Source organism: Chiloscyllium plagiosum, unplaced genomic scaffold (assembly GCF_037043375.1).
Source record: "Chiloscyllium plagiosum isolate Xiang-an unplaced genomic scaffold, Cpla_swu_hap1 HiC_scaffold_27, whole genome shotgun sequence".
NCBI classification, from domain to species: domain Eukaryota; kingdom Metazoa; phylum Chordata; class Chondrichthyes; order Orectolobiformes; family Hemiscylliidae; genus Chiloscyllium; species Chiloscyllium plagiosum.
Genome location: NW_028270165.1, coordinates 66,441,549 through 66,585,727, shown reverse-complemented (window position 1 = coordinate 66,585,727; position 144,179 = coordinate 66,441,549). Strand labels below are relative to the sequence as shown.

Genomic DNA, 144,179 nt, shown 5'->3' with positions numbered 1-144,179 from the left:
GGGAGCAAACCTGTGCACCTGGAAGGTTGAAAGTGCAAACCCCACACGGAAAGTCGACCGAGGCAAGAAATGAGCTGGTTTTCCTCGCGCTGTGAGGCAACAGTTCTAACCACTCAGCCACCTTGCAAGCCCATTTTGGAGTGAAGAGCATGATCTGCATTTCCTTTCACCTTTGAATACACCAGAGGATCTGTGTCACTTTCAGCTCCACGTGTCCAAAAATGAAAGGAAACAGCTGTCCGAACTCCAAATCGACCTGCATTTGTCATTACCCTCCTTGTACATTGTCTCAGCCATTTCTTTGCATTATGGTGTCAGATTGATATGGTCTCAGATTTGGATTCACTTAGGTGAAATGTTACTGAGGTTCAAATACCATGTTTTATTTTGACGAGGTCGTAGATGTATTGGAGCATGGGGTCCGAGGAGAGACACCGACGGAGATGAAATGACACTCGGTCAGTCTTCCGGAGGCCCTAGGAACTTCACGACAAAACACACCATGGCGGACAGCGGAATCGAACCCAATTGTTTAAGTCAAGACCTGAGATCTGACCATGAATCAATTCTCAGGAGGATCCAACACCTGGTACTGAGGGAAGGGAATGTGTGATGCCCATTTCCGCAACTCGAGTCACAACAACGTACAGCAGATGCACCTTGACTGATCTCTGAACTCACTGAACCAGCCATTCTGTGCAAGGTCAAATAGGAGTGGCTGAAAATGTTGACAAAGCTAGGGAATTCTGTATCACATCAAATAAGAATAATAATAAAAGATGTATGAACAAACCACTGCGATGGTCTGTTCAATTGTTTTGGTGTGGATAGCTTACAAGGAAATGGTATCCGGAGGAAAGTTGACTGTGCAGACAAAAAAGTATGTCTCGAATTCACGTGCACAGTCGTAAAGCAGGAGTAGGGCCAGGGTATTGGACTCGACATTACTGCTCCATCGTTCAATAAATGAGACCAATGGATTTTTAATTGCGAGGTGTGTCATCGTTACTTATATCAACTGTGACTTCCTCAGCATTAGAGGATTTGACAGGGTGGAATTTTCAAAGTGCGTGCAGGAGATCATTTTGTGTTCGGTATGCTCATGATCCTACTAGTGATGGGGCGGTGCGAGACCTAACATGAGTTTATTAAGCTGGTCAAGTGGTTGAAGTGTTTGTGGGCGAACATTTTAGACGAGTGACCATAAATCTAAGAGTTTCAAAGTCTTTGTGGATAAGATTATGTATTGTGCAGAAATTTAAATATCTAAATTGATGTAAGAGCATCATTACCCCAAATCCGGGAAGTGCTGCTATTTGGAGCTATGTCAACTATTGAAAAGTGGTAATCTTTGAATAATATATCAGGAGAGGTTCTTTATAAAAGAAATGAATAGGTATCAGAGGAGCTCTGACATATCTTTGGAAGACAGAATTGAAGAAACCACACCCACTCATCACGCGAACCATTTTATATGTTTATTACCAGGAATGTGACAAGAGTGTGGCCGAGCAGAGACAAAAGAAACAAACTGTGCGTGGAGCCAGTTGACCTGGGTGAGGTGTTAACTAAGTATTTCTCATCTGTATTCATAAATGGCGAAGACTTTGCTGTGAATTCCTGATGAGATGTTGAAATTCTAGAAAATATGAAGATTAATAAGGGAAAGGTAATTCATGCTCCCTTAGGCACAAGTTGCATAAATCCCAGGGCCAGATGTGTGGTATCCCAAGCTGCTACGCGAATCACCATAGAAAATGTTTGGCACAATATATTGAACATTTCGCTGCCCCAAGGTGAAGTGCCAGATGATGGTGGGTAATGAACATTGTTCCTTGATAAAGTCAATACCGATATGCGAGTAATGGCAAAGAAATAAGTCTGATGTCTGGGGCAGGGAAATTACTGGAAAAAAAAAGTTCTGAGCGATCGGATTAATGAACTCTTACAAAGTCAGGAATTGACCAATGATGGAAGGCATCAATTTTTTTTTAGCGCGAGATGGCTGTTTCAATTAGTTGAGTGTTTTGGAGCGGTGATTAAATGCAGTTATGACAATGTTGCATTTGATATTGTTCATGTAGACTTCAGCAAGGCCTTTAACCGGGTCGGACGTGGAAGGCTAGTCCAAATGCGAGAGTACATGAGCCCCAAGGGAAGCTGGAAAACCGGATTCGAAATCGCCTTGCAAATCGGAATGATGGAGGGCGCTAATTTTATGATTAGAAGCTGGTGACAAACCATGCACCTCAAGCATCACATATTAATCATTTCTGTTTGTCATGTACAATGAGTGGTTGGATATGAAGGTACAAGTAGCCAGCTTTGAGATTACGAGAAAATTGGAGATGGTATTGACAGTGAGAACAGCGATCTCAGGCTATAGTCTGACAGTGATCTCTGGCACCTTGAGCAGGAAAATGCACATGGAATTTCATTCTGACCAGTGAAGGATATGCATTTTGGGTGATTTTATAAGGAAAGAATATGAAGTATAAACGGTATGTTCATGGAGAGTACTGAGTAATAAACGGAGGTAAGTGTACAGTACATAGATACCTGAACGTGTCAGCACAGGTCGGTGAAGACGGCACACTGAATATTTGTCTTAACGAGACAGGGCTAGAACATAGAAGCAAGGAAATCTTCTTATTACGTTATAAGATATGGGGTTCGACCAAAAAAGAAATATCCTGCACAGTTCTAGTCACCATAATATCAGAAGGAGGTGACTGCACTGGAAAAGGTGCAGGGGAGATCTACTGAGGTTTCGCCTGGAATGAATATCTCAGTTCTGAGTTGAGTCTGGATTGGCAAGTTTCGCTTTCCTTGAGCAGACGAGGCTGAGAGGAGAATTGATTGAGTGATGCAAAAGGATGAAATGGTAGATTGAGTGAAACTTTTGCCCATGGTCGATGGGTTTGAGAGCAGCCAGCATAGATTTAAAATGAGGAACAAGTGTTTTCAAGGAGTTCTGAGACAATTTCATTTTGACTGAGAGAATAGTAGACACGTGGTACTGGCTGCCTGAGATGGTGAGGGAGGCAGGTACTCTCGTAACATTGAAGAAGTATCTGGATAAGTACTTAAAATGTCAGGGAACAGTAGACAACGGACAAAGTGCCGGCAGGTGAGATTGTTCAATATACACATTGAGGTCTGAAGGTCTGTTTTTCTATGGTATGTGTGACGCTGTAACCTTTATTTCAATACCACTGGGGAAGATGATGGCCTAGTGTTATCATTGGTCTGTTCGCTAGCGACACCCTCACCCCGTGAATTAATAAAGAAAAACTATCTTAAATAAATGTTGGCATCACTCTGCATCACTGAAGAGAAATCCAGCCAATGGTGTCAACACTTTCCCGCATTGACTGAGGATACCTTTTTCAAAAACATCCTTGGTCTGGTGTGTGGTTGTCTCCCGGTTAATCTCACTATTATTCGTCTGTGTCTCTGTTTGTCTCCCTCTCTAATAATAGAACAGCCTGATGGTCCTCTGGGACTTGACCTTTTAACTTTAATTAGCACAGACCTCATTTTCAAGCTTACGTGCCCGGAGCTCTGCACATCTCTTATGAAAAGCATTGAATGGCAGCCTTGTCTGTTCAAGTATTCCCTTGGCTCACTGATCTCTCAATGATGAAATCTCTCTCGTCACCCCGATTGAAACAGCGCACACCGCACTGAAATAACATGAACACTTTTCCGAGATATCCTGAGCCAGCTGAAACGTCAAATCTACCAACTGCAGTTACCTTATAATGAAATTCTCTCTTATTCTTCCAAGCAGCAGTGAATGTGGACGCAATTAATCTTATGGTCTTTCAGCGGAATAAAGAAACCTGCTCTCCCAGAAATCAGTTTGGTGAATTTCATTGCAAACACTTTACTGCAAGGCATTGCTTCTGGGGCAACATTAAAAAAAAAACTGCACAAAACAGGCCAGCTGTGGTCTCTGCAACATCTGCACAAGGACGGTTGAAAGCAACCTTGCTTCTGTGTTCAAATTCTTGTTCAATGAAGGCCTGCATGCCTTTCCATCTCGGACCTGCCTCCTTCTTTACAGTTCCTGGTGCACTGGGTCATCCATAAAATGTTGTTACTCGTCTCCTGCTGAATTTTAATACTCTTCTCTCTTATTTTCTATCTCCTATCGTTAACCTCACCCTTTTCCCAATTATATCGCATCTTTCATGTGTTGCTCACTCACTCACGTGTCTGGATGGCATTGAAGTAAAGCTGGCAACATCACATTTTATCCCCTCAACTATAATAATTGACTGTATATGCCCCACCGTCAAGTTCTCGGACAAATCATTTATTACCGCATTCCAGTGAAAACGCTCAGTTTTTCCTGTCCGTGAACTCGCTCTCTGTCCTGGCCAGCAGATTTGGGATGAAAAATGTGAACCGACTATGTTAAAGTTGAGAAAAGAGAAACAGGGCCACAGCTTGTGCCAGTAAAAGACCTGGTACTGTCCATGAAAATAATCGGATAATGGGAAAATTCTAAAGTATCAAATGGAATCAGATAAAGATTTCAGGAATGGATGGTCGGCAATCCATATTTACGTGCAATAGCGTGTACTTCAAGTTTGAACACCGACCTCTGAATTGGGAGTTTATCGACAGTGTTGTAAAATTCATAAACAGCACGTGGACCGGTTCTCCCACGTTTAATATGATAGTTACACCTGAAAAATTGTAGAGCTCTTAATTATGAATTGCCTACCATCCATTCCTGAAATATTTATCTGAATCCATTTGATGCTTTAGAATTTTCCCATTATCCGATTATTTGCATGGACAGTACCAGGTCTTTTACTGCCACAGGCTGTGGCCCTGTTTCCCTCTTCTCAACTTTAACATAGTCGGTTCACATTTTTCATCCCAAATCTGCTGACTTTGTTTTCAGAATGCACAATGGGTTTGTATCTGGGACTTTGATGTCGTGGCCATTTCGGATACATGGATCGAACAGGGATGGGAATGGTTGTTGCAGGTTCTAGGATTTCGATGTTTCAGGAAGAACAGAGGAAAATGTAAAAGACGGGGAGGTGTGGCACTGTTAGTCAAGGACAGTATTACAGTAGCAGAAAGGACGTTTGAGGACTCGTATACCGAGGTAGTATGGGCTAAGGTTAGAAACAGAAAAGGAGAGGTCACCCTGCTGGGAGTTTTCTATTGGCGTCCAAATGGTTCCAGAGATGGAGTGGAAAGGATAGCAAAGATAATTCTGGATAGAAGCGAGAGTAACAGGGTAGTTGTTATGGGGGCTAACTTTCTAAATATTGACTGGAAATACTATAGTTCGAGTATTTTAGATGGGTTAGATTTTGTTCAATGTGTGCAGGACGGTTTCCTGACGCAGTATGTTAGACAGGCCAACAAGGTACGAGGCCACATTGAATTTGGTGGTGTGTATTGAACCTGGCCAGGTGTTAGATTTGGAGGTAGGTTAGCACTTTGGTGGTAGTGACCACAATTCCGTTATGTTTACTTTAGCGGTGGAAAAGGATAGATATATGCTGCAGAGCACGAGTTATCGCTCGGGGACTGGCAATTATGTATGTATCTGTCAAGCAGCGAATGAGCCGTGGTTTACCAAAGAAGTTGACTCTCTCAGCAAGTGGAAGGAGAAAGCTTACGTAAGGAGGCGACGTGAAGACTCAGACATGGTGCATAAGAGTTACGAGTTAGCCAGGAAAGACTTTGAGTGAGAACTAAGAAGAGCCAGAAGGGGACATGATAGGTATTTGGCAGATAGGATCAAGGAAAACCATGTGGTTTTCTGCAGGTAAATCAGGAATAAAAAATGACCAGAGAAAGATTGGGGCAAATCAAGAATAGTAGTGGGAAGTTGTGCATGGAGTCTGAGGAGATAGGAGAAGCTCTAAATGAATATTTTTCGTCAGTATTTACATTGGAAAAGACAATGTTATCGTGGCGAATACTAAGGCTACTAGACATGATGGGATTGAGGTTCACAAAAAGGAGGTGTTTGTAATTCTGGAAAGTTTGCAAATTGATAAGTCCCCTGGGCCAGTTGAGATTCAATGTAGGATTCTCTGGGAAGCCAGCGAGGAGATTTCAGAGCCATTGGCTTTGATCTTTATGTCGTCATTGTCTACATGAAATGTGCCAGAAAACTGGAGGATAGCAAATATTGTCCCCTTGTTCAAGAAGGGAACAGCCCTGGTGAGTATAGACCAGTGAGTCTTGTACGATTGAGGATAAAGTGTTCCAAACTGCTACAGAAGAGAGGATTTATAGTCACCAAGAGAGGAATCAGTTGATTGGGGGTAGTTAACATGGCTTTGTGAAGTGCAGGTCGTGCCTCACAAGCCTTACTGAGTTCTTTAAAGTGGGGACCAAACAGGTGGATGAGGATAAAGCGTTTGAAGTGGTATATATGGATTTCAGTGAGGCGTTTGGTCAGGTTCCCCACGGTAGGCTATTGCACAAAGTGCTGAGGTATAGGATTGAGAGTAATTTAGCGGTTTGGATCAGAGGTCGGCTATCTGAAAGAAGATAGAGGGTGGTTATTGACGGCAAATGTTTATCCTGGAGTTCAGTTACTTGGGGTGTACGGCAATAAACCGTTTTGGGGACACTGCTGTTTGTCATTTATATAAATGACCTAAATGTGTGCAGAGAAGAATGGCTGAGTAAATTGGCAGATTACACTAATGTCGGTGGAGTTGTGGATAGTGCTGAAAAATGTTATAGGTTGCAAATCGACAGAGATATGCTGCAGAGCTGGCGTGTGAGTTGGCAAATGGAGTTTAATGCGGAAAAATGTGAAGTGATTCACTTTGGCAGGAGTAACCAGAGTAAAGAGTTCTGGGCTAATGGTTCGATACTTGGTGATATAAATGAGCAGAGCGCTCTCGGTGTCCATGAGCATAAATTCTGAAAGTTGCCACCTAGATTGATAGTGTTTTAAAGAAAGTGTATGGGGTGTTAGCTTTTATTTGCAGAGGGATTGAATTTCTGAGCCATGAGGTCATGCCGCAGCTCTACAAAGATCTGGTCTGGCTGCATTTGGAGTATTGTATACAGTTATGGTCACTGCATTATAGGAAGGATGTGGAAGCTATAGAAAGGGATCAGAGGAGATTTACTTGGAAGTTTCCTGGTTTGGAGGGAAGCTCTTATGAGTAAAGTCTGAGGGACTTGAGGCAGTTTTCGTTATAGAGAAGAAGGTTGAGAGGTGACTTAATTGACACATACGACAATCAAAGGGGTGGACAGGGTGGACAGTGAGAGCCGTTTTCATCGCATAGTGATGGCACGCACAAAGGAACACAGCTTTAAATTGAGGGATGATAGACATAGGAGGAATTTGTTTTCCCTCGGAGAGTAGTAGTAGTACGGCATGGGAACACAGTCGTCTCGCCAACTTTAAGGTTATTTAAATGGTCATTGGAGAGACATATTGATGGAAATAGAATCAACTTCAGATTGGTTCCACAGATTGGCGCAACATCGAGGGCCGAAGGGACTGGAATATGCTGTAATTTTCTATGTTCTATGTTCGAGCAATGTGGCTGACCGAAACATGCATCAAATCTATTTCCACCTCCTATAAGGGTGGTAAGTGCAGGTTCCCAGTCTCTATGATTGATAAACGTTTTGTATGTAATATAAATCTAAAGTCACAGTTCCCCATGGCGTCAAGTCACAGACACTTTACAGATGAGGAACATAAGGAAAACTTGATATTTGGCAAATTTGAATGATGGTGCGCTGTTAATACATCGCACTGCACTGGTCCCACAAGAACCAGCAATTTTCGGAGCAAAGTCAACACAATTTGATATTTGAGCATATTTCACAGACGAAGAGGAAAAAAAAATCAAACATTCCCTCTCACGAGTAAGTTACTAAATAAATTCAAATAAATGATTATGATTGTTTAAATATTGGAAGGAATGATGAGGGAGATGGTAAACCAGTGGAGTGGCGGAGATGTGGAAGTCACTACGTGCAACAATGACAAAATAAGATTCCTGGGGACTTAATGAGTATTTCTTTTAAACAAAAAGCTTAGTTCAATGGTTAACATTTTTGGATGATGGAAAGCTGAAATCAAAAACAAACAAGGCAAACATTTGAGGAAGATATTAGGCCTGGGAGCATCTGTGGACAGAGGAGAGTTAACATCATGAGTAGAACGTGACTTGTGGATGATGACAGATTTTATACTGTGGACGGACGGGGAGCAGGAGTGAGTGGAACAGATGGGGAGCGTGCCCATTGTAAAAGCTAATGGGCCTACGAGCTGTGATACAGGAGACAATTAACATTCCGAATGGGTGCGAATGATTGGGGTGAAAATTGGGCTGCCCCTGTTGAGCCCAGTGCCGACAGGACACAAACACGTGAAGGAGGAAGGGTGAATAATCATCGAAATGAAGGTTAGAGCTTCTTTTCTGAAGTTGTTCGTCTCCATTTTGAGTCTTGAACGGTATAAAGTGCAGAAGTGGAAATTGAGCTGTTTCTCCAGCTGTTCGAAGAGATGTTGAATTGCACAGCGTCTTCAAAGTACCTGAGACCATTAATCTCCTGTGGTTGTGTGATTTGATTAGATTAGATTAGATTAGATTAGATTAGATTAGATTAGATTACTTACAGTGTGGAAACAGGCCCTTCGGCCCAACAAGTCCACACCGACCCGCCGAAGCGTAACCCACCCATACCCCTACATTTACCCCTTACCTAACACTACGGGCAATTTAGCATGGCCAATTCACCTGACCTGCACATCTTTGGACTGTGGGAGGAAACCGGAGCACCCGGAGGAAACCCACGCAGACACGGGGAAAACGTGCAAACTCCACACAGTCAGTCGCCTGAGGCGGGAATTGAACCCGGGTCTCTGGCGCTGCGAGGCAGCAGTGCTAACCACTGTACAACCGTGCCGCCCACTGTACCACCGTGCCGCCCACTGTACCACCGTGCCGTGTGATAGCATGATATGAATTCCGGAGTGGGGACTCGCATCCAAGTCATAATCTTACACATCATTGATTCGTCAAGATGAGCTGGTGTTTGGAGCCCGGTTTCATTATACCCATTAATGGTCACATCATTTCTCATTGGTGCAGAAGACAAGACTTCATTTCACAGTGTGTGCACATCAAAATCTAACTGTTGATGGAAATAAGCACGTGGCTGTGTACAAACCGTTTCTGAGGAGCGAGCTGTTACAGAAATCGAGGAGTAATTTGATAAGTTAAATGCTGTTCAGTTTCGGTGGAGCAGCGTTCAGCTAATGTTCACATTTCACTTGGAACCACCAGCTGGGACGATGCTTGTAACCACCCTGAAATTGCTCCTTCTGCAGCTATTGAACTGTGAGTTATGGTTTATTGAATGCATTCTCTTTATCATTGATAGGCCATTTATTACTTACATATAAATCAGATAATGTAACGATCAGTCCATGCGAAAGAAAATATTGACATGACGTGGAATGAACATTCTATTCTCTTCATTTTGCTATGACTGTTTATGCACGACTTTAGAAGGCTTCAGAGCTCCCTCCCCCAAACACCATCCCATCACCATTCCCTGCAATCCTTGCATTTGTTTTGCGTGGCTACTGTACAGCTCACAGAGTTGAAAACCTACTCAATTTGTGTCTTTTAGTTACCGTGTCTCTCGCTGTTTTGGCAGCGTGTGTCGTGTGTAAACTTTCTGAACAATATCCACATTTGGCAAAGTTTGTGAAAGCGTAAAATGTAAATTGGTTTTCTTTTGAATTTCTAAAATTTTTATTTTGGCTGGTATTTCTGCTGTTAGATTCCGCCAAACTTTCTCCATAGTGTTGCATATCTACCATGCTGTTCACGTTCTCAAAGAAACAGAGGAACTGTGTGTCACTTTGATGTTGAGACATTTATGCACTTTTGGAAACGATACAGGCACTATTTTCCGGATCAAAGTTTTCCACTCATTGCTCTGATAAGGAACACAGTTAGGTGTTTATCAAAAACAAAAACACTGTCCCAAAACGTTGTCTCCACATTCTGTCCACAGACGCTGCCAGAACTGCTTGGGTTCTTCTGTCAATTTCTGCTTTTGTTTCTGATTTCTAGTAACTGCAGTTCATCCTGTTTTGAAAAAGTGTTTTTCTTACTTTTTGAGTTTGGTCAAAAGTTTGTCACTGCTCAGGGCAATATCGATAACATGCTCTGCCTGTATTGGAACACTTGATGCTGAAAGCACAGTCGGATCAGTGGCTCTTCTGAAAGGTTTATGCGTTTTTCAAATATACACTTTATTCATAAAACATCTTTATGTGCATGCATTATCTGTGAAGGAGATCACTTCTATATGGTAATGCATGCAGAAACGCATTGGTATTACATCAGACACAGTCCTGGGGAACAGACCGTAGAGCACGGAGGCCTGAGTCTCAGAACCCCTTGGTAAATAGTGCTGCAACTTTCTACAGACATACTCAGAAAAGACACATTTCACAATGAGCTCAGTGACAGTCTCTCCATCCCAACCCCAGAGCCGCTTCAATGGCAGCATGGGTTGGTTCAGGCAGTCCAGGCAGACGAGAAGGATCTCATAGGTACTGCCCTCCTCACAAGCAGCTAAGCAATGTCCTGGTGCTTGTTGGAAAGCGCTGGTGATGAGGCATTCCACCAAATTAGTTGGACAGTCTGCTCAGGGAGCAACACGGGCAGGATCCACCCTCTCCATTTCCCGCAGAGTCCAGAGATCACTAAAGGTGTGTGTGCAACTAGCCTCAGCACTGCACTGTTCATTTAGCGTCCATTTACTGAGAGAAAGTGTGTTTAGCAATTGCCTTTCTGAGTCAGGGGCAGGAGTGTTGCAAATTGAGGCAGGGCTGACCATAATATAAATTTTCTGACAGTGTCAGCTCTTCGTAAATGTCAATCCGTTTTAAACATATTTCCGGTTTTCTAGTGGGAGTTGTTCCAAACAGTTCTAAAGATGATTTGAACCGAAAACTCGAGGCAGTTTACTCGTTTTGATTTGATTTGTTTGCCCGCATTACTGTCACTTAAAGCAAGCAAACAAGAAATCAAATTCAAAGAAAATCTAAAACGGCTGGAAGATTTTCTGTTACCGTCCAGTGCGGCGGATTCTGGGCCACCAGTGAGCTCGCTGTCTGTGAAACAACAGTCACCACTGTGTGGAATGAGCTAACACAGATTCGGGTGTTACTCTCAGATTGCAATGATCGCAGGCGTCACCTTGTGATATAATTCATAGACCTGTTAATTTAAGCCACTTGCCATGCATTCACGGGTCGTATCAGGGTAGAACTGATGTGTTTCTATCGATATTGGTTAATACCATAATTTTCTTCAAATAAGCCCTTGGGAAAACCGTACCATTGTAATATCCAGAAAGAATCTTTTGCTCAATCTATTCTCAATGATGAACGGGTTAGGTGACAATTAATATTCGGACATTATTCATCTGACTGTTTCTATTTGTTCAAAGAAAATGGTGGTTGTTGACTTGGTCAGCGTTCATTTGGGCTGAAAGTCCAAACTAACGGTTGTGGTCTGAATTCATGGGCCAATGCATTCCATTGAGGTCAGGCACATCACAGAATATGAGGAAGACCATCGCAAAATCCGAATCAAGCATCCAGTCAAAGTTCAGCGATGTCATTGTAACCTGGTTGGGGACATGCATGTGGTGTTTCCATGTTCTGTTTGCAGTAATTGCTGGTGGGACCTGCAGTTTTCTTAAATTGCCTGAATGAGCTAAGGTGAAGTGATGCAGTTAACTCCGACGGTGCCACTTCTATGGTTAAATGTTGGTCGTGGACAGATTAAACTCGTGACCCAATCGGCTGGATGGAAATCATTCCTGAGGAAGTGCCTCGTGCCCGAAACGTCGATTCTCCTGCTCCTCGGACGCTGCCTGACCTGCTGCGCTTTTCCAGCGACACATTTTCAGCTCTGATCTCCAGCATCTGCAGTCCTCACTTTCTCCTGGATGGAAATCAAGCCGAATTTCTTTGTCCCAGGTGCCGGTACTCCTTCTGAAAGTTTGTTCAATTCAATACAGCAAGTTAGGTATTGTTTCTTTGATAAATCTAGAATATACGTTGTTGATAATGGGGCACAGTTTAGGAATCAGAATGTGAATTGTCCAGAAATTCCAGCAGCAGTTATCCAGTTATAGAGAAAGAATTAATATTCTGTTCAGATTCTGGTTGATGCCAAGGTGTACTTCTCTTTGACAGTTTTCATGTGTATATCTACAGAAATATCTTGCTTTGTGTTAAACACAGTTTCTGAATCTCCTTTTAAGCCCGACTCCGACTTAGACTGTGTCGTGGATTGAATGAAAATATGAATACTTTTTTCCATTTGCGAGCATAAGAGGTCCAGTTAGTAAGTTTGCAGATGACCCCAAAATTGGGGGGTGTAGTGGACAGCGAAGAGGGTTACCTCAGATTACAACAGGATCTGGACCAGATGGGCCAAGGGGCTCAGAGTGGCAGATGGAGTTTAATTCAGATAAAGTAAATGCTTCAGATGGGCGTCTGCCTGGTGTGACTGGAGGCCGAGAGAAATGGGACGGGGTGGGCGGAATACACAAATGCCTTCTGGCCGGGAAGAGGGGAGATATTTAACGTGACTCCAAAATGGTTTTCTCCACCCCCTCCATCATTGGAGCCAGGCTCTGGCAGGTGGTGAAGGGGGAGAGAGGTGAAGGGCGGGTTTACAGCTATTGTCCATGTTGTCCTCAATGATTCTGGTATTAAGGACAACGCTGTCATAAAGTTAGGTGGAAATTAGCCAGTGTTACCTCGAATGTGGCTCCCCTTCCCCTCCCCGAAGATGGTCCGAATGGCCTCATCTTGATTGTATTTTCTGACACCCCCATTCCCAAACCCCTGGTTCCCCGTTGAGGTCTCTGTTATCTGTCTTGTCGGTCATCAGTTATTGATTGGGCAGGGCGCTCCTGCGTTCCAAATTTCGAAAGATTTCTAATTCCGTAACTTCAGGAGAGATAGGAATGGGCGTACAGCCCATTGCATTCACTCTGCCATTGGATTTATCCCGCACCCGTCCCAGAAGATTGGGTGATGGGTGTGATGAGGGATTGATCCATCTCCCTGGAGGACTGAGTGATGGAAGTGATGGGAGATTGATCCATCCATCTGGAGGACTGGATGATGGATGTAATCGGGGATTGATCCATCTGCCTGGAGGACTGGGTAATGGATGTGATGTGGGATTGATCCATCCCCCTGGAGGACTGGGTGATGGATGTGATGGGGATTGATCCATCTGCCTGGAGGACTGAGTGAGGCGTTTGCATATTCTAACCCGTTTCTGACTGGGTTTCCTCCGGGTGCTCCGGTTTCCTCCCACAATCCAAGGATGCTTGTGTTCGGTGAATTGGCCGTGCTTAATTGCCCATAATGTTAGGTGCATTAGTCGGGGGTAAATATAGGGAATGGGTCTGGGTGGATTACTCTTCAGAGGATTGGTGTGGTCTTGTTGGGCCAAAGTACATATTTCCATACTTTCGGGAATCTAATCTGGAAGGTATCCTGCATGCTTTGTCTTCATTAGCCGGGGACGGGGTTGGGGGTGGGGGTGCATGAAGTGCAAGAATTGCGAAGACATTTTGCAGCACCATGAATCCCTCGTTACGTCACGTTCGGGGTTATCCTGTGCAGTTTTGGGGCCCACTGTTATGGACTAGGCTAGACCACTCACAACATTCTAAAGCAGGCAGCCCCAGATCATAGCTTTGCAATTTGGTAAGTGTACAGTGAAAATTACCCGGAGTAAGTGAGCGACGTTGACTACCAGGTTAAAAACAGACAAAACGTTTATTCACAAGATGACACAATGAAACACAAAGAACAGGATAAAGAACATCTACAGAACTCAGCCTATGCAACTAGACTTAATTATGCTGTTCCGCATATACACAATAGCCCCAATAGCAAAGTCCCTTAAAAACCAGTAAAATGGAACACATACTTACAGGTTGAAGTTAGAAGAGAGAGAGAGTTTCCACACAGCTCACTGTTGCATTTCCAACCAGTTCTGGACTGAACTAAACTACTCAGCTCAGCTAGAGAGCTGACCACTCTCCTTTCATTATACAGGTCACTTCTAAAACATGACCACCTTGGCCCGAAGTCTCATCTGTTTACATATAAACAAAAGGCCTCTCAAAATCCTTTGCATCTCTGTACCAATCCAGACTGCTTGGAGCCCAACCCTGTTTATTACCCTCTGAAAAAAATCAAGGACAGAGTCTGAACCAGAGGAACAGCTTATGGAAAAAAAAGGGACAAACTTTGTGACCTCACACACTACAAGAAAGACGTGGAAGTTTTGGAGGGAGAGCACAGACAATGTTCGCCCAGACATTGCCCTGGTCTTGTGGGCATGGGCTACGGCCAAAAAGTTAAGAAGACGAGAAGCGTTTTCACTGGAAATACAGCAGCTGAGGGGAGAACTGACGCAAGGCTGCAAAACTGTGAGAATTGTCCATAGGGTTGGGTAATTTAGCCCAGCCAATCCAACATAAACTGCACATCCCTGGGCACTATGTGTAATTTAGCATGGCCAATCCACCCTAACCTGCACATTTCTGGGCACTATGGGTAATTTAGCACGGCCAATCCACCCTACCCTGCACATCCCTGGGCACTATGGGTAATTTAGCATGGCCTATCCAACCTAACCTGCACATCTTTGGGCACTATGGGTAATTTAGCATGGCCAATCCTCCCTAACCTGCACATCACTGGACACTATGGGTAATTTTTGCATGAGCTGAAAATGTGTTGCTGGAAAAGCGCAGCAGGTCAGGCAGCATCCAGGGAACAGGAGAATCGACGTTTCGGGCATAAGCCCAATCCACCCTAACCTGCACATCCCCGGGCACTTTGGGTAATTTAGCAAGGCCAATCCACTCTAACCTGCAAATCCCTGGACACTATGGCTAATTTAGCACGGCCGATCCACCCTAATCTGCACATCCCTGGGCACTATGTGTAATTTAACATCGCCAATCCACCCTAACCGGCACGTCTCTGGGCACTATGGGTAATTTAGCAGGGCCAATCCACGCTAAACTGCACATCCCTGGGCACTATGGGTAGTTTAGTATGGCCAATCCACACTAACCTGCACATCCCTGGGCACTATGGGTAATTTAGCACGGCCAATCCGCCCTGACCGAGACATCCCTGGGCACTATGGGTAATTTAGCACGGCCAATGCACCCTGACCTAGATATTCATGGGCACTTTGGGTAATTTAGCATGGCCAATCCACCCTGACCTAGACATCCCTGGGCACTATGGGTAATTTAGCACGGCCAATGCACCCTGACCTAGACATCACTGGGCACTATGGGTAATTTAGCACGGCCAATCCATCCTGACCTAGATATTCATGGGCACTTTGGGTAATTTAGCATTGCCAATCCACCCTAACCTACACATCCCTGGGCACTATGGGTAATTTAGCACGGCCAATCCACCCTGACCTAGACATCCCTGGGCACTATGGGTAATTTAGTACGGCCAATCCACCCTGACCTAGACATCCTAGGGTCAAACCCACGCAGTCACTGGGGGTGAATGTGCAAACCCCACACAGACAGTTGCCCTGAGGCTGGAATTGAAACCGGGCCCCTGGCACTGGGAGGCAGCAGGTGCTAACCGCTGAGTTACCGTGACGCCCAGGGGGATGTGCGGGGGAAGTTCTTCATGGAGAGAGTGACAAGGGCCTGGAATACGCTGGCAGAAAAGATAATGGAAACAGGCACACTGTTGACATTTAAGAGGCATCTGGATGGTTAGACGCACAGGGAGTGCATCGAGGGCCGTTGACCGGGTAAGGGCAGAAGGTTTAGTTTAGCTAGGGCATGATGTGCAGCACAGACCTGGAGGGCCGAAGGGCCTTGGTCCTTTGCTGTGCCCCCGCTCTGCCCTTTTGTTCCACCTCAATGTCGATTCCCTGTTGTGGAATTCGGAGATGCGGAACCACGTTGAGAATTGGGGACGAGAGGAGCAGCGGCTTTTAGGAGGCTAAGGGAAGTAACTGATCACTGTCAGTCCGAGGATGACGGTGGTCCACGGAATTCCTGATCTTGCCTCAGTAAAACAGTCACTTCAAAACAATTCTTGCCCTTCATGGCCAATTGACACGAATTCCAGTAAAATAAACGCGAAGGAGTTGAGAGCTTCTTCATTTCTATGCCATTAGGTGCTCAAATGGTGGCCTAGTGTCCTGCCGGAGGGAGAAGTCTGACCTTCTTTGAAGAAAGGAAACAACTATTCAACTTGAGAGGTTTCACTGATGCTGCCTGGGCTTGGCTGGAAGGAAAAGCTGTAACTGCTGCAGTGGCATGGCGAGACCAGCAGGGGGAGGCATTGCAACATGTTCAACACAAGAGGGACAATACGCACAGAGAGAAATAGATTACATTGATTTAGAGATGCCGGTGTTGGACTGGGGTGGACAAAATTAAAAATCACACAACAGGTGATTACCATTGAACTACACACACACACACACACACACACAGATATTCCTACACACACACACACACACTCACATACACACGGACACAGGTACACACAGACGGGCACACAGACACCCACACACACCCTCATAGACACACACACTCCCACACTCACACATGCACCCCCTCACAGACTTAAGACACTCTGCACTCACTACACACACACACACACGCACACACTTTCTCCCACTCACAACCCCCACCCCAGATAGACAGACACACACACAGACAGACAAAGACCCACATGCACACATACATTTTGTGGGGTGAATTTGTACTTGCAGAGTTACATTGCACTTTGCTCAAAAACTGCATACCTTCATGTAGAACTCTGAGCTCAAAAACTGAATGAATTTATGTAAAACTCTGTTATCGCACTTTTTAGATTGGAATCAATCTAAACATCAGGTAATAGACAGAGAACACAGGGGTCGAACACCTTCAACATATTGTCTAGCTATCACCATTGTTAACAGCTAACCCGAGAATGCAACTTAAAAAAAAGGGTTTTGTGATTTACACATTAAAGAAGTGAAACTATCACTGTATTCTAACAAATGAAAGGCTTAACAGACAATCAATTTTTCAATGAAAATTTCAGTTACATCACACTGTAAATTTTTGCTATAAATTCTGTGTTACGATCGAGCCCTCCACTATCACCTGATGAAGGAGCGTCGCTCCGAAAGCTAGTGTGCTTCCAATTAAACCTGTTGGACTATAACCTGGTGTTGTGTGATTTTTAACTTAGATTAGATTGGATTCCCTTGTTGGGCCGAAGTGTCTGTTTCCACACTGACCCTCGAAAGATTAACCCACCCAGACACTCTGACTAATGCACCTAACACTATGGGCAATGTAGCACGGCCAATTCACCTGACCTGCACATCTTTGGACTGTGGGAGGAAACCGGAGCATCCGGAGAAAACCCACACAGACACAGGGAGAACGTGCAAACTCCACACAGCGAGTTGGCCGAGGCTGGCATCGAACCTGGGACCCTGGTGCTGTGAGGCAGCAGTGCGAGCCACTGAGCAACCATGCCACCCTAAAGCGAGAGAGAGAGTGAGCCGATATGTATCATGTTTTAATTCATTCTTTCAAACCTCCCTTCAGGACAAAGCACGTCTCATTGCAGACAGAGCTGGTCACACAGACACACACAGAGACAGAGACATACAGGATTCACACACACATATGGACATAGACAGACAGACAGGCAGACACACACACGCACATAAACACACGCAGAAATATACAGAGCTTCACACACACACACACACACACATAGAGACAGACAGAAACATGCAGAGATTGATACACACACAGACAGAAACATACAGAGGTTCACACACACAGACACACAGAGACTGACAGACAGAAACATGCAGAGATTGATACACACACAGACAGAAACATGCAGAGGTTGACACACACACACACAGAGAAACACTCAGTTGTTAACACAAATATATACACAAACAAACAAGCAGAAACATACAAAGATTGACACACACACAAACATACAGAGGTTGGCACACAGACGCACAGACAGACAGAAACATACAGAGGTTCACACGCACACACAGAAATATACAGAGGTTGACACACACAGACACACACATACAATCAGAAACATACACAGATCGATACAGACACACAGACAGCGACAGAAACATACAGAGATCGACACACGCAGGCAGACGCACGCACACATAAACAGAGAAACATACAGAGATTGACATTCACACAGACACACACACAAAGACAGAGACAGAAACATATAGAGATTGACACACACACAGAGACAGCGACAGAAAATATAGAGATTGACACACACACAGAGACAGAGACAGAACCATATAGAGATTGACACACAGGCACTCAGACATGCACAGAGACAGAAACAGAGTTTGACCTAACGGACCCACGCAGAGATGGAGACATACAGAGATTGACATAGACAGACAGACAGGCACAGATATACAGGCACAGAATGAGAGAGATAGTCAAACATGTGTATAGGCGAACACATACAGACACAGATACACAGACACAACGTATGGAGACTCTCTCTCTCTCTTTCATGCACATGAACACACACACACACCTTAAGTCCCTCTATAAATTGTCAGGTTAAGGGTTTATCTGTGTAATAAACTCATGTTTATTTGCAGAATAAACTCATGTTAATTTGCAGAATCTTTTGATTAGTGGCGTTGCCGGCTGGGCCCAGAATTTATGCCCCTCCCCGTCCCTAGTTGCCCTCCCCCTTGAGAAGGTGGTGGAGGGTGATCTGCTCCCTTGTCCCACTGCAGTCCATTTGCTGTGGGGTAGACCCACACTCTCCCTCAGGGAGGGAATCCCAGGATTCGGACCCAGGAAGGAATGGCCGATATATTTCCAAATCAGGATTGTGGGGAGCTCAGAGCTGGGGGAACTTGCAGGGGGTGGTGTTCCCGTGAATCTGCTGCCCCTCCCCACCTTGTCCTTGAAGCTGCAAGTAGCCGTGGGGTTTTGGATGATGCTATCTGAAGGTCCTCAGGGAGTTTCTGCAGTGCGTCTTGGAGAGGATACACACTGCTGCTACTGAGGGTCAGGGGGTGGAGGGAGGGAGGGAGGAGGTGTCTATGAGTGTGGGGGCCAATCGAGCAGGGGGCTGCTTTGTCCCTGGTCGGGTGCCGAGTTTCTCGAGTGTTGTCGGAGCTGCCCCACCCCATCCAGGGGCAAGTGGGAAGTATTCCCTCACCCTCCTGACTTGTGTCTTGTTGATGGTGGGACATGGCTTTGGGGAGGGGAATCAGGAGGGGAGTTACTCGCTGCAGGAATCCCTGCCTCTGACCTGTTGTTGTAGCCTCTGGGTTACAGGTCAGTGTCCAGGTCAGTCTCTGGTCAATGGAAACCTTCAGGATGTTGATGGTTGTGGGGTGGGGAGGGGGATTCAGTGATGGTAACGCAATTGAACGTCAAGGGGTGGGGGTGGGGCGATGGAAAGATTCTCTCTCAATGGGAACCCCCAGGATGTTGATCGTGATGGGGGGAGCGTGAACGGTGGGGGTGATTCAGTGATGGTAACACCATTGAACGTCAGCAAGGAATGGCTATATTGTTTCTAATTGGAGATGGGTTATTGCTTAGCATTTTTGGGTTGTGAATGTTCCTTTCCCCTTGTCAGCACAAGCCTGGATACTGTCCAGGTTTTGCTGCTTTTGGACAGGGACTGTTTCAGTGTCTGAGGGAGCGGCGAGTGGAGCTGAACGTTGTGTAACCATCAGCGATAATCCCCCACTCCTCACCTTCTGATGGAGGGAGGGGCTTTGCTGAAGCCGCTGGAAATGGATGGGGCCTAGGACACCACCCTGAGGATAACCTGCAGAGATATCCCAGAGCTGGGATGTCCCGAAGCTGAGATGTCCTGGCGCTGGGATGTCTGATCTCCAACCATCTTCCTCTGTGCCCGGTGTGACTCGAACCAGCTGAGTGTTTGCCCCCAGCAATATTCATTGATTCCAGTTTTGCCAGGGCTCTGTGATGCCACACTTGGTCTAATGATTCCAAGGGCTGTCCCTCCCCCCTTCCCTCCCCTCTGGATTTCAGCTCCTTCTGTTGAACTGAGGCTGGAACGTGGGTCAGGAGCTGACAGAGCCCAAACCGGGTGTCACTGAGCAGGTCATTGCTGGGCGGGTGCGGCGTAATCGCTCTGTTACTGACACCTTCCGTCACTTTACTGATGATCAAGAGGAGACTAGTGGGGAGGGAAATCGTTGGCGTGGATTTGTCCTGCTTTTTGTGTCCAAGAAATGCCTGTGCAATTTCCCACATGGTCTGGTGGATGCCGGTGTTGTAACTGCACTGGAGCAGCTTGGCGAGGGGAGCGGCGAGTTCTGGAGCACAAGTCTTCAGTCCCATTGAGGGGATATTGTCAGGGCCCCTAGATTATGCAGTACACAGTGTCTCCACACATTTATTGATATCACGTGGAGTGAATCGCATTTGCTTAAAACTGGTATCTATGATGCTGGGTACCATTGGAAGAGGTCGAGATGGATCATTCACTCGACGTTTTGGGCTGAAGATGCTGTGAAAGCTTCGGCCTTACCTTTTGCACTGATTTGCTGGGCTCCACCATCACTGAGGATGGGTGCGGACCCTACTCCTCCACTCAGTTATTTAATTTGTCCACCAGCATTCACGACTGGATGTGGCAGGACTGCAGAGCTTAGATCTTATGTATTACTTGAAATCTGCCTTGCCTATGACAAACAGAGAGGTGAACAGCTACATAAACACATGTGGGTTTCTTGTTAACTTTTAATTACTGCACTGCAGTGGATCCATTCAGAATTTTGTTTAAAAAACCCCAAAACTTGAACGGGATAAGGAATGTCAGAAAGTGACTTTGACAGTTTGAAAGCTGTGATGTCTATCATTCCAAATGGAGCAGGATGAAATCATACTAAAACACTTCAAACGGCTTCTGATATAAATAGTGTTGTTCGTGGTGCAGGGTGAGATGGGAATCAAATGACCAATCTGGCATTTTTGATGAAAACTAAGAGCATGCCAAAACAACTTTTTGTCATTCACATAAATGATTTGGATGCGAGCACGAGAGGTACAGTTAGTAAGTTGACAGATGACATCAAAATTGGAGGTGTAGTGGACAGCGAAGAGGGTTACCTCAGACTACAACAGGATCTGGACCAGATGGGCCAATGGGCAGAGAAGTGGCAGATGGAGTTTAATTCAGATAAATGCGAGGTGCTGCACTTTGGGAAAGTAAATCTTAGCAGGAGGTCATGTTGCGGCTGTACAGGACATTGGTTAGGCCACTGTTGGAATATTGTCTGCAATTCTGGTCTCCTTCCTGTCGGAAAGATGTTGTGAAACTTGAAAGGGTTCAGAATAGATTTACAAGGATGTTACCAGGGTTGGAGGGTCTGAGCTACAGGGAGAGGCTGAACAGGCTGGGGCTGTTTTCTCTGTAGCGTCAGAGGCTGAGGAGTGACCTTATAAATGTTTATAAAATCATGAGGGGGCATGGAGAGGGTAAATAGACAAAATCTTTTCCTTGGGGTGGGGGAGTCCAGAACGAGAGAGCATGGGTTTAGGGTGAGAGGGGAAAGATATAAAAGAGACCTAAGGGGCAACTTTGTTCACACAGAGGGTGGTACGTGTATGGAATGAGCTGCCAGAGGAAGTGGTGGAAGCTGGTACAATTGCAACATTTAAGAGGCATTTGGATGAGTATATGAATAGGAAGTGTTTGGAGGGATATGGGTCGGGTACTAGATTGGGTTGGGATATCTGGTCGGCATGGACGGGTTGGCCCGAAGGGTCTGTTTCCATGCTGTACATCTCTATGACTCTAAAAAAAAAACTGTGGCAAAAGAGAGTGAGTTCGATATTGGCTCTGGAACAATTTGCAGTCATCATACTTACACTTTTGGAACAGGCATGATGGGTGCAATGGCCTGTAAATTCTGTCCTGTAATCTCTCCGGTGTTTCACCATTCTGCAGAAGCTGTTTTGTACTAATCATAACGTCATGACTGAACTACTGACGTTTCACAACAAAGGTGTGAAGATGCTCCATTGAAGTTTCTTACTTTCACCGTACAGTGTCACAGTGGTTGAAATAACAAGAGGCAACATGATGGGAAACAGACACAATAGACATGCACTAGTGCAGGTAAGGATTGTTGTGGAAAAGTCACTATGTGGTTACGGTGAACATATTCTTACAATTGAAATGAAACCTCGATAGTAAAACAGGAATTGTGCTCAGAAGAAATTATCCTATGGAATGAGATTGCTTTTTGAATATCGCGTCTTTTTTATCTTACCCCGGCAGTTGTGATAGAAACACATCAGATATTGTTATTGCTTGAGACATTAGCTTCTGAAATGGATAAAACGTGGGGCTTAGCTTTCAGTGCAGTGATGAGAGTCATTTATTGATTTTGAAAAGGTCTTGGAGTTATGTTTGAACAGTGAGTTAAATTAAGAACGTTTCCAAAAAGTCATGAAATGTTTTTCCCCCCAGAAATAGCTAGACAACACTGGTGTGGTCATGACTGAGGTTTAAGCTGAATTGAGTTTTATTACACAGGAAGTGTGAGAGGACTCCAGACATTACCCAGACAGAAATGAAAGTCATTTTAGAGAGGGAGCTTAGTTCAGCGAGATGTGGTCCTTTGCAACAGGGTGCTCAATGGCAGTGGTGGTGGTGGTAGTGTGTGTGTGTGTGTGTGTATGTGTAAGTGTGTGTGTGTGTGTTGGGGGAGGGGGGCGGTGGTAGAAAATACCCCTTTCCTTTTGGAAGAAAGACAGAAAGTGAACTCTTTCATCCATCAGACGAGGAGGCATGCTGGCGAATCCCTTCTGGTTCAAACACATCCTTCCTACAGTGTAGCGACCAGGACTCGACACCACACTATCGGAAGTTAAGAATATTCAGTGAGGTTTGGCTGTCCGTAATCATGCCCGTTTTGGGAAACGTGAATTGAATCCTTTCCTCTGAAACTTTTAATGAGGACATTCCAAACATTTCTTGCGTGTTAGAATGAAGTTTGGAGTTTTCCTTCTTTGGTCTGAACTGTCGGTCTTTTGTTCAAAGTACATTGACAGTCCCTTAAGTTCAGGAACTGATCACCATGGCAACCAAATGGTGTTGCCAAACCAGGGTTGACTGTGGGATTTGACTTGCCCAGTTTTGTTCCCATCATCTGGGTCATCCCTCTAATTCCTTCCCTCCCTCTGACCTTCACCCCACTCCACATCTCTGAGTCTCACTCTCTGTATAAATTCCTATTTCTAATCTCCTCTTTATGCTTTGTCTTTCTGTCACGCTTTGCCTGTCCGTTTCCACCTTTACTGTCCTTGACTCATTCTGTCTGGATTGTTTCCTCAATTTTTTTCCTACAACCACCTCTCCCTGTGTTTTACTCTCCATATTGCTTGCTCCTCACCTGACACATTCTCCTTTGGTCCCATTTTCTCCCTCAATCCACCTACTTTCTCCCCCCTCCTGTCTCTATCTCTCCTTTTTAACTAATCTCTTACGATATATGTCCCTCCATCTCTTTCTTTGTCATTATCTCTCTCTTGCGACAATGCTGCTCCTCAAACATGGTGATGTTGTTTTTGTTAATTTCCCAAAATGTTTGTAGAAGGCAAAGGTGCCGACATGGGTGGCAGAGACTGACTGGGTCAACAGTCAGGGCAATCTTTTAAGGTTGTTTTTAACAAGATAGTTGTGCAATGAAAGGGGAGTGGCCAGTTCTTTCAGTTTAGAAACGTTTCTAAACTGCTTCAGTTTTGGCAGTTAGAAACCACTGGGGATCAGCGAATCAAATTCCAGTGAAAGAGGTTCCATGCTTCAGCAGATGATTCTTGACTGAATCTCTCTCTCTCTGACATCTCTCCCGTAAGAGCCTGGGATTGAAGTTGCCTTTTCATTTTGTCAAGGGGTGCGTTTATGGGGATGTTGCAGGAAATTGGGACAGCAACATTAAATTGTGATAGAGATGCTTGGGTTTTCAGGTAGGTCAAGTTATTCCATCATCATTTACCTTTTGTTTGTGTTTAATTCGGTAATTGTGCAAATAAATTCTGCTTTGTGTGAATGGCGTGGTTGGGCCAGCTGCATCACTCTTGGAACATCCAATTGGCGACTGTTTCAAACAACTAGCAAAATTATGGTCTGGACTACCTTCTAGAAACGTTTTGAGGGGGTCAGACCTAGTCTGTAACACTTATTATTCCTTTCCCTCTCTCCCTCTCCATTCCTCTCACATTATATCTCTCCCATGTGCCCTCTCCCCATTTCTCGCTATCATTCCTTATTTTCTTCATTCTAACTCTCGTTCCTCCTTTCTGCCTTTCTCCCACTCCCTTTCAATCTCTCGGACCTAGTCGGTCTCTGACACACCCGTTCTGACCAATTAGCATGCCATCTCGATTTCAGTCGCTCAATCTCTCTCTCTGTCTGCTTTCATTTCTCTGTTTCTGCCCAATCCCCGTCCCTCTCTATTTGCTGAAATTGAGGAATTGGGAACTTGAGCATAGCGGTGACTCCACTTAATTTCTCCCAATGTACTTCTCGTCTGTCCCCACATCCTCACCATAAGACACTGTTGGAACTGACTGATCAATGAATGAGTTGAAGAATTGTATTGAAAGGATGTTTCAGCACATTCTGGAACTGCTCTCTGAACTTAGTCTGGGTAACAGCATATATCCCAGTGTTTGTGCAGCAGCTCAAGAGCTGCAGCATGAAGCCTAAGTCAAGCACATATCTATCTATCCAGACAGACTGATATCCCAAGCGCCACATCCGTCTCCATATGGAATAAACCATTAACAGTGACCACAACAGGATGAAATTGGTCGACATAGCAAACAGGAAAATGATCGACTTTTTTCGACTCTCCATCTCTGCGTCTCTCGATCTCTTCCCACTGCTTCGAGCCCACAGTCTGTGGCGAGCTCTGCTGGCCATTGCAATATGCCTTACAGTGAAAACATTGAGCAGCAAAATTAACGCAAACGGGATGCAGGGGTTGAGGATGTTGTGGGCGAGCTCAAATGCTGCCCAAACTGGAGAATTGGTAACATTGTCCCTGATGAAACAGAACCAGGGGTAGTTCTGCATCCAATACCAGCCACTGAACATAAAGTACCAGAAAAGGTTCTTTGAAGAGCTCAGCACAGACACTGTCCCCAGAACCACAGCCGCCGTTTTCTCATTGCAATATTTACTTTTCAGCTTCTGGCAACAAATGGCCACAAATCGATCAAAGGTGAAGCTGACGGTGAACCAGACAGAACAGTCAGTGGCTGCATAAAGCAGGACGGCGTGGATATTACACACGCGGATTCTGTGAAGGAAAGTAAACTGGCCACGATAAACAATCGGAATATGTCTCAATATCAGGTCGAGGATAACCACCAGTTGATCCGCCACTACCATAGCTGACAGGTAACGTGTAATACATTTGGAGAGACCACATTTGTTGCAGGATAGAGTCATAATCGTCAGAAAGTTAACTGTGTGGAATGGAAAACAAACAAACAAAAATGAAATTACCCATCTGTCCAGGGTACATTTAACAGTTTTAGCGAGGTGTTATCCATTTTTTAATGCAGTTCTAATGCTTCCAGTGATACGCTTAAATTACAGCATGATGAATAATAAGTAAACAGAACAGCTGTAAGTCGGGAGAGATCAAACCACAACAGCTGTAAGTAAGTAGTCAATAAATCAGGAATGCCAATGGGACGTGAGGTGGGGCCTTGGAACAATGGGCTAATGGTTGAAAGTTAGGACAACGGGAGAATTGGAGAGATGCATATAGCGTCAACAAAAATGCAATAGCTGTGGTGAAGACGGGAAGGAAGAAAAGATTTTCACGGAACAAGTCACCAGCGGCACATAAGAACTTCAAGGGAATTCGGGGGCAGACGTGAGTGCAGTGACCATCATTGAACAGACGGTGCGTGGGCAGCTGATATGTCTGAAGGTGAATAAATTGTCTTGACCCGATAGAATTCACTGAGAGTTCGGAAGGAGAGAGGTGAGAAGATTGTAGCGGCATATTTCAGGAATCACTGGAGTCAGAGAGGGTCACAGAGGACTGGGAAAGGGCTAGCATAACACCCCTGTTTAAGAAAGGAGTGAGGCAGAAGAGAGGAAACTATAGACTGGTTACTGTGTCCTCAGGCATTGGTACGATTTTAGAGTCCATTATGAAATACAAAACTGTGGAGTACTTGGAAACACACTCTTAAATACGGCTGAGTCAGCACGTCTTCATCAAGGGGAGGTCATATATGACAGGTCCGTCAGGAGACTTTGAGTAACTAATGACCACGTTAGACAGCGGAGAGCCAGTGGATGCAATCAATTTGAATTTGGATATGGCGCTTGATAAGAAACCCGTCGGGAAGTTGCTGAAGATGATCAGGGCCCATGGTATTCCACGTGCAATCTGATGGATTACCTGTGTTTCCTCAGACTGCATGCTAAATGTATTCTGCAAAAGACGGAGAGGTGAATATCACTCAAATAGCATCACGTAGACATGGCCACCATGCTTCAGTAGTTAGCACTGTGTGTAGTATCACCACCTGAGGCACCAGGTAAAGGAGCTGGACAGGACTTCAGGAAGTAGAGTGGAGGACACACCCTTGCCTGTATCAGTGGTGCTGAGGTGGACGTGGTCAAGAGCTCCGTGTTGCTCGGAATAAATACCACCAACAGTCTATCCTGCACCAACTACATCGACGGTACGGTTAAGAAATCAGGCCAGTGCTTGTACTTACTCTGAAGGCTAATGATTTTCATCTTGTTCAAATAACTCGGACCTTTTCTTTGTTATAAATGTACGATAGGAAGCAGCACAGCGAGGGATGGTAACTGCCCGGCCCAAGACAGCAGGAATTACAGAGAACTGTGTACACAGCCCAGTCCATCATGAAAACCAGCCTTCCACTCACTGACTCCATCTACCCTTCCCGCTACCTCGGGAAAGCATCCCAAATCATCAAAGACCCCTCCCATCTCGGTGCAACTCTCTTCCACCCTCTTCCACAGGGCAGATAATGGAAGAATTTGAAAACAGGTAGTAACAGATTCAAAATGTAGTTCTTTGCTTCTGTCATCAGACGTTTGGATGGACCTCGCACGGCCGGCACGGTGGCTGAGTGGTTGTCATTGCTGCCACATCACGCCATGATTCCAGCATTGGGCGACTGTCCGTCTTGAGTTTGCACATTCTCCACGTGTCTGTGTGGGGTTCCCTCACGTGCTTTGCCTTGCTTCCACTGTCCAAAAAATGCAGGTTAGGGTGGATTGGCTATCCTAAATTGCCCCCACGGAGCAGAGGAATGTGTAGATACATTAGTTGGGATAAATACAGGCGAGGAGGAATGGGTCTGGGTGAGTTACTCTCCAGAGGGTCGGTGTGGGCTGAATGGCTCTATCTCGATTCCATACTTATTAGTGTTGACCTTTCTCTGTAGCTGTAACACTATACTCTGCATTTTAATGTATGCATGTCATGTATAATTTGGATGGGACACAAAACAACGCTTCTCATTGTATCGAGGTGCACGTGACAATAATCACATCAAATCAAATGGGAGTTAGAGGATTGCATCGATTTCAGTGTGAGAGGGGAAAGGTGAACACTGGAAACATTGATTAAGATTTGTGGCTCATAGAGATTGTAGATGGTTGCGATGAATTAAGTCTCGTGAGGTAACTAGTACCATATGGAAATTGAAAATAAACTTGACCATTCACGTGAGCATTTACATCGGAAGTGAAGGTTATTTATCTCCCTCTGTGTGCTCTGTCATTCAAGGTCATGGCTTAGGCTGAATGTCCACATTTCCTGACGACCTCTTAAACTTAGTAACTTTTCGCCGCAGTTGATTATGAAGAATCCATCCACCTCTCCCTTAAAAATTTCTACGTACTCAGCTACCACCAACCTTTTAAATTAAAGACTATCATCGAGTCAGAGAGTCGTACTGCACAGGAAGAGATGCTTCAGTTCCAACTCGTCTGCACTGACCAGGCATCCCAATCTGATCGAGTTCCATTTCCCTGCACTTGGCTCCCATCCCTGTAAACCTTTCCTATTGATGTACCCATCCAGATGCCTTTTCAATGTTGTAATTCTACCAGCCTCCTCTGATAGCTCATTCCATCCGCACAACACCCTCTGCATGAAACAAACATACACCCTCCAGGTCCATTTTAAATCTTTCGCCTTTGACCTGTGCCCTCTGGTTTTTGACCCCTCTCCCCACTCTCCGATTTAGACCTTGAATATTTACCCTACCTATGCCCATCATGATTTTACAGACCACTGAAACGTGAGCCCTGAGCCTCCAAAACTCCAGAGAAAATAGTCCCAGCCTATTCAGACCCTCCCAATAGCTCAAACCTTCAAAGCTTAGTCCTCCAACGTTTACATTTTTGATAATTATTAACCCCAGTTACATTATAATTGGTCTGTCTTCAAAATACGTGAACTGGCACTTAATTCTGAAGATCAAGTCTTATTTTGGAAGGGAGTGGCCATTTACTACTATTTAATGCAGGTATTTTACATCGGCCATTTAATTAACTGAGTAAAAAGAATTGGGAAACTGATATGACAGTTTCTTTAATTGTGAAATATAACTGCCCAGAGGGCAGTGGAGGCCCAGTCTCTGGATTCATTTAAGAAAGAGTTGGATAGAGCTCTCAAAGATAGTGGAATCGAGGGTAATGGAGATAAGGCAGGAACAGGATACTGATTAGGAATGATCAGCCATGATCATATTGAATGGCGGTGCAGGCTCGAAGGGCTGAATGGCCTACTCCTGACCTATTGTCTATTGTCTAACTCTTGGAACTGCTTGTTAAAATAGTTAATCGTGTTGATGTCGTTCAGGCCCAAAGACAGATTATTGTTCTGAAGCTTGCTGTAAATTTTAATTCAAGGTTATATCAATAAAATCAGCTCAATAACTGAATAAGTAACGACTAATCTGCAAGTCTGTTAACCGTCAGGTTTACTGAAGGTTGTTGTAAGGACTTCTAGCTTGGGAACTAGTTGCGGTGGTTGTGGGGATGTTCGCTGAGTTGGGAAGTTGATTTGCAGGCGTTTTGCCCCTGTCTGGCTGACACCTTCAGTGTTTTGGAGCCTCCTATGAAGCGCTGTTGTACTCTGTCTTGTGGATGAGGACATGCCACGACCTAACTCACTACCCACGCTACCTCACATAAAGGAAATCGTCTCAGATCTGACAGCCAGACCACTCTGAAACGCTCAGATTGATGACAGCCCATAAACCAACAGCCAGGCTGAGACACCAACCCTCCAGTACAAAAGACCCTAAACCTGTCATGTGTAAGTCTGACATATTTTACAGGATTCGATGCAAAGACTGCACGGGACACTATATAGGGCAAACAGACAGACAAAAACTAATCCACATCCACGAACACCAACCAGCCACTGAACATCACGACTCGTAACCATATACACAGATAACAAGGGGCACAAATTCGACTGGGACAACACAACGATCATAGAACAAGGTAACCACGGGACAGCCAAAGAATTCCAGGAAGTATGGCACTTCTCCACGGACTCTGTCAACAAGCACTTTGACCAGGACCCAATATACCGACCGCTACAACGAACAACGGGAACCGACGACCGGAAGCAGCAGAAACGGAACCAAATAAGTTCCAGAAGATACAGTCCAGCGCTTCACAGGAGGCTCCAAAGCACTGACAGGGGATTAAACAACTTCCCACCTCGGCAAGCAGATCCAGAAACACAACGTGAGGTTTAGTTTTGCAAAGCCATCTCTCGGTAGATAGTTGGTTTTTTTGTTGTATTTTCGGTGCACTGATAGATAGACTATACTTAAAAGCACGGAGTGGTAACAGGGTACCTTCCTTCCATCATGATCTGTCTAGAATGCTCTCTGTTGTATATCTTTGATGTTCCGTGTAATCATGGAAAGACATTTGAGCAAAGAGATTGGAGAAAACTACTTTATTTGTATCTCTGAGAAGTGCTCCAGGTTCTAAAACTCCTTCTTAAATCACTTCGAAAACAATCAGATTCATGCAAACGGAGATCATCAAAATCATCACCCAACCTTAGAAAAACAATCTTGGTCATTCCAACCTCCCTCAGCATTGGATCTCCAACCGCCTCTCCTCAAAATTACTTGTACAGATTTACTATTAATACCCAATTCACTCCCTTAGAGTTCCTAAACTTTAAAATGTTCATCCCATCAGATTCAGCAAGTCTGTTGTTTAAATCCCCTCCTAGAAGTCCCAGTGGATACCAATGAAGTGGATCACTAACTTACCAAGCAGACCCATCTCCGTCCTGCTGCTCCATGTGATCTAACCATGCTGTTCCCCAAAGCATTGACTTATTCTGGTGGTTTCTTAACAAGGCTGGCGGGTCAGCCCTGGCTGTTTAAATACTCTGTTACCCGCCCCATGCTTGGACATAGAACCCGGTGGATGATTGTACAATCCAACCTTTTGAATCCTCCACCACCTTGATTTTTTTGGCTGCCGTGGCGTTCTCCGACTTAAAACCATGAAGCGAACATAGTTTCCTGCAGATCAACACTTGCAAAGCATTCTGCCTCACTCTTCCAAATGAGACATTGCAAGTCAGGTGCCAATCCCATCCCTCTGATTTTCCGTGTTCCCCTTGATGCAACTTTCAAATCCAGACGCCTGGAACATGAGGAGGGAATCCTGCAGTCAATTGTCTTGCTGCAGCTCATCTCATGGAAAAGCGCAAAGTGTGTCAGGAATTGACTAACTTTTATACCCTGCATGCCTTTCACTTCTGCACTACCAATTTGCACTGATAACACCTCTTACCTCCAACTCACACGTGACACTCATAAACAACACACACAAATGTGCACACACACTCAGACACACACAGATACACACTCACACACCGACACACTCTCTCACACAAAGACTCACACACACACAAACGCGCGCACACACACACAAACAGATACACACGAAGACACACACACACGCTCTCGTACACATACACACTCATGCACACAGAATCACACACACACAAACGCACACACACAGACAGATACAGACACACGCTCTCTCACCCACAGGAGAACACAGGCACATGCACTCACACGCATCCACACAGACTCATACACACGCACACAAACACACACATACACAGACTGATACACACAGATACACACTCTCACACGCAGAAGCACACATACACTCGCACTCATACACATACACACTCATGCACACACACACACACACTCACTCATGCACACACACACGTACTAAACGTATTCCAGAACATGTCGTGGCTCAGCAAATGTTCGAGTACTTTTTCCCAGTGCCCAAGATCCCATTAACTTGGAGAAATGCTGAAAGTCTCATACAGATTTGGCTTCTCCTGCACGTCGACTGAATCTAAGAAAATGTCGTATATTCAGCAGAAGCACAGTTTGCTACTCAAACAGTAATGTCAGAAGTTCTCCCCCGTATGAAAACTCCTATCTTATCATCGATGCAAATCTGGAATTAAGCTGATACAGCAATCGCACCTTTGCCCCACAAGGCCTTGAAACTGATAGTCTGCCTTTCCATAGAGCACTGACCATTCATGACAAATCCAATACACAAATCTACTGGCAAACTATGAAATGAAGACCCATTATTTCAATCAAACTGAGACTTAATATATCAATGCCCTTTGGTCCATTGTGTTGCATTATGGTAAGAGAAATCAGTGCAGGACTTACACAGTGAATGGTGGGGCACTGGGGTTTGTTATAGATCATAGGGACCGGGGGTGGGGGCGGCGGGGGGGGGGGGGGGGGGGCGGTGTGCAGGTACACAGGTAGTCAAGAAGATGAAGAAGGTATCTGGTCCGCTTGCTTTCTTCCGTGATAGCGTTGAGTTTGGAAGTTGGGGTCTCACGTCACGGTTGTACAGGACATTAATGCGGCTACATAAGGAATACTGAGTTCAGTTTTGTTCGCCCTGCTGCGGCAAGGATGTCATTTAACTGGAAAGTGTCCAGAAAGCTAATACGAGGATGTGACTTGAACTGGATGGTTTGAAATATGTGGAGAGTCTTGGGATTTTGTTCTGGGCAGCGACATGCGCCCTAACAGAGATTTACAAAATCATGAGAGGCATAGATACGGTGAATAAGCCAAGGTCTTGTCACACAGGTACTGGAGTCCACCAATGCATGACATCGGTTTAAGGTGAGAGGGGAATGATTTCAAAGGAACCGAGGTGCACCTTTTCCACACGGAAGGTTCGTTAGTGCATGGTACGAGCTGCCAGAGGAGGTGGTCCAGGCAGATGCAGGGGAAAGTGGGGAACTGCAGATGCTGGAGATCAGAGTCGAGAGTGTGGCGTTGTGGAAAGATCCTGATGAAGGGCTTTTGCCCGAAACGTCAATTCCCCTGTTCCTCAGATGCTGCCTGACCGGCTGTGCTTTTCCAGCATCACACGCTTCGACTACAGGCAGATACATTTACAACAGAGGAGACGTTTGGACAGCTGCGGGAATAGGAATGGTTGACAGGGATGTGTGTCAATCGCAGGCAAATGGGACTAGTTTAGTTCAGTTTTAGAAACCGGGTCTACCTGGATGGGGGAGACTGTAGAGTCTGTTTCCACGCTGCCTTACCGTATGACTGTGCTGAAAAAAAGTTACATATTCAATTTTCTGCTTCATTGAACTACAGATGGGCTATCTGAAAGCAGCATGTTTATTCTGGGATCGTCTATGTCAGATTGTATGTGAGGAATTCAGGACAGAACACTTGTTTTTTTTTAACGTGAACTGAGGGTTACTCCAATGCAGTATCAAATGATTAAAGGGGACTCACATCAAACTAAAGTTTGAAAAGTTGAACAAAGGGGGGCATTGAAATGAAAGATTGAACATGTCGACATGTCTGATCCACTGATAGTTACACATGGCTGAAATACGCTCATGCTGCAGGTTCTTTGTTTTAGTTAAACCTCTGTCCTTGCTGGATCGCTGACAAACCGTTTTCGTGCACTTAAGACACAGAGAATAAACGTTGAAAAAAATTATAAGTTAAGATCGGCTTTCAAAACAAACTAGTCTCGAGAAAATTGCCTAAATCAGTTGACACTGAAACTACATATCTGTCTCTATGGACACCTTTGGATTAATTATCCCAGGTGGCACCTTATTCGTAAGCAGAAACAGTCAAGCTTCTTGAGTATTGTTAGAGCTGCTGACTTGTACACAAGTGTGGAATATTCTATCACAGGTCTGACTTGTGAACTCTTGGTTTGGAAGAGGCGTTGGGAGCCTGGAGGGGAGTTACACGCTGCAGGACTCCCAGCATCTGATCTGCTGTTGTAGTCACGGTGTTTATATGGGGCTGGGTCTAGTTCAGTTTCTGGTCTATGGTAACCCCACCAAGATGTTGATGAGGGCTGTGGGGGAATTCGGTGATGGGAATACTATTGAATATCAAGACAGCAATGGTTAGATATTGATAATAGTGGGTGAGGGTTGGATTTGGTGATAATGATAGAACTGAACGTAAGGGGGCGACAGTTAGAAACTTTCTTCTTGGAGGTGGTCATCAACTGGTACTTTTCTGGTTACAAATGTTACTTGCCCCTTGTCACCCCAAGCCTGAATATTGTCCTGGTCTTATTGCATCTGAACGCAGACTATTTTATTATCCCAGGACGGTGAGGGATGGGACAGATTTTGGGTCAGGGATTAATAGAGAGAGTGCGGTATCCCAGAGGTAGTGACCCGACTGGACAGCATCAGTTATTGGCTGTTGCCGAGATGTGATTGTTGACAATTGAGCAGAGGTGGTGACTGGCGCAGTGTCTTGCATATTCTCAAAATTATACTGACAGCAACAGAAAGACAGCACAATGTGGTGCTGAAATAAAATCTCTCGGTAGAGAGACTCACCAGGGACTCCAACGAGAGCCAGGAGTGGATAATAACCAGCTTGAATAATATGAAGTGCAGACATAATCCGATGTGTTAATGTTATCCACTTATAGTCTGAGGAAAGCAAGTAAATTGCCATGGATAGACTCCTCTCCGTTCTTGTGCCATTCACCTCCATTGCTCCGAGATTCTGATCTATTCTCTCCCTCTCCCTCTGGAGCTGCTGATCTCGGGCAGTGCGGGAGCTGTTTCTCCGTCTTGCAATATTGTGCTAACATACTGCGAGCAATCCCTTATTAATAGAAACAGTAAGGTCCCCAGGGACACCTGCAGTGAGGATCCACTGGGAGATTTAATGATAGTCACTGAGCACACAGGCTGAGTAAACCCCTTCCAATAAGACATTGTTTTTACTAGCACCATGATATGGAATAGTTCTTGGCCCTGTGTGGGATTTCGGAACAAACTGGTCATGTTCAAAGTGCCAGTCAGTGCAGAGAGGAGACCGTAAGGTTGAGTGCTCGGACCCCAGCTATTTACAATAATGAATTGGAGGTGGGAAGTGAATTCAATATCTACATTTGACAGATGGCACTGCTCAGACCATTGTCCACAGGAGATGGGACGTTATATTGAGGTTGGCTAGGCCACTTGTGGAATATTGTGTACAGTTTTGTCCTGGCTGTTACAGGAAGGACATTATCTACGTGCAGCAAGTCGAGAACAGATTTGCCAGGATGCTTCTGGGAATGGGGGCGTTCAGGTTATAGGGAGAGATTGGACACGCTGGGACTATTTTGTGCACAGCATTATGAAGGTTTATATAACACCGAGGGGTGAAAGAATAAGGTGAATGGCAGATGTATTTTCCCTAGATCGGGGCACATTCTCAATGTAACAGTGAAATATTTATAAAAGACATAAGAGGAAATTTTTCTTTTATAGGGAATCTATTGTGTGTGAGATGAACGTCCAGAGGAAGTGAAAGATTCAGAGACAGTTACTGGAAGACTTTTACATATATATATAGGAATAAGAAATATTTAGAGTAACATTGGCCAAGTGCAGGCAGTTGGGAGTAGGTCAGTTTGGGATAATGTTCAGCATGGACTGGTTGTGCATCTAAATACTCCGAAAGTATGATGAGCGTTTCTTCTTATACTACCCTTACAGACAGTGAGTTTCAGCTTCCCACAACCCTCTATGCGAAAATTTCCTTGCAAATTGTTCATAATTCCTCTCCTTAACTTAAATTTATTCGTCCACGCCAGTGACCCTGCCACAAAGTATAAATATTTCTTCTTGTCTACCCTATCTATGTTCATCATAATTGTCTACACCTACATTGCACAGTGCCATGGATCGCATGATGTTTCAGTCCTAATTCTGAATAAAATTGTTTGCTCCATCTCTAATTTTTAATTTTAAATGGAAAACGGGCGACAAAATCTGAGCACAGCATTGTTGCCAGGTGTTTCTTGTTGGTTCCAGAGAAAGGCAATACGTGCAGTGACAGTTCTGTGGTCTGCAGACTGAGAATAGTTTATTCATATATGGAACCCTCCAAAATCTTGCCTCACTCCTGATGAAGGGCGTTTGCCCGAAAAGTCGGTTTTCCTGCTCCTCGGATGCTGCCTGACCGGCTGTGCTTTTCCAGCATCACTCTCATCTTGAATCTGACCTCCAGCATCTGCAGTCCTCACTTTCGCCTTGCAAAATCTTGCTTATTTCCAAATTATCATCTGCTATAAAATGTGCTTCTACATGTTTCCAGGCCACAGGCTGTGTCTCACCTGGTGTAGTTCAATGAGTGGGGATGCGCAGCATTTCAGTTCAGTGAACGTTTGTTCATGTACTTAGCTTCTCTATGAAAGATTACATTTCCTCAGATCGTGGGCAAGTTACCGTCTATCGTAACACATTCCATATATGGTGAGAAATTCTGCAGACCAACGTTGAAAGATTGCTCAGGTGCTGTCTTGTTGACATATAGAGCAAAGCAGCGCAAGTTAAACAGGATATTTCCGGAAATGTAGATAAAGGTAACCAAATTTGCTAAATTGGATTCAGTTTTGTAACCATGGCAACCTAATCAAAGTTCTGAGGGGGTTAGAAGTCTGAATGAAGAACACAATTCAGAAAAGATTTACCAGGATGTTGCCAGGGTTGGAGGATCTGAGCTGTAGGGAGAGGCTGAACAGGCTGGGGCTGTTTTCCCTGGAGCGTCGGAGGCTGAGGGGTGACCTTATAGAGGTTTATAAAATTATCAGGAGCATGGATAGGATAAAGAGGCAAAGTCTTTACCGCCTGGGGTGGTGGAGTCCAGAACTAGACGGCATAGGTTTCGGGTGAGAGGGGAAAGATATAAAAGAGACCTAAGGGGCAAGTTTGCACATCGAGGATAGTATGGGTATGAAAGCGGCTGCCAGAGGAAGCGGTGGAGGCTGGTACAATTGCAACATTTAAGAGGCATTTGGATGGGTACATGAATAGGAAGGGTTTGGAGGGATATGGGCCAGGTGCTGGCAGGTGGGACTAGATTGGGTTGGGATATCTGGTCAGCATGGACGAGTTGGACCGAAGGGTCTGTTTCCGTGTTGTACATCTCTATGACTCTATGACTAAAACGCTGCACTTACTCGGGAGAAATATAGCGTTAATATTTACAGTTTATTGACTGGTATTCCGAACGAGGTGAAAGTGGGTACTGCAGATGCCGGAGATTAAGGTCAATTCCTGATGTAGGGCTTTTGCCCAAAACGTCGATTTCCCTGCTCCTCGGATGCTGCCTGACCTACTGTGCTTTTCCAGCATGACTCTAATCTGGTATTCAAAACTGAAGAGGGCTGGCTTCTGCTATTTATGTGCTGTTCACCTCAGATGCTGCAGGGGGGTCGGGGTGGGGGTGGGGGTGGTGGTGGGGTCGGTGTAGACATTGACGGGTGCCCAGATCAAACAATAAAGACAGGTGTTATGGTCCGAACAGACTGCTTCAGATTCTAAATGGATGTTAATGATAATTGTGGTGATCAGGAGGTTCCTGATCAGATCCCCTATATGTTCATACAAATCACTTGTGCAAAATGCAAACAACTGAGCTGTCAGCACTGAAACCTGTACAACAACAATGTCACAGATCTTCAGGGATGAAAAGAATAACAACTGCCACAACTTCCGTGATCAAGCACATTTTATATCATGTACAATGTGCCCTACACTCCAACAAGAATCGGTCACCAGGGGAAGGGTTATTGTATCCATTGACGGTTGTTCGATCTCTCTCTACTTATGCTGTCTACAGTCAGTGCGTGACATTGAGAGGCTTTGTGCTTGCATGAACTGCAGGACAAATCCAAAGACAGAAAATATTGTCTAAAAAGAGTGATCTCAATCAGCAGTTATGGTCCAGGCCAGACTCCCTCAAACCATTTTGAGAAGGTAGTCCAGTCCCTAGCTTTGTCTTATTTCAAAGGCAGATGTGAAGTGGGTATTCCAGTTATGCTGGTCAAACCAGTCTGCTTTCACCAAAAACGCCATTGATTTAAACACCACAATTGAAATACCATCAGAAGAAAACATAATTTGGAATAACTTAATTATTTAAAAACCAAACGAGCCGATACTGCACCTTAACTAACAACCTGTTCTATTCCAGCCAGGCCTTGCAAACAGACGCTTCGGCAAAAGGTAAATCCAATCTCAGTTTCTTCCAGACAGGACATATTTCAGAGAGAAAGCTGATCAGTAATCATCTGCCAAGGCTTGGATTCTTTCTGCACTGCAGCAGCTTCACACTGTTACAACTAAACGAAAGTAGAAAGAAAAACTGAACTAGAAGTAATGACCATTCACCTAAAATTGTAAACAGCTCGAGCCCAGACATTTCTGCTCCTCTGCCATTACTAACCCTCTTTTAAAAATAGCAAGTCCAAAATGGCATTCTTAAAGGGGCAACATCGTTACAAATGTGATTGACAGTTTCAACACTGCTGTCACGTAGCACTCCAATGGCAGTATATTACACACTGATTCCAAAGTCTAACTTCCTCCGAGTCCGCATAGCTCTGACAAAAACCTGGAGAATGCTGGAAAACTCAACATGTTTCGCTGCAGCTGTGGGTACAAAACCTGAGTGAAGGAAAACTCCCCAGTTCCCTGGATGAGTGAACAAAGCTCAAGACAAAGCCATCCAAGACAAAGCAGGCTCCGTTTGATTGGCCCCACATCCTCAAACACCCAATCCCTCCACCACTGATGCTGCAGTCTGTAATATTTGCAAAAAGCACTGCTGTAATTCACTAAAGATCCTCAGACAGCCCTTTCAAAAACCACAAACTTTTCCATCTGCAATGGTAATGACAACCGACACATGGGAACACCACCCGCTGCAAGTTACCCTCCAAGTCACTCACCAGCCTGACTTGGAATAAAATTGCCGTTTTTTTCTCACTGTCACTTGGACAGAATCTTGGATTTCCCCCCCGACCCGCATTGTAGGATTATCGACAGCATAGGCATTGTAGAGATCACGGAACGCAGCTCACCAGCAACTTCTCAATGAGCAAAAAGTGAGGGACAAAGAAATGCAGGCCGAGTCAAGGATTCCCAAATCCCATGACTTGATACAAAGCAATCATCTGAAGTTGGCTGCAGATAAATCGTTCATAGAATAGAATAGAATTCCTATGGTGTGAAAACAAGCCCTTCGCCCTGACAAGAGAAAATCGACCCTCCAAAGAGTAACCCACCCAGACCCATTCCTCTACTATTCTATAGGTACCCCTGTCTAATGCACCCAACCTACACACCCCTGAACATGCAATTTAGCACGGCGAATCCACCTAACCTGCATATCTGTAGAGTGTGGGAGCAAACCTGTGCACCTGGAGGGGAGAAAGTGCAAACCCCACACGGAAAGTCGACGAGGCAAGAAATGAGCTGGTTTTCCTGGCGCTGTGAGGCAACAGTTCTAACCACTCAGCCACCGTGCAAGCCAATTTTGGAGTGAAAAGCATGATCTGCATTTCCTTTCACCTTTGAATACACCAGAGGATCTGTGTCACTTTCAGCTCCACGTGTCCAAAATGAAAGGAAACAGCTGTCCGAACTCCAAATCGACCTGCATTTATCATTACCCTCCTTGTACATTGTCTCAGCCATTTCTATGCCATTGGTGTCAGATTGATATGGTCTCAGATTTGGATTCACTTAGGTGAAATGTTACTGAGGTTCAAATACCATGTTTTATTTTGACGAGGTCGTAGATGTATTGGAGCATGGGGTCCGAGGAGTGACACCGACGGAGATGAAATGACACTCGGTCAGTCTTCCGGAGGCCCTAGGAACCTCATGACAAAACACACCATGGCGGACGGCGGAATCGAACCCAATTGGTTAAGTCAAGACCTGAGATCTGACCATGAATCAATTCTCAGGAGGATCCAACACCTGGTACTGAGGGAAGGGAATGTGTGATGCCCATTTCCGCAACTCGAGTCACAACAACGTACAGTAGATGCACCTTGACTGATCTCTGAACTCACTGAACCAGCCATTCTGTGCAAGGTCAAATAGGAGTGGCTGAAAATGTTGACAAAGCTAGGGAATTCTGTATCACATCAAATAATAATAATAATAAAAGATGTATGAACAAACCACTGCGATGGTCTGTTCAATTGTTTTGGTGTGGATAGCTTACAAGGAAATGGTATCCGGAGGAAAGTTGACTGTGCAGAAAAAAAAGTATGTCTCGAATTCAGGTGCACAGTCGTAAAGCAGGAGTAGGGCCAGGGTATTGGACTCGACATTACTGCTCCATCGTTCAATAAATGAGACCAATGGATTTATAATTGCGAGGTGTCTCATCGATGTTTATATCAACTGTGACTTCCTCAGCATTAGAGGATTTGACAGGGTGGAATTTTCAAAGAGCGTGCAGGAGATCATTTTGTGTCGGTATGCTCATGATCCTACTAGTGATGGTGCGATGCTAGATCTAACATGAGTTAATTAAGCTGGTCAAGTGGTCGAAGTGTTTGTGGGCGAACATTTTAGACGAGTGTCCATTAATCTAAGAGTTTCAAAGTCTTTGTAGATAAGATTATGTATTGTGCAGAAATTTAAAAATCTAAATTGATGTAAGAACATCATTACCCCAAATCCGGGAAGTGCTGCTATTTGGAGCTATGTCAACTATTGAAAAGTGGTAATCTTTGAAAAATATATCAGGAGAAGTTCTTTATAAAAGAAATGAATAGGTATAAGAGGAGCTCTGACATATCTTTGGAAGACAGAATTGAAGAAACCACACTCACTCATCACCCGAACCATTTTATAAGTTTATTACCAGGAATGCGATAAGAGTGTGGCCGAGCAGAGACAAAAGAAACAAACTGTGCGTGGAGCCAGTTGACCTGGGTGAGATGTTAACTAAGTATTTCTCATCTGTATTCATAAATGGCGAAGAAACTTTTGTTGTGAATTCCTGATGGGATGTTGAAATTCTAGAAAATATGAAGATTAATAAGGGAAAGGTAATTCATGCTCCCTTAGGCACAAGTTACATAAATCCCAGGGCCTGATGTGTGGTATTCCAAGCTGCTACGCGAATCACTATAGAAGATTTTTGGCACAATATATTGAACATTTTGCTGCCCCAAGGTGAAGTGCCAGATGGCTGGTGGGTAATGAACATTGTTCCTTGATAAAGTCAATACCGAATGCGAGTAATGACAAACAAATTAGTCTGATGTCTGGGGCAGGGAAATTACTGGAAAAAAAAAAGTTCTGAGCGATAGGATTAATGAACTCTTACAAAGTCAGGAATTGACAAATGATGGAAGGCATCAATTTTTTTTGTTTCAATTAGTTGAGTGTTTTGGAGCAGTGATTAAATGCAGTTATGACAATGTTGCATTTGATATTGTTCATGTAGACTTCAGCAAGGCCTTTAACCGGGTCGGACGTGGAAGGCTAGTCCAAAGGCGAGAGCACATGAGATCCAAGGGAAGCTGGAAAACCGGACTCGAAATCGCCTTGCAAATCGGAATGATGGAGGGCGCTTTTTTTATGATTAGAAGCTGGTGACAAACCATGCACCTCAAGCATCACATATTAATCATTTCTCTTTGTCATGTACAATGAGTGGTTGGATATGAAGGTACAAGTAGCCAGCTTTGAGATTACGAGAAAATTGGTGATGCTTTTGATAGTGAGAACCTCGATCTCAGGCTATAGTCTGACAGTGCTCTCTGGCACCTTGAGCAGGAAAATGCACATGGAATTTCATTCTGACCAGTGTAGGATATGCATTTTGGGTGATTTTATAAGGGAAGAATATGAAGTATAAACGGTATGTTCATGGAGAGTACTGAGTCATAAACGGAGGTAAGTGTACAGTACATAGATACCTGAATGTGTCAGCACAGGTCGGTGAAGACGGCACACTGAATATTTGTCTTAACGAGACAGGGCTAGAACATAGAAGCAAAGAAATCTTATTTAGTAATAAAATATGGGTTTCGACCAAAAAAGATATATCCTGCACAGTTCTAGTCACCATAATATCAGAAGGAGGTGACTGCATTGGAGAAGGTACAGGGGAGATCTACTGAGATTTCGCCTGGAATGAATGCCTCAGTTCTGAGTTGAGTGTGGATTGGCAAGTTTCGCTTTCCTTGAGCAGACGAGGCTGAGAGAATTGATTGAGAGATGCAAAAGCATGAAATAGTAGATTGAGTGAAACTTTTGCCCATGATCGATCGGTTTGAGAGCATCCAGCATAGATTTAAAATGAGGAACAAGTGTTTTCAAGGAGTTCTGAGACAATTTCATTTTGACTGAGAGAATAGTAGACACGTGGTACTGGCTGCCTGAGATGGTGAGGAGGCAGGTAGTCTCGTAACATTGAAGAAGCATCTGGATAAGGACTTAAAATGTCAGGGAACAGTAGACAATGGACAAAGTGCCGGCAGGTGAGATTGTTCAATATACACATTGAGGTCTGAAGGTCTGTTTATCTATGGTATGTGTGACGCTGTAACCTTTATTTCAATACCACTGGGGAAGATGATGGCCTAGTGGTGTTATCATTGGTCTGTTCGCTAGCGACACCCTCACCCCGTGAATTAATAAAGAAAAACTATCTTAAATAGATGTTGGCATCACTCTGCATCACTGAAGAGAAATCCAGCCAATAGTGTCAACACTTTCCCGCATTGACTGAGGATACCTTTTTCAAAAACATCCTTGGTCTGGTGCGTGGTTGTCTCCCGGTTAATCTCACTATTGTTCGTCTGTGTCTCTGTTTGTCTCTCTCTCTCTAATAATAGAACAGCCTGATGGTCCTCTGGGACTTGACCATTTAACTTTAATTAGCAAAGACATCATTTACAAGCTTACGTGTCCAGAACTCTGCACATCTCTTATTAAAAGCATTGAATGGCAGCCTTGTCTGTTCGAGTATTCCCTTGGCTCACTGATCTCTCAATGATGAAATCTCTCTCGTCACCCCGACTGAAACAGCGCACACCGCACTGAAATAACGTGAACACTTTTCCTAGATATCCTGAGCCAGCTGAAACGTCAAATCTACCAACTGCAGTTACCTTTTTAATGAAATTCTCTCTCATGTTTCCAAGCAGCAGTGAATGTGGACGCAATTAATCTTATGGTCTTTCAGCGGAATAAAGAAACCTGCTCTCCCAGAAATCAGTTTGGTGAATTTCATTGCAAACACTTTACTGCAAGACATTGCTTCTGGGTCAAGATAAAAAAAAAACTGCACAAAACAGGCCAGCTGTGGTCTCTGCAACTTCTGCACAAGGACTGTTGAAAGCAACCTTGCTTCTGTGTTCAAATTCTTGTTCAATGAAGGCCTGCATGCCTTTCCATCTCGGACCTGCCTCTTTCCTTACAGTTCCTGGTTTACAGGGTCATCCATAAAATGTTGTTACTCGTCTCTTGCTGAATTTTAATACTCTTCTCTCTTATTTTCTGTCTCCTATCGTTAACCCCACCCTTTTCCCAATTATATCGCATCTTTCATGTGTTGCTCACTCACTCACGTGTCTGGATGGCATTGAAGTAAAGCTGGCAACATCACATTTGATCCCCTCAACTATAATAATTGACTGTATATGCTCCACCGTCAAGTTCTCGGACAAATCATTTATTACCGCATTCCAGTGAAAATGCTCAGTTTTTCCTGTCCGTGAACTCGCTCTCTGTCCTGGCCAGCAGATTTGGGATGAAAAATGTGAACCGACTATGTTAAAGTTGAGAAAAGAGAAACAGGGCCACAGCTTGTGACAGTAAATGACCTGGTACTGTCCATGCAAATAATCGGATAATGGGAAAATTCTAAAGTATCAAATGGAATCAGATAAAGATTTCAGGAATGGATGGTAGGCCATTCATATTTACGTGCAATAGCGTGTACTTCAAGTTTGAACACCGACCTCTGAATTGGGAGTTTATCGACAGTGTTGTAAAATTCATAAACAGCACGTGGACCGGTTTTCCCACGTTTAATATGATAGTTACACCTGAAAAATTGTAGAGCCCCTAAATATGAATTGCCTACCATCCATTCCTGAAATCTTTATGATTCCATTTGATGCTTTAGAATTTTCCCATTATTCGATTATTTGCATGGACAGTACCAGGTCTTTTACTGCCACAGGCTGTGGCCCTGTTTCTCTCTTCTCAACTTTAACATAGTCGGTTCACATTTTTCATCCCAAATCTGCTGACTTTCTTTTCAGAATGCACAATGGGTTTGTACCTGGGACTTTGATGCTGTGGCCATTTCAGACACATGGATCGAACAGGGACGGGAATGGTTGTGGCAGGTTCTGGGATTTAGATTTTTCAGTAAGAACAGAGAAATATGTAAAAGACGGGGAGATGTGGTACTGTTAGTCAAGGACAGTGTTGCCTAGCAGGAAGGACGTTTGAGGACTCGTATACCGAGGTAGTATGGGCTAAGGTTAGAAACAGAAAAGGAGAGGTCACCCTGCTGGGAGTTTTCTATTGGCGTCCAAATGGTTCCAGAGATGGAGTGGAAAGGATAGCAAAGATAATTCTGGATAGAAGCGAGAGTAACAGGGTAGTTGTTATGGGGGCTAACTTTCGAAATATTGACTGGAAATACTATAGTTCGAGTATTTTAGATGGGTTAGATTTTGTTCACTGTGTGCAGGACGGTTTCCTGACGCAGTATGTTAGACAGGCCAACAAGGAACGAGGCCACATTGAATTTGGTCGTGTGTATTGAACCTGGCCAGGTGTTAGATTTGGAGGTAGGTTAGCACTTTGGTGATAGTGACCACAATTCCGTTATGTTTACTTTAGCGGTGGAAAAGGATAGATATATGCTGCAGAGCACGAGTTATCGCTCAGGGACTGGCAATTATGTATGTATCTGTCAAGCAGCGTGCGAGGCGTGGTTTACCAAAGAAGTTGACTCTCTCAGCAAGTGGAAGGAGAAAGCTTACGTAAGGAGGCGACGTGAAGACTCAGACATGGTGCATGAGAGTTACGAGTTAGCCAGGAAAGACTTTGAGTGAGATCTAAGAAGAGCCAGAAGGGGACATGATAGGTATTTGGCAGATAGGATCAAGGAAAACCATGTGGTTTTCTGCAGGTAAATCAGGAATACAAAATGACCAGAGAAAGATTGGGGCCAATCAAGAATAGCAGTGGGAAGTTGTGCATGGAGTCTGAAGAGATAGGAGAAGCTCTAAATGAATATTTTTCGTCAGTATTTACATTGGAAAAAGACAATGTTATCGTGGCGAATACTAAGGCTAGTAGACGTGATGGGATTGAGGTTCACAAAAAGGAGGTGTTTGTAATTCTGGAAAGTTTGCAAATTGATAAGTCCCCTGGGCCAGTTGGCATTCAATGTAGGATTCTCTGGGAAGCCAGCGAGGAGATTTCAGAGCCATTGGCTTTGATCTTTATGTCGTCATTGTCTGCATGGAATGTGCCAGGAAGCTGGAGGATAGCAAATATTGTCCCCTTGTTCACGAAGGGGGAGTAGGGACAGCCCTGGTGAGTATAGACCCGTGAGGCTTGTACGACTGAGGATAAAGTGTTTCAAAATGCTACAGAAGAGAGGATTTATAGTCACCAAGAGAGGAATCAGTTGATTGGGGGTAGTTAACATGGCTTTGTGAAGTGCAGGTCGTGCCTCACAAGCCTTACTGAGTTCTTTAAGATGGGGACCAAACACGTGGGTGAGGATAAAGCGTTTGAAGTGGTATATATGGATTTCAGTAAGGCGTTTGATCAGGTTCCCCACGGTAGGCTATTGCACAAAGTACGCAGGTCTAGGATTGAGAGTAATTTAGCAGTTTGGATCAGAGGGTAGGCTATCTGAAAGAAGATAGAGGGTGGTTACTGATGGGAAATGTTTATCCTGGTGTTCAGTTGCTTGGGGTGTACGGCAATAAACCGTTTTGGGGACACTGCTGTTTGTCATTTATATAAATGACCTAAATGAGGGCAGAGAAGAATGGTTGAGTAAATTGGCAGATTACACTAATGTCGGTGGAGTTGTGGATAGTGCTGAAGAATGTTGTAGGTTGCAAAGCGACAGAGATATGCTGCAGAGCTGGCGTGTGAGTTGGCAAATGGAGTTTAATGCGGAAAAGTGTGAAGTGATTCACTTTGGAAGGAGTAACCAGAATAAAGAGTGCTGGGCTAATGGTAAGATGCTTGGTGATATAAATGAGCAGAGCGCTCTCGGTGTCCATGAGATCAAATCCCTGAAAGTTGCCACCTAGATTGATAGTGTTTTAAAGAAAGTGTATGGGGTGTTAGCTTTTATTTGCTGAGGGATTGAATTTTGGAGCCATGAGGTCATGCCGCAGCTGGACAAAGATCTGGTCTGGCTGCACTTGGAGTATTGCATACAGTTCTGGTCACTGCATTATAGGAAGGATGTGGAAGCTATAGAAAGGGATCAGAGGAGATTTACTTGGAAGTTTCCTGGTTTGGAGGGAAGCTCTTATGAGTAAAGTCTGAGGGACTTGAGGCTTTTTTCGTCATAGAGAAGAAGGTTGAGAGGTGACTGAATTGAGACACATACGACAATCAAAGGGGTGGACAGGGTGGACAGTGAGAGCCGTTTTCATCGAATAGTGATGGCACGCACAAAGGAACACAGCTTTAAATTGAGGGATGACAGAAATAGGAGGAATTTGTTTTCCCTCGGAGAGTAGAAGTAGTACGGCATGGGAACACAGTAGTCTCGACAACTTTAAGGTTATTTAAATGGTCATTGGAGAGAACTATTGATGGAAATAGAATCGTGTACGAAAGATCAACTTCAGATTGGTTCCAAAGGTTGGCGCAACATCGAGGGCCGAAGGGACTGGAATATGCTGTAATTTTCTATGTTCTATGTTCGAGCAATGTGGCAGACCGAAACATGCATCAAATCTATTGCCACCTCCTATAATGGTGGGAAGTGCAGGTTCCCAGTCTCTATGATTGATAAACGTTTTGTATGTAATATAAATCTAAAGTCACAGTTCCCCATGGCGTCAAGCCACAGACACCTTACAGATGAGGAACATAAGGAAAACTTGATATTTGGCAAAGTTGAATGATGGTGCGCTGTTAATGCATCGCACTGCACTGGTCCCACAAAAACAAGCAATTTTCGGAGCAAAGTCAACACAATTTGATATTTGAGCATATTTCACAGATGAAGAGGAAAAACAAAATCAAAGATTCCCTCTCACGAGTAAGTTACTAAATAAATTCAAATAAATGATTATGATTGGTTAAATATTGGAAGGAATGATGAGGGAGATGGTAAACCAGTGGAGTGGCAGAGATGTGGAAGTCACTACCTGCAACAATGACAAAATAAGATTCCTGGGGACTTATTGAGCATTTCTTTTGAAATAAAAGCTGAGTTCAATGGTTAACATTTTTGGATGATGGAAAGTTGAAATCAAAAAACAAACAAGGCAAACATTTGAGGAAGACATTAGCCCTGGGAGCATCTGTGAACAGAGAAGGAGTGTTAACATTTTGAGTAGAACGTGACTTCTGGATGATGACAGATTTTATACTGTGGACAGACAGGGCGCAGGTGTGAGTGGAACAGATGGTGAGCGTGCCCATTGTAAAAGCTAATGGGCCTGCTAGCTGTGATACAGGAGACAATTAACATTCCGAATGGGTGCTAATGATTGGGGTGAAAATCGGGCTGCCCCTGTTGAGACCAGTGCCGACAGGACACAAACACGTGAAGGAGGAAGGGTGAATAATCATCGAAAGGAAGGTTAGAGCTTCTTTTCTGAAGTTGTTCCACTCCATTTTGAGTCCTGAACGGTATAAAGTGCAGAAGTGGAAATGGAGCTGTTTCTCCAGCTGCTCGAAGAGATGTTGAATTGCACAGCGTCTTCAAAGTACCTGAGACCATTAATCTTCTGTGGTTGTGTGATAGCATGATCTGAAATCCGGAGTGGGGACTCGCTTCCAAGTCATAATCTTACACATCATTGATTCGTCAAGATGAGCTGGTGTTTGGAACCCGGTTTCTTTATACCCATTAATGGTCACATCATTTCTCATTGGTGCAGAAGATAAGACTTCATTTCACAGTGTGTGCGCATCAAAGTCTAACTGTTGATGGAAATAAGCTCGTGGCTGTGTACAAACCGTTTCTGAGGAGCGAGCTGTAACAGAAATCGAGGAGTAATTTGATAAGTTAAATGCTGTTCAGTATCGGTGGAGCAGCGTTCAGCTAATGTTCAGATTTCACTTGGAACCACCAGCTGGGACGATGCTTGTAACCGTCCTGAAATTGCTCCTTCTGCAGCTATTGAACTGTGAGTTATGGTTTATTGAATGCATTCTCTTTATCATTGATAGGCCATTTATTACTTACATATAAATCAGAATAATCTAACGATCAGTCCATGCGAAAGAAAATATTGACATGACGTGGAATGAACATTATATTCTCTTCATTTTGCTATGACTGTTTATGCACGACTTTAGAAGGCTTCAGAGCCCCCTCCCCCAAACACCATCCCATCACCATTCCCCACAATCCTTGCATTAGTTTTGCGTGGCTACTGTACAGCTCACAGAGTTAAAAGCCTACTCAATTTGTGTCTTTTAGTAACCGTGGCTCTCGCTGTTTTGGCAGCGTGTGTAGTGTGTAAACTTGCTGAACAATATCCACATAATGCATTTGGCAAAGTTTGTAAAAGCGTTAAATGTAAATTGGTTTTCTTTTGAATTTCTAAAATTTTGATGCGACGTTAATTTAGGCTGGTATTTCAGCTGTTAGATTCCACCAAATTTTCTCCATAGTGTTGCATATCTACCATGCTGTTCACGTTATCAATGAAACAGTAACTGTGTGTCACTGTGATGTTGAGACATTTATGCACTTTTGGAAAGGTTACAGGCACTATTTTCCGGAGTAAAGTTTTACATTCATTGCTCTGATAAGGAACACAGTTAGGTGTTTATCAAAAACAAAAACACTGTCCCGAAACGTTGTCTCCACATTCTGTCCACAGACGCTGCCAGAACTGCTTGGGTTCTTCTGTCAATTTCTGCTTTTGTTTCTGATTTCTAGTAACTGCAGTTCATCCTTTTATGAACAAGTGCTTTTCTTACTTTTTGAGTTTGGTCAAAAGTTTTTCACTGCTCAGGGCAATGTCGATAACATGCTCTGCCTGTATTGGAACACTTGATGCTGAAAGCTCAGTCGGATCATCGGGTTAGTGGCTCTTCTGAAAGGTTTATGCGTTTTTCAAAAATACACTTTATTCATAAAACATCTTTATGTGCATGCATTATCTGTGAAGGAGATCACTTCTATATGGTAATTCATGCAGAAACGCATTGGTATTACATCAGGCACAGTCCTGGGGAACAGACCGTAGAGCACAGAGGCCTGAGTCTCAGAACCCCTTGGTAAATAGTGCTGCAACTTTCTCCAGACATACTCAGAAAAGACACATTTCACAATGAGCTCAGTGACAGTCTCTCCATCCCAACCCCAGAGCCGCTTCAATGGCAGCATGGGTTGGTTCAGGCAGTCCTGGCAGACGAGAAGGATCTCATAGGGACTGCCCTCCTCACAAGCAGCTGAGCAATGTCCTGGTGCTTGTTGGAAAGCGCTGGTGATGAGGCATTCCACCAAATTAGTTGGACAGTCTGCTCAGGGAGCAACACGGGCAGGATCCACCCTCTCCTTTTCCCGCAGAGTTCAGAGATCACTGAAGGTGTGTGTGCAACTAGCCTCAGCACTGCACTGATCATTTCGCATCGATTTACTGAGAGAAAGTGTGTTTAGAAATTGCCTTTCTGAGTCAGGGGCAGGAGTGTTGCAAATTGAGGCAGGGCTGACCATAATATAAATTTTCTGACAGTGTCAGCTCTTCGAAAAAGTCAATCCGTTTTAAACATATTGCCGGTTTTCTAGTGGGAGTTGTTCCAAACAGTTCTAAAGATGATTTGAACCGAAAACTCGAAGCAGTTTACTCGTTTTGATTTGATTTGTTTGCCCGCATTACTGTCACTTAAAGCAAGCAAACAAGAAATCAACTTCAAAGAAAATCTAAAACGGCCGGAAGATTTTCTGTTACCGTCCAGTGCGGCGGATCCTGGGCCACCGGTGAGCTCGCTGTCTGTGAAACAACAGTCACCACTGTGTGGAATGAGCTAACTCAGATTCGGGTGTTTATCTCAGATTGCAATGATCGCAGGCGTCACCTTGTGATAAAATTCATAGACCTATTAATTTAAGCCACTTGCCATGCATTCACGGGTCGTATCAGGGTAGAACTGATGTGTTTCTATCGATATTGGTTAATACCATAATTTTCTTCAAATAAGCTCTTGGGAAAACCGTACCATTGTAATATCCAGAAGGAATCTTTTGCTCAGTCTATTCTCAATGATGAACGGGTTAGGTGACAAGTAATATTCGGACATTGTTCATCTGACTGTTTCTATTTGTTCAAAGAAAATGGTGGTTGTTGACTTGGTCAGCGTTCATTTGGGCTGAAAGTCCAAACTAACGGTTGTGGTCTGAATTCATGGGCCAATGCATTCCATTGAGGTCAGGCACATCACAGAATATGAGGGAGACCATTGCAAAATCCGAATCAGGCATCCAGTCAAAGTTCAGCGATGTCATTGTAACCTGGTTGGGGACTTGCATGTGGTGTTTCCATGTTCTGTTTGCAGTAATTGCTGGTGGGACCTGCAGTTTTCTTAAATTGCCTGAATGAGCTAAGGTGAAGTGATGCAGTTAACTCCGACGGTGCCACTTCGATGGTTAAATGTTGGACAGATTAAACTCGTGACCCAATCGGCTGGATGGAAATCATTCCTGAAGAAGGGCTCATGCCCGAAACGTCGATTCTCCTGCTCCTCGGACGCTGCCTGACCTGCTGCGCTTTTCCAGCGACACATTTTCAGCTCTGATCTCCAGCATCTGCAGTCCTCACTTTCTCCTGGATGGAAATTAAGCCGATTTCTTCGTCCCAGGTGCCAGTCCTCCTTCTGAAAGTTTTTTCAGTTCAATACAGCAAGTTAGGTAGTGTTTCTTTGATAAATCCAGAATATGCGTTGTTGATAATGGGGCACAGTTTAAAATCAGAATGTGAATTGTCCAGAAATTCCAGCAGCAGTTATCCAGTTATAGAGAAAGAATTAATATTGTATTCAGATTCTGGTTGATGCCAAGGTGTACTTCTCTTTGACAGTTTTCATGTGTATATGTACAGAAATATCTTGCTTTGTGTTAAACACAGTTTCTGAATCTCCTTTTAAGCAAGCCCTACTCCTACTTAAACTGTGTCGTGGAATGGAATGAAAAAATGAATACTTTTTTCCAATTGCGAGCATAAGAGGTCCAGTTAGTAAGTTTGCAGATGACCCCAAAATTGGGGGGTGTCGTGGACAGCGAAGAGGGTTTCCTCAGATTACAACAGGATCTGGACCAGATGGGCCAAGGGGCTGAGAAGTGGCAGATGGAGTTTAATTCAGATAAATTAAACGCTTCAGATGGGAGTCTGCCTGGTGTGACCGGAGGCCGAGAGAAATGGGACGGGGTGGGCGGAATACACAAATGCCTTCTGGCCGGGAAGAGGGGAGATATTTAACGTGAATCCAAAATGGTTTGTCTCCACCCCCTCCATCATTGGAGTCAGGCTCTGGGAGGTGGTGAAGGGGGAAAGAGGTGAAGGGCGGGTTTACAGCTATTGTCCATGTTGTCCTCAATGATTCCGGTATTAAGGACAACGCTGTCATAAAGTTAGGTGGAAATTAGCCAGTGTTACCTCGAATGTGGCTCCCCTTCCCCTCCCCGAAGATGGTCCGAATGGCCTCATCTTGATTGTATTTTCTGACACCCCCATTCCCAAACCTCTGGTTCCCCGTTGAGGTCTCTGTTATCTGTCTTGTCGGTCATCAGTTATTGATTGGGCAGGGCGCTCCTGCGTTCCAAATTTCGAAAGATTTCTAATTCCGTAACTTCAGGAGAGATAGGAATGGGCGTACACCCCATTGCATTCACTCTGCCATTGGATTTATCCCGCACCCATCCCAGAAGATTGGGTGATGGGTGTGATGAGGGATTGATCCATCTCCCTGGAGGACTGAGTGATGGAAGTGATGGGAGATTGATCCATCCATCTGGAGGACTAGATGATGGATGTAATCGGGGATTGATCCATCTGCCTGGAGGACTGGGTAATGGATGTGATGTGGGATTGATCCATCCCCCTGGAGGACTGGGTGATGGATGTGATGGGGATTGATCCATCTGCCTGGAGGACTGAGTGAGGCGTTTGCATATTCTAACCCGTGTCTGACTGGGTTTCCTCCGGGTGCTCTGGTTTCCTTTCACAATCCAAGGATGCTTGTGTTCGGTGAATTGGCCGTGCTAAATTGCCCGTAATGTTAGGTGCATTAGTCGGGGGTAAATGTAGGGAATGGGTCTGGGTGGATAACTCTTCAGAGGATTGGTGTGGTCTTGTTGGGCCAAAGTACATATTTCCATACTTTCGGGAATCTAATCTGGAAGGTATCCTGCATGCTTTGTCTTCATTAGCCGGGGACGGGGTTGGGGGTGGGGGTGCATGAAGTGAAAGAATTGCGAAGACATTTTGCAGCAACATAAAACCCTCGTTACGTCACGTTCGGGGTTATCCTGTGCAGTTTTGGGGCCCACTGTTATGGACTAGGCTAGACCACTCAAAACATTCTAAAGCAGGCAGCCCCAGATCATAGCTTTGCAATTTGGTAAGTGTACAGTGAAAATTACCCGGAGTAAGTGAGCGACGTTGACTACCAGGTTAAAAAGAGACAAAAAGTTTATTCACAAGATTACACAATGAAATACAAAGAACAGGATAAAGAACATCTACAGAACACAGCCTATGCAACTAGACTTAATTATGCTGTTCCGCATATACACAATAGCCCCAATAACCAAAGCCCCTTAAAAACCAGTAAAATGGAACACATGCTTACAGGTTGAAGTTAGAAGAGAGAGAGAGTTTCCACACAGCTCACTGTTGCATTCCCAACCAGTTCTGGACTGAACTAAACTACTCAGCTCAGCTAGAGAGCTGACTACTCTCCTTTCATTATACAGGTCACTTCTAAAACATGACCACCTTGGCCCGAAGTCTCATCTGTTTACATATAAACAAAAGGCCTCTCAAAATCCTTTGCATCTCTGTACCAATCCAGACTGCTTGGAGCCCAACCCTGTTTATTACCCCTCTGAAAAAAATCAAGGACAGAGTCTGAGCCAGAGGAACAGCTTATGGAAAAAAAGGGACAAACTTTGTGACCTCACACACTACAAGAAAGACGTGGAAGGTTTGGAGGGAGAGCACAGACAATGTTCGCCCAGACATTGCCCTGGTCTTGTGGGCATGGGCTACGGGCAAAACGTTAAGAAGACGAGAAGCGTTTTCACTGGAAATACAGCAGCTGAGGGGAGAACTGACGCAGGGCTACAAAACTGTGAGAAGTGTCCATAGGGTTGGGTAATTTAGCCCAGCCAATCCAACATAACCTGCACATCCCTGGGCACTATGGGTAATTTAGCATGGCCAATCCACCCTAACCTGCACATCCCTGGGCACTATGGGTAATTTAGCACGGCCAATCCACCCTACCCTGCACATCCCTGGGCACTATGGGTAATTTAGCATCGCCAATCCAACCTAACCTGCACATCTCTGGGCACTATGGGTAATTTAGCATAGCCAATCCTCCCTAACCTGCACATCACTGGGCACTATGGGTAATTTTTGCATGAGCTGAAAATGTGTTGCTGGAAAAGCGCAGCAGGTCAGGCAGCATCCAGGGAACAGGAGAATCGACGTTTCGGGCATAAGCCCTTCTTCAGGAATTTTTGCATGGACAATCCACCCTAACCTGCACATCCCTGGGCACTTTGGGTAATTTAGCAAGGCCAATCCACTCTAACCTGCAAATCCCTGGACACTATGGCTAATTTAGCACGGCAGATCCACCCTAATCTGCACATCCCTGGGCACTATGTGTAATTTAACATCGCCAATCCACCCTAATCGGCACGTCCCTGGGCACTATGGGTAATTTAGCAGGGCCAATCCACGCTAAACTGCACATCCCTGGGCACTATGGGAAGTTTAGTATGGCCAATCCACACTAACCTGCACATCCCTGGGCACTATGGGTAATTTAGCACGGCCAATCCGCCCTGACCGAGACATCCCTGGGCACTATGGGTAATTTAGCACGGCCAATGCACCCTGACCTAGATATTCATGGGCACTTTGGGTAATTTAGCACGGCCAATCCACCCTGACCTAGACATCCCTGGGCACTATGGGTAATTTAGCACGGCCAATGCACCCTGACCTAGACATCACTGGGCACTATGGGTAATTTAGCACGGCCAATCCATCCTGACCGAGATATTCATGGGCACTTTGGGTAATTTAGCATGGCCAATCCACCCTAACCTAAACATCCCTGGGCACTATGGGTAATTTAGCACGGCCAATGCACCCTGACCTAGACAGCCCTGGGCACTATGGGTAATTTAGTACGGCCAATCCACCCTGACCTAGACATCCTAGGGTCAAACCCACGCAGTCACTGGGGGTGAATGTGCAAACCCGACACAGACAGTTGCCCCGAGGCTGGAATTGAAACCGGGCCCCTGGCACTGGGAGGCAGCAGGTGCTAACCGCTGAGTTACCGTGACGCCCAGGGGGATGTGCGGAGGAAATTCTTCATGGAGAGAGTGACAAGGGCCTGGAATACGCTGGCAGAAAAGGTAATGGAAACAGGCACACTGTTGACATTTAAGAGGCATCTGGATGGTTAGACGCACAGGGAGTGCATCGAGGGCCGTTGACCGGGTAAGGGCAGAAGGTTTAGTTTAGCTAGGGCATGATGTGCAGCACAGGCCTGGAGGGCCGAAGGGCCTTGGTCCTTTGCTGTGCCCCTGTTCTGCCCTTTTGGTCCACCTCAATGTCGATTCCCTGTTGTGGAATTCGGAGATGCGGAACCACGTTCAGAATTGGGGACGAGAGGAGCAGCGGCTTTTAGGAGGCTAAGGGAAGTAACTGATCACTGTCAGTCCGAGGATGAAGGTGGCCCACGGAATTCCTGATCTTGCCTCAGTAAAACAGTCACTTCAAAACAATTCTTGGCGTTCATGGCCAATTGACACGAATTCCAGTAAAATAAACGCGAAGGAGTTGAGATCTTCTTCATTTCTATGCCATTAGGTGCTCAAATGGTGGCCTAGTGTCCTGCCGGAGGGAGAAGTCTGACTTTCTTTGAAGAAAGGAAACAACTATTCAACTTGAGAGGTTTCACTGATGCTGCCTGGGCTTGGCTGGAAGGAAAAGCTGTAACTGCTGCAGTGGCATGGCGAGACCAACAGGGGGAGGCATTGCAACATGTTCAACACAAGAGGGACAAAACGCACAGAGAGAACTAGATTACATTGATTTAGAGATGCCGGTGTTGGACTGGGGTGTACAAAATTAAAAATCACACAACAGGTGATTACCATTGAACTACACACACACACACAGATATTCCTACACACACACACACTCTCACATACACACGGACACAGGTACACACAGACGGGCACACAGACACCCACACACACCCTCATAGACACACACACTCCCACACTCACACATGCACCCCCTCACAGACTTAAGACACTCTGCACTCACTACACACTCACACACACACGCACACACTTTCTCCCACTCACAACACCCACCCCAGATAGACAGACACACACACAGACAGACAAAGACCCACATGCACACATATATTTTGTGGGGTGAATTTGTACTTGCAGAGTTACATTGCACTTTGCTCAAAAACTGCATACATTCATGTAGAACTCTGAGCTCAAAAACTGTATGAATTTATGTAAAACTCTGTTATCTCACTTTTTAGATTGGAATCAATCTAAACATCAGGTAATAGACAGAGAACACAGGGGGCCAACACCTTCAACATATTGTCTAGCTATCACCATTGTTAACAGCTAACCCGAGAATGCAACTTAAAAAAAAGGGTTTTGTGATTTACACATTAAAGAAGTGAAACTATCACTGTATTCTAACAAATGAAAGGCTTAACAGACAATCAATTTTTCAATGAAAATTTCAGTTACATCACACTGTAAATTTTTGCTATAAATTCTGTGTTACGATCGAGCCCTCCACAATCACCTGATGAAGGAGCGTCGCTCCGAACGCTCGTGTGCTTCCAATTAAACCTGTTGGACTATAACCTGGTGTTGTGTGATTTTTAACTTAGATTAGATTGGATTCCCTTGTTGGGCCGAAGGGTCTGTTTCCACACTGACCCTCGGAAGATTAACCCACCCAGACACTCTGACTAATGCACCTAACACTATGGGCAATGTAGCACGGCCAATTCACCTGACCTGCACATCTTTGGACTGTGGGAGGAAACCGGAGCATCCGGAGAAAACCCACACAGACACAGGGAGAACGTGCAAACTCCACACAGCGAGTTGGCCGAGGCTGGCATCGAACCTGGGACCCTGGTGCTGTGAGGCAGCAGTGCGAGCCACTGAGCAACCATGCCACCCTAAAGCGAGAGAGAGAGTGAGCCGATATGTATCATGTTTTAATTCATTCCTTCAAACCTCCCTTCAGGACAAAGCACGTCTCATTGCAGACAGAGCTGGTCACACAGACACACACAGAGACAGAGACATACAGGATTCACACACACATATGGACATATACAGACAGACAGGCAGACACACACACGCACTTCCACACACACACAGAAATATACAGAGCTTCTCACACACATACACGTAGAGACAGACAGAAACATGCAGAGATTGATACACACACAGACAGAAACATACAGAGGTTGACACACACACACAGAGCAACACTCAGTTGTTCACACAAATATATACACAAATAAACAAGCAGAAACATACAAAGATTGACACACACACAAACATACAGAGGTTGGCACACAGACGCACAGACAGACAGAAACATACAGAGGTTCATACGCACACACAGAAACATACAGAGGTTGACACACACAGACACACACATACAATCAGAAACATACACAGATCGATACAGACACACAGACAGCGACAGAAACATACAGAGATCGACACACGCAGGCAGACGCACACACACACATATACAGAGAAACATACAGAGATTGACATTCACACAGACACACACACAAAGACAGAGACAGAAACATATAGAGATTGACACACACACAGAGACAGCGACAGAAATATAGAGATTGACACACACACACAGACAGAGACAGAACCATATAGAGATTGACACACAGACACTCAGACATGCACAGAGACAGAAACAGAGTTTGACCTAACGGACCCACGCAGAGATGGAGACATACAGAGATTGACATAGACAGACAGACAGGCACAGATATACAGGCACAGAATGAGAGAGATAGTCAAACATATGTATAGGCGAACACATACAGACACAGATACACAGACACAACGTATGGAGACTCTCTCTCTCTCTTTCATGCACATGAACACACACACACACCTTAAGTCCCTCTATAAATTGTCAGGTTAAGGGTTTATCTGTGTAATAAACTCATGTTTATTTGCAGAATAAACTCATGTTAATTTGCAGAATCTTTTGATTAGTGGCATTGCCGGCTGGGCCCAGAATTTATGCCCCTCCCCGTCCCTAGTTGCCCTCCCCCTTGAGAAGGTGGAGGAGGGTGATCTGCTCCCTTGTCCCACTGCAGTCCATTTGCTGTGGGGTAGACCCACACTCTCCCTCAGGGAGGGAATCCCAGGATTCGGACCCAGGAAGGAATGGCCGATATATTTCCAAATCGGGATTGTGAGGAGCTCGGAGCTGGGGGAACTTGCAGGGGGTGGTGTTCCCGTGAATCTGCTGCCCCTCCCCACATTGTCCTTGAAGCTGCAAGTAGCCGTGGGGTTTTGGGAAGATGCTATCTGAAGGTCCTCATGGAGTTTCTGCAGTGCGTCTTGTAGAGGATACACACTGCTGCTACTGAAGGTCAGGGGGTGTAGGGAGGGAGGAGGTGTCTGTGAGTGTGGGGACCAATCGAGCAGGGGGCTGCTTTGTCCCTGGTCGGTCCGAGTTTCTCGAGTGTTGTCGGAGCTGCCCCACCCCATCCAGGGGCAAGTGGGGAGTATTCCCTCACCCTCCTGACTTGTGTCTTGTTGATGGTGGGACATGGCTTTGGGGAGAGGAGTCAGGAGGGGAATTACTCGCTGCAGGAATCCCTGCCTCTGACCTGTTCTTGTAGCCTCTGGGTTACAGGTCAGTGTCCAGGTCAGTCTCTGGTCAATGGAAACCCTCAGGATGTTGATGGTTGGGGGGGACGAGGATTCAGTGATGGTAACGCCATTGAACGTCAATGGGTGGCGGTGGCGATGGTTAGATTCTCTCTCAATGGTAACCCCCAGGATGTTGATCGTGAACGGAGGAGCGGGAATGGTGGGGGTGATTCATTGATGGTAACACCATTGAACGTCAACAGGGAATGCCTAGATTGTTTCTAATTGGAGATAGGTTATTGCCTGGCATTTGTGGGTTGTGAGTGTTCCTTGCCCCTTGTCAGTCCACGCCTGGATACTGTCCAGGTTTTAATGCTTTTGGACACGGACTGTTTCAGTGTCTGAGGGAGCGGCGAGTGGAGCTGAACATTGTGTAACCATCAGCGATAATCCCCCACTCCTCACCTTCTGATGGAGGGAGGGTCATTGCTGAAGCCGCTGGAGCTGGTTGGGGCCTAGGACACCACCCTGAGGATAACCTGCAGAGATATCCCGGAGCTGGGATGTCCCGAAGCTGAGATGTCCTGGAGCTGGGATGTCTGATCTCCAACTATCTTCCTATGTGCCTGGTGTGACTCTAACCAGCTGACTGTTTGCCCCCTGCAGTATTCATTGATTCCAGTTTTGCCAGGGCTCTGTGATGCCACACTCGGTCTCATGATTCCAAGGGCTGTCCCTCTCCCCTTCCCTCCCCTCTGGATTTCAGCTCCTTCTGTTGAACTGAGGCTGGAACGTGGGTCAGGAGCTGACAGAGCCCAAACTGGGTGTCACTGAGCAGGTCATTGCTGGGCTGGTGCGGCGTGATCGCCCTGTCACTGACACCTTCCGTCACTTTCCTGATGAACAAGAGGAGACTAGAGGGGCGGAAAACCGTTGGCGTGGATTTGTTCCACTTTTTGTGTTCAAGAAATGCCTGTGCAATTTCCCACATGGTCTGGTGGATGCCGGTGTTGTCACTGCACTGGAGCAGCTTGGCGAGGGGAGCGGCGAGTTCTGGAGCACAAGTCTTCAGTCCCATTGTGGGGATATTGTCAGGGCCCCTAGATTATGCAGTACACAGTGTCTCCACACATTTATTGATATCACGTGGAGTGAATCGCATTTGCTGAAAACTGGTATCTATGATGCTGGGTACCATTGGAAGAGGTCGAGATGGATCATTCACTCGACGTTATTGGCTGAAGATGCTGTGAAAGCTTCGGCCTTACCTTTTGCACTGATTTGCTGGGCTCCACCATCACTGAGGATGGGTGCGGACCCGACTCCTCCACTCAGTTGTTTAATTGTCCACCAGCATTCACGACTGGATGTGGCAGGACTGCAGAGCTTAGATATTATGTATTACTTGAAATCTGCCTTGCCTATGACAAGCAGAGAGGTGAACAGCTACATAAACACATGTGGGTTTCTTGTTCACTTTTAATTACTGCACTGCAGTGGATCCATTCAGAATTTTGTTTAAAAAACCCCAAAACTTGAACGGGATAAGGAATGTCAGAAAGTGACTTTGACAGTTTGAAAGCTGTGATGTCTATCATTCCAAATGGAGCAGGATGAAATCATACTAAAACACTTCAAACGGCTTCTGATATAAATAGTGTTGTTCGTGGTTTAGGGTGAGATGGGAATCAAATGACCAATCTGGCATTTTTGATGAAAACTAAGAGCATGCCAAAAGAACTTTTTGTCATTCACACAAATGATTTGGATGCGAGCACGAGAGGTACAGTTAGGAAGTTGACAGATGACATCAAAATTGGAGGTGTAGTGGACAGCGAAGAGGGTTACCTCAGACTACAACAGGATCTGGACCAGATGGGCCAACGGGCAGAGACGTGGCAGATGGAGTTTAATTTAGATAAATGCGAGGTGCTGCACTCTGGGAAAGTAAATCTTAGCAGGACTTATACACTTAATGGTAAGGTCCTAGGAAGTGTTGCTGAACAAAGAGACCTTGGAGTGCAGGTCCATAGTTCCTTGAAAGTGGAGTCGCATTTTAATAGGATAGTGAAGATGGCGTTTGGTATGCTTTCCTTTATTGGTCAGGGTATTGAGTACAGGAGTTGGGAGGTCATGTTGCGGCTGTTCAGGACATTGGTTAGGCCACTGTTGGAATATTGTCTGCAATTCTGGTCTCCTTCCTATCGGAAAGATGTTGTGAAACTTGAAAGGGTTCAGAAAAGATTTACAAGCATGTTACCAGGGTTGGAGGATCTGAGCGACAGGGAAAGGCTGAACAGGCTGGCGCTGTTTTCCCTGGAGCGTCGGAGGCTGAGGGGTGACCTTATAAAGATTTATAAAATCATGAGGGGGCATGGAGAGGGTAAATAGACAAAGTCTTTTCCTTGGGGTGGGGGAGTGCAGAACTAGAGAGCATGGGTTTAGGGTGAGAGGGGTAGGATATAAAAGAGACCTAAGGGGCAACTTTGTTCATGCAGAGGGTGGTACGTATATGGAATGAGCTGCCAGAGGATGTGGTGGAAACTGGTGCAATTGCAACATTTAAGAGGCATTTGGATGGGTATATGAATAGGAAGGGTTTGGAGGGTTATGGGCCGGCTAGTGGCAGGTGGGACTAGATTGTGTTGGGATATCTGGTCGGCATGGACGGGTTGGCCCGAAGGGTCTGTTTCCATGCTGTATATCTCTATGACTCTATGTCTCTAAAAGGAGAAAGTGAGGTCTGCAGATGCTGGAGATCAAAGTTGAAACTTTATTGCTGGAACAGCACAGCAGGTCAGGCAGCATCCAGGGAACAGGAGATTCGACGTTTTGGGCACAGGCCTGAAGAAGGGCCTGTGCCCGAAACGTCGAATCTCCTGTTCCCTGGATGCTGCCTGACCTGCTGTGCTGTTCCAGCAATAAAGTTTCAACTATGTCTCTAAAACAAAACTGTAGCAAAAGAGAGTGAGTTCGATATTGGCTCTGCAACAATTTGCAGTCATCATACTTACACTTTTGGAACAGGCATGATGGGTGCATGGCCTGTAAATTCTGTCCTGTAATCTGTACGGTGTTTCACCATTCTGCAGAAGCTGTTTTGTACTAATCATAACGTCATGACTGAACTACTGACGTTTCACAACAAAGGCGTGAAGATGCTCCATTGAAGTTTATTACTTGTACAGTGTCACAGTGGTTGAAATAACAAGAGGCAACATGATGGGAAACAGACACAATAGGCATGCACTAGTGCAGGTAAGGATTGTTGTGGAAAAGTCACTATGTGGTTACGGTGAACATATTCTTACAATTGAAATGAAACCTCGATAGTAAAACAGGAATTGTGCTCAGAAGTAATTATCCTATGGAATGAGATTGCTTTTTGAATATCGCATCTTCTTTATCTTACCCGGGCATTTGTGATAGAAACACATCAGATATTGTTATTGCTTGAGACATTAGCTTCTGAAATGGATAGAACGTGGGGCTTAGCTTTCTTTGCAGTGATGAGAGTCATTTATTGATTTTGATAAGGTCTTGGAGTTATGTTTGAACAGTGAGTTAAATTAAGAACGTTTCCAAAAAGTCATGAAATGTTTTTCCCCCCAGAAATAGCTAGACAACACTGGTGTGGTCATGACTGAGATTTAAGCTGAATTGAGTTTTATTACACAGGAAGTGTGAGAGGACTCCAGACATTACCCAGACAGAAATGAAAGTCATTGAAAGAGAGTGAGCTTTGTTCAGCGAGATGTGCTCCTTTGCAACAGAGTGCTCAAGGGCAATGGTGGTGGTGGTTGTGTGTGTGTGTGTGTGTGTGTGTGTGTGTGTGTGTGTGTGTGTGTGTGTGTGTGTGTGTGTGTGTGTGTGTGTGTGTGTGTGTGAATGTGTGTGTGTGTGTGTGTGTGTGTGTGTGTGTGTGTGTGTGTGTGTGTGTGTGTGTGTGTGAATGTGTGTGTGTGTGTGTGTGTGTGTGTGTGTGTGTGTGTGTGTGTGTGTTGGGGAAGGGGGGCGGTGGTAGAAAATACCCCTTTCCTTTTGGAAGAAAGACAGAAAGTGAACTCTGTTCATCCATCAGACGAGGAGGCATGCTGGCGAATCCCTTCTGGTTCAAACACATCCTTCCTACAGTGTACCGACCAGGACTCGACACCACACTATCGGAAGGTAAGAATATTCAGTGAGGTTTGGGTGTCCATAATTATGCCCGTTTTGGGAAACGTGAATTGAATCCTTTCCACTGAAACTTTTAATGAGGACATTCCAAACAGTTCTTGCGTGTTAGAATGAAGTTTGGAGTTTTCCTTCTTTGGTCTGAACCTCTCGGTCTTTTGTTCAAAGTACATTGACTGTCCCTTAAGTTCAGGAACTGATCACCATGGCAACCAAATGGTGTTGCCAAACCAGGGTTGACTGTGGGATTTGACTTGCCCAGTTTTGTTCCCATCATCTGGGTCATACCTCAACCTCCTTCCCTCCCTCTGACCTTCACCCCACTCCACATCTCTGAGTCTCACTCTCTGTATAAATTCCTATTTCTTAGCTCCTCTTTATGCTTTGTCTTTCTGTCACGCTTTGCCTGTCTGTTTCCACCTTTACGGTCCTTGATTCATTCTGTCTGGATTGTTTCCTCATTTCTTTTCCTACAACCACCTCTCCCTGTGTTTTATTCTCCATCTTGCTTGCTCCTCACCTGACACATTCTCCTTTGGGCCCATTTTCTCCCTCAATCCACCTTCTTTCTCCACCCTCCTGTCTCTATCTCTCCTTTTTAACTACTCTCTTACGATATATGTCCCTCCATCTCTTTCTTTGTCATTATCTCTCTCTTGCGACAATGCTGCTCCTCAAACAAGGTGATGTTGTTTTTGCTAATTTCCCAAAATGGTTGTGGAAGGCAAAGGTGCCATGGGTGGCAGAGACTGACTGGGTCAACAGCCAGGGCAATCTTTTAGGTTGTTTTTAACAAAATAGTTGTGCAATGAAAGGTGAGTGGCCAGTTCTTTCAGTTTAGAAACGTTTCTAATCTGGTTCAGTTTTGGCAGTTAGAAACCGCTGGGGATCAGCGAATAAAATTCCAGTGAAAGTGGTTCCAAGCTTCAGCAGATGATTCTTGACTGATTCTCTCTCTCTCTGACATCTCTCCCGTAAGAGCCTGGGTTTGAAATTGCCTTTTCTTTTTGTCAAGGGGTGCGTTTATGGGGATGTTTCAGGAAATTGGGACAGCAACATTAAATTGTGATAGAGATGATTGGGTTTTCAGGTGGGTCAAGTTATTCTATCATCAGTTCCCTTTTGTTTGTGTTTCATTCGGTAATTGTGCAAATAAATTCTGCTTTGTGTGAATGGCGTGGTTGGGCCAGCTGCATCACTCTCGGAACATCCAATTGGCAACTGTTTCAAACAACTAGCAAAATTATGGTCTGGGCTACCTTCTAAAAATGTTTTGAGGGGGTCAGACCTAGTCTGTAACACTTATTACTCCTTTCCCTCTCTCCCTCTCCATTCCTCTCACATTATATCTCTCCCATGTGCCCTCTCCCCATTTCTCGCTATCATTCCTTATTTTCTTCATTCTAACTCTCGTTCCTCCTTTCTGCCTTTCTCCCACTCCCTTTCAATCTCTCGGACCTAGTCGGTCTCTGACACACCCTTTCTGCCCAATTAGCATGGCATCTCGATTTCAGTCGCTCAATCTCTCTCTCTGTCTGCTTTCATTTCTCTGTTTCTGCCCAACCCTGGTCCCTCTCTATTTGCTGAAATTGAGGAATTGGGAACTTGAGCATAGCGGTGACCCCACTTAATTTCTCCCAATGTACTTCTCGTCTGTCCCCACATCCTCACCATAAGACACTGTTAGAAATGACTGATCAATGAATGAGTTGAAGAATTGTATTGAAAGGATGTTTTAGCACATTCTGGAACTGCTCTCTGAACTTAGTCTGGGTCACAGCATATATCCCAGTGTTTGTGCAGCAGCTCAAGAGCTGCAGCATGAAGCCTAAGTCAAGCACATATCTATCTATCAAGACAGACCGATATCCCAAGTACCACATCCGTCTCCATATGGAATAAACCATTAACAGTGACCACAACAGGATGAAATTGGTCGACATAGCGAACAGTAAAATGATCGATTTTTTTCGACTCTCCATCTCTGCGTCTCTCGATCTCTTCCCACTGCTTCGAGCACACAGTCTGCGGCGAGCTCTGCTGGCCATTGCAATGTGCCTTACAGTGAAAACATTGAGCAGCAAAATTAACGCAAACGGGATGCAGGGATTCAGAATGTTGTGGGCGGTCTCAAATGCTGCCCAAACTGGAGAATTGATAACATTCACCCTGATGAAACAAAACCAAGGGTAGTTCTGCATCCAATACCGGCCACTGAACATTAAGTACCAGAAAAAGTTCTTTGAAGAGCTCAGCACAGACACTGCCCCGAGAACCACAGCCGCCGTTTTCTCATTGCAATATTTACTTTTCAGCTTCTGGCAACAAATGGCCACAAATCGATCAAAGGTGAAGCTGACGGTGAACCAGACAGAACAGTCAGTGGCTGCATAAAGCAGGACGGCGTGGATATTACACACGCGGATTCTGTGAAGGAAAGTAAACTGGCCACGATAAACAATCGGAATATGTCTCAATATCAGGTCGAGGATAACCACCAGTTGATCCGCCACTACCATAGCTGACAGGTAACGTGTAATACATTTGGAGAGACCACATTTGTTGCAGGATAGAATCATAATCGTCAGAAAGTTAACTGTGTGGAATGGAAAACAAACAAACAAAAATGAAATTACCCATCTGTCCAGGGTACATTTAACAGTTTTAGCGAGGTGTTATCCATTTTTTAATGCAGTTCTAATGCTTCCAGTGATACGCTTAAATTACAGCATGATGAATAATAAGTAAACAGAACAGCTGTAAGTCGGGAGAGATCAAACCACAACAGCTGTAAGTAAGTAGTCAATAAATCAGGAATGCCGATGGGACGTGAGGTGGGGCCTTGGGACAATGGGCTAATGCTTGAAAGTTAGGACGATGGGAGAATTGGAGAGATGCATATAGCGTCAACAAAAATGCAATAGCTGTGGTGAAGACGGGAAGGAAGAAAAGATTTTCACGGAACAAGTCACCAGCGGCACATAAGAACTTCAAGGGGGTTCGGGGGCAGACGTGAATGCAGTGACCATCATTGAACAGACGGTGCGTGGGCAGCTGATATGTCTGAAGGTGAATAAATTGTCTTCACCCAATAGAATTCACTGAGAGTTCGGAAGGAGAGAGGTGAGAAGATTGTAGCGGCATATTTCAGGAATCACTGGAGTCAGAGAGGGTCACAGAGGACTGGGAAAGGGCTAGCATAACACGCCTGTTTAAGAAAGGAGTGAGGAAGAAGAGAGGAAACTATGGACTGGTTACTCTGTCCTCAGGCATTGGTAAGATTTTAGAGTCCATTATGAGATACAAAACTGTGGAGTACTTATAAACATACTCTTAAATAAGGCTGAGTCAGCACGTCTTCATCAAGGGGAGGTCATATATGACAGTTCCGTTAGGAGACTGAGTAACTAATGAGCACGTTAGACAATGGAGAGCCAGTGGATGCAATCAGTTTGAATTTGGAGATGGCGCATGATAAGAAACCCGTCGGAAAGTTGCTGAAGATGATCAGGGCCCATGGTGTTCCACGTGCAATCTGATGGATTACCTGTGTTTCCTCAGACTGCATGCTCAATGTATTCTGCAAAAGACGGAGAGGTGAATATCACTCAAATAGCATCACGTAGATATGGTCACCATGCTTCTGTAGTTAGGACTGTGTGTAGTATCACCACCTGAGGCGCCAGGTAAAGGAGCTGGGCAGGGACTTCAGGAAGTAAAGTGGAGGACACACCCTTGTCTGTATCAGTGGTGCTGAGGTGGAGTGGTCAAGAGCTCCGTTTTGCTCGGAATAAATACCACCAACAGTCTATCCTGCACCAACTACATCGACGGTACGGTTAAGAAATCAGGCCTGTGCTTGTACTTACTCTGAAGGCTAATGATTTTCATCTTGTTCAAATAAATCGGACCTTTTCTTTGTTATAAATGTACGATAGGAAGCAGCACAGCATGGGATGGTAACTGCCCTGCCCAAGACAGCAGGAATGACAGAGAACTGTGTACACAGCCCAGTCCATCATGAAAACCAGCCTTCCACTCACTGACTCTATCTACCCATCCCGCTGCCTCGGGAAAGCATCCAAAATCATCAAAGACCCCTCCCAACTCGGTGCAACTCTCTTCCACCCTCTTCCACAGGGCAGATAATAGAATAATTTGAAAACAGATAGTAACAGATTCAAGAACCAGTTCTTTGCTTCTGTCATCAGACGTTTGGATGGAGCTCGCACGGGCGGCACGGTGGCTGAGTGGTTATCATTGCTGCCACATCACGCCATGATTCCAGCATTGGGCGACTGTCCGAATTGAGTTTGCACATTCTCCACGTGTCTGTGTGGGGTTCCTTCACGTGCTTTGCTTTGCTTCCACTGTCCAAAAAATGCAGGTTAGGGTGAATTGGCTATCCTAAATTGCCCCCACAGAGCAGAGGAATGTGTAGATACATTAGTTGGGGTAAATATAGGCTAGGAGGAATGGGTCTGGGTGACTTACTCTCCAGAGGGTCGGTGTGGGCTGAATGGCACTGTCTCGATTCCATACTTATTAGTGTTAACCTTTCTCTGTAGCTGTAACACTATACTCTGCATTTTGATGTATGTATGTCATGTATAATTTGGATGGGACACAAAACAACGCTTCTCATTGTATCGAGGTGCACGTGACAATAATCACATCAAATCAAATGGGAGTTAGAGGATTGCATCGTTGTCAGTGTGTGAGAGGGGAAAGGTGAACACTGGAAACATTGATTAAGATTTGTGGCTCATAGAGATTGTAGATGGTTGCGATGAATTAAGTCTCGTGAGGTAACTAGTACCATATGGAAATTGAAAATAAACTCGACCATTCACGTGAGCATTTACATAGGAAGTGAAGGTTATTTATCTCCCTCAGTGTGCTCTGTCATTCAAGGTCATGGCTGGGGCTGAATGTCCACATTTCCTGACGACCTCTTAAACTTGGTAACTTTTCGCCGCAGATGAAGAATCCATCCACCTCTCCCTTAAAAAATTCTACTTACTCAGCTCCCACCAACCTTTTAAAATAAAGACATCATCGAGTCAGAGAGACGTACTGCACAGGAAGAGATGCTTCAGTTCCAACTCGTCTGCACTCACCAGGCATCCCAATCTGATCGAGTTCCATTTCCCTGCACTTGGCTCCCATCCCTGTAAACCGTTCCTATTGATGTACCCATCCAGATGCCTTTTCAATGTAGTAATTATACCAGCCTCCTCTGATAGCTCATTCCATCCGCACACCACCCTTTGCATGAAACAAACATACACCCTCCAGGTCCATTTTAAATCTTTCGCCTTTGACCTGTGCCCTCTGGTTTTTGACCCCCCTCCCCACTCTCCCATTAAGACCTTGAATATTTACCCTACCTATGCCCATCATGATTTTACAAACCCATGAAACGTGAGCACTGAGCCTCTAAAACTCCAGAGAAAATAGTCCCTGCCTATTCAGACCCTCCCAATAGCTCAAACCTTCAATGCTTCGTCCTCCAACTTATACATTTTTGATAATTATTAACCCCAGTTACGTTAGAATTGGTCTGTCTTCAAAATACGTGAACTGGCACTTAATTCTGAAGATCAAGTCTTATTTTGGAAGGGAGTGGCCATTTACTACTATTTAATGCAGGTATTTTACATCCAGGCCATTTAATTAACTGAGTAAAAAGAATTGGGGAACTGATATGACAGTTCCTTAAATTGTGAAATATAACTGCCCAGAGGGCAGTGGAGGCCCAGTCTCTGGATTCATTTAAGAAAGAGTTGGATAGAGCTCTCAAAGACAGTGGAATCAAGGGTTTTGGAGATAAGGCAGGAACAGGATACTGATTAGGAATGATCAGCCAGGATTATATTGAATGGCGGTGCAGGCTCGAAGGGCTGAATGGCCTACTCCTGCAACTATTGTCCATTGACTATTGTCTAACTCTTGGAACTGCTTGTTAAAATAGTTAATCGTGTTGATGTCGTTCAGGCCCAAAGGCAGATTATTGATCTGAAGCATGCTGTAAATTTTAATTCAAGGTTATATCAATAAAATCAGCTCAATAACTGAATAAGTAACGACTAATCTGCAAGTCTGTTAACCGTCAGGTATACTGAAGGTCGGTGTAAAGACTTCTAACTTGGGAACTAGCTGCCATGGTTGTGGGGATGTTCGCTGAGTTGGGAAGTTGATTTGCAGGCGTTTTATCCCTGTCTGGGTGACACCTTCAGTGATTTGGAGCCTCCTATGAAGCGCTGTTGCACTCTGTCTTGTGGATGAGGACATGCCACGACCTAACTCACTACCCATGCTTCCCCACATAAAGGAAAACGTCTCAGATCTGACAGCCAGACCTCTCTGAAACGATCAGATTGATGACAGCCCATAAACCAACAGCCAAGCTGAGACACCAACCCACGTGTACAAAAGACCCTAAACCTGTCATGTGTAAATCTGACATATTTTACAGGATTCCATGCAAAGACTGCACGGGACTCGATATAGGGCAAACAGGCAGACAACAACCAATCCACATCCACGAACACCAACCAGCCACTAAACATCACGACTCGTAACCATACACACAGAGAACAAGGGGCACAAATTCGACTGGGACAACACAACGATCATAGAACAAGGTAACCGTGGGACAGCCAAAGAATTCTAGGAAGTATGGCACTTCTGCACGGACTCTGTCAACAAGCACTTTGACCTGGACCCAATATACCGACCGCTACAACGAACAACGGGAACCGACGACCGGGAGCAGCAGAAACGGAACCAAATAAATTCCAGAAGATACAGTCCAGCGCTTCACAGGAGGCTCCAAAGCACTGACAGGGGATTAAACAACTTCCCACCTCGGCAAGCAGATCCAGAAACACAATGTGAGGTTTAGTTTTGCAAAGCCATCTCACGGTAGATAGTTGGTTTTTTTGTTGTATTTTCGGTGCACTGATCGATAGACTATACTTAAAAGCACGGAGTGGTAACAGGGTACCTTCCTTCCATCATGATCTGTCTAGAATGCTCACTGTTGTATATCTTTGATGTTCCGTGTAATCATGGAAAGACATTTGAGCAAAGAGATTGGAGAAAACTACTTTATTTGTATCTCTGAGAAGTGCTCCAAGTTCTAAAACTCCTTCTTAAATCACTTCGAAAACAATCAGATTCATGCAAACGGAGATCTTCAAAATCATCACCCAACCTTAGAAAAACAATCTTGGTCATTCCAACCTCCCTAAGCATTGGATCTCCAACCGCCTCTCCTCAAAATTACTTGTACAGATTTACTATTAATACCCAATTCACTCCCTTAGAGTTCCTAAACTTTAAAATGTTCATCCCATCAGATTCAGCAAGTCTGTTGTTTAAATTCCCTCCTAGAAGTCCCAATGGATACCAATGAAGTGGATCACGAACTTACCAATCAGACCCATCTACGTCCTGCTGCTCCATGTGAGCTTAACCATGCTGTTCCCCAAAGCATTGACTTATTCTGGTGGTTTCCTAACAAGGCTGGCGGGTCAGCCCTGGCTGTTTAAATACTCTGTTACCCGCCCCATGCTTGGACATAGAACCCGGTGGATAATTGTTCAACCCAACCTTTTGAATCCTCCACCACCTTGATTTGTTTGGCTGCCGTGTCGTTCTCCGAATTAAAACCATGAAGCGAACATAGTTTCCTGCAGATCAACACTTGCAAAGCATTCTGCCTCACTCTTCCAAATGAGACATTGCAAGTCAGGTGCCAATCCCATCCCTCTGATTTTCCGTGTTCCCCTTGATGCAACTTTCAAATCCAGACGCCTGGAACATGAGGAGGGATTCCTGCAGTCAATTGTCTTGCTGCAGCTCATCTCATGGAAAAGCGCAAAGTGTGTCAGGAATTGGCTAACTTTTATACCCTGCATGCCTTCTACTGACTTGTGAACTCTTGGTTCGGAAGAGGCGTTGGGAGTCTGGAGGGGAGTTACACGCTGCAGGACTCCCACTGTCTGATCTGCTGTTGTAGTCACTGTGTTTATATGGGGCTGGGTCTAGTTCAGTTTCTGATCTATGGTAACCCCCCCAAGATGTTGATGGGGGCTGTGGGGGAATTCGGTGATGGTAACACGATTGAATATCAAGAGAGCAATGGTTAGATGTTGACAATAGGGGGTGAGGGTTGGATTTGGTGACGATAACAGAACTGAACGTTAGGGGGCGACAGTTAGAAACTTTCTTCTTGGAGGTGGTCATCAACTGGTTCTTTTCTGGTTCCGAATGTTACTTGTCCCTTGTCATCCCAAGCCTGAATATTGCCCTGGTCTTATTGCATCTGAACACAGACTATTTTATTATCCCAGGACAGTGAAGCAACAGAGTCGGGGATGGGACAGATTTCGGGTCAGGGATTAATTGAGAGAGTGCGGTATCCCAGAGGTAGTGACCCGACTGGACAGCATCAGTTATTGGCTGTGTGCGAGATGTGATTGTTGACAATTGAGCACAGGTGGTGACTGGCGCAGTGTCTTGCATATTCTCAAAATTTTTCTAACAGCAACAGAAAGACAGCGCAATGTCGTGCTGAAATAAAATCTCCAGGTAGAGAGACTCACCAGGGACTCCAACGAGAGCCAGGAGTGGATAATAACCGGCTTGAATAATATGAAGTGCAGACATAATCCGATGTGTTAGTGTTATCCACTTATGATCTGAGGAAAGCAAGTAAATTGCCAAGGATAAACTCCTCTCCGTTCTTGTGCCATTCACCTCCATTGCTCCGAGATTCTGATCTATTCTCTCCCTCTCCCTCTGGAGCTGCTGATCTCGGGCAGTGCGGGAGGTGTTTCTCCGTCTTGCAATGTTGTGCTAACATACTGCGACCAATCCCTTATTAATAGAAACAGTAAGGTCCCCAGGGACACCTGCAGTGAGGATCCACTGGGAGATTTAATGGTAGTCACTGAGCACACAGGCTGAGTAAACCCCTTCCAATAAGACATTGTTTTTACTAGCACCATGATATGGAATAGTTCTTGACTCTGTGTGGGATTTCGGAACAAACTGGTCATGTTCAAAGTGCCAGTCAGTGCAGAGAGGGGACCGTAAGGTTCAGTGCTCGGACACCACCTATTTACAATAATGAATTGGAGGTGGGAAGTGAATTCAATATCTACATTTGACAGATGGCACTGCTCAGACCATTGTCCACAGGAGATGGGACGTTATATTGAGGTTGGCTAGGCCACTTGTGGAATATTGTGTACAGTTATGTCCTGGCTGTTATAGGAAGGACATTATCTATGTGCAGCAAGTCCAGAACAGATTTGCCAGGATGCTTCTGGGAATGGGGGCGTTCAGGTTATCGGGAGAGATTGGACACGCTGGGACTATTTTGTGCACAGCATTATGAAGGTTTATATAACACCGAGGGATGAAAGAATAAGGTGAATGGCAGATGTATTTTCCCTAGATCGGGGCACACTCTCAATGTTAGAGAGAAATATTTATAAAAGACATAAGAGGAAATTTTTCTTTTACAAGGAATCTATTGTGTGTGAGATGAACGTCCAGAGGAAGTGAAAGATTCAGAGACAGTTACTGGAAGACTTTTACATATATATGTATAGGAATAAGAAATATTTAGAGTAACATTGGCCAAGTGCAGGCAGTTGGGAGTAGGTCAGTTTGGGATAATGTTCGGCATGGACTGGTTGTGCATCTAAATACTCCGAAAGTATGATGAGCGTTTCTTCTTATACTACCCTTACAGACAGTGAGTTTCAGATTCCCACAACCCTCTATGTGAAAACTTCCTTGCAATTTCGTCATAATTCCTCTCCTCAACTTAAATTTATTCGTCCACGCCAGTGACCCTGCCACAACGTATAAATATTTCTTCTTGTCTACCCTATCTATGTTCACCATAATTGTATACACCTCCATTGCACAGTGCCATGGATCGCATGGTGTTCCAGTCCTAAATCTGAATAAAATTGTTTGCTCCATCTCTAATTTTTAATTTTAAATGGAAAACGGGCGACAAAATCTGAGCACAGCATTGTTGCCAGATGTTTCCTGTTGGTTCCAGAGAAAGGCAATACGTGCAGTGACAGTTCTGTGGTTCTGCAGACTGAGAATAGTTTATTCATATATGGAGCCCTCCAAAATCTTGCCTCACTCCTGATGAAGGGCTTTTGCCCGAAAAGTCGGTTTTCCTGCACCTCGGATGCTGCCTGACCGGCTGTGCTTTTCCAGCATCACTCTCATCTTGGATCTGACCTCCAGCATCTGCAGTCCTCACTTTCGCCTTGCAAAATCTTGCTTATTTCCAAATTATCATCTGCTATAAAATGTGCTTCTACATGTTTCCAGGCTACAGGCTGTATCTCACCTGTGTAGTTCAATGAGTGGGAATGCGCAGCATTTCAGTTCAGTGAACGTTTGTTCATGTACTTAGCTTCTCTATGAAAGATTACATTTCCTCAGATCGTGGGCAAGTTACCGTCTACCGTAACACATTCCATATATGGTGAGAAATTCTGCAGACCAACGTTGAAAGATTGCTCAGGTGCTGTCTTGTTGACATATAGAGCAAAGCAGCGCAAGTTAAACAGGATATTTCCGGAAATGTAGATAAAGGTAACCAAATTTGCTAAACTGGATTCAGTTTTGTAACCATGGTAACCTCATCAAAGTTCTGAGGGGGTTAGAAGACTGAATGAAGAACACAATTCAGAAACGATTTGCCAGGTTGTTGCCAGGGTTGGAGGATCTGAGCTGTAGGGAGAGGCTGAACAGGCTGGGGCTGTTTTCCCTGGAGCGTCGGAGGCTGAGGGGTGACCTTATAGAGGTTTATAAAATTATCAGGAGCATGGATAGAATAAAGAGGCAAAGGCTTTTCCACCTGGGGTGGGGGAGTCCAGAACTAGAGGGCATAGGTTTAGGGTGAGAGGGGAAAGATATAAAAGAGACCTAAGGGGCAACTTTGCACATCGAGGATGGTATGGATATGAAAGCGGCTGTCAGAGGAAGCGGTGGAGGCTGGTACAATTGCAACATTTAAAAGGCATTTGGATGGGTATATGAATAGGAAGGGTTTGGAGGGATACGGGCCGGGTGCTGGCAGGTGGGACTAGATTGGGGTGGGATATCTGGTCAGCATGGACGAGTTGGACCGAAGGGTCTGTTTCCGTGCTGTACATCTCTATGACTCTATGACTAAAACGCTGCACTTACTCGGGAGAATTATAGCGTTAATATTTACAGCCTATTGACTGGTTTTCCAAACTAGGCGAAAGTGGGTACTGCAGATGCCGGAGATTAGGGTCAATTCCTGATGTAGGGATTTTGCCCAAAACGTCGATTTCCCTGCTCCTCGGATGCTGGCTGACCTACTGTGCTTTTCCAGCATCACTCTAATCTGGTATGCAAAACTGAAGTGGGCTGGCTTCTGCTATTTATGTGCTGTTTACCTCAGATGCTGCAGGGGGGTCGGGGTGGGAGGTGGTGGTGGGGCCGCTGTAGACACTGACGGGTGCCCAGAGCAAACAATGAGGACAGGTGTTAAGGTCCGAACTGACTGTTTCAGATTCTAAATGGATGTTAATGATAATTGTGGTGATCAGGAGGTTCCTGATCAGACCCCCTGCATTTTCATACAAATCACTTGTGCAAAATGCAAACAACTGAGCTATCAGCACCGAACCCTGTTCAACAACAATGTCACAGATCTTCAGGGATGAAAAGAATAACAACTGCCACAACTTCCGTGATCAAGCACATTTTATATCACGTACAATGTGCCCGTGTCTGCGTGGGTTTTCTCCGGGTGCTCCGGTTTCCTCCCACAGTCCAAAGATGTGCAGGGTCAGGTGAATTGGCCATACTAAATTGCACGTAGTGTTAGGTAATGGGCAAATGTAGGGGTATGGGTGGGTTTCGCTTCGGCGGGTCGGTGTGGACTTGTTGGGCCGAAGGGCCTGTTTCCACACTGTAATCTAATCTAATCTAATCTATACTCCGACAAGAATCGGTCACCAGAGGAGGGGTTATTGTATCCATTGACGGTTGTTCGATCTCTCTCTACTTATGCTGTCTACAGTCAGTGCGTGACATTGACAGGCTTTGTGCTTGCATGAACTGCAGGACAAATCCAAAGACAGAAAATATTGTCTAAAAAGAGTGATCTCGATCACCAGTTATGGTCCAAACCAGACTCCCTCAAACCATTTTGAGAAAGTAGTCCAGTCCCTAGCTTTGTCTTATTTCAAAGGCAGATGTGAAGTGGGTATTCCAGTTATGCTGGTCAAACCAGTCCGCTTTCACCAAAAACGCCATTGATTTAAACACCACAATTGAAATACCATCAGAAGAAAACAGAATTTGGAATAACTTAATTATTGAAAAACCAAACGAGCCGATACTGCACCTTAACTAACAACCTGTTCTATTCCAGTCACGCCTTGCAAACAGACGCTTCGGCAAAAGGTAAACCCAATCTCAGTTTCTTCCAGACAGGACATATTTCAGAGAGAAAGCTGATCAGTAATCATCTGCCAAGGCTTGGATTCTTTCTGCACTGCAGCAGCTTCTCACTGTTACAACTAAACGAAAGAAGAAAGAAAAACTGAACTGGGAGTAATGACCATTCACCTAAAATTTTAAACAGCTCGAGCCCAGACATTTCTGCTCCTCTGCCATTACTAACCCTTTTTAAAAAATAGCAAGACCAAAATGACCTTCTTAAAGGGGCAACATCGTTACAAATGTGATTGACAGTTTCAACACTGCTGTCAAGTAGCACTCACATGGCAGTATATTACACACTGATTCCCAAGTCTAACTTCCTCCAAGTCCGCATCGCTCTCACACAAACCTGGAGAATGCTGGAAAACTCAACATGTCTCGCTGCAGCTGTGGGTACAAAACCCGAGTGAAGGAAAGCTCCGCAGTTCTCTGGATGAGTGACCAAAGCTCAAGGGGCTTGACGCCATCCAAGACAAAGCAGCCCCCGTTTGATTGGCCCCACATCCTCAAACACCCAATCCCTCCACCACTGATGCTCAGTTGATGCATTCTGTAATATTTGCAAAAAGCACTGCTGTAATTCACTAAAGATCCTCAGACAGCCCTTTCAAAAACCACAAGCTTTTCCATCTGCAATGGTAATTACAACCGACACATGGGAACACCACCCGCTGCAAGTTACCCTCCAAGTCACTCACCAGCCTGACTTGGAATAAAATTGCCGTTTTGTTCTCACTGTCACTTGTACAGAATCTTGGATTTCCCTCCCTACCTACATTGTCGGATTATCGACAGCATAGGCATTGTAGAGATCACGGAACGCAGCTCACTAGCAACCTCTCAATGAGCAAAAAGTGAGGGACAAAGAAATGCAGGCCGAGTCAAGGATTCCCAAATCCCATGACTTGATTTAAAGCAATCATCTGAAGTTGGCTGCAGATAAATCGTGCATAGAATAGAATATAATTCCTACAGTGTGAAAACAAGCCCTTCGCCCTGACAAGATAACATCGACCCTCCAAAGAGTAACCCACCCAGACCCATTCCTCTACTATTCTATCGGTACCCCTGTCTAATGCACCCAACCTACACACCCCTGAACATGCAATTTAGCACGGCCAATCCACCTAACCTGCATATCTGTAGACTGTGGGAGCAAACCTGTGCCCCTAGAAGGTTGAAAGTGCAAACCCCACACGGAAAGTCGACCGAGGCATGAAAAGAGCTGGTTTTCCTGGCGCTGTGAGGCAACAGTTCTAACCACTCAGCCACCGTGCAAGCCCATTTTGGAGTGAAGAGCATAGTCTGCATTTCCTTTCACCTTTGAATACACCAGAGGATCTGTGTCACTTTCAGCTCCACGTGTCCAAAAATGAAAGGAAACAGCTGTCCGAACACCAAATCGACCTGCATTTATCATTACCCTCCTTGTACATTGTCTCAGCCATTTCTATGCCATTGGTGTCAGATTGATATGGTCTCAGGTTTTGATTCACTTCGTTGAAATGTTACTGAGGGTCAAATACCATGTTTTATTTTCACGAGGTCGTTGATGTATTGGAGCAAGGGGTCCGAGGAGAGACACCGACGGAGGTGAAATGACACTCGGTCAGTCTTCCGGAGGCCCTAGGAACTTCACGACAAAACACACCATGGCGGACGGCGGAATCGAACCCAATTGTTTAAGTGAAGACCTGAGATCTGACCATGAATCAATTCTCGGGAGGATCCAACTCCAGGTACTGAGGGAAGGGAACCTGTGATGTCCATTTACGCAATTCGAGTCACAACAACGTACAGAAGATGCACCTTGACTGATCTCTGAACTCACTGAGGCAGCCATTCTCTTCAAGGTCAACTAGGAGTGTGTGAAAATGTTGACAAAGCTAGGGAATTCTGTATCACATCAAATAATAATAATAAAAGATGGATGAAAAAACCACTGCGATGGTCTGTTCAAGTGTTTTGGTGTGGATAGCTCACAAGGACATTGTATCCGGAGGAAAGTTGACTGTGCAGAAAAAAAGTTTGTCTCGAATTCACGTGCACAGTCGTAAAGCAGGAGTAGGGCCAGGGTATTCGACTCGACTTTCCTGCTCCATCGTTCAATAAATGAGACGAATGGATTTATAATTGCGAGGAGTCTCATCGTTACTTATATCAACTATGACTTCCTCAGCATGAGAGGATTTGACAGGGTAGAATTTTCAAAGTGCGTGCAGGAGATCATTTTGTGTCGGTATGCTCATGATCCTACTAGTGATGGGGCGGTGCGAGACCTAACATGAGTTCATTAAGCTGGTCTAGTGGTTGAAGTGTTTGTGGGCGAACATTTTAGATGAGTGACCATTAATCTAAGAGTTTCAAAGTCTTTGTGGATAAGATTATGTATTGTGCAGAAATTTAAATATCTAAATTGATGTAAGAACATCATTACCCCAAATCCTGGAAGTGCTGGTATTTGGAGCTATGTCAACTATTGAAAAGTGGTAATCTTTGAAAAATATATCAGGAGAAGTTCTTTATATAAGAAATGAATAGGAATAAGAGGAGCTCTGACATATCTTTGGAAGACAGAATTGAAGAAACCACACTCACTCATCACGTGAACCATTTTATAAGTTTATTACCAGGAATGCGACAAGAGTGTGGCCGAGCAGAGACAAAAGAAACAAACTGTGCGTGGAGCCAGTTGACCTGGGTGAGATGTTAACCAAGTATTTCTCATCTGTATTCATAAATGGCGAAGAAACTTTTGTTGTGAATTCCTGATGGGATGTTGAAATTCTAGACAATATGAAGATTAATAAGGGAGAGGTAATTCATGCTCCCTTAGGCACAAGTTACATAAATCCCAGGGCCTGATGTGTGGTATCCCAAGCTGCTACGCGAATCACTATAGAAGATTTTTGGCACAATATATTGACCATTTCGCTGCCCCAAGGTGAAGTGCCAGATGACTGGTGGGGAATGAACATTGTTCCTTGATAAAGCCAGTACCGATATGCGAATCATGACAAACAAATTAGTCTGATGTCTGGGGCAGGGAAATTACTGGAAAAAAGTTCTGAGCGATAGGATTAATGAACTCTTACAAAGTCAGGAATTGACCAATGATGGAAGGCATCAATTTTTTTTAGCGTGAGATGGCTGTTTCAATCAGTTGAGTGTTTTGGAGCGGTGATTAAATGCAGTTATGACAATGTTGCATTTGATATTGTTCATGTAGATTTCAGCAAGGCCTTTAACCGGGTCGCACGTGGAAGGCTAGTCCAAAGGCGAGAGTACATGAGCCCCTAGGGAAGCTGGAAAACCGGACTCGAAATCGTCTTGCAAATCGGAATGATGGAGGGCGCTAATTTTATGATTAGAAGCTGGTGACAAACCATGCACCTCAAGCATCACATATTAATCATTTCTCTTTGTCATGTACAATGAGTGGTTGGATATGAAGGTACAAGTAGCCAACTTTGAGATTACGAGAAAATTGGTGATGCTTTTGATAGTGAGAACAGCGATCTCAGGCTATAGTCTGACAGTGATCATCTGGTACCTTGCGCAGGACAATGCACGTGGAATTTCATTCTGACCAGTGAAGGATATGCATTTTGGGTGATTTTATAAGGGAAGAATATGAAGTATAAACGGTATGTTCATGGAGAGTACTGAGTAATAAACGGAGGTAAGTGTACAGTACATAGATACCTGAACGTGTCAGCACAGGTCGGTGAAGACGGCACACTGAATATTTGTCATAACGAGACAGGGCTAGAACATCGAAGCAAGGAAATCTTCTTATTACGTTATAAGATATGGGGTTCGACCAAAAAAGAAATATCCTGCACAGTCCTAGTCACCATAATATCAGAAGGAGGTGACAGTATTGGAAAAGTGCAGTGGAGATCTACTGAGATTTCGCCTGGAATGAATGTCTCAGTTCTGAGTTGAGTGTGGATTGGCAAGTTTCGCTTTCCTTGAGCAGACGAAGGCTGAGAGGAGAATTGATTGAGTGATGCAAAAGCATGAAATGGTAGATTGGGTGAAACTTTTGCCCATGGTCGATGGGTTTGAGAGCATCCAGCATAGATTTAAAATGAGGAACAAGTGTTTTCAAGGAGTTCTGAGACAATTTCATTTTGACTGAGAGAATAGTAGACACGTGGTACTGGCTGCCTGAGATGGTGAGGGAGGCAGGTACTCTCGTAACATTGAAGAAGCATCTGGATAAGTACTTAAAATGTCAGGGAACAGTAGACAATGGACAAAGTGCCGGCAGGTGAGATTGTTCAATATACACATTGAGGTCTGAAGGTCTGTTTATCTATGGGATGTGTGACGCTGTAACCTTTATTTCAACCTGTAACCTTCCCACTGGGGAAGATGATGGCCTAGTGGTGTTATCATTGGTCTGTTCGCTAGCGACACCCTCACCCCGTGAATGAATAAAGAAAAACTATCTTAAATAAATGTTGGCATCACTCTGCATCACTGAAGAGAAATCCAGCCAATGGTGTCAACACTTTCCCGCATTCACTGAGGATACCTTTTTCAAACTCAGCCCTGGTCTGGTGCTTGGTTGTCTCCCGGTTCATCTCACTATTATTCGTCTGTGTCTCTGTTTGTCTCTCTCTCTCTCTAATAATAGAACAGCCTGATAGTCCTCTGGGACTTGACCTTTTAACTTTAATTAGCACAGACATCATTTACAAGCTTACGTGTCTGGAACTCTGCACATCTCTTATTAAAAGCATTGAATGGCAGCCTTGTCTGTTCGAGTATGCCCTTGGCTCACTGATCTCTCCCTGATGAAATCTCTCTCGTCACCCCTACTGAAATAGCGCACACCGCACTGAAATAACATGAACACATTTCCAAGATATCCTGAGCCAGCTGAAACGTCAAATCTACCAACTGCAGTTACCTTTTCATGAAATTCTCTCTCATGTTTCCAAGCAGCAGTGAATGTGGACGCAATTAATCTTATGGTCCTTCAGCAGAATAAAGAAACCTGCTCTCCCAGAAATCAGTTTGGTGAATTTCATTGCAAACACTTTACTGCAAGGCATTGCTTCTGGGGCAAGATAAAAATAACTACACAAAACAGGCCAGCTGTGGTCTCTGCAACATCTGCACAAGGACTGTTGAAAGCAACCTTGCTTCTGTGTTCAAATTCTTGTTCAATGAAGGCCTGCATGCCTTTCCATCTCGGACCTGCTTCCTTCTGTACAGTTCCTGGTGCACAGGGTCATCCATAAAATGTTGTTAATCGTCTCTTGCTGAATTTTAATACTCTTCTCTCTTATTTTCTGTCTCCTATCGTTAACCTCACCCTTTTCCCAATTATATCGCATCTTTCATGTGTTGCTCACTCACTCACGTGTCTGGATGGCATTGAAGTAAAGCTGGCAACATCACATTTGATCCCCTCAACTATAATAATTGACTGTATATGCCCCACCGTCAAGTTCTCGGACACATCATTTATTACCGCCTTCCAGTGAAAATGCTCAGTTTTTCCTGTCCGTGAACTCACTCTCGGTCCTGGCCAGCAGATTTGGGATGAAAAATGTGAACCGACTATGTTAAAGTTGAGAAAAGAGAAACAGGGCCACAGCTTGTGGCAGTAAAAGACCTGGTACTGTCCATGCAAATAATCGGATAATGGGAAAATTCTAAAGTATCAAATGGAATCAGATAATGATTTCAGGAATGGATGGTAGGCCATTCATATTTACGTGCAATAGCGTGTACTTCAAGTTTGAACACCGACCTCTGAATTGGGAGTTTATCGACAGTGTTGTAAAATTCATAAACAGCACGTGGACCGGTTCTCCCACGTTTAATATGATAGTTACACCTGAAAAATTGTAGAGCCCCTAAATATGAATTGCCTACCATCCATTCCTGAAATCTTTATGATTCCATTTGATGCTTTAGAATTTTCCCATTATCCGATTATTTGCATGGACAGTACCAGGTCTTTTACTGCCACAGGCTGTGGCCCTGTTTCTCTCTTCTCAACTTTAACATAGTCGGTTCACATTTTTCATCCCAAATCTGCTGACTTTGTTTTCAGAATGCACAATGGGTTTGTACCTGGGACTTTGATGTTGTGGCCATTTCGGACACATGGATCGAACAGGGACGGGAATGGTTGTGGCAGTTTCTGGGATTTAGATGTTTCAGTAAGAACAGAGAAAAATGTAAAAGACAGGGAGATGTGGCACTGTTAGTCAAGGACAGTGTTACAGTAGCAGAAAGGACGTTTGAGGACTCGTATACCGAGGTAGTATGGGCTAAGGTTAGAAACAGAAAGGGAGAGGTCACTCTGCTGGGAGGTTTCTATTGGCGTCCAAAAGGTTCCAGAGATGGAGTGGAAAGGATAGCAAAGATAATTCTGGATAGAAGCGAGAGTAACAGGGTGGTTGTTATGGGGGCTAACTTTCGAAATATTGACTGGAAATACTATAGTTCGAGTACTTTAGATAGGTCAGATTTTGTTCAATGTGTGCAGGACGGTTTCCTGACACAGTATGTTAGACAGGCAACAAGGTACGAGGCCACATTGAATTTGGTGGTGGGTATTGAACCTGGCCAGGTGTTAGATTTGGAGGTAGGTTAGCACTTTGGTGATAGTGACCACAATTCGGTTATGTTTACTTTAGCGGTGGAAAATGATAGATATATGCTGCAGAGCACGAGTTATCGCTCAGGGACTGGCAATTATGTATGTATCTGTCAAGCAGCGAGCGAGCCGTCGTTTACCAACGAAGTTGACTCTCTTAGCAAGTGGAAGAAGAAAGCTTACGTTAGGAGGCGACGTGAAGACTCAGACATGGTGCATGAGAGTTACCAGTTAGCCAGGAAAGTCTTTGAGTGAGAACTAAGAAGAGCCAGAAGGGGACATGATAGGTATTTGGCAGATAGGATCAAGGAAAACCTTGTGGCTTTCTGCAGGTAAATCAGGAATAAAAAATGATCAGAGAAAGATTGGGGCCAATCAAGAATAGTAGTGAGAAGTTGTGCATGGAGTCTGAGGTGATCGGAGAAGCTCTAAATGAATATTTCGTCAGTATTTACCTTGGAAAAAGACAATGTTATCGTGGCGAATACTAAGGCTACGAGACATAATGGGATTGAGGTTCACAAAAAGGAGGTGTTTGTAATTCTGGAAAGTTTGCAAATTGATAAGTCCCCTGGGCCAGTTGGGATTCAATGTAGGATTCTCTGGGAAGCCAGCGAGGAGAGTGCAGAACCATTGGCTTTGAACTTTATGTCGTCATTGTCTACATGAAATGTGCCAGAAAGCTGTAGGATAGCAAATATTGTCCCCTTGTTCAAAAAGGGGGAGTAGGGACAACCCTGGTGAGTATAGACCAGTGAGTCTTGTACGATTGAGGATAAAGTGTTTCAAAATGCTCCAGAAGAGAGGATTTATAGTCACCAAGAGAGGAATCAGTTGATTGGGGGTAGTTAACATGGCTTTGTGAAGTGCAGGTCGTGCCTCACAAGCCTTACTGAGTTCTTTAAGATGGGGACCAAACAGGTGGGTGAGGAGAAAGCGTTTGAAGTGGTATATATGGATTTCAGTAAGGCGTTTGATCAGGTTCCCCACGGTAGCTATTGCACAAAGTGCTCAGGTATCGGATTGAGAGTAATTTAGCGGTTTGGATTAGAGGTCGGCTATCTGAAAGAAGATAGAGGGTGGTTATTGACGGCAAATGTTTATCCTGGAGTTCAGTTACTTGGGGTGTACGGCAATAAACCGTTTTGGGGACACTGCTGTTTGTCATTTATATAAATGACCTAAATGTGTGCAGAGAAGAATGGCTGAGTAAATTGGCAGATTACACTAATGTCGGTGGAGTTGTGGATCGTGCTGAAGAATGTTGTAGGTTGCAAAGCGACAGAGATATGCTGCAGAGCTGGCGTGTGAGTTAGGAAATGGAGTTTAATGCGGAAAAATGTGAAGTGATTCACTTTGGCAGGAGTAACCAGAGTAAAGAGTGCTGGGCTAATGGTAAGATGCTTGGTGATATAAATGAGCAGAGCGCTCTCGGTGTCCATGAGCATAAATCCTGATAGTTGCCACCTAGATTGATAGTGTTTTAAAGAAAGTGTTTGGGGTGTTAGCTTTTATTTGCAGAGGGATTGAATTTCGGAGCCATGAGGTCATGCCGCAGCTGTACAAAGATCTGGTCTGGCTGCATTTGGAGCATTGCATACAGTTATGGTCACTGCATTATAGGAAGGATGTGGAAGCTATAGAAAGGGATCAGAGGAGATTTACTTGGAAGTTTCCTGGTTTGAAGGGAAGCTCTTATGAGTAAAGTCTGAGGGACTTGAGACAGTTTTCGTTATAGAGAAGAAGGTTGAGAGGTGACTTAATTGACACATACGACAATCAAAGGGGTGGACAGGGTGGACAGTGAGAGCCGTTTTCATCGCATAGTGATGGCACGCACAACGGAACACAGCTTTAAATTGAGGGATGATAGACATAGGAGCATTTGTTTTCCCTCGGAGAGTAGTAGTAGTACGGCGTGGAACACAGTCGTCTCGCCAACTTTAAGGTTATTTAAATGTTCATTGGAGAGACATATTGATGGAAATAGAATCAACTTCAGATTGGTTCCACAGATTGGCGCAACATCGAGGGCCGAAGGGACTGGAATATGCTGTAATTTTCTATGTTCTATGTTCGAGCAATGTGGCTGACCGAAACATGCATCAAATCTATTGCCACCTCCTATAATGGTGGGAAGTGCAGGTTCCCAGTCTCTATGATTGATAAACGTTTTGTATGTAATATAAATCTAAAGTCACAGTTCCCCATGGCGTCAAGTCACAGACACTTTACAGATGAGGAACATAAGGAAAACTTGATATTTGGCAAATTTGAATGATGGTGCGCTGTTAATGCATCGCACTGCACTGGTCCCACAAGAACCAGCAATTTTCGGAGCAAAGTCAACACAATTTGATATTTGAGCATATTTCACAGACGAAGAGGAAAAAAAATCAAACATTCCCTCTCACGAGTAAGTTACTAAATAAATTCAAATAAATGATTATGATTGTTTAAATATTGGAAGGAATGATGAGGGAGATGGTAAACCAGTGGAGTGGCGGAGATGTGGAAGTCACTACCTGCAACAATGACAAAATAAGATTCCTGGGGACTTAATGAGTATTTCTTTTAAACAAAAAGCTTAGTTCAATGGTTAACATTTTTGGATGATGGAAAGCTGAAATCAAAAACAAGCAAGGCAAACATTTGAGGAAGATATTAGGCCTGGGAGCATCTGTGGACAGAGGAGAGTTAACATCTTGAGTAGAACGTGACTTCTGGATGATGACAGATTTTATGCTGTGGACAGACGGGGCGCAGGAGTGAGTGGAACAGATGGGGAGCGTGCCCATTGTAAAAGCTAATGGGCCTGCTAGCTGTGATACAGGAGACAATTAACATTCCGAATGGGTGCGAATGATTGGGGTGAAAATTGGGCTGCCCCTGTTGAGCCCAGTGCCGACAGGACACAAACACGTGAAGGAGGAAGGGTGAATAATCATCGAAATGAAGGTTAGAGCTTCTTTTCTGAAGTTGTTCGTCTCCATTTTGAGTCTTGAACGGTATAAAGTGCAGAAGTGAAAATTGAGCTGTTTCTCCAGCTGCTCGAAGAGATGTTGAATTGCACAGCGTCTTCAAAGTACCTGAGACCATTAATCTCCTGTGGTTGTGTGATGGCATGATATGAAATCCGGAGTGGGGACTCGCATCCAAGTCATAATCTTACACATCATTGATTCGTCAAGATGAGCTCGTGTTTGGAGCCCGGTTTCATTATACCCATTAATGGTCACATCATTTCTCATTGGTGCAGAAGACAAGACTTCATTTCACAGTGTGTGCGCATCAAAATCTAACTGTTGATGGAAATAAGCACGTGGCTGTGTACAAACCGTTTCTGAGGAGCGAGCTGTTACTGAAATCGAGGAGTAATTTGATAAGTTAAATGCTGTTCAGTATCGGTGGAGCAGCGTTCAGCTAATGTTCAGATTTCACTTGGAACCACCAGCTGGGACGATGCTTGTAACCACCCTGAAATTGCTCCTTCTGCAGCTATTGAACTGTGAGTTATGGTTTATTGAATGCATTCTCTTTATCATTGATAGGCCATTTATTACTTACAGAGAAATCAGAATAATGTAACGATCAGTCCATGCGAAAGAAAATATTGACATGACGTGGAATGAACATTCTATTCTCTTCATTTTGCTATGACTGTTTATGCACGACTCTAGAAGGCTTCAGAGCTCCCTTCCCCAAACACCACCCCATTACCATTCCCTGCAATCCTTGCATTTGTTTTGCGTGGCTACTGTGCAGCTCACAGAGTTGAAAGCCTACTTAATTTGTGTCTTTTAGTAACCGTGTCTCTCGCTGTTTTGGCAGCGTGTGTAGTGTGTAAACTTGCTGAACAATATCCACATAATGCATTTGTCAAAGTTTGTGAAAGCGTTAAATGTAAATTGGTTTTCTTTTGAAATTCTAAAATTTTGATGCGACGTTAATTTAGGCTGGTATTTCTGCTGTTAGATTCCACCAAATTTTCTCCATAGTGTTGCATATCTACCATGCTGTTCACGTTCTCAATGAAACAGAGGAACTGTGTGTCACTTTGATGTTGAGACATTTATGCACTTTTGGAAACGATACAGGCACTATTTTCCGGATCAAAGTTTTCCACTCATTGCTCTGATAAGGAACACAGTTAGGTGTTTATCAAAAACAAAAACACTGTCCCAAAACGTTGTCTCCACATTCTGTCCACAGACGCTGCCAGAACTGCTTGGGTTCTTCTATCAATTTCTGCTTTTGTTTCTGATTTCTAGGAACTGCAGTTCATCCTTTTTTGAAAAAGTGTTTTTCTTACTTTTTGAGTTTGGTCAAAAGTTTGTCACTGCTCAGGGCAATATCGATAACATGCTCTGCCTGTATTGGAACACTTGATGCTGAAAGCACAGTCGGATCAGTGGCTCTTCTGAAAGGTTTATGCGTTTTTCAAATATACACTTTATTCATAAAACATCTTTATGTGCATGCATTATCTGTGAAGGAGATCACTTCTATATGGTAATTCATGCAGAAACGCATTGGTATTACATCAGACACAGTCCTGGGGAACAGACCGTAGAGCACGGAGGCCTGAGTCTCAGAACCCCTTGGTAAATAGTGCTGCAACTTTCTACAGACATACTCAGAAAAGACACATTTCACAATGAGCTCAGTGACAGTCTCTCCATCCCAACCCCAGAGCCGCTTCAATGGCAGCATGGGTTGGTTCAGGCAGTCCAGGCAGACGAGAAGGATCTCATAGGTACTGCCCTCCTCACAAGCAGCTGAGCAATGTCCTGGTGCTTGTTGGAAAGCGCTGGTGATGAGGCATTCCACCAAATTAGTTGGACAGTCTGCTCAGGGAGCAACACGGGCAGGATCCACCCTCTCCATTTCCCGCAGAGTCCAGAGATCACTAAAGGTGTGTGTGCAACTAGCCTCAGCACTGCACTGTTCATTTAGCGTCCATTTACTGAGAGAAAGTGTGTTTAGCAATTGCCTTTCTGAGTCAGGGGCAGGAGTGTTGCAAATTGAGGCAGGGCTGACCATAATATAAATTTTCTGACAGTGTCAGCTCTTCGTAAATGTCAATCCGTTTTAAACATATTTCCGGTTTTCTAGTGGGAGTTGTTCCAAACAGTTCTAAAGATGATTTGAACCGAAAACTCGAGGCAGTTTACTCGTTTTGATTTGATTTGTTTGCCCGCATTACTGTCAGTTAAAGCAAGCAAACAAGAAATCAAATTCAAAGAAAATCTAAAACGGCTGGAAGATTTTCTGTTACCGTCCAGTGCGGCGGATTCTGGGCCACCAGTGAGCTCGCTGTCTGTGAAACAACAGTCAACCGCTGTGTGGAATGAGCTAACACAGATTCGGGTGTTACTCTCAGATTGCAATGATCGCAGGCGTCACCTTGTGATATAATTCATAGACCTGTTAATTTAAGCCACTTGCCATGCATTCACGGGTCGTATCAGGGTAGAACTGATGTGTTTCTATCGATATTGGTTAATACCATAATTTTCTTCAAATAAGCCCTTGGGAAAACCGTACCATTGTAATATCCAGAAAGAATCTTTTGCTCAATCTATTCTCAATGATGAACGGGTTAGGTGACAATTAATATTCGGACATTATTCATCTGACTGTTTCTATTTGTTCAAAGAAAATGGTGGTTGTTGACTTGGTCAGCGTTCATTTGGGCTGAAAGTCCAAACTAACGGTTGTGGTCTGAATTCATGGGCCAATGCATTCCATTGAGGTCAGGCACATCACAGAATATGAGGAAGACCATCGCAAAATCCGAATCAAGCATCCAGTCAAAGTTCAGCGATGTCATTGTAACCTGGTTGGGGACTTGCATGTGGTGTTTCCATGTTCTGTTTGCAGTAATTGCTGGTGGGACCTGCAGTTTTCTTAAATTGCCTGAATGAGCTAAGGTGAAGTGATGCCGTTAACTCCGACGGTGCCACTTCTATGGTTAAATGTTGGTCGTGGACAGATTAAACTCGTGACCCAATCGGCTGGATGGAAATCATTCCTGAGGAAGTTCCTCGTGCCCGAAACGTCGATTCTCCTGCTCCTCGGACGCTGCCTGACCTGCTGCGCTTTTCCAGCGACACATTTTCAGCTCTGATCTCCAGCATCTGCAGTCCTCACTTTCTCCTGGATGGAAATCAAGCCGAATTTCTTCGTCCCAGGTGCCAGTCTTCCTTCTGAAATCTTGTTCTGTTCAAGACAGCAAGTTAGGTAGTGTTTCTTTGATAAATCCAGAATATGCGTTCTTGATAATGGGGCACAGTTTAGGAATCAGAATGTGAATTGTACAGAAATTCCAGCAGCAGTTATCCAGTTATAGAGAAAGAATTAATATTCTGTTCAGATTCTGGTTGATGCCAAGGTGTACTTCTCTTTGACAGTTTTCATGTGTATATGTACAGAAATATCTTGCTTTGTGTTAAATACAGTTTCTGAATCTCCTTTTAAGCAAGCCTTACTCCTACTTAGACTGTGTCGTGGAATGGAATGAAAATATGAATACATTTTTCCAATTGCGAGTATAAGAGGTACAGTTAGTAAGTTTTGGGGACCCCAAAATTGGGGGGTGCAGTGGACAGCGAAGAGGGTTACCTCAGATTAAAACAGGATCTGGACTAGATGGGCCAATGGGCTGAGAAGTGGCAGATGGAGTTTAATTGAGATAAATGCGAGGTGCTGCGTTTTGGGAAAGCAAACCTTAGCAGGATTTATACACTTAATGGTAAGGTCCTAGGGAGTGTTGCTGAACAAAGTGACCTTGGGAGTGCAGGTTCATAGCTCCTTGTAAGGGGAGTCGCAGGTAGATAGGATAGTGAAGAAGGCGTTTGGTATGCTTTCCTTTATCGGTCAGAGTATTGGGTACAGGAGTTGGGAGGTCGAGTTGCGACTGTACAGGACATTGGTTAGGCCACTGTTGAAATATTGCGTGCATTTCTGGTCTCCTTCCTATCGGAAAGATGTTGTGAAACTTGAAAGGGTTCAGAAAGATTTACAAGGATGTTGCCAGGGTTGGGGGATTTCAGTTACAGGAAGAGGCTGGGGCTGTTTTCCCTGGAGCGTCGGAGGCTGAGGGGTGACCTTACAGAAGTTTATAAAATTATTAGGGGCATGGATAGGGTAAATAGGCAAAGTCTTTTCCCTGGGGTCGGGGAGTCTAGAACTAGAGGGCATCGTTTAGGGTGAGAGGGGAAAGGTATAAAAGAGACCTAAGGGGCACCGTTTTCACACAGTGGGTGGTATGAGTATGGAATAAGCTGCCAGAGGAAGTGGTGGAGGCTGGTACAATTGCAGTACTTAAGAGGCATTTGGATGAGTATATGAATAGGAAGGGTTTGGAGAGATATTGGTCGGGTGCTGGCAGGTGGGAATAGATTGGGTTGGGATATCTGGTCGGCATGGACTGGTTGGACCGAAGGGTCTGTTTCCATACTTTAAATCTCTATGACTCTGTGACTCTATTTGCCCTCTGTGTTTAACTACTAGGAAAAGATTAGCACTGCTCATGCTGGAGGTCAGAGTCGAAATCGGTGGTGCTGGAAATGCAAAACCGGTCAGTCAGCATCAGAGCAGCAGCAGAGTCGACTTTTCCAGCAGGAGCTCTTCATCAGGAATCCTTCTCCTCGGATGTTGCCTGACCAGCTGTGCCTTTCCAGCACCACACTTTCAGACTTAGTTTGTCTACTGCCACATACGACAGAGACAGCAACTGAAATTCAACAATGACAAAATTTCAGTTTTCTAAGTATAATGTATTGATGCTGTCAATGTCAATGGATCCAGGGTGTAAACTAATTGACCAAAACTGCTTGCTTTATTATCTCTATTACAGACAATTCTGCCCCTGCAATATGATTAAAAGAACCCATTTATAAAAATTGAGATTTTAGTTGTTATTTAGTTAATACTCATGGAACTATCACAGATAAATACACAAAAGATCTACTGACGCAAAATTCCATTGACCATCGAGATTTTTACGGCAGCGATTAAGATTTTTAATTTTGAGAAACTGGGTGAAGTTATGGAATATACATCTGCACTATGTATGTATATGTATATATATAGTAGGATTCCTGGTGAAGAGATCATGATTGAAGAGTCAACTCTCCTGTTCATCGGATGCTGCCTGACAGGTTGTGCTTTTCCAGCTCCACAATTTTAGACCCAGATCTCTACCATCTGCCGTCCTCCGAGCAGACAAAGCAAAATAGATATGCACAGCACTTGGTTCGAAGACTACATTTCACGTTCTAGAGTTTCGAAACGTTATACACTCATTTATGATTAGTTTGATATCTGAAGAAAGGAGCTTTATTGAAATATATTAACATCGATGTTTTGGAGAGGAAGGATAACACTACCACGTTTTAAGCATGGTTGGAGAAACACAGTAGGTCCGGCAGCATCTGTGAAGAGAGAAACACTGTTAACATTTCAAGTCCGGCCTGTCTATTCTTCAGAACTGAATAATACATTAAAAAAGTGTCACCCCAGACCAGCAACGTTACATAATGCTTTTCTCTCCACGTAAACTGCTGGGATAGTTAAGTTCCTCCAGCCTTCTCTGTATTTATTCTAGAGTTCTAACCACCACAGTAATTTTCCATTCACTCGGTGTCTTATTTGTATTGATCTGTTTTGTGAAGCGGGTTGTCTTGTGGGAGTTCACAACAAGCAAGAGAAATCACGAAGTCGTTGGACGGAATTTAATTGAAAGCATTTTGGGTTTAGTTGGAATGATACCTGACTGGGGACCAAAACATGAATATTCTTTTCATCAAAAACGACGCTGTTCCAAACAATTGAAAGACATGTTTGAGTAGAGTTTGTGAACCTTCGAGACCAGGGGGTCAATTAGAATTCTACAAACGTTTAAAGAAATCTGAGAGTCGAAATTTTCAAATGCAACAGCATTCCAGAAATAGACCTCCCACTTGTCTGGAAAAGAAGTGAAATTATGCTATTGAGACAACAGATCTGCCAGAGAAAAAAACAAATGTAATCTAGACTTGGATCACTTGCATCTTATTTTCTTTCATTGTGATCGTTGCAATCTTTCAAGTCGGGAAACGGTGAGGCAGTTGGATTGCTTTTATGTGCGATTTATTTTTTCCAGAAATAACATTCTCAGGTTAGATGATAAAGAAGTTGATATTGAATGTCTCCGCTCATTAATTTGGCGATTTTTCTTATGTTGTTTTTTGTTGTTATACAATTAGAGAAGAGCATGAAATGCGAACTTCCAAGTTGTACAAATCATTTCAATATTCATTGGAATTATGAATAACTGACTTGTCAATCCACTAATGCATATTTAGAAACTATTAATTTGCAAAAAGAAAGAAAAGACCGAAGCACTTTCAGGAAACAATGTTCAACTCAAAGTTTTCTGTTTAAATTTGACTTGAATTCTTCAGTCCAGAAATCATTCCACTATTAGCGAAAGACTCAAAATCCAACTGCGTGTGTTTTTTTTTCAAATAATAAATGTCACACAAAATGAGAGGAGACTATTTTATTTAACGTCTATATTTTTCAGTTAATACATATTAAATGTTAAGTCGCAGTCAAAGCTGACAACTGTTCTGCGTTTTTGTCACTGTTCGTAATTTATTTTCTTATATTCCCCAGCTCCATTAATACTGTATTGAATTACGGGGATTTCAGTCGAATTGGAATGACTATGTGAAATCTGAATGAATGCTACCATTAAAGAAAATAACTTGTTCCTGCCCTCCGTGTGTCGCTGAAGCAGACTGGAAATAAATGTGACATCTCGCTAATTGCACCGATTAAACTTGAAGTCGTCAGCAATTGGTGTTAGAATAGAGTATGTCAAACCCCGAAATGTGTAGAGCACTCTCACCAACATTCCACATTGAAAGCCATGTCCGCTACCATGTTGCAATAGAAATATCACGTGAGATAGTAAATAGCGAGTTTTGCTAAGATTTGTAGCTCAGGTTGAGGTTCTGATGGAGGTTTGCCCGCTGAGCGTGTAGATTCATTTCCAGACGTTCCGTCACCCTACGAGGTAACATCTTCAGTGGGCCTCAGGGTAAATGCTTAAAAAAAATCAAATGAATATACATGTTTCAAAATGCCAGAATTATTCATTAATTATATCTTGTCTAGAGTCACGACTAATGTTACTTCTGCAGCCATTGATTGGAACATGCTCCCATCAGCTGTATTGTTCAAAATGATGCAACTGATGTGACATGGATTTTTCGTTTTCCAAAACTGCCCAGTTAGTAACGAACAACAAAAGTGTTCTCTATCACATTAATATAAACAATCAATCTTGTACGATCTTAAGCAGTGCTTCAAAACTGTTTACTGTCTTTCCTAACATCTTTTTCTACTGAATCAACTGAACTCTCGCAATTTTAAGTACCTTGACATGTATTTAACAGTGTGCAAAATAATAGACCAAAATTCTCACGCACGTAGTAATTATGCAACAGTACATGGGAGAGAACAGCCGATACAATGAACGGTTTAAGAATTCTTTAGTTCTGAAATTGTTTTGAGTGTTAGTGCATGACTGAAATCCAGCTGTGTGCTTTTTTTTTCTTATGAGAAGTGTAAAACGAGAGGATAATTATTTATTTAACTTCTATATTTTTCCGATAATACATATTAAGTGTTAAGTCGCATTCAAAAATGACAACTATTCTACGTTTTATCACGGTTAGTAATTTGGTTCTCTATATTTCCCTGCTTGACCAATACTGTGCTGAATTACGGAGATTTCAGTCTAATTGGAATTGCTTTGTGAAATCTAAATGAACGTACTAATGCAGAGAAAGAAAAAAAAACAAGCTGTTCCTGCCCTTCTCATGTAGCTGAAGCAGACTGGAAATAAACTTGACATCTCGCTAATTACACCGATTATACTTGAAGTAGTCAGTCAGCATCCCGTGTTTGAATAGAGTATGTCAAGCCTAAGTGTGTGGAGTACAGTAATTACACCAACTCTCAACTCATTCCACATTGAAAACCATGTTCTCCACCATAGAACATTACAGCGCAGTACAGGCCCTTCGGCCTTCGATGTTGCGCCGACCTGTCATACCAATCAGAGACCCATCTAACCTACACTATTCCATGTACGTCCATATGCTTCTCCAATGATGACTTAAATGTACATAAAGTTGGCGAATCTACTACCGTTGCAGGCAAAACATTCCATATCCTTACTACTCTCTGAGTGAAGAAACTATTTCTGACATCTGTCCTATATCTATCATCCCTCATTTTAAAGCTATACCCTCTCGTGCTCACCGTCACCATACTTGGAAAAAGGCTTTCGCGGTCCACCCTATCTAACCCTCTGATTATCTTATATGTCTCAATTAAGTGACCTCTCAACCTTCTTTCTAATGAAAACAGCCTCAAGTCCCTCAGCCTTTCCTCATAAGACATTCCTTCCATACCAGGCAACATCCTAATAAATCTCCTCTGCATCCTTTCCAAAGTTTCCACATCTTTCTGACCAGAACTGTACACAATACTCCAAGTGTGGCTGCACCAGAGCGTTGTACATCTATAGCATAACCCCCTCGTTCCGGAACTCGATCCCTCTATTAATAAAAGCTAAAACATTGTATTTCCATATTGCAATAGAAGTATCATGAGAGCTAGTAAATGTTTAAAAAGCTAATCAAGTGGACATACGTGCTCCAAAACACCAGAATTATTTATTAAATACATCTTGTATAGAGTCACGGCTGATATTACTCCAGTATCTTTTGGTTGGAACAGTGCTCCCGTCAGTTGCATTGTTCAATGACGTGACTTGGATTTGGCGTTTTCCAAAACTGGTGCAGTTCGCAAGGTACATCAAAAGTGTGATCTATCGCCTTAAAGTAAACAACCTATCTTGTATAATCTAACTCAATCCTTCAAAATAAAATGTGATCCCTATTATCTTTTTCTACCAAATCAACCGAGCTCTGGCAATTTTAAGTCTCTTGACTTACAGGTAACAGTGTGCAAAATAACAGACCAAAATTCTCACAAACTTAAAAATTATGCAGCAGCACATGGGAGAGAACAGCCGATATAGTGAGCGGTTTAAGTAAATGAAAATTAAAAGTTTGAGAAAGAGGTGAGGCTGAAATTTGATTAAGTTGAATAAGGACAATATTCCAGTGAACGCACCAGCCTGCAGGACATTGTTTTAGATTTTTGTTCCTCATTTTACATGACTAACTACATTCTTAAAGGAGCAAGCATTAAATATTCTGCATTGAACTGAGGGGATGTTGCCCACACATCATAAACACGGGAAAGAATGGATCAGTTCGATGAATGCAGGTTATAAGAGAATCTGTACAGCAGGGACAGAATGAATGAATGCATAGGGGAAGTGACCATTTGTCAACACGCTGTACAGGGCGGTGCATCTTCTCTTAATTCGTGAAAGTAGAGTTAAAACACCGAGATTGAAAACAGTTCATACGGGGTTTACGGATTATTTGAAATTTGCACGGGAAAACAAATCACCGGAAATTGAAAATGATCAAAGTTTGTCGCATAATCTGAGAAACGTTAAATTTATTTAAATTCCGAACAAGTTTCGATTCCTGCTTGACCTTACGAGGGGAATACAATATCTTATTAATGAACGTCATTAACAGGGCAAACTCAGTACATTTGAGTCTTTAAAAAATACAGAATGGGTTCATCATCATCCTGTCCCCAGTGCAGTTGAATATATATGTATATACTGGAGTGACAATTTGAGCGCAACAAGGAAATGAAAGGGAACTAATTAAGCTGGTTGTTCAAAGAGATAGCGTTGACCCACCGGACCTAGTGACCTCCTTCCTGTGTTTTGTCCAAGGGAAGTGTTTGTCGGCAGTTACATATTAAACTGTCTCTTTTGATGCATGGTATGACTGCATGTTTAGGAATTGGTGAAATTGAGAATTGCTGCTTTTCATTGTTGATGACTGAGCCTTGTGATGCTGCTGCCTGCAGACACAGGAGCAGTGAGAAGCCGAATGTTTAAGATACCAAATGCGACACTTAAGTCGAATTGGAGAGTTACTCGCTGACGAAATACTGTCAGTTGCTGTTTATTTCAGCACTGTTGATCGAGCAAAAATCTTAGTATCCTGAAACCCTTTGATGGGGGCGCCTTGCTTTAGCCGCTGGGAAATATTAATGCTCTCTTCAGGAATAACGTTGAGTAGGTCGGGAGTGCAGCAGCGAGCAGAGCAATTAGTAATTTTGTGAAACATTCACACTGCCCCAACACATCCCAAAGAGGCTCACCACAGGTCCCAATGTGTTGGGTTGTCGTTGTCCGTGTCTGTGTGAAAACTTTGAAGATAAATTTAGAAGAAATAAATGGCAGCATTTGTTTGCTCCAGAAATTATATTTTCTGATTTATAAGTATTACATGAAACTATGATTTCTCATTTCCAGGTATCACTTACTTCTCAATGTAATGATAATACTCCACCCCAGTTTGTTTGATCTGTTTAATTCATGTCGAGGTGTTGCATTGCTTCCTAACACTATAATTCTCATCCGTCTATTTCAGGTAGACTTGTCGACACTCAGGCCGATTTGAGAGGTAATTGCATGTTATTTTAATAGAGCATGGAATCCCTACACTGGGGTGTATCTGTTCAGACGCGAAGCTGTGGTGATAGTCTCCATGCATTAGTGTTCGTTTGTTAACCAGCTCTTTGTTTATAACTGAGAGGGGGAGGCATTACTGCTGAAGGTCTCCAGTTCAAGTATTCCTGGACAACAGAGTGTGAAGCTTTATCTCCCACACGCAATGCTGTCCTCAAAGACAGAGACAAAGAATGGGGAGAATGTGAAAGATTAATTCCCATCCACACCGCAGTACTCAGATACAGAGACAGTGAATAGAGACGGTGTGAAAAGCCAGCTGCACACAGAGTGCTGCTGTTGGAAACGTATTCAAATTACTTCACTCACTCGTGAGCGCTGACATTGTGCGCACATCACCGCGCATCCCGCAACGTTTCCGGCTGTGATAGACACAGTACTGTTTCATTTTACGATGCTCCCAGGGGTGATCGGTTGAGCCTTCCTGCCAATCATTGCTGAGAACGATAGAACCCAGACCATTATTGGCCCCGCCCATTCGGTTTCCCTGAAGTTCAAGTGTTTTCTGAACACTTGCCTTGATGGGGGCAGCTCCAACAGCAGTCCAAATGCTCATCACCACCCAGGGACAAAGCAACCCCTCCTTAATTGGCACTACATCCACAAACTTCAACTCTCTCCATCACCAACGCTCAGTGCAGCAGTGTGCATGATCTACATGATGCACTGCATAAATACACCAAAAATCTTCAGACGGCACCTTTCAAACTCGCGACCAGTTCCGTCTCGGAGGGCCATGGCAGACAGTACATGGGAGCACCAATCCCTGCAATTTCCCCAAAGGCACTCACCATCAGGACTCGTAATCATGTCGCCGTTCCTTCAATGCCGTCGATCAAAATCCGGAAAGTCCCTCGCTAAGGGACATTGAGGGTCTACCAACAGCAAATGGACTGCAGTGGTTCGAAAAGGCTCGGGAGGGTGTTGACCCAAGTGGTGATGTTCACTTTCCACAGATGGAATAAATTCCCACATTGCCCTGTGGAGATAATTTTCTCAATGGGGCCATTTGACGAACTCTCCCTTTCTGTGATGAATACCATTTTATAAAATACCCTTCCCCTTTCAGCATTCCCAGTTGGTGTTTTGCGTTAATTTGTAGCAGAGTGCATTTCTCCATACCCTGACACTGATTGCTTGGTGAATGGGGGGGAACGGCTGTGGTGCGCGTTTTCATGCTTGTAACTTGTTAACCTTCGTTTCTATTTTTGCATCTTACAGAGGCATTTCGTCTGAGACTTGAGAATGGGGGCAGTCGTTGTGCTGGTCGATTGGAGATTGAATTCAATGGACAGCGGTTTACTGTCAATCATAATGAATGGGACCTTCCGGATGCTACTGTTGTGTGTCGGCAGCTGAACTGTGGGACCGCTGTGTCTGCTCTCGGTCGGGCTCACTTTGGACCAGGATCGGGTCATATTGCACCTTGGCTATTTGAGTGCAATGGTGCGGAACACAATATGTTTGACTGTCCAGAGAGGAGCTTTGCTAACTCCAACACTTCGCACGACAATGATATTGGTGTCATCTGTTCAGGTAAATATCTACGATCGTTTCTATGTAATTTAATCATAATCCAAAGCTGTGAAACCAGAAAGGGATATGGTAGCAGAATGAAAACTAGGTTAGAATGGTGCTGGAAAAGCACAGCCGGTTAGGCAGCATCCAAGGTGCAGGAAAATCACCGAGCGGAATGAAAACTGTCCAGTAATCATAAACACTGATTTATTCAATATCATTATATAATGTGTTGAACATTTGAAGACAATGGGAGAGGGGAGTACCTGTTACTGTTTACGCTCCAGTGAAGGGGAAGGAGAGGTGTCCAAAGTGATGTCACTTGAAGCCAAATCGAAAGATACCCCCCTGGAACTATCACATTTACAACCCAATTTATAATGAGACTCGACACTGTGTTGGCGAGCAGAATCACTTGTCATTTATCTTTAGCCTGAAAGTCGTTTTCTCTTTGACCAGCTGAGGATCAGGATTCCGGTGATGAACACAAGTGAGATTGACAGGGCTGCAAACTCACACTGATTGACGGAATCATTTGTATCCAGAGGTTTCAGATCTGCCATTAATCTGATGAATGTTCTTCCGTCAATAATATGAATTGGTATTGTTTGTAGTCGTTATGATTCAATGTTTCTCTTTTCAGACCACATCATTCCGAGGTTGGTCCCTGGAAATTCCCAATGCTTCGGCAGACTGGAGGTCCTGTTTGGTGACACCTGGAAAACAGTGTGTGGTCTTGACTGGGATTTGAAAAACGCTAATGTGGTCTGTGCGCAGCTTCATTGTGGAGTGGCAGTGTCTATTTCAAGCTCTGCTCATTCTGGAGGCAGTACTGTGCTCATGGGGACTGAGGTGTTTAAATGTACGGGCAATGAGACTCAGCTGGGGAAGTGCCCTCGGTCTTCAACCACGCACCAGGATTGCACTGGACACAACAGTGTCACCCTGATATGTTCAGGTGAGGACAGACGTAATGGAGAAAGAGGGACGCATTTCGCTTTAATGTTTGTAAAAGTAATACTGCTGGCATTGCTGACATTGCTCTAACTGTGCCAGATTTTAAACAGTGCTTGTAGTTTCCAAACTAGTCAAGCACTAGCTGCAATGTGGCATAGTGAACACGCAACTATTCGGACATAAGGTAGTTCAAAAATATTGCAATTGTGTTGGAAAAGAGATTTCGTCAAGTTTGTAAACTGTCTGCACTCAACACTCAACTGTCAATGTCCCGCTGCAGCCTACAACAGCCCTCTATACTGTCAACGACACCTCCAACCTTTGTGTCGTCTGCAAACTTGCTGACCCATCCTTCAATCCCCCCATCCAAGTCATTAATAAAAATTACAGAGAGTAGAGGCCCAAGGACAGAGCCCTGTGGAACACCACTTCCAGGCAGAATATTTTCCTTCTGCTACCACTCGCTGTCTTCTGTTGGCCAGCCAATTCTGTATCCAGACAGCTAAGTTCCCCTGTATCCCATTCTTCCTGACCTTCTGAATGAGCCTACCATGGGGAACCTTATCAAATGCCTTGCTGAAGTCCATATGCACCGCACCAACAGCTCGACCCTCATCAACATTTCTAGTCACATCCTGAAAGAACTCGATAAGGTTTGTGAGGCATGACCTGCCCCTCACAAAGCCGTGCTGACTGCATTTAATCAAGCCATGCTGTTCCAGATGGTCATAAATCCTATCCCTCAGAATACTTTCTAACACCTTGCAGACGACAGACGTGAGACTGACTGGTCTGTAATTGCCGGGGATTTCCCTATTTCCTTTCTTGAAGATAGGAATTACATCTGCCTCTCTCCAGCCCTCAGGTACGACTCCGGTGGAAAGCGAGGATGCAAAGATCTTCGCAAGTGGCAAAGCAATTGCATTTCTCGTTTCCCGAAGCAGCCGAGGACAAATCTGGTCCGGGCCTGGCGACTTGTCAATCTTAGTGTTTGACAAAATTTTCAGCACATCAGCTTCCTCTATCTCTATCCATTTTGAAGAAATTAAATCTCTGTTATTAGGATGTTGCACGGATAAGATGCTATTGGTTTTCTCTTTTGCATCTTGCAGAGTGTCTGTAATAATAGGGATTTGCAAACACTTGTAATTTGTTTGGTCCAAAACAGGAAACCATGGACTCCGGTTGGTTGGTGGGGAGCACCGGTGCTCTGGGCGAGTGGAGGTCCTGCACGGGGAGCAGTGGGGAACGCTGTGTGGTGATTACTTTGACGCACAAACCGCCAGCGTGGTCTGTGAGCACCTTCAGTGCGGGACTGCAAAGTCGATACCCAAAGATGCTCGATTTGGGAGGGAAGCCGGGCCAATGTGGAAACAAAACTACAAATGCCGTGGAAACGAGAGACGATTGGGGGACTGCACAGTTTTGCATGAGGAAAATTTCAACTGTTCCCATGGAAATGTGGCCAATGTCATATGTTCGGCTGTGTCTGGTAAGTCTGGCAGATGTCCTTCCTGACGAAAGATAATTAAGTGGATACGCTTTTGGATCAAGTGATGCTGGTTTCAATGTCATCATTACTCAGACAAAATTTCCGTTCTAGATTACCCACTGAATTTGAACTCCACCAGCTACCATTCTGAACTGTGTGAGAAATACTCTTTCCGCACGACCACTTTCCCTCATGTTACTGATCAAGGTGTAATGCTTGTTATAACGCAACGATATTCTGAGATAGGACAGCTGACATTTTTACTTAACTTTGTCATAAATCCCACACTTGGGGGGGGGGGGGGTGTTTCAAATTTTTAACTTTTCATAAATACCATCTAAGATGACAATTATTTTTCAGAACTTCTGCACGTATCTAGATTGTTCATCAAACGTCAAGTCTGTCTCTCTGTCCAAGGATGTTTTCAGACTCATGGGGTGTTGAAGAAAATTCTGTTCGTGCATCTGAAGTGGTGTGGGCCTCTGAGTGATAACACTCGGACGTATAGGTAGCGCGTCGGGAGAGTTTGCAAAATCAGAACAGACGTGCTAAAAATAGATAATTTGACAGCTTTGAGTGGAATTCTCACGAGTGTTTCCTCTGACAAAGTATAGCAAATCGGCCACCGTGCATTAGGGATAACCAGGGAGCATTTCAATTCCCTCTTTGTGAGATCAGTCCCACCACTACCCAACAATCACAGGGTACGTCATTTCCCCATTGTTCCAGATTTACCAGACGTGTTACTCCACAGCTTTCTCGAATGGTTGGAAAGGGAAGGTGATGCAAAACTATTGGAGAAGCCGTCACTGACGATTTTTAAAATCATAATTTTCGTTCGATTGTTAATTCTCGTTGTTCTCAATAAATCTCATGTTACAGATGAGAATTTCTGGCCAAGACTAGTGAATGGGGGAAGCCGCTGTGATGGCCGAGTTGAGATTTACTACAACGGTAGCTGGGACACAGTGCAAGACACCCTGTGGGATCTGAGTGAAGCTGACGTTCTCTGCAGACAGCTCGAATGTGGACATGCTTTGGAAACGTATAACACCTCAAGATATGGAGACAGTAGTGAGCGTGGGACCGTACATAGTGTCCAGTGTCACGGACAGGAATTGCTTCTCCGGGACTGCTATATCTCCAACAGATTGAATCAGTTTGTCTCCGACAGCACTGATGTTGGCGTCCTCTGCTCAGGTGAGGAGACAGTTCACAGCTAAACATTTCTTGTTGCAGCTGTGCAAAACTCTGGTGTGGCAACTTTGGAGTATTGCATACAGTTCTGGTCACCACATTGTGGGAAGGATGTGGAAGATTTGGAAAGGGTTCAGAGGCGATGTACGAGGATGTTGCCTCGAATGGAGGGAAGGTCTTATAAGTAAAGGCTAAAGGACTTGAAGCTGTTTTTGTCAGAGATAAGAAGTTTGAGAGGAAACTTAATTGAGACAGATAAGATTAGATCGGGTGGACAATGAGAGCCTTTTTCCTCGGAATGTGATGGCCAGCACGGGAAGACATCATATAAAATTGAGGGGAGATAGGACAGATGTTAGAGGTAGTTTATTTCCTCAGAGTGTAGAAGGGACGTGGAACACTCTGCTTGCAACAGCAGTGGGTTCACTGACTTTAAGGGCTTTTAAGTGGTCAATGGATAAACATGTGAACGAAAATGGATTAAATGGACAAATATATGAATGAAAATGTAGTAGGGTAGGATATTTAGTCTTCAGATTGTTTTCAGTGGTCAGCACGACACTGAGGGCCGAAGGGCCAGTACTGTGCTGTAATGCTCATGTTCTATGTTTTAAACCTGCTGTAAGATATCAAATCAGATTTCGTTCTTCTGAGCAGATTGAAAATGTGCTGAAATTGTTCTTCCGTATTACCCAGAACAATGATTTAACACTGTGGTGGAAGCAGTCATGGACCAGATGGATGCTTGTGAGGAACTCAGCATTTTTTGCAAGATAAAAACCAAAACAATTTTATGATTCAGAAAGTAAAACTGACACAGATATATGAGAGAGTCGTTAGTATGGGGAGATGTTTCAGGATGAATATCTAAACTTGTTCACTACGGGCTGAAGTTCGTATTTGATGCACAAGAAGACACATTCTGTATTCAACAGTTGTCTTGAGATAATTAGCACAGGAAACTGATTTGAAAAGACGCATGGGGTATAAGTGCATAGAGGATAGAGGGCTTGTGAGGATACACCGAATACAAGACACCAAGACATAAATGTTGACACGGATTTGTGAAGGGTAGGTCTTGCCTTACAAGTCTTATTGAATTCTTCGAGGAGGTGACCAAGCATGTGGATGAGGGTAGAGCAGTGGATGTAGTGTACATGGATTTTAGTAAGGCATTTGATAAGGTTCCCCATGGTAGGCTTATGCGGAAAGTCAGGAGGCATGGGATAGAGGGAAATTTGGCCAATTGGATAGAAAACTGGCTAACCGGTCGAAGGCAGAGAGTGGTGGTAGATGATAAATATTCAGCCTGGAGCCCAGTTACAAGTGGAGTTCCGCAGGGATCAGTTCTGGGTCCTCTGCTGTTTGTAATTTTTATTAATGACTTAGATGAGGGAGTCGAATGGTGGGTCAGTACATTTGCACATGATACGAAGATAGGTGGAGTTGTGGACAGTGAGGAGGGCTGTTGTCGGCTGCAGAGGGACTTAGATACGATGCAGAGCTGGGCTGAGGAGTGGCAGATGGTGTTCAACCCTGCCAAGTGTGAGGTTGTCCATTTTGGAAGAACAAATAAGAATGCGGAATACAGGGTTAATGGTAGGGTTCTTAGTCAGGTGGAGGAACAGAGGGATGTTGGGGTCTATGTACATAGATCTTTGAAGGTTGCCACTCAGGTGGATAGAGTTTGTAAGAAGGCCTATGGAGTATTATCGTTCATTAGCAGAGGGATTGAATTCAAGAGTCGTGAAGTGATGTTGCAGCTGTACAGGACTTTGGTTAGGCCACAGTTGGAGTACTGTGTGCAGTTCTGGTCGCCTCACTTTAGGAAAGATGTGGACGCTTTGGAGAGCGTGCAGAGAAGATTTACCAGGATGTTGCCTGGAATGGAGAGGAAGTCGTACGAGGATAGGTTGAGAGTTCTCGGCCTTTTCTCGTTGGAACGGCGAAGGATGAGGGGTGACTTGATAGAGGTTTATAAGATGATCAGAGGAATAGATAGAGTAGACAGTCAGAAACGTTTTCCCCGGGTACAACAGAGTGTTACAAGGGGACATAAATTTAAGGTGAAGGGTGGAAGGTATAGGGGAGATGTCAGGGGTGGGTTCTTTACCCAGAGAGTAGTGGGGGCATGGAATGCGCTGCCCGTGGGAGTGGTAGAGTCGGAATCATTGGCGACCTTTAGGCGGCATTTGGATAGGTACATGGATGGGTACTTAATCTAGGTTAGAAGTTCGGCACAACATCGTGGGCCGAAGGGCCTGTTCTGTGCTGTATTGTTCTATGTTCTATGTTCTATGTTCAAGGCAACTATGACCATGTGACTATTTTTCCATCGCAACCATTTCCATCTTGTTATCATCGTCTTCTGCCATGCAATAAGTCGAAAGGTGAATTATTCTGTCCTGAATCAAGACTTTTCCATTTGACCAGGAGGTGAGTTTCCTGTCCATGCCATATCTAAAGCCCTTCATTTGCACCATTTTAACATTGGTTAACCTCACCTTTAATTCAACTGATGTACAGCTGAGATTCGCATCCTGTTGCCTGGACTAATCCATTGCTCTCCGACTGCCTCCCCCCATGTTACCTTCTGGAAACCTGTGTTAATTAATAACTACTGTGTCCTTGAGCAATCTCAGTCTATGTCTGGTTCCTTAATTGCCATGTGCACAGTGCTGTACATTCCGTCGCAGTTAACATAGCTAATAAATTCCTATCACTCTGACCATTGTTTCCCACTTAATGTACCGATCATTGAATTCCTACGATAGGTTTAGTGATATACTTAACAGCAGGTAATACGATTGCCTAAGTCTGCCAGTATCGAGATTCCTCTTCGAAATCCCCCTTTGTCTTCACCTGTCTTTACTTCAACCTGAACAGCTAACACTTGGTTATGTTTTGTATATTGTTGAGCAGCTTTATATGAAGTTTGGAGCAGTGTCCCTTATGTCTCTGTGTTGTAATGTTTTATTCTGATTTACCTGTAGTTTTAAATGTTGAAGTTGAAGGACGTATGAGACAGGCTTTATATCGGGCGTAATGTGATGGGTGCAGTCAAATGACAATCAATTGGTCAAGACATATATTGAGACGTTCATGCAATAATTATTTGATAAAATCATTTTATTGCTGCACATTCATGGGAAAATAACTGATTTTATCTATTAACATTGACAGCTGTTGCATTTCAAGCTTTTATGCACATTTCACAGGAAAATATGAAACCGTATTTTGCCTGATTCTATGCATAATGCTGGAATGAACAAACAGGGCAGTGGGGATTGAAACTGAAATCGTCTGTGTTATTGTCTAACAGAACACATCCAGTTAAGGCTGTCAGATGGATGGACCCGCTGTGCTGGTCGATTGGAGATTTACTACGGAGGCATATGGGGCTCCGTGTGTGATGATGCTTGGGATGAGATAGATGCTCAAGTGGTTTGTAAACAACTAGGTTGTGGAAAGACCCTGGATATGACACCGCATTTTTCCTTTGAACCCGGCTCAGGCCCAATTTGGTTGAAAGATGTGAAGTGTTCTGGAAACGAATCACTTCTTTGGGAATGCCCGTCAGCACAATTGGGTCAGCAAGACGACTGTTCTCATAAAGAGGATGTGAGAATTGTATGCTCAGGTAAGAAGACTCAGTGTTCTTGCTCTCCTTCAATGCAATATCCAATGATTCATACAGCATCAATCTCGTGAATTTGTGAGGATGCGCAACAGAGGCAGCATTTAAAAGCAGTGGTTCATGTCATGTCCATATTGCACAAAGTGATCAGAGCTATTATTTTATCTATACTGAACAATCTTTCGATGAAACCAAATCTCTATCTGACACGTGCAGAGCCAAGCGTCAAAGGCGCAATTGAGGCCCATTGTCACGACTCAGAGTGAAGTAAATACTTTCCAAATTGATTTATTTGTAATAAACTCTAATTTATGATCTTCAGACTTGTACTCAGAGACTAGAAATGTGGTTTGTATCTAAATATAACTCAATCGTGTCACTTTTCTACAACAGTTTGATGTTTATTTTGTGATATCACAGCATAATCAACCAAATAATTTCCACTGAACAGAATTAATTTTTTCCTCACTCATTACCGTGTATCTTTTCCATTGGAAATGATGCACAGTACTTGCCTTTTGAGCGATTTTTCGGAACTGTAACTCCGTAATTTGTTGTCAATCGGAATGCTTGAAATTGCTTCTGGGTCACCAAATGCAAATTGTTGCTCGCAATATTAAACCGCCATGACGTCTTCACCAGTTCAAAAAATGGATCGCCACTCTCAGTATTCTGAAAATCTGACAATCTACTTTGAACACAGACCTTCCTTTTTCTGTCAGGTTTATTCTCTACTATTTTTGCACGCTCAATCACTTCAAGGTTCCAGTCGGACATTTTTGAAAGACTTCTGAAACTACATGCACGGTCCAGGTTTTTTTGTCCTGCGTCTACTTGGTATTTCCACAAATTCTTAACGACGTTTCCCAAGTTATAGTGTGCACCATATTCATATGTCTCACTTGAGTTGCACCTCAGAGGGTAGTCACAGGTATGTACTGAAGACGTTGTCAATCTCTCAATTTGGTTACCTGTTATTGCATGAACAGAACACAAGGAGGTACGGATGGCGAATGGAAAGCATCGCTGCCAGGGGAGAATGGAAGTGTTCTACAATGGGACCTGGGGAACGGTATGCTTGGAAAATCCAGATGTACGGAGTGCTGAACGAATTTGTGAAGATTTCGACTGTGGTGACCTTTTGTCCATTGATTTTGACGCTCAGCGATTCGGAAAAGGGACGGGACCTGTTTGGCTCGGTGGGTTGGAGTGTCTGTCGCACAGGTCGGCTGTGAGGCAATGTCAGGCAGATCCCTGGGGCCGTTGCAGCTCTGGACAGTTGGAAAATGCAGGTGTCTTTTGTTCAGGTAACACAACAAACTTTCTCAATGTCTGGCTGTCATTTCAGTAGTGACTTCCAATGAGCTCATCATGTTTCTCCTCTTAACAGAGAGAAATGGGACAAAGGAGCAGAGTCTCAATTCAAATTCCTGCGATCAACGATCAGGTGCGTCCTCTTAATGAGTGCGTCAGCTCTGGGAATGGGGTTTCTGCTTTGCACTTCGTTCAATAATAATCAATTCTTTGCCACAGAGCCACAACACAGCGTGCGCCTGGATGGAGGACGCAGCAACTGTTCTGGGAGAGTGGAGATCATGTGCGATAAACGTTGGGGCACGGTGTGTGGTGATTCCTGGGATATAACTGACGCCAATGTTGTCTGCAGACAGATGGGATGTGGGTTTGCTGTATCGGCCGGAGGAGGGTCCCCTCTCTCCCTGAGTGAAGGTGGGATCTGGCAGAATGATGTGAAGTGTAAGGGAAGTGAATCCTTTCTCTCCGACTGTCTCTCCCCAGCCCCAGCTCAAATGGAGTGTAATCACAAGGAAATTGCCAGTGTGATTTGCTCTGGTAAGAACAAAGCTGACTGGCGCCGACCAGTGGTTATTAAATGCTGAAAATTACTGCTAGCCTTTGTCATCCGAAATTAAGTTTCACGTTCATGAATATTTATGCAATCTCTTCCACAGAATTCGAGTTGTTGCTGACTTCCCCTTCACCTCCACCTGCGGGTATTTATCATTGTTACTTTTATTAATATTTATGTCAGCGTTACTTTCATGGCTAGTGGCATTGACGCTGTTGGCATTTTTCGATTTCCGAATTTATGTCAATGTTTTCTTATTGTTGGATTCTTTCGAACCATACACGCAGATTGTATCTAATATGAATTTCTCTGCAATCTCTTCTTTAAGGACAGGAAAGTAAACCTATTTCTACACCTGTTGTCGTCGGCCTAACCTTGGGAACCCTGTTAATCTGTGAGTTGATCGCACTACTGGTGGTAATGCAGAGAAAGTTAGAAATGAAAGGTGAACCTCATATCTACTGACTGAGCTTACACTGAGACTGTTTTATACTTCCATATGGTATGGGGGCTGTTGCATTTTTATGGCAACTCTCCATTACTTGGCTTCAGTTGTGGTGATTGTAGGGCGTTTTCTGGATACTTGCTTTCTTCAAGAAGCTTGACCCGTTGAAATGTTAAATTTAAAATTGAGGCAAAGATAAAATACTTCAACAGTGTAAATAGGCGTTAAAATGTGATACAAATCACATCAAATATTTATCAAGTTCTTTCACATCTATAGAGAGAACAAAATGTAAAATTAGCGTGGTGTTCTCCCGAATTATTGTCAATAAGAAGGAAATGCAATGACTAAATCACTCTTATTTTTCCGTTTGCATGTACATGACATTCCAGAACAATTTACTCATCATTGCACTGTGTCTACAAGATCCATTAAGGCGTATACACAGTGCGCTAGTTATTTATTCATCAGTTAGTTTTATGGTTCTTCACTTCTTGGGTACTGATGGCAGAACCCAAGATCAGCGTAAAGATTAAGATTTTTTTTGTTCGTTCAGTCATCCAACAACTGGCTTCTCGTCACTGATGAGATGACACTTGTTCACATTTTACACAGGCTTCAAAGGATTTACCTTGGAGCAATTCACCTCTTGATGCCCATAACAATAAAGACGAATAACAAAAGATATATTTTTGAATACTTTTGTACGTTTTCTTAAGTTTAGTTTGTATTAGCAAACAAAAGCATGCACTTAATTTATCATTTTCAATGTTAGTAAGGTTCTCCTGATTTCACGTTTCTCACGTTATTGCATCCGGCTAATTACAATAAATACACACTTGTCTGATTACAACACCTGAAATCTAATAAAGCTACTTGCCCCCCCCCCGCCCTTTTTTTGCTACGTTTATCTTCAGCATTGAATTGTGACCTCCTATGGTCATCCACATTCTTAAGCAATTGTCTACAAATTATCGGTAGGTTCTCCACGTTATTAAGTTGAGAAATTTTAATTTCAGTCGTCAGTGCAAGATTGTGAGCTGAGAATGGTCTTAAATAAGCATTTATATAAGTAAAATTCGAATAGAACTGGCCAGACACATCCCAACAAGCAGCATCTTACTTTGTGTGGTTAACACAGTAAGTATCAGTGATCTTTCCACGTTGTGCCAAGATTCACTTCTCCAGGACTGCATGAACTACAACTCTTCACACTAGTGTAGCTTCAGAGGTAAACACCATGTTGCTGCGAGTGGTCAGCTACAAATGCTGAGCTGTATATTCTTCTTTCAACAGAACCGGACCCTGGCGACAGAGACTCCAATCTTGGTTTGTACCAAGGAATTTATGAAGAAATTGAAGATATTCCCCCTGCCCAGAAGACGGATCCGAAACATGGATCAGGTACGTATTTCCTAATTTATAGTCAGTCATAATTCGATATGCATGGCTTTCATCCAACTGCAAGCAAAGCTGAGGAATTCCTATGCAAATAGATACGAACAATCACAGAGGTGCAAACAGTGCAGACCGAAGCGCTTTGGTTCATCGTGTCTACACCAGTTCTAATATCTATAAATAGCACTAAAACGAGATGTTTGACTTCTATAATGTTTCGTGATTGATAATGTGGGATGCATATATATGTAACAAATGCATAGACACGATTCCTGCCCACCAAGAGTGCAAAAAAACCCAATGGGGAGGATTCCCTTGTGAATCTGGTGACGGGCATTGTGATGCATCAACTAGAAAATATAATAAAGTAAACAACGGGAGATTATGACCTTTGACCTAAGAATTGTGACTATAAGAATGGAAAGCAACATTACATGATCAGAGATAAAAGTGATTGATTAATATTTCCAACACAGAATACTACAGAAAAGAAAATTAAATAAAAGCATTCTCAAAGATTAGCACACTGCCATAATCAGATGAGTTTAAAGAACATTTAATAGATTAAAGAAATTTAGATTGTTTTACAGAAATAATAACACTTAAAGACAAATTGGACCACATTGAAAGTAGTTGTCAGGGAAACTGAAGCAATTCAATTTACTTGATCATATACGCTGAACAAATGTCAAAGACTACAAATTAAGTGATTAAGTGCATTGTGTGTAAAATTGTGTGATCGTTGTGAGAACTGAAATTTGTTTCCCACCTCTCGTCACAGCGATTTTGCATTGCAATTCACCTTAAAGCGGTGCAATTTGTGCTTCGAGGTCTTTCCCATAATATGCTCCATTGACGGTATTCTGGCTGTCATTACCGTGATGATAAAATAATGATGTTTTCTTATTTTAACGCTCCTCCATTAAATGTAAAACCATTGTCGGTAACGCTGAGAGATATAGGATGAGACCTTGATCGTTTTGCTCAGTGAGCCTGCTCTGTTCGTCAATTGCGGCTGACAGGATTCTCAAACCCAATCTCCTGCCATCTCCCTGGAAGCTTTTGTTCTCTTACTCATCACGGAGCTAATTGTCTCCACCTTGAAGACACTCAGTGACCTCGCCTCCACAGCCTCTGTATCAATGCGTTTCACGGATTCACTACCCTCTGGCTGAAGGAATTTTGATTCATTGCAGTTCCCTCAGGTTGTGCCTTCACGAGATTGAATTTTACATTAACCCTCCCCTTGTATTTTTAGGAATTTCCATTGACTCACTCAATCACATTGAATACTACACCAGCCACAACGTAAGTCACAATAGTCTGGAAGCAGAAAATCCTGGGGTGAACTTCAACAGTATTCCACGTATGCATGTGTTCACTTTCTGTCAGTTCACATTTGTCTTTCAATCAATCCGCCATCCAAAGCAAAAAATGTCAATGTTCACAACAATCTAGAATGATGCCGCCACCAACGGCAGTTTCATTAGCATTGTCAGTGAAAAAAAAAGTTGCTGGTTTGGAGATAGAGAGACATGGCCCATGAGCACTTCTCCGTGAAATGTTTTAATTATTCCATTAACTATTCTCATCCCATATCCCAGCACTTGGCCCGTAGACTTATATGACTTGGATTCACACCACCTCGATGGGTGCATCAATAAGGAGGATTGGAAGGTTATGGGCCTTGTGCTGTCTAATGAGATTAAATAACTTCAGGATATGGTCAGTACGGACACTTTTGCCTGAAGGAGCTGTTTCCATGTTGTGTAATTCTATGATTCCATGTACGAGTAAACACTTCTTAAATCCTATGAGAATTTGTTCTTCCACCGCCCTTACAAGCGGTTAATTCCGGATTTACAGTGACATCCGACTCAAAACATTCTCCCTCACCGTTTCTTGATTTCTCCCATCGCTTACCTTATCTCCTCTTATCTTACATCTAACACCTCCGTTCTTTGAGCTCTCCATCAAAGAGAAAAGTTCCTTCCTTGCTATCCCACCCGTGTCCATCATAATTTCATGATGCATTTCAACGTGTCCCCCTTTAAAGTCCTCAATTCCACTGAAAAAAAATAAAATGGAAACAGCTTTTCTGCAACTCATCCCCTAAGGAGTGTTCCTGTAATCAGTGAGATTATTCCCGGCTGCTGTATGCCAAATATTCAAGCATCTGCCTTTGACCCACTTTCCATAATAGCTTTGATGAAGAGTAACATATCGCAAATTTAATATTTACAACGGATCTAATATCAACTGCCTTTTGGAGAATATAATTCTCTCATAGATTTTGTTCATCCACACATCTCTCCTGAAGGTTGTGACATTAGTTCTCAGAATGTGTCTCCAAATCGAGAATCGTTCAACCTTTGAAGTGGTTAGTCTTTAACTACCATGCCTTATGCCGTGAATAACTTGAAGAATTTAGTCAGATACTCTTAACCTTCTAATTTTTAGAGAAAACAGTTATCGGTTTCATTGCCTCTGCTAATCCAGTGACTCCTGAGGAACACTGAAGTATCAAACTCTTTAAATATCACTTTCCAGAACTAAGATTATATGACAACACGGATCTCCTTTTCCAGCTCTCAGTGCTGTGTGTTACAGCTTGTGTCAGTGATACTCATCTTTTCCTCCAAGGTCCACTTCGTGCTGATTACGACGATATTGAGACTGAAGATGTTGAATCTCAGGATGGCCAGTTACAATTGGACAGTGATCCTGATGAAGCCCTCTCACTGACAAACAACGACAATGGCCTTTGCGTACTTGGTGAGTTGAGTTACAGATACTCGCACATCAACTCACATACTGTGTGTTTGCACTGCTTTAATTCCTTTGCATTGTTTGATTAATATTAGGCCTGATGAAAATCTAAGACGACCATTCAAAGATGTCACAGCCTTACCTCCACAAGCTGCCATTGTGGAAAAGTTGTATTACTGGACAGGGTTATTCATTTCAAGGCAATGACGAATTGTGTATCAAACATTATTAAAGACATAGATATTGATTATACACTGCACTTGATCAACTCTTTGAATATCCGTCACTATGTTCACCCAGTTGTGATGTTAAAAGTCTATCATGCTCCTGTTTCAAAAAATCGCCACATGGCTAAACAGACAAAAAAAAAAGCCGAAAGGGGCACTTACATGCTCGAAGTTTGCAATGCCATATTTCTCTGTCCTCACTGGAAAGACAAACGCTGGGGATCTTTATTTACAGAGAGGTATGTTTGATATTGTTGCTCTGTGGACCTGTACTCATCTCAGTTCCGGAGGGGGAATGACTCTCTCTCATGTGAACATCATCAGAGCCATTGCTGCTCTTGCAACTAAAATCCAGACTATCCAACCAGCTGCTTAGTCATTTCAACATTTCCAATTGGCCTTTGGAAAATCTTACTCCATAAAATTCTTACCTTTCGTGTTCCTATGTTTCCCCAATGATCATCATGAATCAGTCCCTAATTTATCTCCTCACACCCACTGACGTCGTTTCTCTGATGCTTTTAAGTACCTTTTGTGTGTACTTCTCACCAAAATGAGCTATTCAGCACCCTGTTACACACCCTCCTGCGTCTTCTCGAAAGAAGAATCTCTGCATCCATGGCGTCCACTCTGCTTTCTGTCCATTGATGCTGCCAGCCCTGCTGGGTTGTGCCGCAATTTCTGCTTTTCTTCCTGACTTCCAGTGTCCGCAGTTCTTTCAGCTTGCTATATCTACTTTCACACTTTTCCATCTTTAACGTCACAACATGTAAGGTCTCCAAAGATATCTCTGCTAAATATGAATTGTGTCAGTGTATTTCAATTCCTCCAATTAGAGTTCGCAAATGTTTCAATATTGAGATATCATTGATCAAAGCCACAGGTAAAATCCTCGGTGATTATGAAAATGATTAATAATCGTTGCTCATCGTTCGTAATCTGACTAAAGTCTTATTAACAAGGAAGACATAAATTAACAGTGAAAAACAGGAAATTAGAGTGGATTTGAGGACAATATTCATTGCGATGTTACAAGTCTGCAATACTTCTGTTTTAATGAATCGCCATCTGACAGGGCAGTAAATATGAAAGGGGACCTTACAATCTCGAAGTTTTCAATGTCGTATTGCAGAGGCAGATTTAGTCTTTTCCCCAGTCCCTGGAGTGAGAAACCTCAGCTGGGGATTGACAGGTTCACGTGCTGCAAATACGCCCACAGGTGACTCAAGTGGACTCAAACTATTTTCTTTATCATTTCAGGTGAACGTTAGTCTGTTTCAACATGGGACGTCCTGAGGCTGATAATCCTTGAGAAGTCGTCTACAATCGTTTCCCGAATGCTGTTTTTTCTTTGCTTCCCTTCAGTATAAGGTTAACTTCATTGTAATTCATCAACATTTGACCTGCATTGACCTGACTATATTCATATTCGCTGTTTCTTGATTTGATCGCGTACATTGTTATGAGTTAAAAGGGGAAATTATTAAATTGCACACATAACATTTCAATCTTTGGATTAATGTTACGATTCATGCCTCTGTATTGTTTTATAGACTCGTAACTGGGGACGATATACCCATGGTTTATCTCTGAAGTATTTTAAGGCATTCCATGTGTATTTGCTTCAGTTTTTTCATACCTGATGCAGGAATAAATAAAATGCGTGAAATCAAAATATTATCCGAGCTGCTCTTTCGCTGTTTAATGGATGAATATGCTTTGCCATATACTTGATTAACTGGTAATCTTTCTGGTCGTGAGAATGTCCAATGTAAATTGAATTTCATCAATAAAAGTGTGGCAATTTCATGATTGTGCTGGAAATCTGTGTCTCTTTGTGAATGTCAATGCCACAGTGAATGCGTGAGTGCCAGTGAATGAGAGTATGAATGCATTTGCATGCAATTGTGTATATGTGTGTGAATGAGAACGTGAGTTTGGTTGTCTGTGTTTGTGTGAATACATGTGAGTGTCAGTGAATAACTAAGTGTGGCAAAAAAGTTTGTGTTATTACGTAACTCAGTGTGCGACTGTGAATGTGAGTGTAATTGTTTGTGCAAGTATTTTGGAAGGCGTAATGAAGGAATGACGTACACATTAAATGGCAGAAATCTCAGAAACGTTAAAATACAGAAGGTCATCGGTGTACAGAGGTACAGTTACCTGAATGTATCAACAAAGGTTAATGAGATGGTCAAGAAGGCAAATTGCATTCTTGTCTTCATTAGTTGGGGCTTGGAACATATGGTTTGAAGTCAAGTATCTTGAAACTGAAATTTACACCGGCTCGTTTGGAATATTGCATACAGTTCTGGTTGCCAGACTATTGGAATAACGTGGGGGCTTTGGAGAGGCTGCAGAAACGGGTGACCAGAATGTTGCCTGGTTTGGTGGGTATTAGCTGCAAGGAGAAACGAGAACAAGTTTGCTCGTCGACCCTTGAATGTCGGAGGTTGAGGGGCGACCTGGCAAATCTTTACAAAATGATGACATGCCCGTGCAGAATGGATGATCGGAGTCATTTTTCCTCAGGGAAGAAATGTCAATTATTTGGGAACATAGCTTCCACGCAAAAGGGGTTATGTTTAAAGGAGATGTAAAAGACAAGTTTTTAACACAGAAAGTGGTAAGTGCCTCAACTGGCTGCCAGGGGAGTTGGTGATGGCAGAAGCGATAGGAACTTCAAAGAGACATCTTGAAAAAGAATAGGTATGGAATGGAAGGATACAGACCACGGGATGGCAATAGGCCTTAAATTTAGAAACGTGCCATGTGTTGGCCTTTCCTTTGAGGGCCGAACATCTGTTTCCAGCTTTGGACTGCTCTTTGCTCTTTGGTCAGTTTTCTGTGGGATTGCGTACTTGCGTCAATCAATTGGTTTCGAAAGACTTTGTCGTGCAAGTAATCTGGGTTTGTAGCTTCACCATGTTGGCGCATCGTTTTTAGGTGCAGTCCCGCTGTCTAAGTATCAATAACTCTGCAATATAATGACAACTCTTACCCCCAGTTTGTTTGATCTGTTTAATGTACGTCTTAGTGCTGCATTGATTCCTAAATCCTTATTTCCTACTTCAGATAGACTTGTGGACAGTGAGGCCGATAAGACTGGTAAATGCATGTCATTCCAATACAGAGTGGAATTCCTATATCCGGGTGAAGCTGTTCAGACACGAAGTTGTAATGATAGTTTCTACGCATTAGTGTTCATTTGTTCACCAGCTGTTGGTTCATGATCGAAAGGGGGATACACTACTGCTGAAGGTCCCTAGTTCTAGGCTTTCTGGGGAACAGAGTGTGAAGTTTTATCTCCCACACACACTGCTGTCCCCAAAGATAGAGACTAAGAATAGGGGGTATGTGGAAGATTGGTTCACAAACACACCATCGATCCTCAGATGGAGAAACAGTTAATTGTAGATTGTGAAATACCAGCTACACACAAAGTGTTGCTATCGGAAATGTATTTATATTATTTCACTCATTAGTGAGTGCTGACATCGTGCTCACATCACCATACATCCCACAACTTTTCTGGCTGTGAAAGATGGAGGTGATGTTTGATTTTATGATGCTCCCAGGCAGTACTAATTGAGCCTTCCTGCCAAGCAGTGCTGAGGACGATGGAAAACAGACTCCACCCCTGGTTCCACCCCTTTCGGTTTTCCTGAACTTCAATTGTTTTCTGAACACTAGCCCTGAATGGGGGCAGCTCCAACCACAGTCGAAATGCTCGTCACCATCCGGGGAAAAAAGCAGCTCCCGCTTAATTGGCACCACATCCACAAACATCCCCTCCCTCCCATCCTCCACCCACCGACGTTTTGAAGCAGCACCGTGCCTCGTCTCCAAGATGCACGGTAGAAATACGCCAAAGGTCTTCAGATAGCACCTTCCAAACCCACGACCACTTCCATGTGGTAGGTCAACAGCAGACAATACACGGGAACAACAGCCCCTGCAATTTCCCCATAGCACTCAGCATCATTTCTTGGAAACATATCACTGTACCTCACATGCTGCTGCGTCAAAATCCTGAAAATGCCTCGCTATGGGACATTGAGGGTCAAACTACAGCACATTCACTGCAGCAGTTCAAGAAAGCTCGCGAGGGGAGATAAGTGTCGCCACAGGCAGTGACGTTCATATTCCGTGGATGAATAATAATTTTCCCACGTTGTCCTGTTTAGAGCAATTTTCTCGATGGAAACATTTTTCTAACCCTCCCTGTCTGTGAATGAACATCACTTAATTAAACTTCCTTCCCCTTTCACCATGTTCAGTTCGTGTTTTGTGTGATATTGTAGCAGAATGCATTTCTACCATCTCCTCATACCTTTTGCTTGTTGAACAGGGATAACGGCTGTGTTGGGAATGTTCATGTTCATACATTTTGTACGTTAGTTGCTATTTCTGAATCCTTACAGAGACAGTGAGGCGGAGACTTGAGAATGGAGGCAGCCCTTGCGCTGGCCGAGTGGACGTTCACTACAGGGGACAGTGGGGGATTGTTGAAGATGAAGATTGGGACATACCGGATGCAACTGTTGTGTGCTGGGAGCTGGATTGTGGGACCGAAGTCTCTGCCCCGGGCGGGGCACACTTTGGGCCAGGCTGTGGACCCATTGTGACCTGGAATATTAAGTGCAGTGGGACCGAACGCGCTCTGAAGGAGTGTTATTCATCGCCATGGCATTCCCGTTCCTGGTTGCACAGCAATGATGTCATTTGTTCAGGTAAAAGACTATTTTCGTTTCTGTGTAATTTTATCGAAATTCGGTGCTGTCTGAAACCAGAAAGGAGCATGCAAACAGAACGTAAAACTGTACAATAATTATTAACATAATAATGGAATCCCTGATTTGTTTGGTGTCATTAAACAGCGTGTTGAGTATTTGAAAGTATCGGAGCGGTGAGTACCTGTTGCTGTTTACTCTCCAGTGAGGGGGCAGGAGAGTGTCCATTATGATGTCATTTGAAGTCACCTTGACAGAGCTGCATCGCTGGGACTATCACTTATACAACCCAATGTATAATGAGATTCGACATTGTTTTGGATGGCAGAATCATTTTGTGTAAATTATCTGCAGGCTGAATGCCGATTTATTTTGAAACGTTTGTGGGTCAAGATTCTAGGGATGAACATGAATGAGGTCAACAGGGCTGAAAAGCCACACAGATTGATGGAGCAATTTTTTATCCAGATGTGCCGGATCTGCCATTAAACAAATGAATGTTCATCAGTCAATAATGTGAGTTAGCATTGTTTAAGTTTATACTGATTGAATTTTTGTTTTCAGAACACATCGTTCCAAGGTTGGTACCTGGAAATTCCCAGTGCTTCGGCAGACTGGAGGTCCAGTTCGGTGACACCTGGAAAACAGTGTGTGGTCTTGACTGGAATTTGAAAAATACCAGTCAAGACCACACCAGCTGTGCGGTTTGTGCACAGCTTCACTGTGGAGTGGCCGTATCTGTTTCAAGCTCTGCCCGTTCTGGAGGCAGGACTGTGATCATGGGTACTGAGGTCTTTCAATGTACAGGCAATGAGACTCAACTGTGGAAGTGCCCTCGGTCTTCAACCATTCACCAGGATTTCAGTAGACACAACAATGTCACCCTAATATGATCTGGTGAGTATAGATTTAATGGAAACAAGACATATTTTGCTCTAATATTTGTAAAAGTGGTGGCGCTATCATTCCTGGATTGCTCTAACAGTGTCAAATCCAAACCCGTCCTTCTGTTCTACAATGCTGTCATGCACGAAGTGTAATGTGGTAAAATATACGCACAATTATTGGAAATTAAGGTGTTTCGAAGTCTTTATACTTGCATTGAAAAATAGATTTCTTCAAGTTTGTTATCTGTCTGCACCCAGTATATTTTATTGTTTTGATTGTCCAGAAGTCAATAATTGACGATAATATTAAGCACCAGTCAATGTAGATGTATTGAAGTGAATATCAGGCAATTACATTTCTGACAATTTTCTGAAGTCTCCCTGTCCTTGATAACATTTCTGCTCAACGTTTCTTAACAGTTTCAAATAATTTTATATCAATCTTTAAAACTATTGCACCAGCAAGGATTTCTAGCCAGCAAAGACTTACCATCCAATATGTACCACCTTGGTCATACGTTCAACTATCGTATTCTGTATCTAATATGGCACCCAAAGAGGATTCAGTTAATTCTCTGATCTTTTACGTTGGTTTGAATTTCTCTTGCCTTAACGCCATTGTGTATTTTACACTGGTGTCTATAGTATGAGTTGTCTTTTCAATGTGCACGACACCTTTTGCAGTGAACCTTGACATTTGTCCCAAACACTCTTCCAAGGACTAGCTAATGGGAGCATTTTGTCTTTTCTTTTCCTGTACTCTTCCAAAATTCATCTTCTCGTCTAACTCTATTTTACCTCGCTGCTTTAATTGATTACCACCTATGGCCTGTTCAATATATCCATGTTGAAAATAGAAGCAAGTTCGTATGTCTATTCTAACGTCACTCGTCTCCACTTCCTCAAGGACCGTGACACCTTTTCTGAATTATGTGTTGCATATGCGTGAACACAATGTTTTTCTATCGGCTTAACAATCAACAAAACATCTTTATTTCTGTAACAATTCACTCTATTTGCCAATTAAGTTTAAGTTGCATTCTTGGCTACTCTGCAACGTATTCTGTCAACTTCAAGTATCACAGCTCTTGAAGCGCTAAGCCCTTCTGTTTAACCTCCCTTCTTCAAAAAGGCTAAAAATGATGAGGTGAAAACCTCAAAATATATGTTGCACGCCATTTTCCAAGCTGCCAATAAATATCCCCACACATGTCTTTGCGTTAAGTTCCATCTGCCACCTGTCTGTCCGTTATATGCCCTACTGAAGTTTGAACCTGCCATTGTTAATAGTTTAAACCCATTAATATGTGGCACTATGAACTAATTTTGAAATGTTTCGCTGTATCTTAATGCAAACTTGCTCCAATCGACAAAAAAACACAAATCCATAGTGTCCAATCGCTTTCCTTAATGTGTCACGTCACTCTAAATGATCCTTCCTTAGGGATAATCAATATTGCAAATTGAGTTATTTACCTTTCCCACATACATTTAATTGGCTGTCGTGTAAAAACAACACACACACACGTGAAGCAGAAGGGATCACGGATTAGAGCAATATATGTGGATTTTGAGGCAACGTGACAGGGGTTCGATTTGACTCTGCAGCAGCACCTCTGATGGGGATCGGTTATCACAGTTGTCCAAACGGCTGCGTTGTGATGCATGGTGACTCCAACAGCGTTTTTCCATCACCCACACAATCTGACGCTGTCATGGAGGTACTAACCTTTTTTTTTTTACCTCTCCCCTCTCCCCTCTCCAGACGGTCGGAGACCATCAGGTTAAATCACCACCAGTCGTCTCTCGCTAAAGAGAGAACTGCCTTTGTAATGAACGCCGATCAGAGAGCAGCCGGAAGGCCACAAATGTCTGATCAGAAACTGCATTCATTGTTAACACTCTTTCAGACGTTGACTTGTAAGTAGGAGGAGGAATCCTTTGAAAGAAAACGCGCTTTCTGTCAGCAGTGCTTCTACAGGGTGAAATTCTCACGTTTAAAAATTATGAGCCATCTTGTCATGTCACAAGACTTTGAGACATTGCAACCTCCCTTTCAAATAGGGACAAGCAGGTTTTTTGTTTTATTCGAAATGGTGGTGGTTATTCTAATGCCATTCACAAGAATTTGGTGTAGACTAGGATTGTCATTTTCGTCAAGCGGAATCCATAACGTTTTGATAAATGATTGAGTTCAGCTTTATGGAGGAGGAGCGGCGGGGGAAAGAGTGAAATGAGGCAGGGAACACTCGTTGTCTTAGCTAAGACCTTAATTAATTTTTTATTTTGAAGAAGTGCATACATACTCAGGCTTCTGAATATCTAGTTAAAAGGAGAAGAGCATTTCTATACACGATGTAAATACCAGGTGCAATAGCTAGCAACGTTAGAAGTTAGATGGGCAGTGGGATTATGACAATACACTGTGAACTCATTGTTAATGTCAGAAAATTACCTTAATAAGGAAGAATGCAGCAAAAAAGTGGAAATGCATTTTCAGATGCCGCTCGTATTCCATTATTATTACTCATGTCGTGATGCTAAAGTTCTTTCTTGTGGGTTGAAGGGCTTCACTTCCAAATTGAGCACCAAGTTATATGAACAGAAACTGCTAGAGAAACTCAGCTGCTCTGACAGCAACTGTTGAGAGAAATCAGATTCAATATTAGGAGGCCCGTGACCCTTATTCAAAACTGTGCTGCGTTATCAATATTAGTGTGGAATAATTGCAATGACCATTGTGCATTGCAGACAGAACATTTAGAAAGAATAGACCACACTTGGAATGTTGTGTTCAGTTCTGGTCGCCTCATTCCAGAAAAAAAGTTGAAGCTTTAGACAGGGTGCAGAGAAGATTTGCCAGAATGTTGCCTGGTCTGGAGGGTATGTCTTATGAAGAATGTTTGAGGGAGCTAGGGCTTTTCTTCTTGAAGTGAAGAAGGATGAGAGATGGCTTGACCGAGTGTACAAAATGCTGAGAGGCATAGATAGAGTAGATAGCCAGAGACTTTTTCCCAGGGCATAAATGTCTATCATGAGGGGCCATCATTGTAAGGTGATGTGAGGAAAGTTTGGGGGAAGCTGTCAGAGGTAGGTTCCTTACTCAGAGAAAGATCGGTGCATGGAATGCACTGCCAGAAGTGGTAGTAGAGTCAGATATATTAGGGACATTTAAGCAACTCTTGGATTGGCACTTAGAAGTTTATACAATGAAGTGGACGTAGGTTAGTCTGATCATAGAGTAGGGTAAAATGCCGGCACAACATCGAGGGGCTGAAGGCCTGTACTATGCTGTAGTGTTGTATGTTCTATTTTCTGTGTTGTTGTGCCTCTGCGTGCCCATGATGTTGGCCTTGAAGAAGGAGTTTATGAGGAAATTCTAGCCCATTTGGGCAGGATGTCGTTTGGAAATAATGTCGCTGCATACCCGCATTTTGTTTTTGTTGGAAATAGATGTTTGAAAGCACTATCATTAAATGAGCCGGAAATAGTCATGGATAAAGTTTTCTAATATCTTGTATTGGAACGCGAAACAAGGGGACAGTTTGTTAACTGGCCGGGAGCAGGAATATGAAAAGTGAATCCACTCATATTCCAGAGAAACTACATTGAGGCAATCCTCATTGGAGAGAAATATTCTGACCTATCGCCAGCATATCGGGAGTTTGCAACATCCGAACTATCATGTCAAAAACAGCGAAGATTGCGGCATTGAATAAAATTCTCACAAGTGTTGCCGGTGACAATGTTTAATCAATTAAGAATGATGAATAGAGATTAGGCAGCAAGCATTCCAATTCACTGCTTCAGACCACTTCCCAAAAATTATGAGCTATTGACAATTCAATTCATTTCATCCTTGCTCCATATCACAGCATGTGTTTCTCCATATTGCTCTCAAATATTTGGAAAAGTAAGGCAATGGAAAAGATGAAACTTTCTGAAAAGCTATCAGATAAGCCATGATTGAATTTTTAAAAAAATGATGTATGTACTTTTGATTGCTAATTCTTGAACGTTTCGATTCAGTTTAACTTTTTATCTAAATACATCGCATGTTGCCGATGAAATTTGGTGGCCAAGACTGATGAATGGGGGAAGCCGCTGTGATGGCCGGGTTGAGGTTTACTACAATGGAAGCTGGGGCAGAGTGCAGGACTCCTTGTGGGAGCTGAATGAAACCCACGTGGTCTGCAGACAGCTGGGATGCGGTCATGCTTTAGAAACGTATAATTCTTCAAAGTATGAGGAGAGTGATGACAGTCCGTGGGTGTATGCTATCCACTGTCATGGACAGGAATCTTAGCTCCGGGCTTGCAGGATCTCAGGTCCATTGAATTTGTCAATCACTGACAGCAGTGGTGTAGTCAGCGTCTGTTTAGGTAAAAAGACGCTTCACAGAAAATCTTGCGCATCACATGTTCTTCAGTGTTAGACAAACAAATTATATAACACTGGGTGAAAGCAGACGTGTCCAGATGAATGGGTGAGGAAATGAAACTTCGATTTTGCAAGATTCAAGTTGCGAGGATTTTATTATCCCAAAGTGAAACTGACACATGGGAGAGGTATCAGCATGGGAAGAGGGTAGAATTATGATGAGAATGGTGTGTTGGAAGGACCGTGTTTTCTATCCGTAGAGATTTTAGCGAGATTTGACAAGATTTGTAGCTCAGTTTCAGTTACTGGGTGTAGCTTTGCTCGCTGAGCAGGAACGTTCATTTGAAGACGTTTCGTCACCATATTAGGTAACATTTTCAGTGAGCTTCTGGACAAAGCACTGGTGATAATTCCTGCTTTGTAATTATAATCTTTGATGAATTGTAGGACTCTGGGAATCAACGAACATCAATGGGATTTGATGGGTATGTCCATCTGTTGCTTACAGTAGAGGGGCAGGTTGTTAGAATGGTCAACAAGGAAAATGGAATACTTGCCTTTATTATCCGAGACATTAAGGATAACTGCGAGGAGGTTACAATGAAACCATATTAAACTTTACTTTGGACAAAGATAGAACAATGAATGTGGCTCTGAAATCCACAACATTGGAGGAGTGCCGTCGCACTGGCAAAAGGTCTTTCCATTATTTTCCTTGGGCTGAAATTTTGAAATTATGAAGGAAGTTTTAACAGTCTGTGCTTGCTTTCTTTCGGAGGAGACTGAGGATTCGACCCTGACCGTGAGGAATAAAATCATGACGGACGTCGATCGTGGAGACAGCAAAGATCCTTGCCTCTTCAGCAATTCATAGGTGGGATCTTGCTTGTCAGGCTTCAAGGTTAACCGAATCAGGAAATTGTGAAGTTGCACAGATCTTCTTTGGTTTCCATCACAACCTTTTCCAGCTTGGTAGCTTAATCCTCGCCCTGCAAACTGTCGAAAGCTAAAGCATACTCTTCTAATCTTGACCGCTACATTTGATCAGGTGTTAATTTTGATGCCCATATCGCACCATATTGAAATTTGCAAACTTCACCCGTCATTCATCTGATGTGCAGTTGCGACCCTAATCCTGTTACTTGGCTAATTATTGCCCTCCCATTCCTTTCCTCCTGCTACCGCTGGGAACATGATGTCATTCCAATCTCTTCTCACCACGACCTACTTCGGACTATGTCCGCTCACTGATCTATTATGCAGATCATGTGCGATAAATGCTGGGGCTCAGTGTGTGATGATTCCTGGGATATAACTGATGCCAATGGTGTCTGCCGACAGCTGGGATGTGGCTTCGCTCTATCCGCCCGAGGAGGGGCCGACTGTCTCCTAGGGGAAAGGTGTTATATGGCAGAATGACGTGAAGTGTAAAGGGAGTGAATCCTCTCTGTCCGACTGTCTCTCACCAGCACCAGCTCTAAACGAATGCCATCACAAGGAAGTTGCCAGTGTGATCTGTTCTGGTAAGAATGATGCTGACTCACTGTGTTGTTCGGTGATCATTAATATTGCACATTTGTGCAACCATTACATTTACGCAGTTTAATTTCTCATTGATATATATGTGTACAATCTCTTCCACAGGATCCGTGTTGTTGCTGACTTCCCCTTCACCTCCACCTGCTGTTTTTTATAATTCATACTGCTAATAATATTTGTGTTCGAGTTAAGTTCCTGACTAACGATATTGATGCTGTTCGCATATTCACGACTTGGAAGCTAATTGTCATTGTTTTCTTAATGATGATTATTTGCAACTTTCCAAGGCATCCCCTAACTAAGCTAAATCTGTTTGTAATCCCTCCTTTGAGGACAGGAAAGTACATCGATTTCCATGCCTGTTGTTGTCTGCTTAACCTTGGGAGTCCTGTTAATCTGTAAGTTGGTCGCACTACTGGTGGTCACGCAGAGAAAATTACAAATGAAAGGTGAGCGCCACATCTACTGATTGAGCTAACACTGAACCAACACTGTTCCATGTGGTCTCAGGGCTGAAGATTGTTATTACACTTTTCCATTGTTTGGCCTAGATGACAATGAGTGTGTGGCCGTTCCGAGCTATTTGTTTTCATCACGGATATTTATCCAATGAAACGCCAAGGTGAAATATTGATTAAATCGTTCAATATTAACGTTTGAAGCGGAGTTGCCCCAAGTCATTATCACTCAGAAAGAAATGTAAAGACTGTACATTCTTATGTTTCAGTTAACCTGTGCACAACAGTTCAGTACAAGTTGTTGATTGCAGCGATATGTCTTGAAGTTTCACTGAATCATTTTCACACTGCCTCTAAATGTTTATTCATTAGATACTAATCGTTTGTGCTTCGTCAGTTTCTGGGTGCTGATGCCAGAACCAAAGATTAGTGACAGGTCCTCTAATGGGAATTTCCAGTCAAGCACCAACTGGGTTCCCTTGACTGAGCAGCTGACCCTTCTTTACTTTTCACAGCGATTGAAAAATCCTTTGGCTGAGAGCCATTTTCTACAATGTGGCAATGACAGCCAACACCAATAATGATTTGGAGATACCGGTGTTGGATTGGGGTGTATAAAGTTAAAGATAACACAACACCAGGTTATAGTCCAACAAGCTTAATTGGAAGCACACTAGTTTTCCGACAGCCTGTCCACCTGATGAAGGAGCGGTGCTCCGAAAGCTAGTGTGCTTCCAATTAAACCTGATGGACTATAACCTGGTGTTGTGTGACTTTTAACTTTGAACACCAATAACGATTATTTTCTATACATTTGACATGTTGTTAAATTTACTTTGCATGTACTAATGAAACGTATGGACATAGTTTATCCTTACGACTCTCAAATAAAAGTTCTCCTTATTTCATTTGTCTCAGATTTTTACAGTTATCTAATTGTGATAAGCATGTACTTGTATCATTAAAACATTCCAACAGCATTGTTATCCACTAATTGTTTGACGGAACACTATCTAAACACTGATTTGTACCCTCCTCACGGTGACGAAAGTTTTTAAAATTGCCCTCAAGTTATTAAAATTTTGGTTTGTTCATTGCATTACGGAGTTTCAATTTCTGCAGTCAGCATTTACGTTCACAAGTAGCATTGCGAGCTGTCAATTTTCAATAACTCTTGGTTACACAGCAAAACTGAGTGGAAGCAAAATTCAGGAATTAATGCGCAAATATGTATGGTGAATTACAGAAATGTGAACAGCTCAGACTGAACCCTTTCGATACATCGTGTCTATTTCGATTCTTTGCAACCAAAGAATAATAATCAAACGATTTTTATTAGATTATATGATTGTACTAGACAGCTAATGTGGGAACATTGGATACGTGGATACTTCGTCAAATAGTGACATCCTTCATGTCTGCAAAGTTTGTGGAATTGGTGATGGTGAACGAGAAATACCATTATAGAGAATAGAATTAAGGTAGCAACTGGGAATTTTGATATTGACATAAATATCATGGAACATTGAACACTGCAGCGCAGTACAAGCCTTTCGGTGCTCGATGTTGCGCCGACCTGTGGTATCAGTCTGAAGCCCATCTACCCCACATTATTCAGTTCACGTACATACCTGTATCCAATGACCATTAAATACCCTTGAAGTTGCAGGCAGTGCGTTCCACGCCCCCACTCCTCTCTAAACAAAGAAACTACCTCTGGCATCTGTCCTGTTTCTATCATCTCTCAATTTAAAGCTATATCCCCTCATTCTAGCCATTACCATCCAAGGAAACAGGGTCTCACTATCCATCCTGTCTAATCTCCTGATTGTCTTGTATGTCTCAATTAAGTCACCCCTCAACCTTCTTCTCTCTGTCGTTGCTATGAAAATAGGATGGTCCATTACAGTATCGCAATCGAAATTATTGATTCGGTTTTGGAACTCAACATATCACTGAAAATAAAGTTAAATTAAACCATCCTCACAGGACAGCACACAACAGGATCACAGGCATGAACATGTGGTGTAGTAGATTCACAAAATATGCACTTTGTCACAGAAATGATATCAGTTCAAGTCGAATCAGACACGTTGACTCTGCCGGGGAAACAGAAGACATTCAGTTGACTTCACTCCAGTTTTCTCTGAACAAATGGTGGGGATTTCGAATTAAGTCATTAAAAATACTTTGTGCAGAAGTGTCTCATTGCAGTGATTTAACATTTCACTTAATCTTGAACCACTGCAATATGTTCATTAAATGCTGCCAGTGACTAATGGCGTGCCACAGGGATCTGCTTTGGTACCACAACTCGGTAAAAATTACACAGGAAGATTTGGAGTTGGAGACCACGTGTAGTGTGTCGACGCTAGTGGATGACGCTGACATGAGTGGTAGAGCAAAATATGCAGAGGACATGAACCTTTGCAGGGATGTGTAGACAGTTTAAGTGAGTGAGAAAAGGTCTCATAGATGGATTGCAATGCTGATAAATGTGAGTTCCTCCATTTTGGAGTCTCGTGAGCTCGTTGTTTAGGACAGCTGATTTCCTTGAGAAGCTGATATCCTGGAGGATTTCTGAGAGACCGTTCATCATTGTCTGGACGTTCCAACTTCCCAGTTTTCGAGCTGGTCTCTTTTGTTGTTTTCTTTTGTTGCTTGGTGCGGTGATTGCAACCTGCTCTTCGGATAATTCCCAACCTCTGTGCACCCAATGAGGATAGCAGGTTGTGGCGGGACAGCATGTTACTGGCAGGGGCCTGGCCAACTTGAGGCAGGCGGTAGCTATCCCAGTGGGATCCAATAAGTCCCTCCCACCACCGGGCGGAACCGCTGGCGTCATGCTGTACGTCAATCTAGCGATGACTTTGACTGGTATCTGCTGCCCAACCCCGCCCCCCACCCCGTGTTGCGTTGCTGCTGCAGGCGAAACTGAAGTGTCCTCTCCAGGTGCAGTGGTGGTAGGATGTAAGCCGAGGTGGTGCGGTTCACCCTCTCCACGACACTGGCTAATTAAGAGGAACAGCAAAGCTGTTACAGTTTGGTACCAGCGCCGTCACAGGAACTGCCAGAATGAGGTTGTAGATAACGACGAACTGCCTTTGGGGCCCCGGCTCTGAATGTTTCCTCGAGGTTTACTCCTGAAGCCTTTCCCATATATGGTTCTGCCAGCAAGACAGCGGAGGTTTGAAATCAGAATTTTCCTTCTCTTTACCAGGAAACAGCCCGCGTGTGGGCCTCTCCTAACCCTCCTTATCCACATCTTTCCGCAATCTTCTTATCCACACCTCTCCCAACCCTCCTTATCCACATGTCTCGTAATCTTCCTTTCCTTACTCAACTCCTATATCTTTTATATCCCCAATCCCCCTCCTTACCCAACTGTCCCACATAACTTACATCATTGTAAGTCTCACTCTCACGCCCCCACCCCCAAACCAGGTCTCTGCCCCACTCCCATCTTTCTCTCTCCCTCGCCCTCCACCATCTGACCATGTTTCTCTACCCCAGATGCCATTCCTCTTTCTGCCAAACTGACCCCTCCCCATCTCACCTGCTGTTTCCCCCAGACCCCAACCTCACACCGCCACCCCTCTGGATCTCTTTCTGACTCTCGCCCCCGCCTCCAGTACGTTTGTAAAGTCGGGTAATGGCAATGTTCGAGTTCTAGAAGCACAGCCAAAGCTGCTGTAGCTGGGCCTTGGTCTCACATTCTCTGCGACTGCTCTCAGGCTCGGGCACCTTTCTTTTGTCCTCCCCCAGGGCAATGGCCTTCCAAGCCAGACAACCGGATTTCGGTGCCATGCCCCGCTGTACCGGAGTCATTGGGAGCCTTGGCCTTATCCATGCGTGGCCGTGAACCGTCCGGTGCCTGGTCCTTTTCCTCCGGCTGTTTTCGATATTTGCGCAGTCCCTAAGGTTGGACCGGTTTCCTGTCTTCCGAAATCTCATTCAAATACCTTTTAAGAACATAAAACGTTCATCTATAGTCCATGTGTATACGAGATATAGGAGCAGAAGTAGGTCATTTGGCCCATCGAGTGTATTTTGCCATTCGATCATGGGCTGAGGTGAGTCTCAACGTCTTCCTTCTACCTTCTACATGGAAATTCTTATCCCCTCGTCAATCAATAACCATTTTATTTCAGTCTTAAAGATGCTCACCGACTTGGAGTCCATAATCGTTTGCGTTCCATAGATTCGCCACCCTTAGGTTGAAGATATTTCACCTTATTACAATTCGAAAGAGCCAAGGCTTCACCAGGATATTGAACTTAACAATAACTCTCCATTTTTGTTTTTAGCAATTTCTGCTTCCATTGATTCACTCAATCACTTTTGAATACTACACCAGTCACAACTTGAAAGAAAATGATCCAGAAATGGGAAATCCTGAGGTCAACTTCAACAGTATTCCAGGTGTGTACGTGATCACTTTCTGACAATTCACTTTTGTCCTTCACTTTCTGTGCCGACCAAACTTTAAAGATGTGAAACGTCACAAGACTGAGGAATTGCAATGTCACGACTTGCTGTTTCATGAGGCGGATCAAGTAGAAAGAAAGTTTCTGTTTTTGTACCACGTGTTCATGGACGTGGTTCATCCAGTCAGAGCCTGTCAAAAGCATACTCAAATTATTCTACTTGCAATTAGCAGCACACTTGACCCACAGCCTTGTATGTCTTGGCATCTCACGTGTACCACTGAATTCTTCTTAAATGTTATGAGTGTCTTTTGTCTCTATCGCCCTTACAGGTGGCGAGTCGCAGATTCACAACAGCTTCTGGGGGAAGATACTTTTCCTCCCATCCTCTTTACTTCTCCCATCACTTTCTTAAAATCGATGACCCTGATCTTTGATCTCTCCACCAAAAAGATATGTTCTTTCCTGTCCTCACCACTTATATCCACCATAATTTTATCATGTACCTCAACTATGGCCGCTACTCTGTGTGCACTGCTCCAAGTCATTCAACAGGAAGATATGTGCAGCTGTAAGTTGCTTAGCAGCTCGAAGCTCTTCCTCCATTCAATGAGATGATTTCTGTCTATGGTGTGACCTAAATCCAGATATCTGTCTTTGAACAACATCCCTTAACACATTTGATCCACAATAATCTAGCTCGCATTTAAAATTAAGAATTGATCTGACATCAACTGTCTTTTGGGGAACATAAGACATAGAACACAGAACGTAGAACATAGAACAATACAGCGCAGAACAGGCCCTTCGGCCCTCGATGTTGCACCGACCTGTGAAGTATTCTCAGTTCGTCCCCCCTACACTATCCCAAAATCATCCATGTGTTTATCTAAGGATTGTTTAAATCTCCCTAATGTGGCTGAGTTGATTACATTAGCAGGTAGGGAATTCCACGCCCTTACCACTCTCTGCGTAAAGAACCTGCCTCTGACATCTGTGTTAAATCTATCACCCCTCAATTTGTAGTTATGCCCCCTCGTACAAGCTGACGTCACCATCCTAGGAAAAAGACTTTCGCTGTCTACCCTATCTAATCCTCTGATCATCTTGTACGTCTCTATCAAATCCCCCCCTTAGCCTTTTTCTTTCCAATGAGAATTCTAAACTTTGTACAGATCCTTACTCTTGCTTGGATCTTTGCTGAACGGTCTGACATGAGCTATTAAAATATACTCCCTAGATCTGGAATAGCCCCACCAATTGATATTGTTTTTTCTTCATCCACCCAGTCTTATCCGCTTAATATCTGGAACATTTCGATCAGTTAACACTTAACTTTCTCATTCCTAATTTGCGTACTGCCTGCTCATGCTGCTATTGCTGAATTATGTTAAACTACCTAACTCTTCGGATCTCACTTTCCAGCACTTATCTGCCAGCATGCATCTCCATTTCTTGTTCTCAGTGTTGTGGGTTACAATTTCTGTCAGTGATACTCATCTTTTCCTCCAGGTCAAATTCGTGGTGATTATGACGATGTTGAGGATGAAGACGCTAAATTGGAGGAAGGCCAGTTACAACTGGACAGTGATCCTGATGAACCCCTCACATTGACAGATGCTGACAGTTGTCTTTGTTCACTTGGTGAGTTGAATTTCCGATACTTGCATCTTATCCAGCTCTCTGTGCATTTACACTGCCTTCACTCCTTTCCATTTTGTGATTAACATCATTTTTAGTGAAATTCCAAGAACACTATCCAAAGCTATCTGAGCCTTATCTCCACAAGGTGTCACGAAAGAAGCGCTGTAGCACTTGGAAGCGAAATTAATTTCAAAAACACGAAGAATTACCTTTGAAAAAGCAAGTTCGATGATCTTGATCATACACTACGTTTTATAGCTCTTTGAATTAATTCCAAATCTGCAAAACAATGAATCATCAACTGGCTGGTTGGAGAATTTGAAAAATGGGGTTTTAAGAGCTCGACGTTTTAAATGTTTTAGTTCTTTGTGGTCACTGGGAATACAGAGCCTGAAGACCTTCACTTGTAAAGTACAAATAGAGGCGTGTTTGATCTGGTTATTCTGAGGAACTGCACTCACACCCATTCCCGAGGAAGAATGAGTCTCTCTAAGTTGAACATCATAAAGGCCAGCAACTCGTGCCATCCAGATGAAAACCCAGACCATCCAATCAGCATCTCAGCTATTTAAATATTGACAACGGTCATTGGAAGAAATTTGTTACAGTATTCCTGATTTCCCTACTGATCAGCTTGCATCATTCTCCACATTCTCTCCCACTGAGTTCGTTTCTCTGACTTGTTTAATTATCTGTCGTGGTATCTCACCTTCAACATGTGCCTTTCACCACACTGCCAACGAATCTCTGGCATTTTCACTGAAGAAGGGTCATGGGAGACGTAACATCAACTCTGCTGTCTCTCTATTGATGATGCCAGACCTGCTGAGTTTTCTAGCAATTTCCTTTTCTGTTTCTGTTTCTGTTTGCCACCATCCACATTTATTTAAGTGTTCTGCATCTCCTCTCAAACTTGCTTCCTCTTTCACTTCACTGTATGTAATCTAGCTGGCTAAATCTCTGCGAATTCTATCATGTAATGGTGTGTTTGAATCGCTTCAATACATTTTCAAATGTTGCAATACTTCCATAAATCCTATCTAAGTCACAGATAAAAACCTAACTGACCGTGAAAATGATTAAATATCGTTGTTCATTATTATCAAACTGATGATCGTGTCAATAACAAGGAGACAGGTTAACAATGAAAGACAACATTTTCGAAGCGATTTGAGGAAATTTATCATTTCACAGAGGCTGGTGGGTGTCTGGAATGTCTGGAATGCTGGAATTTGAGACAGTTATAGGTCTTAACAGTTTTTTTGACAGTACAGACTCGATGCTCTGAAGGAAATTTACTGTACTGCATGATTCGATAGCTTCATAAAACAGCCTGTGATATGGCTGCGATCCTCCTGAACGCCAAGCCAGCATAGTCTGGAAACCTCTGAACGGAGTCATTTTGTGACTTGAATCATACCAGCCCAGGTTACCACTTGCAATGGCTAGCCTTGCAATGTTACTTCTTTTGCCCTCTCAGGAAACCCATCCTTTTCCTACTGATAACTCATGTATCTATGGTGCCTTTGGTATTGACATGCAGTGAAATTGTAATGCAAACTTTTACAACGTACCCATCCAACCAATAAGAACTACCTTTTACTATAAGTTCCAGTGTTTCTAATGGAGAAGACAGAATGGGATTCTTTGGCTTTCTACTGAATTCTGAAGTACACTGAGCATTATTTAATGTTGAAAATCACCATAGAAAGCTCGACATTTATTTTTCAGTCAACCGATTGATAGATGCGATGGGAATGTTCCAATTAGTCAGCAAAACAATTTTTACCGTGTCACAGAGATTATTGAAATTGTTTCATCAGTGTGAAAGAAAGCACAGGCACTTCTTAATGTTGAACGTTTTACCAACATCCTGTTTGCAAAATCATACATGAGCCAGTCATGTGATTTTGGAAATGTCATCTCTGTTGTAATTCAGTATAAGGCACAGTCAGCATATGCACATAAACTCCTGCAAATCTGAAGGCGACAATTACTATATAATAAGTTCAGTGACTGTTGTTTGTTGAATAAATATTGACCGCGTGATCCCTTGCTGGTTACTCCTCTGCCACACTTCAGAATAGGTTCCAGGCTGTCTTTTGCATACAGGTGAGTGCACAGATAGAGATACAAGTCAACGTGTCTTCCAAATATGGCCCATCATCAGACAGACATTGCAGAGGCAGATTTAACCTTTGATTCCCCGAACTCCTGGAGTGTCAGCTTCAGCTGGGAATTAGCAGGTTCATGTGCTGTTAATGGAGTCACAGGTGACTTGAACTCAAGTGGACTCAAATTATTATATTTATCTTTTCAGGTAAATGTTAGAGTCTATTTCAACACGGGATGGCCGGAGACAGATAACATTGCGAGAAAATCACAGATTATCATTTCGAAACGACTATATAAATTTCTCAACACAAACTGCATTTGATTGTAATTCATCAGGACTTACTTTGGCTTTGAAATGATTATATTTGCATTCTCGATCCTTGTAAACTTCTATTTTGTGTGTTTTAATGAATTGGAAGTGAAAATAAACAGATTGCTTTTTAGTTATGTTTATGTGTATAAATATATATATATTTATAATGCAGATCATTTCTCAGTGTGAATTAATTTGCTCACTGTTGTGGATAGTGGTCCTATGGTTTATCAAAGAAGTATTGAAGAAATTCCACGTGCAATGCTTTGCTTTCTCATACTCCATGAAGGAGGTTTTCAAACATGTCGAGTCAAAACAAGAAGGGGGGGGGGGAGTCGGGGAGAACTGGAGGTCGCTTACACAATGAAGAGAGGCACGGATAGAATTGTCAGAGAGTCGTAATCTTTTTGTCCCAGGTTAGAAATATCAATTAGTATGGGACATACATTAAAGGTAAAACAGATAAATTTAAAGGCGATGTGAGGGACACGTTTATTTAACATAGACGTTTGTATGTGTGTGGAATGTGGTGTCAGTGAAGGTGATGATGACACATACAATAGCAACTGTTTACGAGGCGTCTTGACAGGCTTATGAACAGGCAGGGAGTCGAGGGATACGGATGATGTGGAGGGAAAAAGTTTTTAGTTTAGAAACGTGTCATTTATTCCACAGACGTGGAAGGTTTCGACGTCAATTCCTGTGGTGGATTGTTCCTTTTTCTTTTATACATTGATGTGGGATAGCTTAGCTTTTTCTATCACTTATAGCCTGTCCTATTGATCGTGAAAGTAAATTTGATTTTTAGCTTCACTAGGTTGACGTCCCATTGTTAGATGCGCGCTCAAAATATTCAAACAATTGGCAAGAACGCGCAGAATCTGACACGTCAGAAAGTCCTTACCACTGATGGAGCAGGGTGCAGCTATGGGATCCTGTCCAATGTGTGGTGCAGTATTGGCAGGGCCTTGCAAACTGGGAGGTGGGGATCTAAATATACGGGGAGGGGTCAGAAATTTTGCGCTGCACGACATAATTGGGAAGGTTACATTTTTGTTAGTGGAAAGTTGGAGGTCACAACATTTTGGAGGGACACAAATTCTGGAGATGAAATGTTTGAAGGGTGCACTTTGGAGAGAGAGCAGAAATTCTGAGTCAATATCTTGAAGTCAAAAATGGTGAAAGAAAGAGAGATGGCGAGAGAAAAAAAATTAAACAAGGCAGAAGGTGAAAAAAAGGAACAACGTTACAGAGATTATGCCTGTGCCTGTCTCTCTGGGCAGTGTGATGTCTGCTGTTTTGGGGTTGAGTCCACTGAAATGAGGTTAACTCCTTCACACCTTTCTCCTTGTCTGTCCCTCGTGTGGTTAAAGTGATACAATGCCAATGATCATGTAGACATATGCTGACATGTGTGCGCCACTGTTTTTTTGTGTACTTCTGCCTGTTTCTCAATCTTTGACTGGAATGAGGCACGCTGAGTACTGGAGTGAAGTTTGAAAGTGTGAATGAATCAAAAAGCGAATCAACAAAGGCTCAGAATTTCTCTCTCCATTTTGTGTTTAATGTCATACAATATCGTCGGGGCCTACAGAGTGCCCACAGCGACACACATCCGGGAAACTGAGAACCGCGAAGCTTCAAATCAGCAGCTGAGCATGACAGTCCCTGTGCAGGATTCAGAGCTGGCCCATCTTCTCACCGTAATCGCCCTGACGACAATGAATCAGGTAATCCACCAGGAAGGAAAAGGACGGCTACCTCACTGTGGAGACTGTCCAATACTTCCCGCACACCAGTGAATGCAGGGATTTTCACACTGACAGAACCGACTTTTAACAGATGGAAAATCCTGGAACTCCCTCACTGAGGGCATTGCGGGTCGATGAACAACACATGGGTTGCAGCGGTTCAAGAAGATTATCAAATGATACAGCGGGTCATGGATCAGTTGCAGAGTTTAAGCCGGGGAAGTGTGAGCTGTTGCACTTTGGGAGATCAAATGTTAAGAGGGCGTCATAGTGTCTCAGCTGTTGGCACTGTAGCCTCACATTGCTGGGCACGTGAATTCAATTCCACGCTCGGGTGATTGTCTATGTAGAGTTTTCACATTTCTCCCATATCTGTGTGATTTCAAAGGTTAAGTAAATTGGCCTTGCTAAGTTGTTCGCAATGCAGGGAGTCTAACCTAATGTAATCTAATCAATGTTAAGGGACATGTTGGTTTGGAAGATTTCTCATGTGAAATACTTTAGGGGGGATGTGTCTCGGTAGGATGCTCTTCAGAGAGACGATGTGACCTCAATGGGCCGAATGGCCATGCATCGACATTCACGGGACTCGAACCTAAGATTTTACAGTTAATGACAGGCCTCCGAACAACATTTACGAACGGTAGGCTCCTGGGGTGTAAAAGGAATAGCTCCCTGAAGGTGGCCACACAAGTAGATAGGTTGGTAAAAAAAGGCATGTCGCATATTTGACATTATCGCTCAGAGGATGGAGCGCAAGAGTCAGGACGTGATGGAGCAACTTTATCAGACTTTGCTGAGGCCACACTTAGAATGTTGCATTCAATAGTGTTTGCCGCATTACAGGAGATTCGAGAAGGTTTTGGAGAGGGTGCAGAAGAGGTTCAGCAGTGTGCTTCCTGCCTTAGAAGATATTTTCTTTTGATCGCGGGTGGATGAGGGGGATCATGATAGAAGTTTACGAAATGATGACGGGATAGGTAGAGTTGACAGTCAGAATATTCTCCCCAGAGTTCAAAATTCGAACACTACAGGGCATGCATTAAAGGTGAGAGGGGGAAAGTTCAAAGGAAATACGAGGGGCAAGGTTTTTGTTTCAGACAGAGAGTGGCATTTGACTGAAACGGACTGCCAAAGGTTGTGTTCGAGTCAGAGATGATAAAGGCGTTTAAGCGGCTTTTAGAGCAGGACATCAATAAGCAAGGAATGGAGGGATATAGACCGTGGGCAGACACAAGGGATTAGTTTAATTTGGCGTCGTGACAACGCAGCATCACGGGACAAAGGGCCTGTTGCTTTGCCGTACATTTCAGTGTTCTAAAGAAGCTGCTCACGTGAAGTGTGCTATTGTGCTATTGCCAGCAGATTGGGTGCAGTCATATCAGTTTTGGGCACTACCATTGCCAATGCATTGGGAAATTTGCTGGTATCTTTGAGCGTTGCCTGGTTTATTTTCCCAGGACTACTGAGCGCCTTGAACAATTTGAGAAAAGGGATATTTCAATGCACTCGTCAACTGTTCTCTAAACTTATTCTGGGTCACGGCATAAATCACTGTGTTTGTACAGCAACTGAGGAGCTGTAGCATGAAGCCTAATTCCTGGACAAAATCATGTATCCAGACAGACCAATAGCCTAAAAACACCATTCGGTTCCAAATCGAATATAGCATTATCATTATCCACAGCAAGATGAAATTTGCTGAGATAACAAATAGTAAAATGATGGATTTCCTTCGACTCTCCATTTCTGGGTCTCTGGCACTCTGGCGAATAAGTCTCTTACGTGCTTTGCTACTCATGAGAATGTGCCGGACGGTGAAAACATTCAGCAGCAGAATCAGGACGAAGGGGAGAGCTGGGGTGAGAATATGATGGAGAAACTCAATTGTGACCCAGACACGAGATTCCTGCACAACATTTGTGACACGGCAAAACCAGGGCCTGTTCATCAACCAGTACCGATTTGTCAACATAAAATACCAGAAAGTGTTCTTCAAACAGCTCAGCACAGTCACTGTTCCGAGAAACACAGGTACTGTTTTCTCATTGCAATATTTGCTTTTCAGCTCCTGGCAACATATGGCCAAAAATCGATCAAAGGTGAAAATGACAGTGAACCAAACAGAACAGTCAGTAACTGCATAAAGCAGGACTGCATGGATGTTACACACAGGGACGGTCTCCAGGAAGACAAAGTGGATATAATAAACGATTGGTATATGTCTCAATATCAAGTCGAAGATAATAACCAGTAGGTCTGTCGTTGCCATAGCCACAAGATAACAGGTGACACATTTGGAGAGACCACACTTGCTCCGAGATAGGATCACAATCGTCACTATGTTAACTGTGAGGAAGGACAGTTATATTACATGAGGTGCACAAAACCCGACACAATACTCAAGGTAAGGTCTTACTAACTCCTTATCTATTTGCAGCAGTACATCTGTGCTTTTATTATTCAGTCCTTTTGCAATGAATGCCAGGATTCCATTTGTGATTCTTATTATACCCGACAGCCGAATGCCGACTTTTTTGGATTCGTGCACAAGGACACTATTGTCAAGTGGAAAGTATTTATGGTCACTTTAGAATAGAAATTGTGTTGGGAAATTTGAAGTTTACTTAAAGTGGAGTCTCGGCTGCCATAATGGAAAATTTGGGAGATGGGTTGTTCCAGCATAGGTACACATAGGCACATGGATACCTGGTTGCTGTTTTGGCAGCAGTTAGGATTTGACCTATTAGTTGAAATTGTGCCCAGGATACCAGAAGCCAATGAAAATTGAATTTTATTGATTTGCCACCTTGAAATATATCAAATTACAAGCATTTAATGAGTCATGGGGTGTATATAAACCCGGGTATTGAGTTAGTGACCGATCTCTAGAAAGACATTATCTCTGTGGGTAAAATTTACTGAGGAAGAGCAGAAGCAGAAGAGAAAGAGGTTACAATTTTGAGAGTTACTGGATTTTGTCAGTTTCTAATCGCAAGTGACAAAAACATCTGCATACATTCTGACATGTTACCCGAGTGGGTCACATTTTGTGGAAAAATATGACAGAAATCTATTGGGTTAGTTCTGACACCTGACAAAACCAGACCATTTTGTGTGGACTGTTGGAAGATCAACGCCGTGACAAAATCGTCTCCTATTCATAACCAAGATTGGAAGACTGTGTAGAGAAAGTTGGAAAAGCCACTTAGATCAGAAACTTGGACTTGCTGCATGATTAGTGGCAGGCAGCCATATCAGAGAAAGCAAACCAAATGAGCTATATCAATTCAAAGTGATGCATTTTGGAATGAAGAACGCATCAGTCACATTCCAAAGACTCACAAATGTAGTTATGGCCGGATTAACACATAATGCACTTTATGTGAATGATCTCGTGATCTTTATCGAGTCATACAAAAATAACATGGTACAGTTGGCAGAGCTCTTGGAACGATTAAGTGAAACAAAACTGGTAATAAACCTAAAGAGCACCGAAGTCGCAAAGACTAAGGTGACGTTCTGCGGATTGAACATAAGTCATGGAAAGTTAACCCCATGGAACGTGAAGACTAAGGGCGTCGAGAAATTTCCATCACGATCCTCGAAGAAAGAGGTGCATCAAACGGAATCTACCAGAGGTTTGTTCCAAACCTCAGCTGTCTCGTGACACTACTGACGGATTGTTGAGCAGAACAACGCCAAGAGGCATTTGGGAATTTGAAAGATGTACTAACAAATGCATGAATTTTAGCAGCACCAAATTGATCAGATTTGTCATTGAATGGGTCAAATTACCTTTCTCTTCTGTGGTGTAGATCTGTATGTTTCTATGACTTATGCTATTGTGATGCAGAGGGAGTGGGGTTCAGAGCGAGGGAAAGGGATGTTTAGAAAACATGGATGGAGAAAACGGCACTGGAGTTGAACGAGCTACCCGAGAACTGATGGATGGATGACGTTTGTGTCACAGAGTCACACAAGAAGCAAACAGATCCATCGGCCCAACTTGTCCATACCGACCACGATTCCCAATATGCTCTAGTCCCATTTGCCTTTAAGCCACTCTGAACCCATCTACCCATCCAGATCCCTTTTGAATGTTGTAATTGGACCAGCCTCCACCACTTCCTCTGGCAGCTCATTCTACACACGAATCACACGAAAAAGCTGCCACTCTTGTTAGGCTTGCCTCTCTTACCTTGAGTTTATGCCCTTTAGGTTTGCACTCCCCCACCCTGGGTGTGTGTGTGGGGGTTTGTGGTGCGGAGCCTTGCGTGTACATGTTATCTATGTCCACCGTGACTTCATAAACCTTTTTAAGGTCATCCTTCAGTCTCCTACAGTCCAGGGAGAAATAAGTCCCAGCCTATCTAACCACTCCTGACAACGCAAACCTTCCAGTTTAGATAACAGCGTTGTAAATAATTTCTAATTTCTTTCCAATTAATAATATCCTTCCTTTAGCAGGGCGAGCAGAATTGCGTGTGGAACATCAAATGCGGCCTTACTGGATGTTATGGCTTCACCAGATACATACCAGGAACGCCGACAAAAGCCAGAATGGGGTAGTAGACGCCCTGAATAATCCAAAGCACGTCCTGAATCCGTGATGTTAGAGATAGCCAATCCTGGGAAAGCCAGTAAAGTCCATCGTAGAAACTTCTATCCATTGTCTTAATGATCCCAGTTGGTCACTCTCAGAATCCAATCTCTTGCTCTCTCTGTCCAGACACTGATTCCCGGATAGTGAGGGACCTGGCACTACCGCTGGCATGGCAGGGTAAAAGGCCGTTAAGAGTCCCTCATTATTAAAGGAGGGAAGCGCCCTCCAGGGACACAACGAAGATCTGTTGAGACTGATGTTAATGATAGATGATGAACAAACAGGTTCCACTAACCCATTCAATTCCAGGAGCGTTCTACGCCACAAGAAAACTGAATATCGTCTCTGGAGAAGGAGTGCGCGGTGTCCACCAACACCCTTGAGCTGTTCAGGGAGAGATGGGCACTGCAGGGATGGTGTGTATTATTTCCCCCTCCAACTCCGTTTTGATTTAATCCCTACCCTCCCCTTCACTGTTTGATCACACAGCATTGCCCTTTGATGTGAACAGCACTACTTGTCACTGATCACTTGGGTGTTTCTTTTCTTCTTAGTGGTTGATATTGAATAAAGCTTTGTACACTCTATGTCTTCCACTGTGTCTCACACCTGCACACACACAGCATGGAAAAAAAAGAAGAATAATAAAAGGTAGGTTCTGTTCAGCCTGAGAGCTGGCTCTGAGGGAGCTGGATCATTGTCAAGGACTTTCCACATGTAAATAAAAGATTTTTAAAAATCAGGAGTGTCAGGGGTTTTGCTCAGTCAGCGAGCTGGCTCTGTGGTAACTGGGTCACTGTCACGTACAGTCAATAAAAGAAAAAAAAGTAAACTGAATATCTTCCCAGATTCATTGCTACATGTGCGAGTCAATGAAGGTGTGCATGGGGGAAAGTGAAGTAATAGTGACCGTCACCTTTCAATATGTCTCTGAAATTGGAGTGAGGTCAAGGAATAGAGGGTTATAGATAGTCTATCCCGTTTAGTAAACAACAATGGATTTGCTTTATTTTTCATTTGTTCACTGGACCCAGGATATCGTAGGTTGGACTCAACATATATTAACGTGTACCTCGTTTCCCCCATGAGAAAGTGGTGGTGTGCGACTTGGAGTGGAACTAGATGAACAAGGGGTCATAGATATGGGGAACGCCAGGCCCTGCAATTTCCCCTCTAAGTCAGTCACCATCCCACTTGGAAATCTATCGCCATTCTTTCAGTGTGGCTGAGTCAGAATTTTGGAATTCCCTCCCTAATGACATCATTCATTTAACCTAAACCACATGGACATCAGCGATTCAAAAAAGCAGCTCACCACCAACTTCTCACGCACAGAAAAGAACACATGCACACACACGTGCAGACACATAAATCCAGGCACATGCATGTAGAGATACCTACAAACAAATACCTGATGTCTCTGGGTAGATTCGTGGATAAAGGATTCATCTGCTAAATAAAGCCATGCTCATTTGTACAATAAACTTATGTTAATTTGCACAACGGATCTTTTCAATCACACGATGTTAATTTGCAAATAGGAATTAAGGATCCGTGCTTGTGTGCATGAGTGTCAGTGAATGAGTATTATCAGGAGTGTGAATGCGATTGTCTCTGCGGGTATTAGTGAGTGTCTGACTTAGAGATGGGTGAAATTGAGTGTGTGTCAGTTAGTAGGTGTGGAAGTGTAAATATCTGTGTCACTGAGTGTGTGTGAGTGACAGTCGGAGTGAAGTTATGTTTCTGTGCGCGTCACAGTGAGTGAGTAAGCGCGTAATTGCCTGTTTTTCTGTGTGAATGTCAGTGAGCGAGTGTGAGTGTATCAGTGAGTGCGACAGTGTAAGTGCAATTGTTCTTGACATTATGACTGTGAATGAGTATGTCAGTGAGTCATGTGAGTGAGTGCAATTGTCTGTGTTTGTTTGAGTATGTGCAGCAGCAGCCTACATGATGACGAAGCTTGGTCACAGATACTTCGGAAGTTGCCCAGGGGCTGAATTTACTGAACTCGAGTTTGAGCCCAGAAAGCTGCAGAGTTCCCAAGGGGGAAATAAAACGTTATTCTTCCAGTTGTGCTGAGCTTTACTGGGGTACAATAGTAAGCCTGCAAGAGATACTTGCCAGAGAACATGGTGGTATTGAGAATATTCCCAAACTGACCTTTAAGCATTCCCGTGTCTGCCCAACTTTATTTTTCATCGCGCTTCCAAGTACCGTTAACTCCTTCATCCTCCCCCACAGATTCTGCAGCATATATACCAAACTTTTCCTCGTCAAAATAAGTCCGAAGCAAGGGTCGCTGAGCCTGAAACGTTAACCTTGCTTCGCCTCTACAGATCCTGCCAGGCCTGTTGCGTGTTTTCCACCAATTTCTGTGTTTGTTTGCAATGAAAGCCATGACATTTTGGTAATGATCAGTTTAACATAATTATGAATAGGGATCACACCAGTAAAAGTTTTAAAATAGGCGAATGCAAATGATAACAGCATTAGGCAGGTCCTCGAGAAATTAGATACAAACGGCATTTTTCATGGGAAATCTATTTTTAACAGGAAGGAGTCATTTAAAGTCCAATTGATCAGAATTCAGAATCTACATGGAATCAGAGTTGTATAAACCAGAAACAGACTCGTTGGTCCACTCATCAATGCCGGTCACGTTTTCCAAACTAAACCAGTCCCATTTGCCTGCATTTGTTCAATATCCCTCTGAACCTTTCTTATTCACGTAACTATCCAAATGTCTTTTCAATTTTGTAACTGTACCTGCATCAACGTCTTCCTGTGAGGCTGAAAGTTCAGGATGGCATGATTCGCAAATTGTGAATGACAGGAGATATCGACTCTTTAGTCAGAACGCGAAAACTAAGCACGTGTTTAGAAAGCTGAAATCAAACAAAACCCTTGACAGGTATAAAGGAAGCTGGAAAGACGGTAACAGAGGAATTAGGAGTGCTAAAAGAGACCAGGAAATATTCTTGGCAAGGAGGATCAAGGTATTTTCTCCTAAGTGAGGACTGCAGATGCTGAAGATCAGAGTCGAAATGGTGTTGTTGGAAAAACACAACACGTCAGGCAGCATCCAAGGAGCAGGAGAATCGACGCTTCAGGAATAAGCCATTCATCATGATTCCTGATTCAAGACGAAGGGCTTATGTATGAAACATCAATTCTCCTGCTCCTTAGATGCTGCCTGACCTGCTGAGCTTTACTAACACCACACTCTCGACTCAAGGCAACTTATTGTTGTGTTATGAGCAAGAGATGGTTGTAAAAAGACTCAAGGCCAAAGGCAGGTGTTTATGTCTAGGGTGAGAGGAAGGGGGGTGAGATCGTTAATGAATACCTCCCGTCAGTATTCACAAAAGACAATGAGACGAATTATGGCAAGATTAGGGAGGAAAATGTTGATATTTTGTGGCATATCAAAATTAGGAGGGAGGAGATTTCGGATGTGTTGAAAAATCTTAGTTTAGATATGTTCCCTGGGCCTACTGAGATCTATCCCATAGGATAGACAGATATTTAAGGAGTTAGGGGTAGGGATAATTACTGAGGCTTTGTCAGAGACCTCTAGATCCTCTTTAGCCACAAGTGAGGACGCCGGACACTCGAGAATAGCCACTGCCTTTCGTTTGTTCAGATAGAGGAACATGATTAATTCAGGGAAATACAGGTCGCTGTGTCTTACATCCATGACAGGCAACTTCTTGGAGAAAATTCTTAAGGACAGCACTAACACATATTTGGAAAAGAAAAGACCTATTAGAAATAGTAACAATCGTTTGCGTTGGGAAGTTGATTGAGTATTTTGAGGAAGTGATGAAGATGATTGATGAGGGTGGAATAGTAGATGTTATTGACGACAACGACTTCATGAAAGCAATGAATAGGCTCCAGGAATCCACCAGATAAAACGACAGGGGATCAATGGCTGTGAGTTGGAAAGATGGATCTAAAATTTTCTTTTTTAGAGAAGAGAGAGGTTGCAAAGTTTCGGGCTGTTTTTCTGACTGGAGATCTGTGACCAGTCTTGTTAGACAAGAATCATTGCTGCGACCTGTATTGTGAGCAAAATATATCAGATATCTGATTAGTAAGTTGGTAAGTCATGCTGCAAATGTATATGCCATTGATCAAGGAAACATTGACAGAGAAGATGGAGAGAAACCTTTCCCGATCATAAATGGGACATGGACATGACAGCATTGATCCAAGTGATCTGTACCAGCGGCAAAAGTGAAGTGAGGATTTTTCTTTCATATAGTTGGACGTTCAGACATGGAAGGCATTGACTGGAAATCTGGGGAATCCATATTGGAATTTGCAACTCCAGAAGGCATTGGAAGAGTATGCAAACAAATATATGCAAGGTTCTGGGTCTAAAGCAGGCTGCTGGCACTGGGTAATCATGAATGTTTGTAGAGCCAGTACAGACATGATTGGCCGAACAGCTTCATTCCACACTGTAACACCATTGCAATCAGTGAATTTGTGATTATAGATTCCCTTCAAATCTACAATGTCAGTCTTTGATCGTAATGCACGATTGTTCTAACTTACTGAACTTCGAAATGATTTTTTTTCTGTCAGGCTGCATTGTTCTCTTACACATTTGCCTTTCTGTACTATAATTGGGGAAATTTTGCATGGCAGATCAAGATTTAAGGTGTTAACATATTTACAGATTCCCCAGTTGCTGTTAGCCTGGTGCTGACTACACTTTCTACCACCTCACCTCCTGTAAAAATGTGATCCTTTACTCCCAATTCCTCCACCTCTACTGTTTCTGTTCTCAGGATGAGCAATTCCACTCCAGAACGTCCCAGGAGTCCTCCAACTTCAAGTACAGTAATTTCCCCTCCACTGTGATCAATAGTGCCTTCAATTGTGTCTCCCCATTTCCTGCCCCACTGTCCATGATGAGCCATCCGCCCAATTTCAACAAGAGTAGAATCCCCTTTGTCATCACTTTCCACTCACGAATCTCCCAATGATCCTTCGCTATTTTCACCACCTACAATCAGATCCCACCACCTAAAAAAAAAAAATCCTCCCTACCCCTATCTGTGTTCCGCATGGAGTGTCCCCACTGCAACTCCCTTGTTAGATCCACACTACCCACCAATCGCCACTCGACACCTGGCAACTTCTCCTGCTGCTGTAAGAGGTGCAAAAACTTGTGCCCACACTTCCTCTATCACCTCCATCCATGGCCCCAAAGTTCATCCCAAATCTGGCAGTGATTTACTTCTATATCCTCAAACCTCATTTACTGCACACATTGCTCTCGATGAGGTCTCCCCTACATGAGAGAGACTGAGCACAAACATGCAGAACTGTTCAGGGCTCATCTCTGGTCTGTATGCACCAACCAAACTCAATTTCTGGTGGTCATTAATTTCATCTCCCCCTCCAACATCCCCCTATTTTGACCCTCCACCACATCCATAACTGGAGAAGAACACCTCTGTGTCCGCCTCGAGAGCTTCCAACCACACGGCCTCAACATTGAATTCACCACTTTCCAAATCTCCCCCGTCCCCCCAACCCCATCCCAGATTCAACCCTCTGACTTCTCACCGGCCTCTTGTCCTGATCTACCTGCCCATCTTCCTTTCCACCTATTCGCTCCACACTTCCCACCAATCTATCACCATCACCTCCTCCCTGCATCCACCTTTCACCATCCCGCCTACCTTTCTTTTAGTCCCACGCTCCCTCCCCCTATTTAGTTTTCAGCCCCTCCCCCTTCCAAGTCCTGATGAAGGGTTATTCCCGAAATGTTGACTTTCGTGCTCCTCAGATGTTGCCTGACCTGCTATGCTTTATCCAGCGCCACACCTTATTAACTGAGACATGGTTATTAGGTTTGCAGATGACACCAAGACCGTTTGTATCTCAGTTAGTGAAGAAGGTTGTGCTGTGCCCTGATGAAATACTCAATGAGATTATATGGAGTCTGAAGTATAATTCGGAATTTGCCACATTTTTCCTTGTGCAGTTTTTAATTTTAAAGGACAAACTGGCGACAACATTTGAGCACAGAATTTACCACAGTGCCAGGTGTTTCCTGTTGATTCAACAGAAAATGCAAAGCGCACAGTGACGGTTTTGTGGTTCTTTGGTTGTGCCGACTGCGAAACTGTTTTTCACGTATTGAAACTTCCATAAATGTTGTCGAATTCCAAATTATGGCTTGCTGTCAACTATGCTTCTGCGTGTTTTCAGGCATCATTCCATGTCTGCCTGGGTGCGATTTTTGCTGGAGAATGCCCTGCATTGCTTATAATAGTATCTGTGTTTGTGTGTTTTGCTTCTCTCTGAACGATGATGTTTCTTCACATGGTCGGCAAGTTGCCTTCTATCGTGACACAACCCATATATGGTGTGAAGTTCTGCAGCACGTCTGTCAGACATGGCTCAGCCGCTGTCTTGTGAACAAATAGAGCAAAACAGCGCAAGTGAAGCTGAATATTGTTGGTAATGTGGGTGAATGTAACCAAACAGACGAAACTGGATGCAGTTTTGTCAACATGATAACGCGATTAATGTTTTGCGAGTGTTGGAAATTTGAATTGAGAACAGAAAAAGCTGCAGAATCTTGGAACAAATACAGAGTTAATATTTCGAGTCTGCAATCTCTTATTCAGAACTGAAGGGGGCGATGTACTGCTGGTTTATGTGCTGTTCATCTAAGATACTCGAGTAAAAGTGATTGCAAGTGTAACCAGAGCAAAAGGCAAAGATTGGTTTTATCGTAGGAAAGGGATAATGTGGACCTTAAAGAGGTACTAATGATAATTGTGGTTACCAAGAAGTTACTGATCAGTCCATTTACATTTTCATCCCGATCACCTATTTGCGTTTCAAACAATCGACGACCCAGCACTGACCGTG

At 43.6% G+C, this 144,179-nt stretch overlaps 2 protein-coding genes across 3 annotated transcripts; one reads left to right on the top strand and one right to left on the bottom strand.

The window, feature by feature from the left end:
- Positions 1-84,601: 84,601 nt before the first annotated feature.
- Positions 84,602-112,228, top strand: LOC122543741 (scavenger receptor cysteine-rich type 1 protein M130-like). 2 transcript variants are annotated; one of them, XM_087974793.1, is made up of 16 exons: positions 84,602-84,740; positions 94,822-94,854; positions 96,141-96,455; positions 97,081-97,395; positions 98,563-98,886; positions 99,769-100,086; positions 103,406-103,723; positions 104,710-105,027; positions 105,111-105,167; positions 105,254-105,571; positions 105,691-105,732; positions 105,916-106,032; positions 107,329-107,436; positions 108,689-108,796; positions 110,074-110,205; positions 111,687-112,228. In XM_087974793.1, the coding sequence occupies exons 1-16, from the start codon at positions 84,659-84,661 to the stop codon at positions 111,695-111,697; spliced, it is 2,916 nt and encodes a 971-aa protein (XP_087830919.1). In that variant the 5' UTR covers positions 84,602-84,658; the 3' UTR covers positions 111,698-112,228. The 2 variants fall into 2 exon arrangements, with proteins under 2 accessions (XP_087830919.1, XP_087830920.1); XM_087974794.1 differs by lacking the exon at positions 108,689-108,796.
- Positions 112,229-134,135: 21,907 nt separating this feature from the next.
- Positions 134,136-137,352, bottom strand: LOC148144516 (putative G protein-coupled receptor 139). The gene is made up of 2 exons (XM_087974802.1): positions 137,214-137,352; positions 134,136-135,022 (listed from the first exon to the last, which is right to left on the bottom strand). The coding sequence occupies exons 1-2, from the start codon at positions 137,344-137,346 to the stop codon at positions 134,136-134,138; spliced, it is 1,020 nt and encodes a 339-aa protein (XP_087830928.1). The 5' UTR covers positions 137,347-137,352.
- Positions 137,353-144,179: the final 6,827 nt, after the last annotated feature.

Excerpts from the sequence above, each read along its gene's own strand:
- LOC122543741 (XM_087974793.1), top strand. The coding sequence starts at position 84,659 with ATGTTCAGATTTCACTTGGAACCACCAGCTGGGACGATGCTTGTAACC. Across the intron at positions 84,741-94,821 it reads CCTTCTGCAGCTATTGAACT|GTAGACTTGTCGACACTCAG; the intron begins GTGAGTTATGGT and ends CGTCTATTTCAG. Across the intron at positions 103,724-104,709 it reads TGTGAGAATTGTATGCTCAG|AACACAAGGAGGTACGGATG; the intron begins GTAAGAAGACTC and ends TTGCATGAACAG.
- LOC148144516 (XM_087974802.1), bottom strand. The coding sequence starts at position 137,346 with ATGGATAGAAGTTTCTACGATGGACTTTACTGGCTTTCCCAGGATTGG. Across the intron at positions 135,023-137,213 it reads GGCTTTTGTCGGCGTTCCTG|TTAACATAGTGACGATTGTG; the intron begins GTATGTATCTGG and ends CCTTCCTCACAG.